General features: G+C 44.7%; 2 protein-coding genes across 8 annotated transcripts; both read left to right on the forward strand.

Annotated features, from left to right (window-relative positions):
• Positions 1-38,348: 38,348 nt before the first annotated feature.
• LOC117354605 (oocyte zinc finger protein XlCOF6-like) lies at positions 38,349-65,873 on the forward strand. Of its 6 annotated transcripts, XR_004538219.1 has the most exons (5): positions 38,349-38,568; positions 38,965-39,091; positions 57,408-57,527; positions 61,781-64,254; positions 64,339-65,873. XR_004538219.1 is itself a non-coding variant. In XM_033932392.1 (4 exons), the coding sequence occupies exons 1-4, from the start codon at positions 38,545-38,547 to the stop codon at positions 64,195-64,197; spliced, it is 2,688 nt and encodes an 895-aa protein (XP_033788283.1). In that variant the 5' UTR covers positions 38,349-38,544; the 3' UTR covers positions 64,198-65,873. The 6 variants fall into 6 exon arrangements, 5 of the variants coding, with proteins under 5 accessions (XP_033788283.1, XP_033788286.1, XP_033788288.1 ...); XM_033932392.1 differs by having other exon boundaries at positions 61,781-65,873; XM_033932395.1 differs by having other exon boundaries at positions 57,414-57,527; positions 61,781-65,873.
• An 11,669-nt stretch (positions 65,874-77,542) lies between these two features.
• On the forward strand, positions 77,543-112,720 carry LOC117354620 (gastrula zinc finger protein XlCGF26.1-like). 2 transcript variants are annotated; one of them, XM_033932422.1, is made up of 5 exons: positions 77,631-77,667; positions 78,067-78,156; positions 96,467-96,586; positions 98,470-98,649; positions 109,509-112,720. In XM_033932422.1, exons 4-5 carry the CDS (start codon positions 98,589-98,591, stop codon positions 110,963-110,965), a joined length of 1,518 nt encoding a protein of 505 aa, XP_033788313.1. In that variant the 5' UTR covers positions 77,631-77,667; positions 78,067-78,156; positions 96,467-96,586; positions 98,470-98,588; the 3' UTR covers positions 110,966-112,720. The 2 variants fall into 2 exon arrangements, with proteins under 2 accessions (XP_033788312.1, XP_033788313.1); XM_033932421.1 differs by lacking the exon at positions 98,470-98,649 and having other exon boundaries at positions 77,543-77,667; positions 78,067-78,193.
• The last annotated feature ends 19,603 nt before the right edge of the window (positions 112,721-132,323 follow it).

Genomic DNA, 132,323 nt, shown 5'->3' on the forward strand with positions numbered 1-132,323 from the left:
TCTATTCCCTTCAGTATCTTTAACATTTCGATCATGTCCCTTCTTAGTCTCCTCTTTTCAAGGGAGAAGAGACCCAGTTTCTCTAATCTCTTACTGTACGGCAACTCCTCCAGCCCCTTAACCATTTTATTATTATTATTATTATTATTATTATTAGGTTCTTATATCCCGCCATACCCAGAGAGTTCTAGGCGGTTTACATTCGTTACATTAGGATCCGGTCTGAACCCGGATTTACAAAAATTTTATCGGAATTGCAGGTAGCGCGGAAGGAGTCACAGGTTTATCGTAGTTGGGTTAGAGGATAAAATGGAGGGAGTGGGAAATCAGAAGAGGGGGGGGGAGAGGGAGGTGGGGGTGGGGGGGGTTGGAGTGTATGCGGGGAGTAAGGACTAAGGGTCTTGTTCGCGGAAGAGGTGTGTTTTGAGAAGTTTTCTGAAGTCTAGGTAGGTCGGGGCCTCTAGCATCATTTGGGCTAGCCAAGGGTTCAGCTTGGCCGCCTGGAAGGCGAAAGTTTTGTCGATGAATCTTTTGAGCTGGCATGATTTTATGGAGGGGAAGGTAAACAACTGGATTCTGCGGGATTTCTTGTTGGTGCGATACATATTGAAATGTGGGGAGAGGTATTTTGGTGAGAGACCAAATACTGTCTTGTAACAGATGCAGGCGAACTTGAAGAGGACTCGGGAATCGAAGGGTAGCCAGTGCAGTTGGTGGTAGAAGGGGGTGATGTGTTCCCATTTGTTCAGGCCGAAAATGAGGCGGACAGCTGTGTTTTGAATCAGTTTTAGTCTTCTGGTGATTTTCTTTGTGGAGCTTAGGTAAATGATATTGCAGTAATCCAGTATGCTGAGGATAGAGGATTGAACTAATAGTCGAAATGCAGTGTCATCGAAATATTTCTTTATGGTACGGAGTTTCCAGAGTGCTGAAAGGCCTTTCTTGACAATGAGGTCGGTGTGGTTTTCTAGGGATAGATGTTTGTCAAGCGTGACTCCTAGTATTTTTAATGTTTGTTCGAGTGGGAAAACCAATCCATTCACCTGGATTGTGGTGTCTTTGATTTTGTCTTTGGGGGTGGCTAGAAAGAATTTTGTTTTGTCTGGGTTGAGCTTTAGTTTGAAGGAGAGCATCCAGAGTTCTATCTGGCTGAGTATGCTAGTTATGTAGTTGAGAAGATCCTGGGATAGACTGGTTAGAGGGATGACAATTGTGATGTCATCTGCATAGATGAAGAATTTTAGCTTAAGTTTGTGAAGGAGGTTACTGAGGGAGGCGAGGTAGATATTGAACAGGGTGGGGGATAAGGGGGAGCCTTGTGGTACACCGCAGGAGTTCACCCAGCTGTAGGAGAAGTTGTCCTTTTTGTGTACCCTGTAGGATCTGTTTCGTAGGAACCCTTGGAACCAGCTGAGTACCCGGTCTGAGATTCCAATGTGGGCCAAGCATTCCAGGAGAATAGTGTGGTCAACTAGGTCAAACGCACTGCTTAGATCAAATTGTAAGATCAGGGCGCTGGTGCCCCGACTGAAGAGTATGTGCAGGTGGTCACTCTTCTCTGGACCCTTTCTAGTAGTACCGTGTCCTTCTTCATGTACGGCTATTTCTATGGCAGGGATTCTGATGCAGCTGATGAACAACAACTTGCTGGTCTCATCAACGAAGGCAGTTTATCATGCACAGCCAGGTGGATGTTTTGCAGGTGCTTCTCAAGATTTCCTGTAAGACTGATTGCACAGCTGTAGGTCTGTTTAAAATTCGGTGGACAAAGTTTGCAACATACACAGATATTTCTGCTGCCTGACCCTATTACTGTAGAAAATTTGGTGAAGACTGAACGCTCAAATGAGCTTGCATTGTGATTATCATTTTTCTCCACTGTCATCCCCTCAAGGGTCACTTTGGAGAGTCCAGTTCCCCAGGGCTCTGACAAGGTGCTTTTCCACACCACAGGTCTTTGTCAACTGCCTCCTATTTATCTCAGGGTGAGAATATCTTCTGTCCAAAGTCGTCTTTCATGGACTCTTTCTTGGACTCTCCATCCCCTGACTTTTCTGTGACACTCACATGACCATGGCTTTTGCGCATGGACTCTCCATGGTAAGTTGACTTTAAAAAATTTATCTTCCTTTCATCATTCTTCTATCTTCCACCATCATATCCAGGACAATTCTCTCTGTTCAATTAGGGGGTAGGTACTTCTCACTCGCTCTCCTCCCAAATGACTCCTTATTTATTTATTCACTTTTCTATACCATCCTGCCAGGAGAGATCAGAACAGTTTATATGAAATTATTCAGGTACTCAAGCATTTTTTCCTGTCTGTCCCGGCGGGCTCCCAAGCTATCTAATGTACCTGGGCAATGGCGAGATTTAGTGACTCCTGTTTACCAATTCCTCTTACTGCTACTGACCTTCCCCATTCCCTTCCCCCATCCCAAGCCACTGAACCTCCCACCACCACACCAGTCACTTTTCAGCTTTACCATTTCACCCTCCCTCTTTTCTCCCACCCTTCTCTCAGCCCTACAGCTACTACAATTTCTCCCTTTAACTCAGAGATCCTCACTCTAATTATATGCATCTCGACCACAGTGTGGCCCCCATGCCTGTCCCACACTCACTCATTTCCTCCTACTCCTTCTCTTTCTCTTGCTCTCTGCTGGGGACATAAATCCTAACCCCAGTCCTCCTACTCATGAGGATCACACCGCAATCTAACCAATCTTATCTCTGTTCCTCTCCTCCCCCGTTCCTCCCTGCCCTTCTCATGTGCCCTGTGGAATGCCCACTTCATCACCAACAAACTTGCCTTCATGCATGATCTTTTTATCTCTAGAAAGCTCCACCTGATAGCACTAACTGAAACCTGGATCTTCCATGAAGACTCTGCTTCAGCTGCCGCCCTGTGTCATGGAGGGTACCTTTTCTCACACACGCCTTGCCTAGATAGTCATGGAGGTGGTGTTGGACTCTTACTTTCACCATCTTGTAATTAACCCCTTCTTCTGCCTCAATCTCACTGTTATCCATCCTTTGAAGTTCACTCCATCCGTCTATTCGCTCCCCCCGTCTCTCAGAGTAGCAGTCATTTACCGATCCCCTGATAAGTCCTTCTCCTTCTTCCTTACTGACTTTGACTCATGGCTCTCCTGCTTTCTTGAATCCTCATCTCCCTCCCTTGTCCTCGGCGACTTCAACATGTCGATGACTCTTCTGACTCCTATACGTTTAGGTTTCTTGCTCTAATGTCCTCATACGATCTTCAGCTGTGATCCACCGCCCCTACTCACCAGAAAGGCCACTGCCTTCACATTGTCCTCTCCTCCAACTGCTCTATCACCGAATTCTGCACCTCAAATCTTACCATCTTCGACCATTGGCTCTTAACCTTCACAACTCATCACCTTCCCCTCCAAACACGACTAATCACTACCCATACATTTAGGAACTTTCAGGCTCTTGACCCTAACACGCTCTCTACCATGGTCTCATCCCTCCTTTCCACTACTATGTCAAACAAGTCTACCAATGAAGCTGTCCTCTCCTATAACTCCATTCTCTCATCTTCTATCGATACCCTAGCCCCTCCCATTTCACGTCCTGTAAGATGTGCCAAACGTCCTGTAAGATGTCCCAAAATCTGTTACCTGCACTCCTGTGCCCAAGCTGCTGAACATCTTTGGCTTAAATGCTGACATTCTTCCAATCTACTTTCTCGCTTGCCAAACAAGAATACTACAACCATTTAACTAACTCTCTTAGTGTCAACCCTCATCATCTACCCCCACCTCCTATCTCCTCCTCACTTTCCCCCAGATGATGGCAGAGTTCTTCCATGACAGGTTTCACAAGATCCACTTTGAATTCTTAACCATGTCACCTCTCCCACCACCCCTTAAGAACATAAGAATAGCCTTACTGGGTCAAACCAATGGCCCATCAAGCTCAGTAGCCCGTTCTCACAGTGGCCAATCCAGGTCACTAGTACCTGGCCAAAACCCAAGGAGTAGGCATCCCCATCCAACTACCGTCCTATCTCCCTTCCTATCCAAACTACTCAAACGTGCTGTTCACCGCCGTTGCTTGGACTTCCTTTCTTCTCATAATATTCTTGACCCACTTCAATTGGACTTTTGCCCTCTCTATTCTACAGAAACTGCTCTTGCTAAAGTCTCTCTAATGACCTGTTCTTGTACCTGTTTGAGGGGGACCGGACACACCAAAAGCATCTCCGGTAAAAGTGGAAGCCAAGGGGGACTCTCTGAAGAAGAAAACTGTGCCCTTATTGCCCTCCCATGCATGCCGCGGCACACGTGAATTGCATCTGTGAACCCGCCAACCATCCATCGTAATTGAGGCATGATTCCAAGATGGCCACCACGGTTGCCGATTTTGCCTTAAAACGGCCTGGGAAACTCACAGGAAACCCGGAAAAACAATGATTTTTAGATTTTTCCTTTAAGGGGGGCCTAGGGAATGCAAGGAAACCACCCAAAATCCCCTTTTTAGGACCCCATAAGTCGCCCAAACTTGTGAGCACACAGGCACACACAGAGACGTGCTGCAATAAAAATGAATGGCAGACAGCTAACAAAGCAAGCAGAGAGATCATACCTCAGGAGCTGATAAAAACTGGATTTCAGATCTTATGACCACCTCACCTTCCCAATCACCCCAGATTATGGAAGACATGGTTCCGATCCCAGTGTACCTCCACGGAACCACAGCAGCCTGTGCTCTACCCTGTTGTGGATGAACTAAGGGTAAGGTGGCTCCCAATCCCAGAGACCCGATCTGACCTGCAGGCTGTCTGAGGGGTTTATGGCAGACAGTGGCCCCTCAGAAGCAGACAAAGTAAATATTAAAGTCTCCAATCTTTGCCAAAGGATGTCCCTGAAGGGTGAATCCACAGCACAAGGGCAACCTGCCCAAATGACGAATTAAAAAAACTAGAAATGTAAAATGAGCAGAAGAGACAAACCAGCAGTCAGAGCTGCAGGAACAGACTGGAATTCTAAGGCACATGACAGGATGTATACACCTGGGGAGGGGCTAAAGGTTTGTTTTGGAGTGCCTGCAGCTCAGAGCTAGAGAGGATACACAAACCCACTGGTGAAGATTCCAGAGTCTATTTACAAGAAAAAAGATTCTTTTGTTCCTGACCAAATCCAATTGACTTTAGCTTCATTCCTCTTGATCTGTCCGCTGCCTTTGACACTGTTGATCACCACCTCCTTCTTGACACGCTGTTCTCACTGGAATTCCAGGGTTCTGTTCTCTCCTGGTTTTCTTCCTATCTCTACAAAATGTGAAGAAAATACAAATTTGTCCAAAAACAAAAATTCATACAGAACAGAGGACAAAATTAAATTGAATTACCAGACCTCAAATTATCCAAGTCACTACTAAATTAAATTTTTCGTGCCCTTACTGGGTTGGTAAACTCATCATTGGTCTTTGGTAAAGTGACTTCTGCTGTGCAGAATTATCAATAAATATAAATATAAAAGTGCTTTAAGTGCATAAAGTGCTTGAAAGAGGAGAGCACTTAATTACGTGCCCGACAGCTGCCCAACCATTTCACGTTTGTTTCGTCAGGGGCTGTGCTTCCTTATATTATTGCACCTAAACCTAGGAAAAATAAAAAAAACTTGATAAATATTGCAAAAATGTAGAAATCCTAACAAACTATGTGGTTTTAAATTCATACTTTTTAAATTACAGCAAACATGCAGATGGTTTACATAGATCCTAATCTACTTTAATAAATTAAATTGGAAAATTAATTTAACATATTATGTAAACTTCAGAAATTAATGTATAACCTTATTGTTCTCATATTATATTGACTACAAAGGTTGATATATAACCTTATTATTCACTAACAGCAATTAATAAAAATGTACTAAATTGGTAAAAACTGTATTAAAATGATATATGGACGTTTAAAAAACTAAATGTCATGAATTGATGTTCCAAGTCGATTAAACATTCAAATTAATATTATAAAGAGCATAAAAAATTTTTTAAACTGATGTGCTCAACATGTGGAGGCCGCAAAATTGGCAAAGCAAAATAATGGCAAAAAGATATTTAGTCACAACGTGCTTGTTCTCAAACTTTAACTGCCACTTGTTGTTTATAAAAATTGAAAGTTGATAAAATAGCATTTATACTAGCAACTAGCGTTCATAAATCACATCTAAAAAATGTGTAGGATGATCACTCCTGCCCCGAAAGCCCGCTAGACCACCAGGTAAGGCCGGGATGCCGGGGGGAAGGCGGGAGGGAGGCGGGGTGGGTCAGAGCCGGACCAGAAGACATTCGCAGTATTTTACCATTCGCGGTCTGGCTCTGCCCCTATCCCCCACGAATCCGGAGGGAGAAGTGTAATTTCAAGGGAGCTAGGTACACTTTTTTTGATTTTATGCAGTTGACGAGATTTATTTTGTAAAATGAGGTGAGGTCTGCAAGTACCCCTGTTAATAGCCAGGAATGAATGTTCAAAGATAGAAGTTTGGTTTAGGTCCACTTCAGGCTTCCGTCTTTTTCCTTATAAGTGAGGGAGTAAAATTAGTCTTCAATCTTTATGAAACTCCTCCTTCATTTTATTGTGGACTAACAAACAGTTAAAACATGTCTAATTTGCCTTATTATATTATTTCTTATGGGATTTGTATAAGTTGGATACTGTTGATTGCATATGATTGTTTTTGTCATAAAAGACTGAAATTCAATAAAGAATAAGTAACACACAAAAATTTTCATCTTTGTGTACCATTCCTTTCCTGATAATTCCTAATATTCTATTTGCCTTGATGAAAGAGAGAGCTTTTGTAAATCAGAATTTGTAATATATGGAAAATTAAACAAGTTTCAAGTTTTATTAAAAAATTTTATACAACGCTTATAAACATTTCTAAGGGATTTCCATAATAAAAATGGGGTAAAAACATATGAAAACTGACATCGACATAACTTACTTGAGGCTCAGGGAAGGAAGAGCAGAACTACAAAAGATTATAGTCAAGAGGAACAAAAAGTAGGGCATAAGGTTAAAAGCGGCCAGGTTGGAACCCGAGTTGCAAGTTGCAATAATGTGACTTGTATAGCGTGCAGATTAAGAGACAAGTAGGTCACAGAAACAGTGACACATGTCTCCTAAAGCAATAAATAAATAGAAAAGTTTTGTTCTACCTTTGTCTTCTCTGGTTTCTGCTTTCCTCATCTTATACATTGTAACATAGTAGATGACGACAGATAAAGGCCCGCATGGTCCATCCAGTCTGCCCAACCTGATTCAATTTTAATTTTTTCTTCTTAGCTATTTCTGGGCAAGAATCCAAAGTTTTACCCGGTATTGTGCTTGGGTTCCAACTGCCGAAATCTCTGTTAAGACTTACTCCAGCCCATCTACACCCTCCCAGCCATTGAAGCCCTGCCCAGCCCATCCTCCACCAAACAGCCATATACAGACACAGACCGTGCAAGTCTGCCCAGTACTGGCCTTAGTTCAATATTTAATATTATTTTCTGGATTCTAAATCCTCTGTGTTCATCCCACGCTTCTTTGAACTCAGTCACAATTTTACTCTCCACCACCTCTCTCGGGAGCGCATTCCAAGGCATCCATTACCCTCTCCATAAAGTAGAATTTCCTAACATTGCCCCTGAATCTACCACCCCTCAACCTCAAATTATGTCCTCTGGTTTTACCATTTTCCTTTCTCTGGAAAAGATTTTGTTCTACGTTAATACCCTTCAAGTATTTGAACGTCTGAATCATATCTCCCCTGTCTCTCTTTTCCTCTAGGGTATACATATTCAGGGCTTCCAGTCTCTCCTCATACGTCTTCTGGCGCAAGCCTCCTATCATTTTCATCGCCCTCCTCTGGACTGCCTCAAGTCTTCTTACGTCCTTTGCCAGATACGGTCTCCAAAACTGAACACAATACTCCAAGTGGGGCCTTATCAATGACTTGTACAGGGGCATCAACACCTTCTTCCTTCTACTGACTACGCCTCTCTTTATACAGCCCAGCATCCTTCTTGCTACTCTCTTCCTTCCATCCACTGTCTCTCTTCTCTCTGCATCTTCCATTTGCTCTGTTACTGTGCCTCTCCCTTTCTCCCCCTTCCAAATTGGTCTGGCACCTATCTTCTTCCCTCCGCTCCCCCCCCCCCATAGTCTGGCATCTCTGTCTTCTTCCCTGCCATCGTCTTCTCCCCACTCTCTCTTCCCCATTTCTCTTCAGCGTCTTCTCCCCACTCTCTCTTCCCCATTTCCCTGCAGCATCTTCTCCCCACTCTCTGTTCCTCATTTCCCTTCAGCATCTTCTCCCCCACTCTCTGTTCCCCATTTCCATTCAGCATCTTCTTCCCACTCTGTCTTCCCCATGTGCTTTCAGCGTCCTTGTCCCCCCTCTGTCTTCCTCATGTCCTTTCAGTGTCCTTCTCCCCCCTGTCTTCCCCATGTGCTTTCAGCATCCTTCTCTCCCCTCTGTCTTCCCCGTGTGCTTTCAGCATCCTTCTCTCCCCTCTGTCTTCCCCGTGTGCTTTCAGCATCCTTCTCTCCCTCTGTCTTCCCCATGTCCTTTCAGTATCCTTCTCCCCCCCTCTGTCTTCCCCATGTCCTTTCAGCGTCCTTCTCCCCCCTGTCTTCCCCATGTCCTTTCAGTGTCCTTCTCCCCCCTCTGTCTTCCCCATGTCCTTTCAGTGTCCTTCTCCTCTCCCCTGTCTTCCCCATGTGCTTTCAGCATCCTTCTCCCCCCTCTGTTTTACCCTGTTTTCCACTCCACCCCACCTTTCCTCCCTTTCTCCCTCCCTGCCCCTTACCTTCATGGCACTTTCTCTCCCCTCCGGACAACAGGACTGGTCTGACAAACCTCCCTGCCCTGTGGCTGGTGATGTCTAAACTGCCTTTTTACAGCAGCCAGAGCGTTGTAGTTGCATATGGCTGCCATAAAGGTCGTCTCTGATGCAACTTCCGGTTGCGTCAAAGATGACCTTTACGGCAGCCACACACAGCTTCAATGCTCTAGCTCAGGGGTGCCCACACTTTTTGGGCTTGCGAGCTACTTTTAAAATGACCAAGTCAAAATGATCTACCAACAATAAAAATTTTTTTAAAAACCCACAAAGCACACTGTATGCTGAGAAAATGTTAATTATCATTCATATTCCAGGATTTTTTCAAAGAGGTCAAGGCAGATGACTCTATGCATTGTCACCTCAGTAACAAGTTTCAAGTTTATTCATATATTTGATTAAACGCTTATCCTAGGTTACTAAGCGTTGTACAATGATAATAAAAACTTTTATAGACAAACAAATAAGTCAGACAGTTTTCTTACTTAACTATTAAGACCTTAGTGGTACAGTGGGAGGGGAGGGAGGGGAGAACTACAATATTTATCAAGGAAAGATACATAAAAGGAAAGTACATTAGGGTAGGGAAAAGTTAACAAATTTGCTGGACTAAATCAAATAGTCAATTATAGGCATCTTTAAAAAGAAAACATTTTAGATTGCTTTTGAACTTCTGTATATTTTGTTCGGATCTTATATATATAGGAAGAGACTTTCCCCCGACACTGTAATGTAGCCCTGATCACATTGATCCCGAAACCATCTAAACCACCCGACGAAATTGAATCCTATCGGCCAATCTCATTATTAAATGTAGACGTTAAAATACTGGCTCGAATCTTGGCTGACAGGCTAGCCCATATTTTGCCCTCCATTATTGTACCTGAACAAGTAGGCTTTGTTAAGAACCGACAATCTACGATTAATGTTCGCCGGATACTCTTAGCTTACTCTCGCGCACAGCAGGAGCAGTGCCCGGGCTTGCTAGTTGGACTTGATGCAGCTAAGGCCTTTGATAAAGTTCATTGGCATTACCTGTTCCAGGTCCTACACTACATAGGGATCCCTACTAGTTTCATGTCCTCCGTGCAAGCTTTATATGCTGGTCCGACAGCCTCGGTGTTGGTCAATGGAGTGAGATCTTCCCCGTTTGAAATAGGTAGGGGGACCAGACAGGGATGTCCACTGTCTCCTTTACTTTTTCTGTTATATTTGGACCCATTGCTATGCACCCTCCTAAGAGATGATGTCCTCATGGGTCTGTCAGAGGGTGAGTCGCAATTACGAGTGCTAGCCTTTGCGGACGACCTCTTGCTTGCACTGGGTGACCCCCATAGTTCTCTACCACGGGCGTTGGAAATATTAGACGAATTCCACATCTATTCGGGCCTGGAGCTAAATAGGCAGAAATCTTTAGCACTTCCTACACTATTAGAGGTACAACGGACTTGGCCGGGAGTCTTTCCATTGCAGTGGGCCCCCTCTTCCTTGACGTACTTAGGAGTGATTATTCCCAGGGATTTAAATAGCTTATACACTGCCAATGTTTTGCCCTTACTTCATCGAACCTCTAGTACCTTGCATGGCTGGCGACAACTTCCTCTCTCCCTGTCCGGCCATATAGCCCTATACAACATGATGATACTGCCCCAATGGATATATATTCTACAAATGCTACCAGTTATGTTATCTACACAACATATAGCACTCCATAGGTCTTACTTGTCTAAGTTTTTGTGGCAGGGTAAACGAGCGAGGATTGCTTTAGCCAAGCTTATGCTGCCGCTCGCTCAAGGGGGGTTAGGATTGCTATGTATAGCCAGATTCAATCTTGCATGTCAGTTACGTCACATTCATGATTGGTTTTGCAATACTACAGACTTCTCATTACCTGTGATTGAATATTTTCCTTTTCAGCCATTCCATTTTAGCTATCTTCTTCATGCTCCCAGGTTGCCGGACTTACCTCAATTGCTGCTTCACCCGCTTTTGCCAGCAATGCGTAAAGCCTGGAAATCGTTATGTAAGATACTACAGACTACTCCACACAATACACCATATCTACCCATAGCTGGCAATGGGGACTTCTTACCTGGCTTGGACTCCACAGTGTTTCGACGTTGGTCACGTGCAGGCCTTACTTATGTGTTCCAGACAGTGCAACCTACCGGTTCTCCACTCTCCTTTAGCGACCTGCAGGAGAAATTTCAGCTACAGTCCACGGATTGGTTAGCATGTCGACAACTCCAACATTATCTACATGCTTTATCCCCGGCGGGGCTATGTGAAGATGTTCAGAACAACTTCCAGGAGGCACTTTCCCTTACAGCCCAGGAGTCCATACCGCTTCGTTTCTATCATAAGTGGCTGCAGGAGCGTGCTGGTGACTTGGACTTTTCCTACCTGGCTCAGAAGTGGACTGCTGACCTCCAATTACCTATTTCAGCCGACGTGATCCGAAAGGGCCTGTGTGTCGGTAGAACCGCTACTATATCCGCAGTGGAGAGGGATCGGAATTACAAGTTCCTCTTACGAGCCTTTTATACACCGAAGAGGACACGTGTTATGGGGCTTAGCGCGGGACACAGTTGCGGGAAATGTGCTTGTCCTATGGCATCGTTTGGACACATGTTCTGGTCATGCCCCTTGATATCTTCCTTTTGGATACAAGTGGTGACTTGGGTGGCGAGACTTTGGAATTGTTCTTGGAGACTACACCCCAGCTTCCTTTTTACTATGCAGATTCGACTTCACCCGCCGAAACCAGGCTGTGCAGCCTTCCTCCGTAAAACGGTACTGCTGGGACGGAAATGTATCTTACTACAGTGGCTATCGCCACAACCCCCAACCATCTCACAATGGAGAACATTAATGCTACAACAAATGTTATTGGAACGTCGAGAGATTGTGGACATGTTGACCAAACCTGGACGTCTGTTTTATCACTGTTGGTACTCATTTAATTTGACCTTTACTACTTATGTTCAACACCAAATTTGGAATATTTGAGTTATTTATTTGCATCTTTCCTTTCCTTTGACATGTTACCGCTGCTGCCGGGGTGGGGGGGGGTGGGTGGGTAGGTGGGGGGTTTGGAGGGTGGGGATTGGATTTATGGTATGTTCTGAAAATGCTTTGCTATGAGCTTTGTTATTCTTGTGTTATTTAATAAAAATGATTCAACATATATATAGGAAGAGAATTCCAAATCATAGGCGCAGTTACTGAGAAGATTGTGGTACGGCGAGTACCTATTATCCTTAGAGATGGGACAAATATACCCCTCTCCCTTTTTACTAAATTACAATAGCAATTTTTAGCACAGAGAGCTGCACTGAATGCCCAGGGCTGCTCTCGACGCTCATAGGCTCCCTGCGCTAAAAACCGCTATTGTGGTTTAGTAAAAGGGGGGCCATAGTGCAAAATATAGACAGCAGATATAAATTCAGACACGTTTTGATCACTAAATTTAAAATAAAATCATTTTTCCTACCTTGTCTGGTGATTTCATGAGTCTCTGGTTGCACTTTCTTCTGACTGTGCATTTCATGAGTCTCTGGTTGCACTTTCTTCTTCTCACTGTGCATCCAATCTTTCTTCCCTTCTTTCAGCCTGTATGCTTCCTCTCCTCCAGATCTCATTCCCTCCCCCAACTTTTTCTTCCTCTCTCCCTGCCTCCCTTTCTTTTTTCTCTCTTCATGACCCCTTTCTTTTTTTCTGTTTCCCTTCTGTCTCCCTGCCTGCCCCCTTTCTTTCTTTCTCCCTGCCCTCCACCAAGCCACTGCTGCCACCATCGGGGAACAGGCCCCCCCCAAGCCGCCGCCATCGGGTAACAGGCCCAAAGCCGCCACTGCCCCAAGCTCTTCCTGCTTCCCTGCGTCGGGCCGACCAGCATTCCTCTCCCCGACATCAATTCTGCTGTTGGAGAGGAAGTTCCGGCCCAGCCAGGCCCGAACTTCCTGTCCGACGGCAGAATTGACATCGAGGAGAGGAAGGCTGATCGGCCCAGTAAAATTTTCCGGACCTGGCCGGCTGTGCATCCCCCCTAAGGCTGCACCCGGGGCGGATTGTTCCCCCCCCCATTCTCCCCCCTTGGTATGCCACTGGAAGAGGGTTACTCTCTGCATTCTTTTTTGGGAGTTTATGTAATGGGATTGCAAATAATGCATTTATGGTCTGATATAGTAGAATATATAATGAACAGAGTGCTCCGAATAACTGCTTTTGCTACAAATGCAGGAATTTATGTGTAAATTTGGGATGATAAGCTCCTCAGAAATTAGCCTCTCTATGGAGATATGACATCAGCTGTCACTCCAAATGTGGCACAAAGTCAGCCACTGTAAAAAGTATTACCCTTTTAGTTTCAGTTTTCATTAGCTGTGATCCATGTATGTGCAAGTTATTTTGCTTGGAGGTAAAATATGTTCTTTCAAGAATAATTCAACTATTATATATTTTCTGGCTTGGACACTATTTGGGTGAATGTAAAGAATTTCCAGCTATGATGAAGATGCAGCTGCTTCATTTTATCAAAAAGGAACCTGCAGTGATTGTTTTCAAGCACAAGTACTGGTCAGCTTATAGTGTTAGTAGGAAAATTATATTAAACTGAAATGAAGTTTAATTGGGCCCATTTTCAAAAGACAAAACATCCAAATCACCATGTTTGAAACTGATATTCTAGATGGTTTTCTCTGCTGTATGTCAGTTGGCATAAACCTTTTCCTCACAATCTATATCTGAATTGGCACAAAAGTCAGACAAAAACATTTCTGTCTGTCTCCCCACCTGTTTTTACAACTGCCTACCCGTTTGCACACAGGTGGAAACTGACAGTTACAGAACCAAAAGAAACCTAGTTTATCAAACAGACATGCAGTAGACCAAACCGGAACCTTTCACAGGAAATGTGGAGGATGATCAGAGAGCTGTTGTTCTTCATAGGTACTGGACAAACCATATAACGGTATATTGACCCAACAGGTGGTTAACTGTCAGGATTCTTGTGGTAGGAAACTTAGATAGAAGATGGCAGAAACAGTTGGAAATAGTTAGCTTAGTTTTTTTTCCAACTAAGCTTTACCAGGAATTATGAATATGTTTTAGTTTCCTCTCAAGCTTGCTACTGAAAACATTCTTAATCACTGCTAGACTTCATTCTGTGGAGAGAGTTTTACCTGCCTGATCAGAGATGTTTTGCCCAGGCAGGTCTTTTCTCTCAATCCCTGTCTTTGTATGTATGCTGTATGTTGGGGGTGAGCCAAAACTTTCATTGTATGTTCTATCTTTCTTCTCTGGTACTCTGAATAAAAGAAGGAAAAAGACATAGTGGTGCGAGTGTTATTTCAGCCCCCTATGGTCACGAGCTCTATAATTAAGCCTTCTGAACGGTTGATCCCAGTGACCTGAGGATGTCTTTCGAGCCTTCTGATTGAGTGTCTTGGGTCCTCTTTAGTGTTTCCTTATTGCCAGACAGGGAAGATACATGAATGTAAGGGTTAGAGCCTCCTGCTTGTGACCCCATAGGAGGCACCCTACAGTATAGATAAAAAGACTTTGGAGTAGAATATGGACCTGTTTCTATGTGGTTTTGATGAAGAGGAAACCATTACAAGCAGACATTCAGTTGGTTTCAAACTTTGTATCTCTGGGCACCAGAAAGCACAGTTACTTACCGTAACAGGTGTTATCCATGGTCAGCAGGCAGCTATTCTCACATATGGGTGACGTCATCACCGGAGTCTGGATGCGGAAGCTCACAAGCAGACTTGCTTGAAGAAACTAGAAGTTTCAAGTCGACTGCACCGCGCATACGCGAGTGCCTTCCCGCCCAGCGTAGGGCGCGTCTCCACAGTTCAGATAGCTAGCAGAGAAGCCAACCAGGGGAGGTGGGTGGTTTGTGAGAATAGCTGCCTGCTGTCCCTGGATAACACCTGTTACGGTAAGTAACTGTTCTTTATCCCAGGACAAACAAGCAGCCTATTCTCACATATGGGTGACCTCCAAGCTAACCAGAATGGGATGGGTGGTAGTCTTGGCAATTTAGGAGAATAAATGTTGTAATACTGTTTGGCCAAACTGTCCATCCCGTCTGGAGAAAGTATCCAGACAATAGTGAGAGGTGAAAGTATGAACCGAGGACCAAGTAGCAGCCTTGCAAATCTCATCAACAGGTGTAGATCTGAGGAAATCTATGGAAGCTGCCATTGCTCTGACCTTGTGGGCTGTGACTCTACTGTGTAGGGGTAATCCAGCCTGGGCATAGCAGAATGAGAAAGAACACTGGAAGAACATTAGATTGATTGAGGTGAAATTCCGATACCACTTTAGGAAGGAATTTTGGATGAGTGCGTAGAACCACCTTGTCATGATGGAAGACAGTGAAAGATGGATCAGCAACTAAAGCTTGCAGCTCACTGACTCATCGAGCAGAAGCGAGGTCGATGAGAAACACCACTTTCCAAGTGAGATACTTCAGATGAGCCTTGTCAATTGGTTCAAATGGAGGCTTCATTGGTTGAGCGAGGACAACATTGAGGTCCCAAACCACAGGAGGCGGTTTGAGAGGTGGTTTGACATTGAAAAGTCCTTTCATGAATCTGGAAACCACCGGATGAGCAGAGAGGGGTTTCCCTTCAATAGGTTGATGGAAAGCTGCAATTGCACTGAGATGGTCTCGGATCGATGTAGACTTGAGGCCAGAAGTGGATAAGTGCAAAAGGTAATCCAAAACAGAAGATAAGGAGAAATGTTGAGGCTCCTTATCATGAGAAAAACACCATGTAGAAAATCTAGTCCATTTTTGGTGATAGCATTGTCTAGTGGTAGGTTTCCTAGAAGCCTCTAAAACGTCTCTTACAGATTGAGAAAACTAAAGAGGAGTCATGTTGAGAGGTACCAAGATGTCAGGTGTAGAGACTGCAGGTTGGGATGAAGCAGAGATCTCTGACTCTGTATAAGCAGAGAAGGAAAAACTGGTAGAAGGTATGGCTCCCTGCTTCAGAGTTGAAGTAGAAGGGAGTACCAAGGTTGTCTCGGCCACCGAGGAGCAATCAGAATCGTGGTGGCATGATTGTTCTTCAACTTGACCAGTCTTGAGAATGAGAGGGAATGGAGGAAATGCATAGAGGAAGAGATTCGTCCATTCCAGAAGAAAAGCATCTGCCTTGAAGCGATGAGGAGAGTATATCCTGGAGCAGAACTGAGGCAGTTTGTAGTTGTGGGGAGCTGCAAAGAGGCATTTGAGGCATTCCCCACTGTGAAAAAATATGATGAAGAGACGAGGAATGGAGTGTCCATTTGTGAGGTTGCAGAAGACGACTCAAGTTGTCCGCCAAGCAATTCTTCGCCCCTTGGATGTAGACAGCTTTGAGGAAGGTGTTGTGGCAGATTGCCCAGTCCCAAACCTTCAGAGCTTCTTGATAAAGGGAGGCAGATCCCATCCCTCCCTGTTTGTTGACATAATACATGGCGACTTGGTTGTCTGTCCGAATGAGGACTACCTGGTCGTGAAGAAGATGTTGAAAAGCGTGGAGAGCCTTGAGGATTGCTCTGAGTTCCAACAGATTGATATGACACTGACAATCCATACTGGTCCAGTTGCCTTGTGTACGGAGACCATCAAGATTAGCGCCCCAAGCGTAGGTCAAAGAATCTGTTGTGAGGACCTTCTGATGGGGGGGGCGTTTGAAAAAGCAAGCTTCTGGAGAGATTGGAAGAGAGCATCCACCAACGGAGAGACTGCTTCAATGAAGGAGTGACTGATATGTGTCGAGAAAGTGGGTCGCAAACCTGCATCCATTGAGATGCCAGGGTCCATTGAGGAATTCTGAGGTGAAGTCACGTGTACTGTGGAGGCCATGTGACCCAGGAGTACCATCATGTGTCTCGCTGAGATGGAAGAACGGGAAGATACTACATGACAGAGTTGAAGAAGAGCTTCCAGACGTTGTTGAGGGAGGAATGTTCTGAGTTGGACAGTGTCCAGAACAGCTCCAATGAATTGTAGATTCTCTGAGGGCTGAAGTTGGGATTTGGGAAAGTTGATTTCGAATCCCAAACTTTGTAGGAACCAGGTAGTCCGTTGGGTCGCTACAATAACCCTCTGAGATATTGAATCCTTGATGAGCCAGTCGTCTAGGTAGGGAAATACCTGAAGACCGTGGTTCCTTAGAGCTGCTGCTACCACTACCAGGCACTTGGTGAACACTCTGGGAGATGAAGCCAGGCCGAAGGGCAGCACTCTGTATTGATAATGCAGATTCCCTACCTGAAATCTGAGATATTGACGGGAGGACGGATGAATTGGAATATGAGTGTAGGCCTCCTTGAGATCCAGAGAGCATAACCAGTCGTTCTGCTCGAGAAGGAGATAAAGGGATGCCAGGGACAACATTCAAAATTTTTCTTTGACCAAAAATTTTTTGAGAGCCCTGAGATCCAGAATGGGTCGCAGATCGCTCGTCTTTTTCAGAACAAGGAAGTAACGGGAGTAAAAACCACTGTTCTGTTGTTCCAAAGGAACTGGTTCGATGGCATGGAGACGAAGCAGAGCTTGAGCTTCCTGAAGAAGAAGGGCGGTCTGGGAAGGATGGAAGGATACTCTCTTGGAGGAAGCTCTGGTGGAACCTGAGTGAAATGAAGAGAGTATCCTTCTCCGATGATGGTCAGTACCCAGAGGTCGGATGTAATTGTCATCCATCGGTGGTAAAAATGATGAAGACGACCTCCTATAGGGGGAAGAGAAGGCAGAGACAGAACGATGGAGGTTATGCTCTGTTTGAGACAGTCAAAAAGGCTGTAAAGCCTTAGGTGCAACAGAAGGTTGATATTTATGTTGCTTCTGAGGATGCTGTTTCTTAGGAGGGCGATTGTAAGGAGCCGCTTTCAGAGCAAAACGCCTCTGGTAAATGGGAGGAGGACGTGTAGGCTTGGTAGGAGTCAGCTTTGGTTAAGGTCTGACAATAGAAGCAAAAGATTTTCCATGGTCAGACAACTTCTTGGTGGCTGCCTCGATCAATTCATCAAAGAGGTCATTGCCTACACAAGGAATATTGCCAAGCGGTCCTGAAGATTAGGATCCATGTCAATGGTACGAAGCCAGGCAAGATGACGCATTGCTACAGAGCAAGCAGCTGCCCGGGCAGACAACACGAAGGCATCATAAGTCGATGACGTTTGAGGGCTCGAGATTGAAGAGTAGCACAGCGCTCGCACGACTTTGGTTGATGATCCGGCCCAAGGCACTTGCTACACTTCTTGAAGCCCGTTGCTGTCCGGGACATAGGAGGAAAAACAGACGCCGCAAAGTCGAAGCCCCTGGGCTACGGCAGAGTGGCCTGCCCCGGCAGCCGAATGGAAGAAAATACATTTTTTTTTTTTTTTTTTAAAGAAGTAAAAGAAAGAAAAAGAAAAAAACAGCGATTCGTGAAGAAAAAACCATAAACTGCGATTCAGAGAAGGCACGAAGTAACAAAGTTAAACGCAGAGAGTCAAAGACGGTCTTCTCAGCTCTGCGGAAAACTGAGAACTGAGGAGACACGCCCTACGCTGGGCGGGAAGGCACTCACGCATGCGCGGTGCAGTTGATTCGAAACTTCTAGTTTTTTCAAGCAAGTCTGCTTGTGAGCTTCCGCATCCAGGCTCCGCTGATGATGTCACCCATATGTGAGAATAGCTGCCTAATTGTCCTGGGATAAAAGGTATTAATGCCCTTCTGTGTTGGACCAGAAGTTTACATTAAAGTACTGGAGAGAGCCACAGCTGTGCTCACTTACACTTAGGAGAAATTATGAAATGGGAATGGTTGGATACAGGGCATGGAGGACATTTCAACAAATCAGGTTGCCAGTATGGGACAAACTTCCACATAGAGCCCACATCTATTTGTTAAATTTGTGACTGAGCACAGATGGGGGATGTGATTGTCTTCTTTGTGCTCAGAATTGAGTCGGTTCAGGGGACGGCCACCAGGATGGTCTCGGGGCTAAAGGGTCTCTCGTACGAAGAGAGACTGAACAAATTGCAGCTCTATACTCTCGAGGAGCGTAGGGAGAGGGGAGACATGATTGAGACATTTAAGTACATCACGGGACGGGTCGAGGTGGAAGATGATATCTTTCTTCTCAAAGGACCCTCGAACACAAGAGGACATCCGCTCAAACTCAGGGGAGGGAAGTTTCGTGGAGACGTCAGGAAGTACTTCTTCACGGAACGAGTGATAGAGCATTGGAACAAGCTTCCAGTACAGGTGATCGAGACCCGCAGTATCCCAGACTTCAAGAATAAATGGGATACCCATGTGGGATCATTGCGGGAGTCATACCAATGAATAGGGTCGCTAGGATATAGACTTAATAGAGCAGGTCAGTAGAGTTAAGGGGGCTAGTAGACTTAAAAGGGGGTCAATGGTATGGGCAGACTTGATGGGCTGTAGCCCTTATCTGCCGTCATCTTTCTATGTTTCTATGTTTCAGTTTCCTGTAATAGAAGTAGGGATCACCATGAAAGAACAACACAGGTGGCTCTAGTTTTGTTAGTTGGTTGGTAAAGGGGAAATAGCATCACTTGTAGAATACACAGTTTGTAGCCGTTAATGTGGGTTTTGTGGGAGGGGTTTGCAGCATGTAATGTAATATGTGATTTATGGATTGAATAAATAAAACTCAAAGATATTTTCAGATAAAACTGGCCTTTACCCCTCATATAAAGATCTGAGTATCCAGGTTTGGAACAACTCCCCCCTTCATCTCAGCAGTTTTATCCCTGTCCCTCTTATTACTGCACTCACCTGAGCAGCTGCTTCTCCCAGGTTCTCTTTCCTCTGATCCTGGTTCTTCCCTGATGTACGGCTTTTCCCCCCGTTCAATGTGGGATATAATTGACAGGAGGAGAGCCTGTTTCTGGGAAAGAAAACTGCATTAGGTCTTCCAAAAGTATATATTGTTGGATTCCCTGAAATTCAAGACTTAACACAATTTCCAGCATAAAGAATTTCACCAACTTCAAAAAACAAACTATTCAAACCCTTCGTTAGTGGAACTGTTTTAGACCCTGCAAATCTCAGTAAAATCACATAAACCCTCTTTACTCATCTTGATAGTCTAGTTGTCACTTTAAATAGTACAAAACATTATGTGTGAGCATCCTTATCTCTTATACAACATGCAGGTCTCCATCTAACATCTGGAATAAGGTGAAACAAACACACTGAGAATGTTCAGGCAAATATGAATGCAAAGAAAGGGCAGGAAGGGAAAATTAATTAATTAATTTCCTATGTCCCAGAGAACTCTCTCCTTCAGGAAAAGTCAGCCGTTTCAGAGATTACCTTAAACCAAAACAGTAAGGATTTCTTTTAAGTTCTGAATCTAGATATTTCTTGATATTTTTAGTAACCTGTATCCTGTCCCCAATGTCATAGATGACATATTCATCAGGCACAAAGTAAATCTTATTACCTGCCTGCCTCTGTGACCCGTGTATACACCCGTCTGATGTCACTGGCCTATAATACTTACAATGTGACCCTGAGGTGGCGTCATGAAATGACAGTTTGTTGTAATGTGGTTGTTGCTATTTGGGTCATTCCACACCAAGTGCACAAACTTTCAGAATGATCCCCACTTTACCATCTCCAATTTCAATGAAACTTGGCACATAGATGTTGGCTTGAAAAACTAAGCCCTGCAAAGTTTCAACCTCGAAAACATGAAATTTATATAGTAAGAGGTGCCTAAATATTCTTAAAATTCTTTTGTGTGTCGTAGGAAACAAATGGGCAACTTCAAGGACCTTCTGTACACAGAGTATTGCTAACATCAGCTTGAAATTGAATCTACTTGTACAACTTTTTGTACTTAATAAGCATTTAGAGTTTTAAAAGTCTAGGCTAAGTGCTCTTCTAATGCCTCAATGCCCAAGTTAGCCAAAAACTCAATTTGCTAATTTTTGGCTTCATCTTTGGGGTATTCTAATATAGAGAGTTAAATAAATATCAAATGCTATAATTAAACTAAATGTGCTCAGTGAAAAGCAAACAAGCGAAGGAATAGGAGCAGCAGACTCCACCAGTTAAACATCATTGAGTAGCAGATTTGAAATTTGTGGTGTTGAAACAGTTTCATGCAGTGCAGGGGGGTAAAGCACAGTTACTTACCATAACAGTTGTTATCCAGGAACAGCAGGCAGATATTCTCAACATGTGGGTGACATCATCCATGGAGCTCCATAGCGGACAATCTCGCAAGCAGACTTGCTTGTAGAACTTTCAAGAATTCGCGAGTGCCTTCCCACCGAACGTAGGTCGTGCGCCTCCTGTGAGGTATCTCAGTTCAGATAGCTAGCTAAGAAGCCAACTAGGGGTGGTGGGTGGGTTGCGAGAATATCTGCCTGCTGTCCCTGGATAACAACTGTGACAGTAAGTAACTGCTTTATCCCAGGACAAGCAGGCAGCATATTCTCAACATGTGAGTGACCTCCAAGCTAACCAGAATGGGATGGTGGGAAAATTGGCAATTTAGGAGAATAAATGTTATAAAACTGCCTGGCCAAAATGGCCGTCCCATCTGGAAAAGTATCCAGACAATAATGAGAATTAGTAAAAGAAAGAACATTTATTGCTAGAAAAATGGAAAGTTTCGAGAACCAATTAAGGAAAAATAATTTGAGACTCCTAAATTTTCCAAAATGTCCCTTAATTTCACCAATGGAGATGGCAAGAAAGTATTTTAAGGAAATTTTGCTTATTCCTACTGAAAGTTTGCCACCTATTGTTAAGAGCTAATTACTTTCAAATTAAGAGACCTGTGGAAGTTTCCACTCCTAATGAGATTCAAGGGACAAACAATGAAAATATGAACTTAACAACTTTTCTGGAAAACTCCTTGGAGGTTATAACGGAAAGGAAAACCCTGATAATAACTCTCGCTTTGGAAAGTGATAGAGAATATGTACTGCGTTTGTATTTTCATCATATTAATTTAGGTTCTAATATTCAAATATTTCCTGATATGTCTTTAAGATCCCAGAGGCGTAGGAAAGAATTCTTGGCATTAAGGCCAAGAGTCCTTGCCTTGGGGGCAAATTTTTTGTTGAAATTTCCTGTAAAATGTTTTGTGTCTTATCAGAACAAGAATTACTTATTTTTTTAACCTAAACAACTGGTAGGATTTATAGAATCCAAAGAGCAAGTAGTGTCTATGGCTGAGAATGTATAACCTGCCATGAATGGCTGTAGCACCGCAGATAATTGCCGCTTTCTAGGTTGGATAAGATTGTTTCAATTGTTAAATTTATTTTCTAAAAATCTCTCTCCAAAGTTTGTGGACTAAATATATTGGAAACATAAGTGAATAACCAAAACACTGACTTCAATGGATTGGGTTTATAAATTTTCTTTTTAATAATTTTTGTTAATCTGAAATACAAGTAGTGTATTGCTTGTTTATATTGATAAAATTGAATAAATAAATAAGTAAAAAAAAAAAAAAGAATTTTGGATGAATACGGAGGACCACCTTGTCATGATGGAAAACTGTGAAAGGTGGGTCTGCCACTAGAGCTCACCGACTCGTCTAGTAGAGGTGAGTACAATGAGAAACACCACTTTCCAAGTGAGATATTTAAGATGAGCCAAATCTATTGGTTTGAATGGAGGCTTCATTAAGTGAGTAAGAAGAGGTAGCTTGAGAGGTGGATTGACCATGAAAAGTCCTTTCATAAATCTAGAAACCACAGGATGAGCAGAGAGGGGTTTCCCTTCAATAGGCTGATAAAAGCAGCAATGGCACTTAGGTGGACTCGAATAGATGTGGATTTGAGGTCAGAGTGAGATAAGAGCAGCAGGTAATTCAAAACTGAAGACAAGGGGATAGATTGTGGCTCCTTGTGATGAGTAGAACACCAAGTAGAAAAATCTAGTCCATTTCTGGATGTAACACTGCCTAATCGGCTTCCTGGTAGCCTCTAGAATGTACTGATGAGAGAACGTAGAGTGGCAGTTAAGTTGAGAGGTACCAAGCTGTTAGGTGTAAAGACTGCAGGTTGGGATGAAATAGAGAGCCTTGACTCTGTGTAAGCAGAGAGGGAAACACTGGTTGAAGCAGAGGCTCCCTGCTGCTGAGTTGAAGTAGAAGGGAGAACCAAGGTTGTCTGGGCCACCGAGGAGCTATCTGAATCATGGTGGCATGCTCCTTCTTGAGTTTGACAAGAGTCTTGAGAATCAGAGGGATTGGAGGGAACGCATTGAAAGGACACATATATCTTATAAGTTTTCTGTCTCTGTCTGTGCTGGAGGTGCTCAAACACAGACAGTGTTTGTGTTTGTTCTCTTGATGTTCTGGGAAAAGGCCATTTAATCTTGTTAATGAAGTTAGCTGTTTAAGACAATGGAGGTTCAACCCCTCACTGCCATGTACCGGTTGAGAGAGATAAGGGAAGCTTTAACACCTTTAGATTTAGACAATGAAGCACATATCCTGCTCATCCACCCACTCACCCTTTTTCTTGTCCAACCCCCTTTATCTGTGTTGATTACCACTGACCCTTGTAAAAAAAATATATATAAAAATGGATGTAAACTAATAAAATACAGGCAATCTCTTTAGGACACTGTCTGAGTATCTTTCCTTTCTAAGGGGAATGCCTCCAGATATCTGGACAGATGACAGGGTGTGTGCAGGGCGGTTTCGGGACCAAGAAATGGACCCCGTTCGCTTCACGCATAGAGAAACTGATTCACCCATTTCAGAAGGAAAGCATCTGCCTTGAGACGGTGAGGAGAATATATCCTGGAGCAGAACTGAGGCAGCTTGCTGTTGTGGGGAGACACAAAGAGGTCTACCTGAGGAGTTCCCCATTGAGCAAAAACGTGATGTAGAGGTGAGGAATAGAGTGTCCATTCATGAGGTTTTAGAAGATGATTCAATTTGTCCGCCAGACAGTTTTGCTGCCTTTGGAGGTAGACAGCTCTCAGGAAGAAGCTGTTAAGGATTGCCCAATTCCAAAGCTTCAGAGCTTCTTGACAAAGAGGGAGAGATACCATTCCTCCCTGCTTGTTGACATAGTACATGGCGACTTGGTTGTCTGTCCGAATGAGGACTACCTGGTCGTGAAGATGATGCTGAAAAGCTTTGAGAGCATTGAAGATCACTCTGAGTTCCAACAGATTGATGTGACACTGACGATCTGTGCTGGACCAAAGGCCTTGAGTATGGAGACCATTGAGATGAGCCCTCCAAGCGTAAGTTGAAGAATCTGTCATGAGAATCTTCTGATGCGGGGGCATGTGAAAAAGCAAACTTCTGGAAAGACTTGAAGAGAGCATCCACCAGTGGAGTGACTGTCTCAACGAAGGAGTCACTGTAATGTGTTGAGAGAGTGGGTCGCAAGCTTGCTGCCACTGAGATGCCAGGGTCCACTGAGGAATTCTGAGGTGAAGTCTGGCAAAAGGAGTCACGTGAACTGTAGAGGTCATGTGACCGAGAAGAACCATCATTTGTCTTGCAGAGATTGACGTGAGGGAAGACACTCACTGACAATGGTGAATGAGGGCATCTTGACGTGTTTGAGGCAGAAAAGTTCTGAGTTGAACAGTGTCCAATATGGCTCTGATAAACTGCAGAGTTTGGGAGGGACATAATTGGGACTTTGGAAAATTGATTTTGAACCCAAGACTTTGGAGAAACACTATAGTCCGTTGGGTCGCTACAATAACCTCCTGTTGAGACGATGCTTTGATGAGCCAGTTGTCCAGATATGGAAAGACTTGAAGACCCTGTGTCCGCAGGGCTGCAGCCACCACCACCAGGCATTTTGTGAAGACTCTGGGAGATGAGGCGAGTCCGAAAGGAAGGACTCGGTACTGAAGATGAAGATTCCCCACCTGAAATCTTAGGAATCTGTGAGAGGCTGGATGAATTGGAATATGAGTATAATAAGCTTCTTTGAGATCCAAGGAGCATAACCAATCCCCGTGATCCATCAGAGGGTACAGTGTTGGAAGAGAGAGCATCCGAGACTTTTTTTTGACAAGAAATTTGTTGAGGGCTCTGAGGTTCAGGATAGATCGCAAATCCCCCGTTTTCTTTGGGACTAGAAAATAACGGGAATAAAAGCCCGTGTCCTGTTGGGTAAAGGGGACCTCCTCAACAGCTCGAAGGCGAAGAAGAGCCTGAGTCTCCTGAAGAAGAAGGAGAAGTTGCAACATGTTGGAAGGGAGATCTGGTGGAACTTGAAGAAATTGAATTGAGTAACCATCCCGGATGATTGTGAGAACCCAGAGGTAATGTGCTCTCACTGTTGGTAAAAATGATGGAGCTGACCTCCTATGGGAAGGAGAGAAGTCTGATGGATGCAGGTGGACATTTTGCTCAGACTTACATTGTCAAAAAGACTGTGCCAATTTAGGTGCAGCAGGAGTCTGAGGGTTTTGTTGATGCTGCTGCTGTGGTTGTTTCCTAGACGGAGGCCTGGAGAAAGCTGGAGTAGATTTCTGTGGATATAGTAACATAACATAGTAACATAGTAGATGACGGCAGATAAAGACCCGAATGGTCCATCCAGTCTGCCCAACCTGATTCAATTTAAATTTTTTTTTTTTTTTTTTCTTCTTAGCTATTTCTGGGCGAGAATCCAAAGCTTTTCCCGGTACTGTGCTTGGGTTCCAACTGCCGAAATCTCTGTTAAGACTTACTCCAGCCCATCTACACCCTCCCAGCCATTGAAGCCCTCCCCTGCCCATCCTCCTCCAAACGGCCATGCACAGACACAGACCGTACAAGTCTGCCCAGTAACTGGCCTAGTTCAATCTTTAATATTATTTTCTGATTCTAAATCTTCTGTGTTCATCCCACGCTTCTTTGAACTCAGTCACAGTTTTACTCTCCACCACCTCTCTCGGGAGCGCATTCCAGGCATCCACCACCCTCTCCGTAAAGTAGAATTTCCTAACATTGCCCCTGAATCTACCACCCCTCAACCTCAAATTATGTCCTCTGGTTTTACCATTTTCCTTTCTCTGGAAAAGATTTTGTTCTACGTTAATACCCTTTAAGTATTTGAACGTCTGAATCATATCTCCCCTGTCTCTCCTTTCCTCTAGGGTATACATATTCAGGGCTTGCAGTCTCTCCTCATACGTCTTCTGGCGCAAGCCTCCTATCATTTTCGTCGCCCTCCTCTGGACCGCCTCAAGTCTTCTTACGTCTTTCGCCAGATACGGTCTCCAAAACTGAACACAATACTCCAAGTGGGGCCTCACCAATGACCTGTACAGGGGCATCAACACCTTCTTCCTTCTACTGACTACGCCTCTCTTTATACAGCCCAGAATCCTTCTGGCAGCAGCCACTGCCTTGTCACACTGTTTTTTCGCCTTTAGATCTTCGGACACTATCACCCCAAGGTCCCTCTCCCCGTCCGTGCATATCAGCTTCTCTCCTCCCAGCATATACGGTTCCTTCCTATTATTAATCCCCAAATGCATTACTCTGCATTTCTTTGCATTGAATTTTAGTTGCCAGGCATTAGACCATTCCTCTAACTTTTGCAGATCCTTTTTCATATTTTCCACTCCCTCTACGGTGTCTACTCTGTTACAAATCTTGGTATCATCTGCAAAAAGGCACACTTTTCCTTCTAACCCTTCAGCAATGTCACTTACATACATATTGAACAGGATTGGCCCCAGCACCGAACCCTGAGGGACTCCACTAGTCACCTTTCCTTCCTTCGAGCGACTTCCATTAACCACCACCCTCTGGCGTCTGTCCGACAGCCAGTTTCTGACCCAGTTCACCACTTCGGGTCCTAACTTCAGCCCTTCAAGTTTGTTCAACAGCCTCCTATGAGGAACTGTATCAAAGGCTTTGCTGAAATCCAAGTAAATTACATCTAGCATATGTCCTCGATCCAGCTCTCTGGTCACCCAATCAAAAAATTCAATCAGGTTCGTTTGGCACGATTTACCTTTTGTAAAGCCATGTTGCCTCGGATCCTGTAACCCATTAGATTCAAGAAAATATACTATCCTTTCTTTCAGCAACACTTCCATTATTTTTCCAACAACTGAAGTGAGGCTCACCGGCCTGTAGTTTCCTGCTTCATCCTTGTGACCACTTTTATGAATAGGGACCACATCCGCTCTCCTCCAATCTCCAGGAATCACTCCCGTCTCCAGAGATTTGTTGAACAAGTCTTTAATAGGACTCGCCAGAACCTCTCTGAGTTCCCTTAGTATCCTGGGATGGATCCTGTCTGGTCCCATCGCTTTGTCCACCTTCAGTTTTTCAAGTTGCTCATAAACACCCTCCTCCGTGAACGGCGCAGAATCTACTCCATTTTCTCGTGTAACTTTGCCGGACAATCTCGGTCCTTCTCCAGGATTTTCTTCTGTGAACACAGAACAGAAGTATTTGTTTAGCACATTTGCTTTCTCCTCATCACTCTCCACATATTTGTTCCCAGCATCTTTTAGCCTAGCAATTCCATTTTTTATCTTCCTCCTTTCACTAATATATCTGAAAAAATTTTTATCTCCCTTTTTTACATTTTTAGCCATTTGTTCTTCCGCCTGTGCCTTCGCCAAACGTATTTCTCTCTTGGCTTCTTTCAATTTCACCCTGTAGTCCTTTCTGCTCTCCTCTTCTTGGGTTTTTTTATATTTCATGAACGCCAACTCTTTCGCCTTTATTTTCTCAGCCACTAGGTTGGAGAACCATATCGGCTTCCTTTTTCTCTTGTTTTTATTGATTTTCTTCACATAAAGGTCCGTAGCCATTTTTATCGCTCCTTTCAGCTTAGACCACTGTCTTTCCACTTCTCTTATGTCCTCCCATCCTAACAGCTCTTTCTTCAGGTACTTTCCCATTGCATTAAAGTCCGTACGTTTGAAATCTAGGACTTTAAGTATCGTGCGGCCGCTCTCCACTTTAGCCGTTATATCAAACCAAACCGTTTGATGATCGCTACTACCCAGGTGAGCACCCACTCGAACATTAGAGATACTCTCTCCATTTGTGAGGACCAGATCCAATATCGCTTTTTCCCTTGTGGGTTCCGTCACCATTTGTCTGAGCAGAGCCTCTTGAAAGGCATCCACAATCTCCCTACTTCTTTCTGATTCCGCAGACGGAACATTCCAGTCCGCATCCGGCAGGTTGAAATCTCCCAACAGCAGAACCTCCTCTTTCCTTCCAAACTTTTGGATATCCACAATCAGATCCTTATCAATTTGCTGCGATTGAGTCGGAGGTCTGTAGACTACACCCACGTAGATAGAAGTTCCATCTTCTCTTTTTAGAGCAATCCATATCGCTTCTTCCTCTCCCCAGGTCCCTTGCATTTCGGTCGCTTGGATATTGATCTTTACATAGAGAGCTACTCCTCCACCTTTATGACCATCTCTGTCCTTCCTAAAAAGATTATATCCCGGTATGTTTGCATCCCATCCATGTGATTCACTGAACCATGTCTCTGTGATAGCAACAATATCTAGATTTGCCTCTAATATCAGGGCTTGCAGATCATGAACTTTGTTGCTTAGACTGCGAGCATTTGTGGTCATCGCTTTCCAGCTATTTTTCAGCGATAATCTCCTTTTTCGTATAGATTTTTGTGTCGTTTCACTTTCCGTTGCAATACTAAGAAATGAGTTGCTGATATTGCTTATGTTGCAGCCTTTACTACTATCACATCTTTTCTTTTGCAGGGGGTGGTCTCTATAATTGTCCTTCGTACATACACCACCCCCACCTTCTAGTTTAAATGCCTTGAAACATATTGTCTAAATTTCTCTGCAAGGTTTCTTTTTCCTGCTGTAGTAATATGTAGCCCATCAGTGCAATATAGCTTCTTGTCCTTCCATGTATTTCCCCATCCTCCTATATCTACGTGGAGATGGCCTATAAGGCTTGGAAGCTGGAGTTTTAGGACTGCTCATGCTCTGAGAGACGCTTAGTGGCAGCCTCAATTAAGTCGTCAAAGAGCTCATTACCTTGGTAAGGTAAATTGGCAAGACGATCCTGCAAATTAGGGTCCATGTCCACAATGCTTAGCCAAGCCAGACGTTGCATTGCCATAGCAAAAGCAGTGACCCACGATGACATTTCAAAGGCATCATAAGTGACTTGAAGCATGAAGAGACATATTTATGAGAGGGTCTGCTGAAGTTGTTGAGACTCAGTCAACCGGTGCTCAGCCAGATCAGGAAAGAAGTAGGGCATAGTCTTAATGCAGTACTTTAGGTAGGACTTGAAGATGAAATTATAATTCAAGATCCTGTTTGCCATCATGGAATTTTGATACAGACGGTGTCCAAATTTATTCATTGTTCCCTAATCCTCTCTGCCTGGAGGATGGCAGCATAAACCTTGGTGGGATTAGATTTTTTAAGAGAGGATTCCACCACCAAGGATTGGAGAGACAATTGCAGCTTCTCAAACCCCTTAAAAGGAATCGTACGGTAACAAGATTCCATTTTAGAGGGAATAGCCGGGATTGAATAAGGAGTCTCAAGATTCCCGAGGAAGTTCGTTTCAACACAGGATTCATAGGCAGTCTCATAATATCCTTTGGCAGATGGGGCAATTCCATTTCAGCCAAATATTCAGAAGTATACTTAGACTCAGGCTGAAGATCAATCTGAAGAGCCTTACTCATATCAAAAATTAATCTTGAAAAAGATGTGGATTTTGAAGTCAAAGATTCCTGAGGAGAAGTGGAATGAGACCTAGGCGCCGCTGAATAAAAAGGAGAAGCCTCCCTGGAGTATTGAGAAGGAAGGTCTGTATCCAACATAAGAGTCACAGAAGATTTAAAGTTTTTGGCTATGTTATAAAATGTTTATTTATATTCAGAAATGAATGTAAACAAAAAATATGATTTCTGGAACTTTTATTCCATGTTAAAAGGAAGTTCTTTGTCCAAATTTAAGGACAGCCTCTGTTAATGGATTGGTTGACAAGTAATGATGTCATGCAGGACAAAAGGTACATATTGGGGAGCAACAAATTATGAGATTGAGATCTTTGTCAGAAAGGCCAGCCTTTTGGCATCTGTAAAGACCTCCCGGTGATGCAAAAACTAACCTTATGAGGTCCATTATGACAATTAATAAACGAAATAACTATTTTAATAAAATTTGTGTCATGTGTTATTTTCCATGTACTTTTTACACACCTAGAGCGAAAGCTAGCATCTTAATTGGCAACTGCTGCTTAAAGCGTGCGCTTGTGTACCCATGCTCACTACGCCGGAATATTCCGGTAGGACAGTTCTTGAGACTACAGAGGATCTGTTCAAGTTGAGGAGTTTGAATCCCAGTCAATCAGACTAAAAGAACGTTTTCTTACTCGTGAATATTCCTCCTTTGTGGTGAAAAAAGTCTACAAACGGGCACGATGGGCAGAAAGGACTTATTTATTGTTGCCTCAACCGAAACAACCATCCAAACGGACCACCTGTATATAACCATATTCTCCTGGTATAAGAGACGTCTAACAATGTATTAAAAAGCTCTGGTATGTGTTACAACTACATGAGATTTTCCAGAAGCCTCCTCAATTTGCATTTACGAGAGGTACGAATCTCAAAGAGTTGTTTTCACCATCATATCTCCCAGCAAAAAGTGCCATCTCAGATTTACCTCATGGTCATTATCCATGCGGACACTGCAGCATATGGAGGTTTTCTTTTTCATGTCAATCGCTTCAACTAAATGCTCGATTTATTAATCTGAGACATCATTCAAATTGCATTACAGCCCAAGTAGTGTATGACATCTGATGCCCCTGCGGCTTAGTCTATGTGGGTGAAACCACCAGGTCTTTGAAATCTAGACTTTTAGAACACAAATCTCATTTGCAAAATCAGAATCAAGATGCACCTCTAGTGGACCATTGCCTTCAGGCACAACACACATTCACAGATTTGAGATTTGTAGTTCTGGAGATAGTAAGAACTTCACTTAGAGGTGAGGATGTAAGTGTTATTCTCCTGAAAAAGGAACGTCTGACACCTCAAGGTCTAAATCATGAATGGAATGTTTAATTCCCATACAGTATCCCTGTTCTTGTGGTTTTGGGTAGAGAATGACACGGTGAAAAAATTGGTCCCCGTCACCGCCCCGTCCCCGTCTCACCATCCTCTGCACCGCCCCGTCACCGTCATTCCCTTCACCGCCCCGTCACCGCCACTGCCACCCCATTCACCACCCCGTCACCGCCACTGCAACCCCATTCACCGCCCCGTCATCGTCACCGCTGCATACATAAAAGCCTCAAACGGGTACGATTTTATATACTTTTCTAATATCTCCCCTATGTATCTGCCATTGCCCCCCCCTGTGTCCATATACCATCCCCATGGCATGTCCCCTTTTTGTCTCTGTCCCTATGCCCCATGCACATAATTTCCCCTCTTTCTGTTACCTTCCTGTGTCCAGATTTCCCCTATCTTCCTCTTCCATACCAGTGTGTCTCTTCTTTTCAACCCCATCTAGCTTTTTTCCCTCTTTCTTCCCCCCCCCTGCTTCTAGCATCTGGCTCACCTGCCTGTCCTTCCCTTTCTTTCCTGCTGTGGGTTTTTCTTTCCGTTTTCATCACCTTGGCCCAGAATCCTTTTCCCTTTCACTCCCTCCTTACAGTCTGAGCCGGGAACACGGGTGATCGCACGGTCCTCGCAGCCCCCACCCGCCTGCCCAATCGATCCTAGTGTTTAGCCAGTTCTCTCCCTTCTCCTCACCTTATTTAGCAGGCTTTCTTTTTCAGCGACCTGCACGCTTTCCCAAAGAGCCGCACACGCGCGGCTGCTCAGTGTTCAATCTTCTGCTCTGCTGCAACTTCCTGTTTCCGGTTGCGTCAGAGCAGAAGATCGAAACTGAGCAGCAGCGGCTCTTTGATAGTGTGCGGGTCGCCGAAAAAGAAAATCTACAAACTAAGGTGAGGAGAAGGGAGAGAGCTGGCTAAACACTAGAATCGATTGGGCAGGCGGGTGTGAGCTGCGGGGACCGCGCGATCCTTCATGCCTCACTGCGGGGACAAGACCCATTCACCGCCCCGCGGGCGGTGAATGGCCTTGTCCCTGTCGCCGCAGCGACTGCTAGTTTTCTTCCCCGTTTTCGGCGGTGACCCGCGGCTAAAATGCGGTGGCCGCGGGTAAACCGCCACCGTGTCATTCTCTAGTTTTGGGGACATAAAATCTGCCTGTTGCTATGATGCGCTCTACTGAATAGGAACCCATGTAGGTGTGTATGATACGGTCCTGGGTTTCTAGCTTTCACCCATCGATAAATTTCCTTTACCGTATTCTTCTTATATCGTTTCTTATCTTTACCAACATTTATAGCGTTTGTGCCCAGCCACTGTAGTTTTAATTTTAATTTTCACTCACAAATTGTATTTTGTATTATTAGATATACTTTTGGTCACACTGCCTCCGACGAAGACATACCATGCAAAGAGTCCTGAGTTATTAGATAGTCAGTTTATTCTTACTGCCCTAACAGAGTGTCATCAATGAAAGGAGGTGTTTACCACTAAATATTAGGCTCTATCCCTTCCCTTTACAAAAAGGATTGCTATTTTCTTTATGATGGTGCTCATGTGCTTTGACCTTTAGACTTTGAACCACTGTTTAGCTGTTACCTAGCAACAAAAGGGTAGATATTAACATTATTGTTTAGCATGTGTGCCTTGATCCTCAAACCTCGGATCAATGTTTAGATGTTACTTAAAATAGCTATAAAAAAACTAAAACTCTAAAGACAATCTTGTTGCCAATACTGTCCAATCTAATATCCAAACCGCAATTGGCTAACACTCTTATTCCCTTTGGTGAGAATGTTTGGACTTAATTAAAGAAAAATTGTTAATATAATGGACATCGATATGGACCCACCTTATGATATGAAAGGGGACTGTAGGCCCGGGCAGTAACTCATATTTTATTTATTCAACTAGTCTTTAAGCCCGTTACATTAACGGGTGCTAGAATAGATGTGTCTGTCTGTCTGTTTCTTTATCTCTCTCTCCTTGGCCGCTGTCTGTAGCCTTCTGTCTCCCCCTCCACCCCGAGCAAAGCTGTCTGCCCCCAGCACCCACCTCCCCCCCAAATGTCTCTTCATGGTCCTCTTCTGTCTTTCCGCCCCCCCCCCCAGAGCAAAGCTGTCTGTCCCCAGCACACCTCCCCCCAAAGCAGCCCCCTTTCCCTATCTCTCCATGGCCCCTTCTGTCTCCCCCCATCACACCCCTCCCCCCAAAGCAGCCCCCCTTTCCCTCTCCCGCTGACTCTCTGGCCCTCTTTCTCTGTCTGTCTTTCTGTCCCTCTCCCTGCCCCTGTGTCTTTCTTTCTGTCTCCCTCCCTCCGCTGTCTCTGTCTGTCATTTTTCCCCATTTCCCTGTGCAGCAGCATTTCCATCCCACTTCCCTATGCAGCAGCAACAACATTTCCCTCCTATCCCCCCCTTTCCTGTGCAGAAGCAGTAGCAGCATTTTCCCCCTCCCCCCTTTTCCTTCTCTTCCCTGCTCCATTCGGCCCCTCCCCCTTCTTTTACTGCCGTTGTCCTGCTCAATCTGGCCTGCTCCTGACCCTCCCACTGCCGACAAACCTCGAGGCTCCAGCCGCGTAGGCAGCACTTTAAACATGCTGCTTCGCGGCCTTCTACTGCCGATTTCCTCTGCCGCGTCTGTCTCCGATGATGTCATCAGAGACGCAGCAGAGGAAATCGGCAAAGAAGGGCGTGACGCAGCGTGTTTATAGTGCTGCCTACGCCGCTGGAGCTGGGAGGTTTGTGGAGGGTCAACAGCTGGAGCGGGGCTGCTGTCCACCATTGCTGCCACTGGTGCTGCCTAGTCCGCTGGAGCTGGGAGGTATATAGAGAGCACAGTCGCGGCATGCGCCTCTAGCCCCTGTAAGCCACTGCAAGCGCCGTGAGATGTCAATTAGAATGTTGCCACCTCACGGCACAGTGAGAGGCAGCGGCGAGTGAGGGCGGGCGGTGACGCGCCGAGGACAGGGAGAGAGAACAGTTGCGCGCCTTCAGCCCCCGCACGCGCCGTGAGGTTAGAATGTTGCCACAGAAGCACACCTCACGGCACCAGGACTCACGAATTTTCGAGAGCGCATGCGCGCTCTAGCGTTTTATTATTATTGATTTTCTATACCTTTCTCCCAGCCCCAGGGGAGCTCAGAACGGTTTACATGCATTTATTCAGGTACTCAAGCAGTTTTCCCTCTCTGTCCTGGTGGGCTCACAATCTATCTAACGTACCTGGGGCAATGGGGGGATTGAGTGACTTGCCCAGGGTCACAAGGAGCAGCGTGGGTTTGAACCCACAACCTCAGGGTGCTGAGGTCGGAGGTTTAACCACTGCGCCACACTCTCCCTCTAAGACCAGTACCAGACAATGTCTAAATAAGAACTACCCCATACATCATTTAGTCCAATTCTATTAAATTAATTAGTCAAAACACTATATAAGTCTTGAACAAACATTCAAACCAATTGAAAAAAAGGAAAAGTGAAGACTTGGTAAACTCCCAAAATCAACAACCGCATGGCAGAGTTGGAGACTGCTATGAAGCTAGGAAAAGACCATTGTAAACCATTTTGATAAACTGCTGCTAAAATACATGAATGCTAAATTAAAGTTTTGAGAATCTTCCTCTAACTGACTTGCCCAGGGTCACAAGGAGCAGCACTGGGATTTGATTTTACAACCTCTGGGTGCAAAGGCAGCAGCTCAACCAATGAGCCACACCTTCTCCCCTAGAAAGCACTTCCACGATCAAGGTTGTTTTCAGCAGTTTTGTAAAATTTTGTACATTGTCCGTCATTCTTAACTGTCCCGGTTTTTCCACATTTTCACTACTGCTATTGAAATCGCCCTCGTCCTAGTCTCAGCATATTTCACGCACTGCATTCCATCTAGTGACAAGTGTGTCACCATCTCATATCTTAACAAGCGATGCAAGTGATACATTGTCATAGCTTGTGATAAATAGCAAGGTATTCCATTACGCACTGCCAGAAAAGTTAACACTAAAACTTTAAACAAAATTCTACAGAATATGACCAGCAGTTACACCCCTCTTCTGATGGAACGTGAGGTTTTTTTTGCTCCTAATGATGTGTTTGCGTTACTACATAGTTCTCAGAGGGCACTGCCCCCTTCTGTCCGATCCAGTATATTAATTAGTGCATTGCAAGCGGCCTGGCGTTGGCTTGTGCAAGCCCTGGGTGGGGATCTGACGGTTACGGATCTCTTGCCCTTGCGGGGTAACCCAGCCTTTCCTCTGGGATGGGAATCCAGAGAGTACCTGTCCTGGGGAGTGAAAGGAGTTTCATGTTTAGAACATATTTGGGGGGACGATGGGGAGCTGTTGACCTGTGCAGTATTGCTAGCTAAGGTGGGGGAGACCTGGGGAGCGCAGTTTGCGTGTCATCAAGTGGAGCACTATGTGGGATCCCTCGACAGAGCACAATTGCGCTTGCATGTGGGGGCCAGACTGCGGGAGTTGTTTGCTCGGGAGGAGGGGTGTCCCTCTTGGTGTCTAGCATTCATGCTAGTTTGCAAGAATTACAATCAGTCAAGGATTACCTGAACATCTGGGGTAAATGGGAGGGAGCACTGCAGATTAATTTGGGACATTGGAATGTAGCCCATACCTTGAGGGCAACGCCTGGGGTGACCCCCGTGTACTTGGTTGAGGGAAACGTATTATAGGGTGACTTTACGCGCCTGTTACACTCAGACACAGTTGTATTAGAGTGGAGGTCTCCCTACACCACTGTGTCATAAATGTGGGTCGGGGGGACACACTTTGGGACATGCCTTTTGGTCCTGCCCCATTATCCAGCGCTTCTGGAGGTGTATAATCTCTTACATGTGAGGGTTAATTGGGAGAGCCTTGCGCAGTACCCCAGCCCACTTTGTTTTGGATTTGCCAGAGGCTTTTGGCCATTTGCCTAGGGGGCATCGGGCTCTGTGTAGGAAGATGAGTTTATTGGCCAGGAAATGTATTCTTCAGTGCTGGACAGTCCCTGACCCTCCGGCGTTTTGGCATTGGCGGAACCAGTTGCATCAGTTGGCCATCTGGGAGGCGCAAGATGCCGGAGGGGCTAGGAAGCGAAAGATATTGTTCTTGAATATCTGGGAGCCATATCTACAAGCTTTGCATCCAAAGGGCCGCAGTGCGGTCTTAAGATGGGTGTCCTAATCTGGGCGCTCAATTAGTCGGGCTGGGAGAGTAATGAGGAGTACTGGTGGGGCGGGGTGGAGAGTACCATTGGGGGGTAGGGGAGGGGGGATTGGGGAGGGGAGATGGGGTATTGGAAAGTTCTGGCACTTAGTCATGGATAGGGTAAGTGGGCTTGGGTGGGGGGAGGGGGTGGTGCGGCATCTTCAGGGCTCAAAAGAGTCCAGGGCCTTGGAGTGCCTTTCTGCCCTCATTGATCTCGCACGCCCTGAGTAGAGTAGGATGGGGGGGGGGTGGAGTTTGGTTGATGTTATACTTCTTTGTCCATGCTCGTTGTGTTATTATAAATGATGCATCATTGTTTGTATTGTGCACCTTAGGGGAGCTCTGGCGTTGTATTAGCTGTTGTTTAAACTTAAACAAAATTCTACATTTAACAGAAAACCAGTGTGTTGCAAAAGAGGGGCCACTTGTCCCGACCCATCACTTCCAAAAATAATTTGTGCAGTGGCATTCTGGACTACCTGCAGTGCCTTACACTGAAAGGAACCCAGCCCCAGGTACAAGGCATTGCAATAGTCCAATTTCTGTATTATCATACATTGAACCACTATCCAAAAATCATATTTTGATAACATTGGCTTCAGTCTATTCAATAGCCGCATTTGTACAAATGAAGATTTCACTGGATTATTTTTGACTGCCATAGTATTGAATTAAAACATTGACTGTGGTGGTTGAAACTTGACTTGCCAGGTTATAAGCAGATATAATTCTGCATTCATACAATTGTAGATGATGGGAAGAATGAACAAATTGACATTAAGCTTCCAGGTCAATAAGTGTCAGTTTCTCCTAGTATTTTCTGATCTGAAGAAGAATTACCTTGGAAAGTTCATCATAAAATGCATTGAATTAGTCCAATAAAAAAGGTATTACCTTATTTCCTTTGGAAAGTGGACTAATACGGCCACCTCACCATTTCACTACTAGTATTTTAGAATAGGATCCACCGATGTAGAGTCTTTTTTTTGGAGCATGGGTTGGAACAAACATTTGTATGCTGGCTACATGTGGAGGCAGCACCCATTTTGCAAATATACATGTGTTTGTCTGGCAGACCTGTGCTTCCACAAGCTGTCACAGAGGCAGTACTGTATTGCTTTCTGAGGGCCAGAGACAAAAAGCTTTGAGAAATGAAGGGGGGTGACCTCCTCTAATCCCTCCAGTAGAATGTTGCACAAAATGAGCATCTTTATAGGAGGGGTGGCTTGAAAATTCTCAGCCCAACCAAGAAGAGAATCATATGGAACCAAGAAACGTACAAGTTATTCCAAACTTTTCGTTTCAGTGATATGAAATGAAACGTGTCAGGAAAAGTATGGAATACCTTGTATGTTTCATGATTCTCTTCTTGGTTGGGCTGAGAACTTTTCAGCAGCAGATGTGAATCCTGATGTTTAACTCAGGGGATATAATTGTGCATTTATGGTCTGAGAAAGTGACCAAAGCCTTTGAGTTCACCTGAGGGGAAACTGCTGCCCACTTCCTGCCACTATGATTGCTTCTGTATCTGCTTCCCGCCCATCTGCACAGCTCCATGTCCAGCCATGGCTCCTCCTCCCGTCCAAGCTATGAGCAGCAGGACCTGAGAGTGATGCCTTCTTTTCTCCCCTCCTCCAATCAGGGATAGAGGGCGGACCCTGCAGCCATCTTCCCGCCCATCTGCACAGCTCCATGTCCAGCCCTGGCTCCTCCTCCCGTCCTAGCTATGAGCAGCAGGACCTGAGAGTGACGCCTTCTTTTCTCCCATCCTCCAATCAGGGCTAGAGGGCGGACCCTGCAGCCATCTTCCCGCCCATCTGCACAGCAACATGTCCAGCCCTGGCTATGAGTAGCAGAAGGAGGAGCTGAGAGTGACGCCTTCTTTTCTCCCCTCCTCCAATCAGGGCTAGAGGGCGGACCCTGCAGCTATCTTCCCGCCCATCTGCACAGCAACATGTCCAGCCCTGGATATGAGTAGCAGAAGGAGCTGAGAGTGACGCCTTCTTTTCTCCTCTCCCCCAATTAGGGCTAGAGGGCGGACCCTGCAGCCATCGTCCGGCCATCTGCACAGTTCCATGTCCAGCCCTTGCTCCGCCTCCCGCCCTAGCTATGAGTAGCAGGAGCTGAGAGTGACGCCTTCTTTTCTCCTCTCCCCCAATCAGAGCTAGAGGGCGGACCCTTCTATGACTCTCCCCGCCCTAGGGACAGTTCTGACCAATCAGCACTAAAAGGGATTGAAGACCGTGCGTCACTCAGCCCTCAGTGAGAAGTTCCGCCTCTTCGTTGTGCCAAATAGGAAATGGCTGCTTTCTTTGTTTCTCTCGTTTGCAGATAAACCAGAAATCACCAGCTCCATATCTCCGTCTCTGCCCTTCTCTCCCTCCCTCCAGCGCTGCAAGAGGCCAGAAAAAGAGCCTCCAGGTCAGGCAAATGCCTGCAAGAGCTTCTGCGCAGGTAGGAGACTGGCCCTAACATCCTGCCCCTGCTGCACTTTTCTCATCTGGGATCCTAAGCAGTCCTGGGGCTGGACACTGGCACTTTGGGCCTCTTGTCTAGTTGCTCTGCTCCTTTTCTGGGACACAAATCTCTCTTCAAATAAATATGACCCTACTCTGAGCCTGTGTTATGTGACACTGAATTATATACTCACAAAAATATGTCCCTCTGCTCTGCTGAGCCCCAGTACTGGGTGATGTGAACTATAACCCCACTGTGGGACTGTGGCTTCTGCAATTCTAAATTATATGCATTCTGCAAACTTTTCCCTACCCCAATGGGCACCAGCATTGGGAGATCTGGAGGTCTAAGCGATGCTGAAGATTCTGAGTGTGTTTCTGCTTTGTATTTCAGATGCCGGTAAAGTTTGAGGACATCGCTGTCTCTTTCTCCCAGGAGGAGTGGGAGTATTTAAATGAAGAGCAGAAGGAGCTCTACAGGGAGGTGATGGAGGAGAATTATCAGACCCTGATCTCACTGGGTAAGGGATGAGACATCATTATAAAGCCAAAAACCAAATGTATATAGATGAAAAATCACACAACAAAAAAATTTATATTAATGTTAAAAAAATAATGTTATGTAGAAGCACCAGCACACTCAGTCGATCACATCAGTGAAAAAATAGACAGCAATTGACAGTCTCCCTTCATAAATTGGCACCTATCGATCACAGGTGCTTAGACTACCTAAATAATGGAAATACTTTCAAACCCAACTTTATCCATATTCACAGATAATGCTATGTTAATCATTCTTTTCTGTTTTGCTTTTCAGAATCTTATAGGCCGTGATTCCTAATTTAAACTTGATTCTTTCGGTTATGGGCAGCTAGTGTATTTATTTAATTCATTTTATATCCCGTTCTCCCCAAAGAGCTTGGAACGGGTTACAGGTTGACATACATAATATACAGTTCACAGGTTTTACAGTACAAGTTTTTTTGATACAGTTTTTATGCTAATTTGACACATACTAGGGATTGTGGTAGACTAGCATGGTTTGGCTGGCTTGCACAGGGAGGTTAGCACATATACAGCCAAGACACAATTGCATATAAAGAGAATTTTAAATTGTTATCGTTTGCCTCACACAAAATAGAATTAACTTGGCTTACCTCAGCCAAGCACATACAGGCACCAGTCTGTTTTCCCAAGGCCTGTCTCTGCCAATCTCTAGGGAAAACTTAAGAGTTACTCTTTCTCCCTTGGGGACCTCTAGAATGAACCCAGTGTGGGTAGACACCTCTCTCCTTGTGAGTCCTGATCCTGTGACTCAAAACTAGAGAATGACACGGGGAAAAATTCTGTCCCCGTCACTGCCTCGTGCCCAGACCACCATCCTTTTCACCGCCCCGTCCCTGTCTTCAGCATTTTCTCCTCCATCCCCCCACCCCCAGCACCCTTCACGCGGTCCAGCAGCTCCCTCCCGCCGGCCAGCCATGCATTTTCCTCCCTCCCTCCCTTTCCCTTACCTTCTCTTGTGGCGAAACTGGCAATTTGTATAAAGCTATGCGCTATAGCCGGAGCCTTGAAGTTGCGTCGTGTTGCCTGCTAGAAAAGTCTCCTCCGATGCAACCGGAAGCAGGAAGTTGTGTCAGAGGAGACTTTTCCAGCAGGCAATGTGACGCAATTTCAAGGCTCCGGCTGTAATACAGCTCATAGCCTTATAGAAATTGCCAGTTCAACAAGAAAAGGTAAGGAAAAAGGAGGGAGGGAGATGCATGGCTGGCCAGCCGGCGGGAGAGAGGGGGATTCCCGATCGAACGCTCGTTCACCGCGCGTGCTAACCATTCACTGCTCCACGGGGCGGTGAATGGCCTTGTCCCTGATCTCGCGGTGACCTTTTTCTTGGTCACCGTTTTGGCAGGTTACCCGCGGCTAGCAACCACTGTGTCATTCTCTACTCAAAACTGAGCTGCCTAGCCCATTGCCTTTTATTAACATCTCCTGCTGCCCAGGGGTATAATATTTGCATGGGGGAAGAAAAACCCCTTAATTTGTTACAGGAATCTAATATCAATATACAGTACATATATATAGTTTATAGGTTACAATTTCACATATTTACAGTGCAAAGTTTTATCCTAACTTGACACAGACTAGGGATCTAATACCAATATACATAATATGCAGTTTACAGGATAAATTTGACATAGTTACAGTGCAAAGCTTTTTCAAAATACGTTTTTATCCTAACATGACACATATCGAGGATCTAGTACCAAGATACCATATTTTTTGAACCATAAGACATACTTTTTCCACCCCCCAAAAAGGGGATAGAAAAGTGGGTGCGTTTTATGGAGCGAATACACCTTCCCTCCCCCCAGTACCTTTTTAAAGTTGCGGACATCTCCTGGACGGCTGTCTTTGGTAGCAGAGCGGCGTGACGCAGGCGCACGACCTTTGCGCTTCCTGCCTGATCCTGCACTGCTCAGTCATTGGCTGAGTCAGTTCTCATTGAGAATTGACATCAGCCAATCACTGAGCGGTGCGGGACCAGGCAGGAAGTGCAAAGGTCGCACTCCTGCGTCAGGCCGCTCTGCTACAAAGACAGCCGTCCAGCAGAAAGGCGCACTGGACCACTGCAACTTTAAAAAGGTACCTGGGCGGCCTTGGGCTGTGGGTGGGCTTCTTTGGCTACAGGCAGCTTTGGGCTCCTTCGGCTGCGGGCAGCTTCTGACTGGGCTGCTTCGGCTGCAGGCTACTTTGCTTCGGGTGTGGGCGGGCTCCTTCGGCTGCTGGTGGCTTCCAGCTGTGGGCTGCGGGCAGGTTGCTTCAGGCTGCTTATGTTCAAACAATTTTTATTGAAGGAAAAGACATATACAACAGGTACCCACAGAGTAAGACATGCCATTCACAAATAAGAGTTTGCAATACGCAGGGCCAGAACTCTGAAGGCTCCACTTCTTCAAGCTCTACATACAACATCATTCCTTCAAAATTTATATCTTATTATCAAATAACCTATGTCAAACCCACAAACAAATAAACCATAATAACAGGAGAAAATAATCAGGTACAGGTCATCAAATCCCACAGTCCCACCCAAACCACCCCCACCCCAAAACCCCCTGGTCCAAAACAGACACAAGAACTCCTTGCCAAAACAGAAGTAAATTCCCCCAGGAATAGAAGAAGGAAAAGAGATAAGAAAAGAAAAGAGAAGAAAGAGAAAGGAAAGATCACCTGGTGCCTCCTCAAAGATGGAACATGCCCGGGCCTCAGAAAGAATTACAAAGAATTCAAAATGTCACTTCGAGCCCTCGGAGATAATGAAAAAAGGTAAGAATTCCAGACTCGAAGGAAGAGACGCTTTCTGTGTAAACTGAAAGACGCATCCTTCCGCTCCAGCAGCAGCAGAGCATGCAAGCGATTCCTCCAAGCCCAAAAAGAGGGCAAAGTATCTCCAATCCAAACAGATAGAATTACCTTCTTCCCCAGCACCCCCACCCGTCTCATGAACTGCCGCTGCCCCGAATCAGGTAAACAAAAGGCCTCATATTTATCCAGCAGGAGACCGGCTGCCGAAAAGGGAAGCGTCAATCCCAAAACACGCTCCACATAAGATAGAACCTGCCTCCAAAAACGCTTGATTTTCACACAAGACCAAAAGGCATGAATAAACGAGTGAGGTTGCTGGTGACATTTGGGGCACAAAGGAGAATCCGTAAAACCTGAATAATACAACTGACTCTTCGTGAAATAGCCTCGATGTATAACCCTAAACTGACACTCCCGAAGATCAGCATTGACAGACACTCCTGGTAGTCTAGCAATCAAGGAAGAAAGATCCAAAGCGTCCTGAGCTATCCCTAGATCTCGACACCAATGATCCTGTAATACGGTACGATCAGTCGTTCCCAACCAACGCCTGAAATCTCTATAAAGGCCAGAAACCGTAAATCCATTTTCCAAATAAGGATCTAAAAGTGTTGTAAATTTGTCCTCAATAGGAAATGCTAGCGCAGCTCGGGGGAGAGAATGAATATAATGATGAAGTTGTCGAAACGCAAAGTAGTCACCCACAGCAAAAACCCCAGACCGGACCAAAGCATCCCAAGACATTAAGGAACCATCAACTTGAAGCACATGGGTAAGTAACGTAAAATCCCGGGACGCCATCTCACGAAAACTAGCATTCTCCATGCCGGGGCTAAATTGCAGATTTCCCTGAATAGGTAAGTATCTAGTAATCGTGGGAGTCCCTTTCCAGGAGTCCAGCACAAAAGACCAGACGATGCGTAGAGAATGCAACAACAAACTTCCCCGAAGTGACACCGGTAATTGAGAGCGAGGGGCCTGTACCAAGGACAAGATGTGCCAAGGGGCAAAAAATTCCTTCTCATAGGGTTTCGGAGTAAAATCCTGGCGGTCCGAAAGCCACTCACCCAAATAACGCATCAAACAAGCAGCATTGTATAACCGAAAATGCGGTAGCCCCAAGCCCCCACCCTTCCAGTCACCAAACAGGTAACGCAACGCCACCCGCGGACGCCGTCCCCCCCAACAGAATCGAGAAAGCATAGAATGCAATTTAGCAATATCCCGTTTCAAAAGCCATAACGGGAGTAACTGCAAAGTATAAAGCCATTTAGGAAAAAGAACCATATTAAACAAATGAATCCTGCCCGACAGGGACAAAGGGTATGGAGCCCACCGAGCAAAACACTCAGCCGAAAAACTTAACAGGGAGTCAATGTTAACACGATATAACCCAGAGGTACACGGTGTCAGTATTATCCCTAAGTACCGAAACGAAGAGGAAGCCCATTGAAGGGGAAAGGACCCAGGCCAAGAGTCCCGTATTGATGAAGACGTGGCCAACGCTAAAGATTTGTCAAGATTAAGCTTAAACCCTGAATAATCTCCATATTCCTGAAAAGTGGCCATCAAATTGGACAGAGAGATAACGGGGTTCGAGATATGAACCAGGAGGTCATCCGCAAAAGCCGAGATTTTAAATTCAGAGGAACCAATGCGAATACCGGAAATAGTTTTATTAATCTGAATATCCCGAATCAAAGGGTCCAACGACAGAGCAAAAAGCAATGGGGAAAGAGGACAGCCCTGACGTGTACCACGACATATGGGGAATGAAGAAGAACAATGTCCATTAGCCCAAACAAAGGCCGTAGGGGAATGATAAAGTACCCGAACCGCATCCTGAAAAAAACCCGTTATGCCATACCTAGTCAAAACCTCAAATAAAAAGTTCCAAGAGACCCGATCGAAGGCCTTCTCAGCATCAAAGCTGACCAAAAGGGAAGATATATTGGTTCTTTCCACAAATTCCAAAGAGGCCAATATGGATCTAATATTTTTCACACTAGTACGCCCCTGCACAAACCCCACCTGCGGGGAAGCAATCAAATCCGGGAGAACACAGGCCAGCCTGTTAGCCAAAACCTTGGCGAACAATTTAGCCTCCACATTCAGCAGCGAAATAGGGCGATAAGAGGAAGAAAGGGTAGCATCTTTCTGGGGCTTCAAGAGCACTATTATTTGAGCAGAAGTGAGAGAATCCGGGAGAGCACCCCGATGAATGGCGGCTGTGAAAGTATCCGCCAAGACTGATGCTATCGAAGGGTGTAGGAGTTTATAAAATTCCATCCTGAAACCATCCGGTCCAGGGGCCTTCAGTAAAGAACCCTTCTGTATGACACCGGACACCTCCTCAGCCGTAATAGGGGTATTGAGGTTAGCCACCGCCTGAGCGGATATACACGGAAGGGTAATACCGTCCAAATACATAGAGCCCTCCATTAAATCAGATGGTTGAGAATAGAGCTTCCTATAATAATCATAAAACACTGCATTAATCTCGGCATCCGTCCTGACCATATCCCCCCTTGCTGAGCGGAGCTGTAAGATATGAGTACGACCCGTAGATCGACGGACCACCCTAGCCAAGAGTGCCCCCCTTTGATTCCCATGTCTGAAAAATTGATACTTATAATAAGCAAGCGACTTGACTGCCCTAGCATGCAACAGCTCCTGAAGTTGACTCTGGGTGGCTAAAAGCCGAGAACGCAATGAAGAAGTGTGAGATTGACTGTAAAGCCGACGGAGGTCACCAACCCTACGTTCCAATTGCAAAATTTCCCTATCTCGAGCCCGACGTTGATGACTGGAATAAGCCAAGATCTCACCGCGGAGCACTGCCTTCGCTGCCTCCCAGAAGAGAGTAGAATCATTCCGATGTTCAATATTATGGAATTGATAGTCAGACCATTTCTGAAGTAAGAACTCCTGAAACTTCGGGTCCTTGTACAATCGAAGCGGAAATCGCCAACGGAAGGAGCCCGGGGAAGAGATATCCAAATGTAGGGTTAACAAAAGCATGGTATGATCTGAAACGTCAAAGGAGCCAATTGTAGCCGATTCAATTTGAGAAAACAAAGAGCTAGAAGTCAGCCAGTAATCAATCCGTGATAAAGAGGCATGGGCCCTAGATATGTGAGTATAGTCACGCTCACCTGGATGAAGCGTCCGCCAAACGTCAAGAACATCTAAAGAAGAACAAAGTAAAGAAATACCCCTCGTAGGCTGCATCCGGTCCTGAGGAGCCGGGAGCGACTTATCCAGCAAAGGATCATGAACACAATTGAAATCCCCTCCCACAAGTAATGGTATATCAGAATGTTGGCCAAGAAGACGAATAAGTGAGGAGAAAAATCGAGATTCATAATTGTTAGGCGCATAAACATTACAAAGAATCAGGGGTTGACGATGAAGAAGCACCTTAGCAATGATATACCTACCCCCCGGGTCTGCCCACTGCTCTTGGATGACAAAGGGTAACCCCTTCCGAATCAGAATCAGAACCCCCGCCTTCCGATCGATCGCCGGTGCTCCCAAATGCTGACCGACCCACCAAGTTTGAAGCTTAGCATGCTCTGCTGCTGACAGATGTGTCTCTTGCAAGAAGGCTAAATCAGCCTTCTGACGGTTCAAGGCTCGTAAAATTTTTTGTCGTTTAATAGGTGAAGTGACACCATTTATATTCCAGGAAATACATCTAAGAGGCTTCATGAGAAAATGTAGAAGGATAATGAGCCGGTACCAAACCAGAAATAAAACCGAGAGCAAGGCCGTCCCAGCCAGCGACCCGCTCCCAGCTCCTCAATCCAGACCCGAGTTTCCACCAATGGACAGAAGGCCAAATACCAGGTTTCAAGAACACGAAAGAAGAAGAAGAAGAAAGAAGGAGGAAAAAGAGAAAGAGAAAAGAAGAAGAGGTAAGAACAAGAGGAGAGCCCAGCACACCCTCCCCCCCACTATCCCTCCCCCCCACCACCATCCCCCCCCGTCCCTCATATGACCCACTAGTGGTCTAAGGGCCCTGTGCAGCAACTCCCAACCCCCTCCCTCCGCAGACTATATCTGCCAACCTCCAAAGCGGGAGAGAGAAGGAGTCACGCACAAATGTGAACAGGGCCCCGAGTCCCCCCAGTCCCAAACCTTCCATCCCCATACTCCTCCCGCCCAGATCACAATCCACATAAAGAATCCCCGGAATAGTTCACACCTGACCATCCCACTGTACCCATCCAGAACCAACCATGAGCATATGATGGATATAACATCTCAAGTAACAAGCAGAAGCATAACCCAACCCAAGTAGCGCCACCAGACATCCAGTAATAGAAATGCGTCTCTCAAGGTACGCAGAAAGAAGTCCCTGAGAGTCCCCTACAGACACCCACTGAGACACACATACTCCTTCAATGGCACTGTTTTCACCATCCACTCCCAAAAAGGTCAAATCCAATATAGACATTCGTACCATAACCCCAGCCCAACACCCATCGTCCATCCATACCCCCAACACACAGGACCAAACCGCATCCATACAAAACATAAGAAAGGATTGTTCATCCAGAGAGTCCTGCGATTCAAAAGAACGAAGAGCCAAAGTGTCGAATTTAACCACCGGACCCAGCTCCACAGGTGGATCCACGCCGGGTGAAGTCTGCATCAACCCAATCCGAAGCAGCACAAGTCCTGGCCAACGACTAATCGCCAAGCGTTCAGATTATGCAGCAATAGGGGGCCATCCGGAAATACCCCGGTTATTCAACAGCAGCAGAGGCCAGAGGGGCAAAAGCCCGGACCCCATAAACAGGACTTCAAGTGCATGCAGAACCATCAAGCTGGCCCTCAAACAAGGATCCACAGGATAGAACAAGCAACAAGCCAACAAGGAACAATTGTGAATCCATGTCTAAAAGGAGAAAGCCGCTCAGCATCCCGCCCTCTGGTCAGCCAGGAAAAATCTAAGGTCCTTGCTCAAGCAGCGCCAGGACACCACCTCAGTAGCAGAAATACCAGCTCAGAAAGGAAAGTTTCAGGGGACCGAGGAAGGTCCAGCCTCCCCAGGCAAAGAATCCAAATATGCCTGAGCATCGTCCGCTGATGTGTAACTTTTCCATCCTGTAGCAGTCCAGATCCGCAATTGTGCCGGATAGAGCAGCTGGAACCTTTGCTGACGATCAAAGAGAGCGGAGCAGACTCTAGAAAACCGCTTCCTTCGCTCCTGCAGTGCTGGAGAGTAATCCTGGAAAAGACGAATCTGTGTTCCTTCAAAGGTAAGATGGTTGCGCTTTTGACGGTACTGTTTCATCAATTCCACTTTATGCGCAGAGTTATGGACTTTGAAAATAGTGACCCGTGCTCTGGTGTGGTCTTCACTGCGCCTCCCCAGGCGGTGGGCCCGATCCAGCCGCAAGATGCCCATACCTTCAGGAAGAGGTAATGCTGTGCGAAGCCAGGATTCCAATGTAGTGTGCAGCCGGGAGTCAGACACTGTCTCAGGTAGACCTATTAGACGAAGATTATCCCGTCTCGAGCGGTTCTCGAGGTCTTCGATTTTATCTGCCTGTCGAGCAATTAGCGTTTTAAGTGAGGTCAGATCTGCCGACGAAGCAGAGTGGGCCTCCTCCACGTGCGCCACCCTGGTTTCCAGTTCTCCGGTCCGGCGCGTTGTTTCTGTGACCAGGGACTCCAAAGAGGAGAGTTGACCCGACAGCTGCTCAAACCTGGCATCCAGAGCCCGCACCACCGAAGCGGAAAGAGCAGCGATATGTGCCTCCGACAGCGGGAGCTCAGGACCCGCGTCTGGTGTCCCGGTCGCCATCTTAAGTTCAGCGCGGTGCAGTCGCGCCTCCCGATCCTTCGCTCCCCGGGTCACTTTGCCGCTCATTACAGGGCTTAAAGGCTGGGCAAAACGGTCCATGAACTGCTCCCACCAAGACACAGCGAAATCGCAAGAAAATTTGCACTCGTTGGGACACAAGAGGACCCGGGACCCCGGAGCTCGAGCAGAGCACGTCTTGCTCGGCTCAACACATCACGTGACCCCTCGCTTCAGGCTGCTTAACACCAGACCACCAGATGCACCCCCCTGTAGAGGAGGAAATTTTTTTCCTTGGTTTTTCCTCCTCTACAGGGGGGTTCATCTTATGGGCGGTTCGTCTTATGGACTGAAAAATATGGTACATTAATAATTATTTGTAATTTATCGGCCTTAGGTGATGGAGTTAGGTGAAGAGGTATGGTTTTATTGCTTTTCTAAAACTGAAGACTCCTTCAAGGGATCTGATCTGTGGGGGCAGTTGATTCCAGTGGCTTGGTATGAAGTGGGAGTAGGAATGTCGTTTGGCAGTTTACAGATGAAGGGAATGAACAGGGGATGTTTTGAGGCGTATTTCATCCTGGGAGCGGAGGGACCTGTTCGGCACTGAGGAGTAGTGGCTCGTGGCCAGTAGGGGGTGATGTCTATGGGTCGGTAATGGAATGGACGTCAGGACATGATAGTGCAGTATTTTGTGGAATTTTTCTAAAAGTGCTTGTTTTTCGTATGATTCTGGGTAACTCTAGTTAGATACAAGCATATGTGTTAGTTAAGGCCACACCCAATAGAAGCGTACGAAAAAATTGGTGAATAAAAATCTGAATATGGATGTAGCCAAGGCCAGAAAAACACACTACAGCATCTGCCCCATTTCTTTCTCTTCAACCCAATTCTATCCAGTATCCTTCCCCCTTATCTCTCTCTCCCCCCTTTCCCTGGACCCCAATTCCATCAGCATCTGCCCCATTTCTTTCCCTTCAACCCAATTCTATCCAGTATCCTTCCCCCTTATCTCTCTCTCTCCCCTTTCCCTGCACCCTAATTCCATCAGCATCTGCCCCCTTTTTCTCCCTCCACCTCCCTTCTAGATCAGAGGGAGCCCGTTGAAGAAACAGAGGACTCGGGTGTTTTTTGTTTTTTTCATTTAGCAATGCGGGCTCCCTCGGGAAAGATCAGAAGCGTTGCCCCCCCAGGAGATCGACAACACCACCCTCCCCCCAGCATCAACAGCAACAAACTGGAATGTGACATTGGAGGGAGTGGAAAGGCAGACGCAAGGAGTTGCTGCAAGGTCCCGTGACTTACTTCTTCCCTGAGCAGAGCCGGCAGACGCAATCATCGCGGGACCTTGGAGCATCTCCTTGCGTCTGCCAGTCCACTCCTTCCTACGTCACATTCCGGTTTGTTGCTGTTGATGCTGGGAGGAGGGTGGTGTTGTTGATCTCCCGGGGGGGGGGCCAGCGCTTCCAATCTTTCCCGGGGGGGCCCAGTGCTGCCAGTCTTTCCTGGGGGGCCCGTGTTGCCAAAGGAAAAAAAAAAACCCAACAAACACTTGAGTCCTCTTTCTTCAGCGGGCCCCCCCTGACAACTTTGGGCCCTAGGCACGTGCCTACTGGGCCTATCTGTTAATCCAGTCCTGGAGAGGAATATAGGAGAGATATAGAGAGGCTACAGAGTGAATGCACTTGTAAGTCAGTAGGAGGAGTTTGAATTGTATGCAAAAATGGATAAGGAGCCAATTAAGTGACTTGAGGAGAGGGGCGGTTTGCATGGCTATTCTGGCGGAAAATAAGACGTGCAGCAGAATTTTGAATGGATTGAAGGGGAAGAGATAGTTACACGGAAGACCTGTGAGAAGCACTTAGGTGATAAGGATGTGGATAAGGGTTTTGGTAGCATTCTCTGAGAGGAAGGGTTGGATTTTGGAGATGTGGTAGAGAAAAAACCTGACAGGTTTTGTCAGTCTGTTGGATTTGTGCAGAGAAAGACAGACAGAAAGTGCTAGCACCACTGAAACAGATAGTAAATCATCCTGGGGAAAACAGAGGCCTTTGGTGGAATATAATTTTATCATATAAATGTGGTGACCCCAAAAGTAACATTTTAAAGGTCAGTGATGAGGTCTTGGCTGAAATCGAGATGCTAGGCTGAATGGATCTTTGAATGAAGAGCTGGATGTAAATGATCATAAAATCTACTTTGCTAAACCCTACTAAAATAGACACTTCACCTCAGATTTCACGTTGCTTCTTTTTATTTGGTTATTTTAAAGCTCAATATCCAGTGTTTGTATTCGGTATTCAACCAAATATTTTTCATTATTTGTATTCTACCGAATAGTAAATATGTTATTCACTGCAACTCTAAATGTACAATCTGACAAAATAAATCCAAGCAACATTTCTAACATGAGCTTGCAAGCAAAGAATGAAATCAACACAAATCCCCAGAATTTTGGACTTACTCCAGAGCAGATCACCGTTAAAAAAAATATTATTTGAGGTGGTTGGTACATTCAAAGCACTCTTATAACCTATTCACCAACACCTACTGGAACAAATATCTCAAATGGAGTGACGAATTAAAAGTCAGCATATTTCAGTCTACACCTAGTTCTGGATAAATCTTTATACTCCTAAAGTGAAGGTGGCGGACTTCATGCATCATCTAGATTGGATTTTAGATAGTGCTGGGAAGGAGATGTTGTCATGGTACATGTGGGTACCAGTGACATAGGAAAATGTGGGAGCAGTGGAGTAGTGAGGGTGATTGGCGCCCAAGGTGATTGGCGCCAATCCCCAGCTCTCTTCTCCACCCTCCCACCCCATCTGCTCCTTCCCCTCCCCCTCCTTCCGTGCACACTCGTACCCCTTCCCTGCAGGGTGATTTGCGCCCCCTCCCCTGCTATCTTCAGCCTCCCACCCCATCTGCTCCTTCCCCTCCCTTCCTGCCTTTCGCATAAGCACCCCTTCCCCCACATCTAATTAACGTTTGGGGTGTGAGCACAAACCCAACCTGCTGCTCACACCAGCGTTGGCTCTTCCTCTGATGTCACACCGAACGTTAAAGAGATACAGGGGAAGGGGCATGCACAGTAGTGGCGGTGTGGGAGAGGCAGAGAGGAGAATGGGTGCTGGCAACCGGGGCGGGGTGTCCCCCCATTACCATGTCACTGTGTAGGAGGGATGTTCTGGAAACAAAATTTAGGTTCTTAATTAGAAAGCTCACATCCTGAACCTGGAGGGACAGGCAGAGCTCCGGAGTCTCAATGCGTGGTTGAAGCAATGGTTCAGGGAGGAGGGATTTAGATTTGTTAGGAACTGGGTGACCTTGTGGGAAAGGGGGAGTCTATTCTGCCAAAGATGGGCTCCACCTTAACCAGAGTGAAGCCAGGCTGCTGCCATCGACATTTAAAGAGGAGATAGAAAAGCTTTTAAATTAGATACTGGGGGAAGGCCTACTGTCACGTTTTGATGTCCCTGTCCAGGTCGTTGGTAAGGCCACACTTGGAAAATTGTGTTCAGTTTTTGCGGCCATATCTGGTGAAGGATATAAGAAGGCTTGAAGCGGTCCAGAGGAAGGTGACAAAATGCCAACAGAAGTATGAGAAGAGATTGGAAAACCTGAATATGTGTACTCTGGGGGAGAGGAGGGACAGGGGAGATATGATACAGACGTTTAAATACTTGAAAGGTATCAATATAAAACTAAATCTTTTCCAGAGAAGAGAAAATGGTAAAACTAGAAAGCATAAATTGAGGTTGCGGGGAGGTAGACTTAGGAGTAATATTAGAACATTCTTTTTCATAGTAACATAGTGTTGAAGCTAGGAATGTCCTCCCGAGGGAAGTAGTGGAAAGGAAAATCATGACAGAATTTAAAAAAGCGTGGGATAAACACAGAGAGTCTCTAATTAGAAAATGAATGGAGGGGGTCACGTAATGGCTTGTTTCTGTACACTGAGCTCCACTTCAATTCCCCATTTAAACCCTCAATATCATTTTAACCTGTAAATGACTTGCTATCTGCACTCTATTTAAAGTAGCAACTTTGCCGGTACATTTTCAGCTTGATGTGGTGTTTCCCATGTTTGTTTAAGAGGGGAATACTGATGAAAACTCCCCGGCTGAGTAAAGATACCACAGCAGAGATGCAAACTGAGGCACCTTCAGAATGCTCAACGCATGAGGTAGTACAAGTGTCCATTCAGCACTTGTCGCAACTTTTGGATGACAAGCTCTCCAAACTGCACACCTCAATAGAAGAGATTATGGATGCCCGTTCGGTGCATGCTGCTCAGATTCAGCACATTAAGGAGTGGGTGTCTGCTCAGAAGGACCGCATGGTGTCTTCAGAGGGGCAACTATCTGCCCTTTAGAGTCAAATTGCGTTTGCTACTCAATAGGGTCAAGGATCAAGAAAATCGGGCCTGCCAAAAACCTCAAGCTTATTGGAGTCCCTGAAGGTATTAAAGACTCTGAGCTCTCTCAGCTGGTTGAGCACTGGCTCCCGCAGGTAGGCCTACCTGACCAAACCGGCCCGGTGGTGGTCAAAAGAGTGCACTTTGTGGGGCAAAGGCGGAAAGATGGTGATTGCTCCAAACTGCGTCCAGTGCTGGCTCATTTCCACAATTATGCAGTTAAGGCTCGGCTGGTGGTATGCGTGTGACTGGAGATGGACTGGAGTGCATTGGGGAGGGTATGGTGTTAGATTCTCTGTGCAGGGAGAAAGGAATGGTGGAAGGAACCTTCTCGGGACTCTGATGCGTATCTTAAAGTGCAGTAAGAGTGCACTGCGTTGGCTCGGCTGGGAAGCCATTTTCTTCTGATCCCTTAATTGATTGTAAACCACCTAAATCCAGGTTGAAAGGGGGGAATGACAAAGGGGTGAGCTTTTGTTGCACTTCAGTTAGGCTTTGTGGATGTGTGGCGCACCCTCCATCCTGATGAGATTGATTTCACTTATTTCTCTTCAGTCCATAAAGTACATAGCTGTTTGGACTACCTGTTAACAACCCCATCTCTTTTAGCTGGGTACGAAAGGCAGCCATTGAGGATGGAGTGGTGTTTGTCCATCACTTGGTTTGGATGGAAATTCTTATCCCACAGAAATAGCAACATTCTCACAGCAGATGGCGTATGAATCCCACTCTCTACTTAGATGAAGATTTTCATATGTATCTTGGTCAGCAGTGGGATATTTTTATGGCAGAGAACGATCCTCACGTGGTCATGCAGGGGAAAATCATAGAATTTGCAGCTCTTAAACGGAAGGAACAAGATAGGGCCCATCAGTTACAAACTGTTCAGGGGGAGCTGGCAAAGCGGGGGAATGACGCAATCTATCGCCAATACACAGATACTAAAAGGCATATTAACATGCTATGAGCCCAGAGGGCCCTCGGAGATATCCAGTTCTACAAATATCAACTGCATAGATGGAGAAATAAAGTGGGAAAGCCGTTGGTGTCTGGTGAAGCAGAAAGAACATAAGCGTCTTATTACAAATATAAAAGCACCCAATGGGTCGGTGGTGTCCACACTGAAGGACGTTCAACAGAATTTTGTTAATTTTTACCAAGCATTATGCAATAAAGAACATTGTGATGTAGATATACAATCTTTCTTTCAAGGGCTCCAACTCCCCACCGTGAGTCAGGAACAGAGGGATCTGCTGAATGCTCCTATGCAAGGGCTAGAAATCCAAAGGGCAATTAAAGCTCTGAAACTTGCTATAGTGCCTGGCCCAGATGGTCTTTAAGAATTTGTGTACCAAAGTGGTGGGACCCTTTCAGGTTCTCTAACGCCCTCTGATCCCGTAGGATGCCTCCTCACAGGCTTACTCATGCCACTGTTGTGATTCTACTCAAACCCTGCAGAGCTCTGGATCAGCTGGGCTCCTATCATCCTATATCTTAGTTAAATCAGGACATCAAAATGTTTGCTGCTATCTTGGCTGCCAGGTTGGGTACTGTCTTCCTGCCTTTGGTTCACTCAGATCCAGCCAGTTTTACGCCCGGAAGATACCCTTTTGTTAATGTTCTTCGTGCCAAGACTTAAAGGTTCCAGATATCAATCATTGATCCTCTAAACTCTCCCCCTCCCAGATTTAAAACTCCCTTGCTGTACTGTAAATTCTTTATTAATCTTCTCTTTAAAATTCTTCTAATAATAATTTTGTCATCTTTCATTCTACATGAATAATTTATCATTCACCCATCAAAGTAACTGAATGACTTATTTTAAATAGCCCCACGGGACCCATTTCGCCTTATAGTGGCTTTCACAAGGGTTCAATACTGGCGCTGCATTTATTTTTGGCTGCCTTGCTCCCGATCGAGGCTGGGTGCTCAAAGGCAATAACCCAAAAAAAAAAGCCTCAATCGGGAGCAACACTGCCAAAAATAAATGCAGACTTGATGGACCGTTATTAACTATGTTACTATGTATTACCTTTTCCCATGTTTGAAAGCCAGCAGGTAAGATATTCCAATGGAGGTTTTCTTCTCCTTAGCAGATCTTCACTCAGCACCACAAATGAACGTCATCAGTGATATTGGGGATAGGATATGGGTTGCAAAACTATCAAGAAATATCTTCTATTTCTTAGCCGACTGTTGGGGAAGAAGAAGGGAGCTACGCGGCTGAATCCTCTGGCAGCTGCGAGCTCTGGTAACCTGATCCAGACGACACTCAACGTGGGATTCGCGCGTCATCAGAGAGGGACCCTACCGGCATCAGGAGAAACACCAGAGTCATCGGTGAACCTTAGCATGGATTGGGCCTCTCTTAGCTCGATCGAAATACAGGCTCCTCTTCAGCCTGGGAGTAGGAACTTTGTGGAAGGAGAGGTACTCTTTCAGATCTGGAGAGAGGGACAGCCAGAGAACCCTGTAGCCAGTTCACTGGCACCATCCATAGAAGATGGTAAGATCTTAATTTCTGCTCCTATTAGCCAACAATTTGGAGAGATAGTTAAACCTGTTACAGTCAGTCTGGACCATGGATCTCAAAGTCCCTCCTTGAGGGCCGCAATCCAGTCGGATTTTCAGGATTTCTCCAATGAATATGCATTGAAAGCAGTGCATGCACATAGATCTCATGCATATTCATTGGAGAAATCCTGAAAACCCGACTGGATTGCGGCCCTCAAGGAGGGACTTTGAGACTCCTGGTCTAGACACACTATGGGAAGCCATTGTGACAATGGATTCCAACCTTAAAAAGGCAGTATCAATGTTACATTTGGATAGTGATTCTATCAGCTCTCAGGTAAAGGAACATGAACTTAAAATAAGAGAGCAGGATGAAAAAATACAGCAACATGATGACCAGATCAATTCACTTAAATCACAGGAATTGGAAACTATTAAAAAGCGATCTTTTATTTATAGAAAATTGGAATTTATGGAAAATAAACAGAGGAGGAACAATCTCAGGTTTTTTAATTTTCCAAAGTCTCCTGTGATTTCTGGTCTGGAAATGGTCCGAAAATACTTAAAAGAAGTTCTTTTAGTACCAGAAGAAAGCCTATCGCCTATTGTTAGAGTGCAATATATTACTTTGGAAAAGAAACAGGAAAGCTCTACTCCTATGGACCCAGCAGAACCGGAAATAAGTGGACTGAACTTAACAAATTTTCTGGAAAGCTCTCTGGAAGTAATAACTGAGAGGACCACCCTTATTGTTTAATTTGCCTTAGAGTTTGACAAGGATTTGATTTTTCAAACTTATTTCCAACATATGAATGAAACTTTTTTGGGTTCAATAATTCGTATATTTCCAGATACTTCTCGTGAGACATAGAAGAGAAGAAAAGACTTTTTGGTTTATAGATCTAGAGTTATTGCTCTGGATGCTTCCTTTGTATTAAAATTTCCTGCTAAGTGCTGTATCTCATTAGAAGGAAAATCTTTCCTATTTTTTGAACCCAAACAGTTGTTACAATTTATTGTGGCCAAGGAAGGGGGGAGTAACCATAGGACCAATGGTGATTCCAACAGTTTAATGAACCGGCAGCTGGAAGTGGTCTCACTTACTTCTATTATGTCCTGATAAATGATTTGTGTGATTTCTATTTTTTGTTCTTTGCTTGGATCATTGTGGATGAAATAATGATGTAAAATTTTTATTTCAATAATTCTCTGGATGGAAATACCATCCATGTTTCCTGTATTTTAATTCTAATCTATATTCAAGTTGAAGTGCTTATTTAAAATGTAAAGTATGAATGAAAAGAAAAGACATTCTTACTGCTTTGGTTTAAGGTAATCTCTGAAACGGCTGATTTTTACTGCAGGAAAGAGTTTTCTGAGACATAGGAAGTTAATTTGCCCATCCTGCTCACTCTTTGTGTTCATATCAGTCTGAACATTATCTGGACGATTGTTTCATCTTATTCCAGATGTTCTGGATTAGATGGAGACCTGCTTGTTATATAAAGGATAAGGAAGCTCACACATCTAATATAATAAAACGCTAGGCCACGCATGCGCACTTCCTAAGTGTGCGCCGGTTTTCAGTGAGCTGTAGCGACTCATAGGAAGTGCGCATGCGCAGCTTACGATCTGTCCTGCTCCCTGTTGAAAGACATGCACACTCGCGCCGTGTGTTCGCGCATCACAAAAGCTTCCCTGCTCTCCACAATACGGCCCTACCGGCCGAAGCGTGAGCGAGCTGCGGAAGTGGTGGTGGTGGTGGGCACCCTCAGGTATCAGTTTGATGTTAGGATGGTGGGGTGGGGAGGCCTGCGGAGCCCAGCAACTTTCCGCTGCCCAGGACCCGAGTCATTTGCCGCCTCCCCCTTCCCTTCCCGCGGGCCCGACTGGCGATTTAAGCAGCGTGTGCAACAGTCTTCACACGCTGCTTCGGGCCCTTATACTGCCCTGATTTGCTCTGGACGTGCCAGAGTAAATCAGGGCAGTAGAAGGACCCGAAGCAGCGTGTGAAAACTGCGGCACACGCTGCTTGAATCGCCATGTGTAGTCGGGCCCAAGGGAAGGGAAGGGAAAGGGGGGGCTGGCAAAGGACTCGGGCCCGCGTTTGTAGTCGCCACTGTGGGAAGGGAAAGGGGGTAGAGGAAACGCTAATGCTGCTGCACAGGGAACTGGTGTGGGGGGAGGGAATGCTGCTTTGGACACACAGACAGAGGGAGGAAGGGAGACAGAAAGAAAAGAAGAAAGACACAGGGGCAGGGAGATATACAGAAAGACAAACAGACAAATGGGGCCAGGGACAGAGACAGACAGAAAGAAAGACAGTGGGAGTCGCGTCAGGAGGGGTGCGGGATGGTAGTGGACAGCCAAGGGAAAAGAAATAAAGACAGAAATACAGAAAGCGGCTAAGAAGAGAGAGAGAAAGAAATAAAGACAGACACACACACATATATTCTAGCACCCGTTAATGTAACGGGCTATAAGACTAGTATTGAAATAAGCCTGATCTCAATATACAACACTATCAAGATGATGAGTAAAGAGAGTTTATGTGATTTTACTGAGATTTGCAGGGTCTAAAACTGTTCCACTAACTGAGGGTTTGAGTATTTTGTTTTTTGAAGATGCTGAAATTTTTTATGCTGGAAATTGTGTTAAGTCTTGAATTTCAGGGAATCCAACACTATATACTTTTGGGAGACCTAAAGCAGTTTTCTTTCCCCAAGAACAGGCTCTCCTCCCGTCACTCCTGATATTATATCCCACATTGAACGGGGGGAGGAGCCGTACATCAGGGAAGAGCCAGGATCAGAGGAAAGAGAACCTGGGAGAAGCAGCTGCTCAGGTGAATGCAGTAATAAGAGGGACGGGGTAAAACTGCTGAGATGAAGGGGGGAGTTGTAACCTTAATTTCCAAACCTGGCTCATCTTTATCGGAACATGCAAGAGATACTCAGGTCTTTATAAGAGGCGTAAAGATCAGTTTTATCTGAAAATATCTTTGAGTTTTATTTATTCAATCCATAAATCACATATTACATTACATGCTGCAAACCCCTCCCACAAAACCTACATTAAAGGCTTCAAACTGTGTATTCTACAAGTGATGCTATTTCCCCTTTACCAACCAACTAACAAAACTAGGGTCACCTGTGTTGTTCTTTCGTGGTGACCCCTACTTCTTTTACAGGAAACTGAAAGAAAACAGTCGCATCCCCCAACCCCCCCCCTCCCCCGTGCTCAGTCACAAATTTAACAGATAGCTGTGGAAGTTTGTTCCATACTGGCATCCTGATTTGTTGAAATGTCCTCCATGCCCTGGAAGATCCCTTTTTTGTATCCAACCATTCCCATTTCATCATTTCTCCTAAGTGTAAGTGAGGGCAGCTGTGGCTCTCTCCAGTACTTTAATGTAAACCTCTGGGCCAACACAGAAGGTTATTAATACCTTTTCTGGTGCCCAGAGATACAAAGTTTGAAACCAACTGCTCATAATGGTATCCTCTTCATCAAAATCACATAGAAACAGGTCCATATTCTTTTATCTTTACTGTAGGGTGCCTCCTATGGGGGTCAGAAGCAGGAGGCTCTAACCCTTGCATTCATGTAGCTTACCAGTCTGGCAATAAGGAAACACTAAAGAGAACACAAGACACGCAATCAGAAGGCTCAAAAGACGTCCTCGGGTCACTACGACCAACCATTCAGAAAGCTCAGTTATAGAGCTTGTGGCCACAAGGGGCCAAAATAACACTCACACTACTATAACTTTTTCATTTTTTCATTCAGAGTACCAGAGAAGAAAGAAAGTACATACAATGAAAGTTTTGGCTGACCCCAACAAACAATCACACAGCATACATACAAAGGCCCAGATTCGCTAAAAATAGCGACTCAAACGCTGTTGGCCCATTTTCAAACAGTGATCGATTCACTATGAAGTTTGGATGCAAAACCATTGACTCAATTGTAAAGGGCCTAAGGCCCGCATTGCGTAGGAGCAGGCTGGAGGAGCAGAAGGATCTGACTGGGCACCCCTCCTGCTCCCAACTTAAAGGCATGGGGAGGCTGATGGGGGGGGAGGCTGATAGGGGGGGCCCGACGGCAGTAGGGAGTGGGCATCAGTAGTATAATGAGTATACCTCATGTCAAAATGATTGACAGCTGTCAAAGATAAGGATCAGCGTTCACTTCCGAGTTAAGCAGTGCCCATGCTCCGCCCAAACCCTGCCCACTTTCACCCAAACCCTGTACATGCCCCACCCACACCAACTTTTGTCTAAGCCCTGCCCAGGCCCCACCCATGTCCCTCCCCCCTCACATAGGAATGAATGGCGGTGACTCTACCAATGCCCTGCCTATGTCACTGGAAATGCACTTTCCGATGATGTCACCAGAAATAGGTGTGTCTGATCCCAGAAATGTGCTTTCTGATGACGTCAGTGGAAATGGGTGTGACTGACATACTGGAAGTGCACAGTGTGATGATGTAGGCGTAAACAGGGTAAATGAAGTGCTGGAAATGTTAGCGGAAACAGATTTAGTCAAACCCCCGGAAACGATGTGGCCAGAAAAAAAAAATGTGGCTTTTATTTTAACAGTCTTTTAGTTAAAAGACAGGTTTTAAGATCTAATTGTTAGAGCAGTGCACCCACAGCTCAGAAAAGAAAAGTCAACCACCTACAGATGCCTTTTTTTTCTTTCCTGTTTTTTTTTAAGAGACGCTTCAGAAGGAAACCTAGTTAATGTTTGTGGGAAGAGTAACACTCCAGTTGTCATGGTGACAACTGATATGCTGGTTAATCATAAAGGTTCTTGCAGCCCCTGATAAAGCTAAGAGGGGAGGGGGAGGTGTGTTTAAAACTGTCTGAACATGTCCCCGCCTACTGGTGTTGTCATAGTGACCTTAGCTCTTTAACAATGAAAAAGAAAGATCTTCCCTAACCCTAAAGCAGGGGTTAGGAAAGATCTTTCTTTTTCATTATTTGAGTTTCTTCCCATTTTCAGGTTTTTGGATTTCTTAGCTCTTTAACAAGCAGAAATAAAAGTTCTCATACTGAAAAAAAACCTCCAATGTCTGTTAAAAGGCAGAGTTTTAAGATTTTTTTTTTTAATTTAGAGCGAGGTTAACAGAGCTGACTGGAATAGGGTACAGATGAAGGAATCTTTATTGAAGCATATTTATTATGATACAAAAGCAGCAGGCAACTATGGAGGCATTAACCCTCTACTTCAAGCAGCTAAAAAGAATGCTATTACAGTCTGTAGAAAAGACGTGGTGAACTGGGTCACCAGTCAAAACACATACAATTTACACAGACCTGCTAGACTCCATTTTAAAAGAAATAAAACAATTGTGTCAGAAGTTGATAGCCAGAGGTAAAGTGACTTAGTGGACATGTCGGCCTTGGCTCGTTATAACAACAGTTGCAAATACAGTGGAACCTTGATTTACGAGCATAATTCGTTCCAGAAGCAAGTTTCCCAATAGAAAGTAAGGGAAACTTGCTTGATTCGTTCCACCTCACATCCCTCCCCCCACTCACCAACGCTGCTCCACCTAACTCCACCACATCCCCAAAAGACCTCCCCACCCCCGAGCCAACAGTGCGCTTCCACTTCTCCCCTCCGTGCGAACCGGCATGGCCCCCCTGCCCGCAAACGCCCCACCCTGCGAACCAGCATCGCCCCCCTTACGAACGAACGCCCCCTCCCTCACGAACTGGCATCCCTCACCTGCCCAAACTGAAAGCTTACCCCCCAATGTGGCACCGGCACGCAGCACCAACTCACAAGAGGTGCTGGTGCCCATAGATCGTGCCTCTTCTCCGACTGGGCCTTGAGCATCTGTGCATGCTCAATGCTTTCTGGCTCCCGCCTCTCTCCGAGATTCTCGGAGAGAACGAGAGCCAGAAGACTTTGAGCATGAGCATGTGTGCAAATGGTTAGGCAGTTGTAAAAACAGGTGGGGAGACAGACAGAAATGGTTTTGTCTTACTTTTGTGCCAATTCAGATAGAGAGTGTGAGGACAAGGTTTATGCCAATTGACAAAAGGGTGATTTGGATGTTTTAGGCCCAATTAAACAGTTTAATATCATTTCCCTACTAACTCTGTAGAATCGCTCAAAGAGTGCCCAAGCAATAATATATATAATAATTGAATTATTGAAAGATCATATTTTACCTCCAAGCAAAAAAGCCTACAAATACATGGATCACAGCTAATGAAAACTGAAACTAAACGGGACAGTGGCTTACTTAGTGCCACATTTGGAATGATAACTGATGTAATCTCCACAGAGAGGCTAATTCCTGAGGAGCTTACCCTCCCAAATTCATGACTTAAATTCCTGCTTTTGTATCAAAACATTTATTTGAACAACTCTATTCATCATATACTTCCATATCAGACCATAAATACATTACTTGCAATCTCATTACATAAACCCCAAAAAGTATTCAAAGAGTACCCCTCCAGACCACATTACAATACCTGAGATCTAGTGATGTTGTGAGGGAGAGAGAAGGAATGAGCCCCAGTCATTCTTGGCCATGTCAGCTCAACTCACAAAATGGCTGTGATGATCTCGTACGCTGTCTCATGAGATTGCTTCCAGAGGTTGGGCAGCCATTTGAAATCAGCCAGCATGGGTAGGAGTGACAGAAGATCACTCCTGCCTTGACTACACTCCTAGAACATCAGGGATTGTAAGATAGGCCCAAGGGGGGCATCTGCAGGTACAAGGGAGTGGCAGCTACTCCTATTCAGAGGGGAGAGAGAGGGATGGCCAACACTGAAACTGTGGCTACAGTCTTTAAACTGAAACCAAAATTGGGCAGAGAAAGGATTTGGGGTGATTTTGTCACCAAAACTGAAATTTGATCAGCTTCTACTCATGCGATTTCCAAGGAACAACTCACCATTTCCGAAACCTGCAATTTGTTAGAAGAACACGTCAACAAATGGTTTTCAGTTAAGAAAGAGACCAAATTGAATCCACACATAGAAAATCCCATTGTAAAATAACCAGTCCTCCTCTTAGAAACCACCAATGTCTTCTGGCACATGATTAATACCTTCTGTTTATATCCAACAGATCATCAGATCACACAAGAAAAGAAGCAAGGAGAAGATCCTGTAGAAATAGAACAAGTCCAAAGGCAATCAGGAAACGTCTGTGAGAATATTTCCCAGGGAATTGAGAGGATTAACACAAAGAATTGTAAGCAGGAATCAAAGGAGCATGAAGACCCTACAGGAGACTCAAGGGATGGAGACCTAACAGGGAGACCCTTCCAAATTAATAGTAGTGATAAAGTGACTTCTGAAGTCCACCATGGTAAGAGAAAAGGAAAAACACACCACAAAGAATTTACATGTATTAAATATAAGAGGAGCTTTCCCTTGTTTTCAGAACTCCAAAGGCACAAAATAAATCATAAAAATGAGAAACCAGATACATTCACTGAGAGTAATAAAAGTTACACTCAACTTTCAACTCTAAAAATTCACCAACAGACCCACACAGAAGTCAAACCATTTACATGTACTGAGTGTAATAAGAGCTTCACTTGGCTTTCAAAGCTAAAAATTCACCAGAAGATCCATACAGGAGAAAAACCATTTAAATGTACTGAGTGTAATAAGAGCTTCACTTGGCCTTCAAAGCTAAAAAAGCACCAGTGGATCCATACAGGAGAAAAACCATTTGCATGTACCGAGTGTACTAAAAGCTTTACTTGGCTTTCAGAGCTAAAAATTCATCTGTGGATCCATACAGGGGAAAAACCATTTGCATGTACCGAGTGTAATAAAAGTTTCACTCAGCTTTCATATCTAAAACGTCATCAAACGATTCACATGGGAAACAAACCATTTACCTGTACTGAGTGTAATAAAAGCTTCACTTGGCTATCAGAGCTAAAAATTCACCAGAGGATCCATACTGGAGACAAACCATATACATGTACCGAGTGTAATAAAAGCTTCACTCAGCTTTCAAATCTAAAACGTCATCAAATGATTCACACAGGAAACAAACCATTTACATGTACTGAATGTAATAAAAGCTTCACTCAGCTTTCAGAGCTAAAAATTCACCAGAAGATCCATACAGGAGTAAAACCATTTACATGTACCGAGTGTAATAAAAGCTTCACTTGGGTTTCAGAGCTAAAAATTCACCAGAGGATCCATAGTGGAGACAAACCATATACATGTACTGAATGTAATAAAAGCTTCACTCAGTTTTCAGAGCTAAAAATTCACCAAAAGACCCATACAGGAGTAAAACCATTTACATGTACCGAGTGTAATAAAAGCTTCAATTGGCTTTCAGAGCTAAAAATTCACCAGAGGATCCATACAGGAGAAAAACCATTTACATGTACCAAGTGTAATAAAAACTTCACTCAGCTTTCACATCTAAAACGCCATCAAATGATTCACACGGGAAACAAACCATTTACATGTACTGAGTGTAATAAAAGCTTCACTCAGCTTTCATTTCTAAAAAGTCATCAAATGATTCACACAAGGGACAAACCATTTACATGTATTGAGTGTAATAAAAGCTTCACTCAGCTTTCATATCTAAAAAGTCATCAAATGATTCACATGAGAAACAAACCATTTACATGTACTGAGTGTAATAAAAGCTTCACTCAGCTTTCATTTCTAAAACGTCATCAAATGATTCACACAAGGGACAAACCATTTACATGTACTGAGTGTAATAAAAGCTTCACTCAGCTTTCATATCTAAAAAGACACCAAATGATCCACACGGGGTACAAACCATTTACATGTACTGAGTGTAATAAAAGCTGCATTCGGCTTTCAGAGCTAAAAATTCACCAGAGGATCCATACAGGAGAAAAACCATTTACATGTATTGAGTGTAATAAAAGCTTCACTCTGCATTCACGTCTAAAACGTCATCAAATGATTCACACGGGAAACAAACCATTTACATGTACTGAGTGTACTAAAAGCTTCACTCGGCTTTCATATCTAAAAAGTCATCAAATGATTCACAAGGGAGACAAACCATTTACATGTACTGAGTGTAATAAAAGCTTCACTCTGCTTTCATATCTGAAGAGACATCAAATGATTCACACGGGAGAAAAACCATTTACATGTACTGAGTGTAATAAAAGCTTCACTCAGCATTCACATCTAAAAAGTCATCAAATGATCTACACGGGATACAAACCATATACATGTACTGAGTGTAATAAAAGTTTCACTCTGCTTTCAATTCTAAAACGTCATCAAATGATTCATACGGGAAACAAACCATTTACATGTACTTGGTGTAATAAAAGCTTCACTCTGCTTTCAGTTCTAAAACGTCATCAAATGATTCACACGGGAAACAAACCATTTACATGTACTTGGTGTAATAAAAGCTTCACTCTGCTTTCATATCTAAAAAGACATCAAATGATCCACACGGGGAACAAACCATTTATATATACCGCGTGTAATAAAAGCTTCACTCAGCATTGACATCTAAAAAGTCATCAAATGATTCACACGGGGAACAAACCATTTTCATGTACTGAATGTAAGAAAACCTTTACTTATCTTTTAGAGCTAAAAAGACACCAAATTATCTACCTAGACTACAAACCATTTACATGTACTGAGTGTAAGAAAAACTTCACTTGTCTTTTAGAGCTAAAAAATCACCAGATGTACGGGAGATAAACTCACTGAGAGCTACATTCTATATATGGCACCCAGAAAATTGGCGCTGAAAAACAAGCTATTGTGTAAGCTTAAAGTTAGGCAGGGATCTGTGAAGTTCAAACTCCCAGACACTCCAACTGACAGATGCCTTACGGGGTATGAATATCATCACAAATTCACAGAAAACCCATATCAGGCTTATTAATTAATAAATGCTGGCCAAATCCAAATAATCAGACTGTAAATAAAAGCATTTAACTTAGCCCTATGGAAGCTCAGCTGTTTCACTGTTTCCAGCTTCCTCAGGAGTTCACAAGCTTTTACAGTCAGGATTCAGCATGCTGTTCCTCACAACGTTGGCACCCTGGGGTGATCGGCAGTCTGTTGTGAGACACAGGCGTTTGAAATGCTGAATCCAGACTAAAAGCTTGTGAACCCCTGAGGACGCTGGAAACAGTATATCTGGTTTTGCTACACTTGTCTCAGTGCACTTATGACATGATAGCTGTACCAAAACCAGATCGAAATGGAAGACACTATTTGTGATTTATAAATAACAGTTGAACAAAATATTACATAAGAACATAAGAATTGCTGCTGCTGGGTCAGAGCAGTGGTCCATCATGCCCTGCAGTCTGCTCACATTAATAAAGTGATTTAAATATAAAATAAGTATTTGAGGCTTGTGCAGATGAGGACAGTGTCCACGGGGAAGGGGCGAGGATGGAGACAAACTTTATCCCTGTATCCCTCTACTGAAGAGAAACTAAGGAACCATGAAGAACATCTAAAAGTTATTAAAGAATTAGATGTCTTGGAACATATGTAAAATCAAATGAGAGAGAACAATTTGAGACTAGAATTTTCCAAAATCTCCTTTTCCAGTGCAATAGGTGAGACGTTCTAGACAGTAGGGTTATTTTCCTTTAACCGCATGGCTGCTGAAGGACTCCACTCCCGATTTTTCACTCTGCCTCGCTGGGCTGTTTAGCTCCCTCTACAGTTCTTTCCTCCTGCTCGCATGACTGCTGTTGTGTTTGTTATGGCTCCTCATTTTATTGTTTTAGTTCGATGTCATTTCATCCTTTTTTGGGTAATTTTGGTGCTTGGAGTGATTTTGAAACTCTGCCTGCTTGAGAATTCACAGCCTTCGGTCTGTAGCTGACTGGCTGATCCCTCTGGGTACCTTTTAGCCAGTCTGCAAGGTTTTCTCTGGAGTGGGTCGAGTGCAGGCTGTTAGGCGCCCTTAGGAGGCTCAGTGGTGTTTCGCAGGCTGCCGCCGGTTCCGGTGCGCATCTATTGGTCTACAAGGTTGGAGGTGTAGTCAGACATTGGAGTCTGACTGGCAGCTCGAAGATCAGTTTTGTAGCAGCATTCCCAGCATTGTGGCAGTGAATATTCTCAGGGCATCAAAACAAAGGAGAAAGTCCAACTTTGTCTGCAGAAAAAACCAAGCAGGAGAAACAAACAAAACTGCAGACTGTGTACAAGATGCAGGCAAAAATTTATTGTACCAAAATTAAAATGCAAATAAGTAAAATAAAACCTTTTTACCAGTCAAGGGACCCGACACGGTTCGTGTTTCGGACAAACCTTCGTCAGGGGTCCATGGTGAAAAAGGTTGGGACATACCATAAAAAATGAAGATAAGTAACAAAGTGCCTGTATATTGTGTTTGCCGAGGATTGCTGCAAAAAGTAAAGCTGCAGCCTCTTTTTACTGCTTCCTTGAGACGCTTTACTTTTTGCAGCAATCCTCGGCAAACACAATATACAGGCACTTTGTTACTTATCTTCATTTTTTATGGCATGTCCCAACCTTTTTCACCATGGACCCCTGACGAAGGTTTGTCCGAAACACGGACCGTGTCGGGTCCCTTGATTGGTAAAAAAGTTTTATTTTACTTATTTGCATTTTAATTTTGGTACAATAAATTTTTGCCTGCATCTTGTACACAGTCTCCAGTGAATATTCTCATCCAGCTACTGTGTGAGAGCTGAAAGCAGGCTTCCAGCACTGATCCTGTCAGGTCACAGTGAGTACATAGGCTGACAGCCTGTGAGAGACATTGGGGAAGATTTGAAAAGTGGGGTTTTGAGTGTTTCTGAATGTTTCCCATCCTGAAAAATCCTAAAATTGCCATTTAATGAGTGTGGGAAGTGTGAAAAAAAGCCACAATTTTGGTGCAAATTTTGTGATAGTGGCCATCTTGGATTTTTAACTATTTTATATTTTATTTTCTAAAGCTCCCTACTTCTTCAAAACTGCAAATTTTGCTTAGAAACTTGCTGGGATGGAGTCTTTGGGCTCTCCTCTTATTGATTCTTGCCAGGATTGCTCAACTTAGGCACTTTTAGAGCATTTTTGCGCCATGTGCTGTGTGACGCAGCTGGGTGGGAGGCTGCAGCGTTCAGCTTAGCCACTCCCCTGCTGAAGCAGGTAACCGAATGCTTAGCTAGCCCAGCGGAGCGGCCTTAGTGGTTTTTGGGGCTTGGCATGGCTGGTAATTTTGTCTGCGCACACTCAGAAAAGCTCAATTTAGCCACCTTAAGGTGACACATGCCCAAGGAACCGGACACCTTTTCAGAATTGTTGGAAATTTTTGTGCTCTGGATTTTGGACCAATGTGTTCTTCCCCTACATAATCCCAATCCACAACATATGGCGTCTATCAGTGTGCGTTTCTCCTTTGGACACATCCTAGATTCACTCTGCCACTTTGTTTGCACTGCCTGACCCTAATCTGGGGGTATCCAGATGCAAATGATTTGCTTGCTGACCTCGTCTACAGGTGCAGCGCTTCCTGGGGCAGGATCAGCAACTGTGTCCTGGATTTGTGGATCCCTCTGGGGTTTTGGGAGCCTGGAAATGCTCTCGCAAGCCTGTGTCTCTTTGAATTTGCGGCTTTGCCAGACCTTCTTTCTGAAACTTTACAGGAGGTCTTTTTCACTCAGCTGGCTCTGTCCACTTCTTCCTCCTGGCTTTGTGGTGTGTGTTTGCAGTTTGCTACCTTCCTTGATAGCTTGTTATGTGCGTTCTGGTCTCTGAGCAGTTTTGACTCTCCGGAGGGTGCTCTGCATATTGCTAGAGCTATGCCACTCTGGGATTTTTTGGCATGGGAGTGTCAGCAACTTTTAGATCAGCCAAGGGTGGATTTTTTGGTGGCGCAGGTGACAAAATGCACCTTTCTCACTAACGTTGGTGGTTTAGTGTTAGAAGATATGCAGGACTACCGTGCTCTTTGACGCAGCTACTTTAGGCATTAAAGCTACATTGGCGACATCTTGTGTTTCACACGCCTGTCACGCTCAAAAGTGCACTCTGGAAAGTGCAGCAGTGGTTCCGTCTTCTAAACTTTTTTTGGCGAGTACAATTTGTATGCCGGATGCGTTGTATGCCTCTATGCGAGTTTGACTGAGGTGTCAGAGTATTCCATCTCTGCCCGCAGTGGGCTGCTGTTTCCACTTCCAATTCCCCTTTGGCTTGACTGCCTTTTCAGGAGCCGTGATTTTTGGCATATGTCTGGATGACTTAATGGATTCTGAACTGGACTGTCACCCTATGACTTGGCCTGAGAGCAGACCCGGCCTTCCTAGAGTTCTGGTCATTCTGATCTCGTAGCAACCAGCGCTTCCGACCGTGTGCAAGTACCACGTCACAGGTGTTTTCTCAGGGCTACAATGACGGAATAATGGCTACCGGCGTTCCTAGCCTCCCAACTCCAGTTTTACGTCTCCTGCTGAATAGGCACAATGGCGCCAGGTCGAAGGATTCCCCTCTGCAATTTGGAAGCTATCTTGAAACATTTCTGCCTGCTTGGATGCACATTACGTCCAACCAGTGAGTCTTGGACATTATTTGACCAAGTTACAAACTGGGATTTGCTCAATCTCTGACAGCTTGGTTCGTAGACTCTGCTTCAGATCGCCCGGACAAAGCGCTTAGGGTTCCAGCCATCATTCAGCGCTTGCTGGATATTCAAGCTATGGAGCCAGTACTGCCTGACCTCTCGGGCTCGGGCAGATTCTCCATATACTTTATCATGCCAAAGAATGGCTCTGAAGAGTGGAGGCCTATTCTTCAGCATGTGAATGCGGCTCTAAAGATTCCGCAATTCTAAATGGAGACGATGCGTTCGGTCATTGAAGAGGTGGCTCCAGGAGAGTTTCTTGACTCTCTGGATCTTACAGAGAAATGCTTGCACATTCCCATTTATTCCAGCCCACCACTAATTTTTACAGTTTCATATTCTGGGACACCATTGCCAGTTCTTGGCACCCTGGACCTTAACCAAGGAGATGATAGTGCAGCGTGATATCTGCAAATCCCACTTTGTCATATGATACCACACTCCGTACACAAAATGGTCTCTCTTTTCCCTTTCCCCCTTTTTCTTTCTCTTCTTTTCTTGCAAGGTTTAATAAGTATTTTGTTATAGTAATTGCATCCGTAGTGGACTGTGTGCTTTTATTCCCAATTATTATATGTAGCTTTGGACGTAAATCATTTAAGCTTGCTTGAAATTACTTAAAGTAAAAAGAAGTTTTGAGCCCTGTCCCCAACCATCTTATCCAGGTGCTGTGCTAAAAGCATGACAAAAGCATGACTGGGTGTGCCAGTAAAAGGACTGAGCCATTCTACAGTATTACATGGCCAGACAGATGCAGCTCAGGTGAATAAACAAAAGCATGGATGTATACTACTCCTGTCAGATGACATCATCGACAAGACTGCCCTGATCTGTGATACACTGCTCTATGATTGGATGTGATGCTAGAGACTGCCTCTGAGTTTTGATGCATCCTGGGACCCCCCCCCCCCCCCATACACACATCTATAAAGCAAAGATACGATTGGCTATGAGTCTCTTTTTCCTGCAACATCCCTATCTCTACAACTTCACCATGTGCTTAGTTCGGGCTTACAGGGTGGCCTTCTAAGGACTTTTCAACCAGCATTTGTGAGTAAATTTGATTCTTTAACCTTAGAGAAATTTTGTCTAGTTTAATTCTGTTATTTCTGCTTAAAGACCCTATCTGTAACAGCTTCTGCCTGCTTGATTGTAATTTTATACTTGCTCTAAAAAGAAAATAAACTTTCAGTTTGCTTATAAATGTTCTGAGTCTTAGTTCTTGAATAAATATTCCCATATATTATATATTTAATTATGGTTACAGAGCTAAGTTTTAATCAAGCGAGCTAACTTTCCCCAAATTAATAGTTCTTTATAAGTTTTATTCCTCTCCTTGAGAATAATATAGCTTATTGGTGGAGTTCCATCCATTTAATAATAATTTTTATAACAGTAGTGGTGGTGATTACCTGCAGCAGATGGGTCTCCAGGTTCACCCTTATTTGGATGGATGGCTGATCAGAGCTCCCTCATTGGCTGAGGGACGCCACACGTTAGAGCTGGGTGCTCCAGGTGCTGGAAGACCTGGGCTGGATTATCAACGTTGGAAAAAAAGCTAAACAAAATAAGAACCATCTGACGCCCATGCACTTACTTGGATACCTGGGAGTTCTTTTCAACATGGCTGCGAGCCATGTCTCTCTACCAGTAGTCCCACAGCAGAAACTGTGCTCAGATTTCTTCCCTTATAGAGCGGTCGGCTCCTTCGGCATGGGATTATCTTCAGGTTCTGGGATCAATAGTTGCTGCACTGGATGTGATTCCTTGGGCGAGGGTGCCCAAATGGTCGATTGCGATCGACCAGTAGATCGCAAAGGCAACGCGAGTCGATCGCGTTGCCTTTGCAATCTATTTCTTCCTGCCTCCCCGAGCCAGGCCAAGCACGTACAAGCTCTGGACCCACAAGACTTCACCTCCGACGTCAATTCTGACGTTGGAGAGGAAGTTCTGGGCCAGCCAATCGCTGCCTGGCTGGCCTGGAACTTCCTCTCCGACGTTAAAATTGACGTCAAAGATGAAGGCTTGTGGGCCCAGTGCTTGTACGCGCCAGGCCTGGCTCAGGGAAGTAGGGAGAAATCGGCGTGGTGGCTTGGGGGGAGGGGATTAGGGAAAGAATCGGGGAAGTGGAGAAATTGGTGTGATGGCTTGGGGGGGCAGGGGGGAGAGAAAGGCAGAAATAAACAGGGGGGCAGGGGGAGAGAAAGAAAGTGAGGCAGGGGGAGAGAAAGAAGGAGAGACAGAAAGAAAAGGGGAAGGGTCAGAATGAAAGATTGGATTTACAGAAGAAGGAAGTGCAACCAGAGACTCATGAAATCACCAGACAAAAAGATAGGAAAAATATTTTATTTTCAATTTAGTGATCAAAATGTGTCCATTTTGATAATTTATATCTGCTGTCTATATTTTGCACTATGGCCCCCTTTTACTAAACCGTGATAGTGGTTTTTAGTGCAGGGAGCCTATGAGCGTCGGGAGCTGTGAGGGGCATTCAGCGCAGCTCCCTGTGCTAAAAACCGCTATCACGGTTTAGGAAAAGGGGAGGGGGTATATTTGTCTATTTTTGTATAGTTGTTACTGCTATATAGGTGCCACCTGCAGTCATAGGGGCTATTGGGGTGGTAGACAGTAGTGCTGCCCAATTCACGATTCGAATCAGTTCACCGATTCACTTTGGGTGAATCGATTCGAAACGATTCCCTTTTAAAAAAAATTGGTCTCCCCGATTCAGTGGCCACGGATTGGCTGCTGTTGCTTCGAGGTGGGGGTTACACGTGGCACGGATTGTATCTTAAGTATGTGAGTGGGTGTTGCTCTCGCCTTCTCCCTTCCCCTTCGGGGAGAGAGCTGGTAGGTGATTGGTGGACAGTCGTGCGGGCGGATTAGTTCCCCCACTTCCTCTGGTAGCTCACGACTGGTAAGAGAAACGGTGAGCGAGTGAAAGTTAGGATCCCTTCTACTAAAACGCACTAGCGGTTTGTATTGCTGGGAGCTGCGCTGAATGCTGCGCGTTGCTCCCGACTCTCATAGAGTTCCTATGAGCGTCGGGAGCTGCGCACAGCGTTCAGCGTGGCTCCTGGTGATACAAACCACTAGCGAGGTTTAGTAGAAGGGGGCCCAGCCTAGAAACAGTTCCTCGTCCCTCCGCTCATTGTCTGTCACTGTCTTTATGGTGAAGAAGCCCACGAAGGAGCAGGATTAGGTCGGGGGTTGGCGAGTACAGGAGCTGGGCTGCAGCCTGTCCAACCGCCACTGCTTTGAGTGTGAGCAGCACAGGGTGAAGTAAATTGACATCACCGTCAGAAGCTTCGAGTGCACCTCCTACTCCGACTTCTTGTGAATATTATCTAATAGGAGTCACAGGGTATTAATAATCATCTCGGCTGGTAATAGGACTTATGATGTTCAGTGGCGTACCTAGGGGGGGGCGGGGGGGGCGGGCCGCCCCGGGTACCAGCCCTAAGGGGGTGTTCCCGGCCTTGCCGTTCAGTCCCCCGCCACCCCCGAAGGACCGCTCGCCCCACTGACCTTCCTGCACCATCTGTGAAGCAGCCCGCAGCAGGATCGCGAAGTCAGCGTCAGCATCCCTGCGCTGCTTCCTGCGCCGCGATCCCGCCCCACCCTGAAGGCCTGATGCCCCGACCCACCCCGAAGGACCGCTCGCCCCCCTGGCCTCCCTGCACCACCTATGAACAGCCGCAGCAGGATCGCGAAGTCAGCGTCAGCATCCCTGCGCTGCTTCCTGCGCCGCGATCCCGCCCCTCCTCCGACGTCAGAGGAGGGGCGGGACCGTGGCGCAGGAAGTAGCGCAGGGATCGCTGACGCTGACTTCGCGATCCTGCTGCGGCTGTTCATAGGTGGTGCGGGGAGGCCAGGGGGGCGAGCGGTCCTTCGGGGTGGGTCAGGGCATCAGGCCTTCAGGGTGGGGCGGGCGGGCAGGCAAGCAGGCTTTCAAGGGGGAGGGGGGTGACAGGCAGGCAGGCAGGCCTTCAAGGGGGGACAGGCCTTCGGGGGGGGGTGCAGGCCTTCAAGGGGGGCAGGCAGGCCTTCAGGGGGGTGCAGGCCTTCGGGGGGGGGTGTAGGCCTTTGGGGGGGGTGCAGACCTTCAAGGGGGTGCAGGCCTTCAAGGGGGGGACAGGCCTACAAGGGGGGGACAGGCCTACAAGGGGGGGGACAGGCCTTCAAGGGGGGGTGCAGGCCTTCAAGGGGGGTGCAGGCCTTCAAGGGGGGGATAGGCAGGCAGGCCTTCAAGGGGGGGACAGGCCTACAAGGGGGGGGCAGGCCTACAAGGGGAGGGACAGGCCTACAAGGGGGGGGGACAGGCCTTCAAGGGGGGGTGCAGGCCTTCAAGGGGGGTGCAGGCCTTCAAGGGGGAGACAGGCCTTCAAGGGGGGGAAAGGCAGGCAGGCAGGCCTTAAAGGAGGGACAGGCCTACAAGGGGGGGACAGGCCTACAAGGGGGTGGGACAGGCCTTCAAGGGGGGGACAGGCCTTCGGGGGGGTGCAGACCTTCAAGGGAGTGCAGGCCTTCGGGGGGGTGCAGTCCTTCAAGGGGGTGCAGGCCTTCAACGGGGGGAAAGGCAGGCAGGCAGGCCTTCAAGGGGGGGACAGGCCTACAAGGGGGGGAGAAGCTACAAGGGGGTGGTACAAGCCTTCAAGTGGGGGACAGGCCTTCGGGGGGGGTGCAGACCTTTAAGAGAGTGCAGGCCTTCGAGGGGGGTGGTGCAGGCCTTCGAGGGGGGTGGTGCAGGCCTTCAAGGGGGGACAGGCCTTCAAGGGGGGAAAGGCAGGCAGGCCTTCAAGGGGGGACAGGCCTACAAGGGGGGGGGAGAAGCTACAAGGGGGTGGGACAGGCCTTCAAGTGGGGGACAGGCCTTCGGGGGGTGCAGGCCTTCGGGGGGTGCAGACCTTCAAGGGGGGGACAGGCAGGCAGGCCTTCAAGGGGGGGACAGGCCTACAAGGGGAAGGGACAGGCCTTCAAGGGGGGTGCAGGCCTTCAAGGTGGGACAGGCAGACCTTTAAGGGGGGACAGGCCTTTGGGGGGGGACCATGATTTAGAAGTACACAGAGGGAAGGGGGTGTTCAAAGAGACATGCATATGCCAAACTTTGGGGGGGGAAGAAATAATGGGTCTGAAAATAGAGGAGAGGGAGAGAGATGATGGACCATGGGATTTAGGGAGGGAAGGAACAGAAAGGGAGAGAAATTGGACACAAGGGATGGTGTGGAGGGGGGATAGAGATACTGGATAGGAGGGTAATTAGGAAAAGAAACGGAGAGATGGTGGACTCTGGGATGGTGGGGAAGGAGGGAGAGATGCCGGATGAAAGGGTATTTAAGAAAAGGTGGATCTGTGGAGGGAGATGAAAAAAAGGAAAGATACCAGACTTCCTGGGAAGGGAAGGGAAATGGAAAGGGAGGACAGAGTTGGCAGATGGATGGTTAGCATGCAGAAAGAAGGAGACCCTGGCAAGCAAGTTATCAGAAGAAAACCAGAGCCTTGGACCAACAAAATTTGAAATATAACCAGACAACAAAAGGTAGAAAAATTAATTTTATTTTCTGTTTTGTGATTATAACATGTCAGATTTGAAATGTGTATCCTGCCAGAGCTGGTGTTGGACTGCAAACGTGAGCTAGGATTTAACAGAAAGAGGAAAAGTCCTTTTTGTTTCTTTATTTTATTTACACCACAGCGCCAGTGTGGTTAGGAGAAGCCAAAGGGGGTGAAAAAGCTATAAAACCCACCAGGAGTTTTGAAAAAAATCACCCAACTGGGCAGGAAAATCGAATTGAAAAACCAATTCAATAGGGCTGAATCGAATCAAAATTTTTTTTTCCTGTATCTGGCAGCATTAGTTTGCGCTACTGTCTTAGACTTTAGGACCTGGGATTGGGGAGAGATGGCATCCTCAGTACTTTATAATGCAAGTGAAACGAGGATTTGGTCAGACTTTTGAAGGGTCTGCAGAAAAAAAATATTGTATAGGCCGGGGACATGAGACAGCAGGAAATGGGAACTTTTCTTCCTTCTATTTTTGTGAATGGAAAGGCTGAGGATGTCAGAGAGGTCAGTTAAAATATGTGCTTTATAAGAAAATATAATAATGTGTTTTATAAAGTTTATAGCATAGCTGGCCTACCCAGTGAGGTGTTCCTAGTGGTGATGGTGGCAGCGTGTCAATGTGTTGAGAGGAAGAGGTGGTCTGGGAAATTCTGCTGAGCAAACTACGGGCCCATTTCCACCCCCCAGTTAGTCCACTCCACTCAACTGATTCACACACTGAGTGGGTCTTTGGGTGTTGTTTTGGGATCTCTTCCAGTGGTTTATCTCCTTCTGGTCCAAGGAAGGAAACTTTGTTATCCTTAGCATTGACCTACAGAATATGTTTGTAACAGCGCTGCTTGTGTGGCATTAGGCTATGTAGTGATCAAAAGAAAAAAACAGACCTTTGCACATTTTTGCACTATATGGTGGGTGTATGAGGAGATTCACATTTCCTGCACAGCTAAGTCCATGTGAAGTTACCTTGTGCTGTATTTGACATCTAGCAAGGTCTCTGTTTGAAAGGAAAGATCTAAACTTAAAAATGAAGTGGCCAGAAGTTATGGTAAAAGCAGATAGTGTAGCTGGTTTTAAGAAAGATTTGGACAAATTCCTGGAGGAAAAGTCCATAATCTGTTATTAAGACATGGGGGAAGTGTCTGCTTGCCCTGGATCGGTAGCATGGAATGTTGCTACTCTTTGGGTTTTGACCAGGTATTAGTGTCCTGGATTGGCTACCATGAGAATGGGCTACTGGGCATGATGGACCATTGGTCTGACCCAGTTAGGCTATTCTTATGTTATGTTCTCATCTGTAGGGGCCTTTGTTTTCACTTCTTATTTTAATGTATTTTTTTTCTGGGAACTTATCAGTGTTTTTTATAATGGGAACAAAAATGGAAGAGAATTAATGTGTGTGGAATGGGGGGTAACTAATTTCTTCAGCTAAATAATTCAATCCACTTCAAACAGACATAGGAGAACTTGTGCACCATTCACACACCCTCCAACCAAAAACGTCAAAAGAAAAAAACTGTTCGACAACCTCCTAGCCATTCGAGCTGCAACACTCGACCCCCAACTCTACAACCAATTGATATCAACCACAGACTGCAAAACCTTCAAAAAGAAATAAAAACCCTTCTATTCAAAAAACACATAAAACCGAACTAACACAATCAGAACTGTCCCAAGCATCACCTGCAACTACTCCATATGTACTTCTAATGTCATGACAATTTAGACATAATTTATGTTATGTTATGTTTGGAATAATGGTTACATATATGAGGTTCAATAAAAGAAAATTTTCACTGCCTGTTTCTATTCTGACCATTTATTCCATTTCATGGTTATTGCAAAAAAAAAAAAATTTTTTTACATGGGGGGGGGGGGGGTGTCAAAAAATGATGGGCCCCGGGTGCCACATACCCTAGGTACGCCACTGATGATGTTCCTATGTGTTTTCCCTCTTTCACTATCATAGTAATGCAACTGTTTGTTCTGTGTCCTTTCTGTGAATTCTAACAGTATTGCTAACACCGTAAATGTCCGCAGAATAAACATTATTGGCCCTGTACTTAGTTATTTCTGCCCATACTTCTTACATGGAGTGATTGCTTCCCTACATCAGCTTTAAAAAATGAGCAAAAAGAACAAACTTTTTTGTTTATTTTATTTACACCACAGCGCCTGTGTGGGTAGGAGAAGGCAAATAGGGTGAAGGAGCTATAAGATAAACCCACTAGGATGTTTGAAAAAAACACCCAATTGGGAAGGAAAATCAAATCGAATCGGAAAATTGATTCAATAGGCTGAATCAAATTTTTTTTTTCCTGAATTGGGCAGCACTAGTAGACAGGTAGTAATAGTAGGTTTTGGGGGTGTTTTAGAGGACTCACCACACACTAAAAGGGGGTTCTAGTGAAAAATGTCCTTCTATGGGTGCATCTGGGGAGCCTAAGGCGCTGATTTGCCCAAATGCTTATGACTTAGGTAATGTAAGCATATCAGAGCCTTAAGTCCCTCCCTTGCGCATCTCAGAATGCATCGAGGAGGGGGATGCCTGCCATTTTGAAGAGGCGGGTCTGCTGGCTGGAGGGAGTAGGTATCCTTCAGGCCGGCCTTTAGAAACAAGGTAAGGAGGGCAAGGGGTTCGGTGGCGGTCTGGGAGGGAGCTGCAGGAGAGTGTTGGGGGCTTGGTTGGTGGGAGGGGGTGGGCATTTCACCCGCTGCTGGGGGGAGTTGGTTGGCAGTGGGAGGGAATGGGCATCCCTCCCAATGCTGGGGGAATGTCCGTGGGGCTGCAGCAAAATTTTCTGGCAGCTCTGAGCCACCAATCAGGGTAATGTTAAGAGTCGTCAGTCATGCCTATCTCATGATGGCATCAAGTGATTAATAGAGTAAGGTTAACCCCTAAATTGCATGATTGATGTGGGGTAGCTGTTACTGTCTGAGTGCCAGGCAAGAAATAGGAGACCTCACCGAAATGAGAGATTTATGTTCTAAGTGCCAGTGTGAGAAGGAACTGTGGTTGGAGAGAGAGAGCAAAGTAAGGCTCCAAGGCTTTCTTCCTTTCTACCCTTGAGTGGATGAGGAGAGATTCTGCTCAATGCAGCTTTAGGAGGGGTCACAACCCAGGCTGAGAAGATGCAACCGAAGGAAAAAAAAGAAAGCTGACAGGCTCGTAGACTCTCTCCACAGTGATTTACAAGTGTTTACCGTATGAATGGGAAATAAAAAAATATCTGGGCTGGAAATGTTTCCAATTGCTTCGCTTCCGGGGTTGGTTCTGATGATCTGTGAAGAAGTGAAACTATCTGGAATTACAGGATTGTAGAAGGAGCTGAGAGTGACGCCTCCTTTTCTCTTCCACCAATCAGAGCTAGAGGGCGGACCCTACAGCCATCTTCCCGCCCATCTGGACAGCAACATATCCAGCCCTGGCTATGAGTAGCAGAAGGAGCTGAGAGTGCCGCCTTATTTTCTCCTCTCCCCCAATCAGGGCTAGAGGGCGGACCCTCCTCCTCCTCCAACTCCTCCTCTCCCCGCCCCAGGGACCATTCTGACCAATCAGCACTGAAAGGGATTGAAGATCGTGCGTCGCTCAGCCCTCAGTGAGAAGATCCGCCTCTCCGTTGTGACGTCATCGGTCTGTGTCAAACGGGAAATCTCTTGTTTCCTGCTTTCCTTGTTTTCCTCCTCTGCAGATAAACCCGAGATCTCCAGCTCCAAATCACCGTTTCTGCCTTTCTCTTCCTCCCTTCAGCGCTGCAAGAGACCAGAAAAAGAGCCTCCAGGTCAGGCAAATGCCTGCAAGAGCTTCTGCGCAGGTAGGAGACTGGCCCTAACATCCTGCCCCTGCTGCACTTTTCTCATCTGGGATCCTAAGCAGTCCTGGGGCTGGACACTGGCACTTTGGGCCTCTTGTCTAGTTGCTCTGCTCCTTTTCTGGGACACAAATCTCTCTTCAAATAAATATGACCCTACTCTGAGCCTGTGTTAATATGTGACATTGAATTATATACTCACAAAAATATGTCCCTCTGTTCTGCTGAGCCCCAGTACTGGGTGATGTGAACTATAACCCCATTGTGGGACTGTGGCTTCTGCAGTTCTAAATTATATGCATTCTGCAAACTTTTCCCTAACCCAATGGGCACCAGCATTGGGAGATCTGGTGGTCTATGCAATGCTGAAGATTCTGAGTGTGTTTCTGCTTTGTATTTCAGATGCCGGTAAAGTTTGAGGACATCGCTGTCTCTTTCTCCCAGGAGGAGTGGGAGTATTTAGATGAAGAGCAGAAGGAGCTCTACAGGGAGGTGATGAAGGAGAATTATCAGACCCTGATCTCACTGGGTAAGGGATGATATTCCTTTTTTTGTTTTTTATCAGTATTGAGATATCATTATAAAGCCAAAAACCAAATGTAGATAGATATAATTTTTTTTGCTGTGTGATTTTTTTCGTTAATGCTAAAAAAATAAGCACCAGCACACTCAGTCGATCACATCAGTAAAAAAATGGACAGCAATTGACAGTCTCCCTTCATAAATTGGCACCTACCGATCACAGGTGCTTAAACTATATAAATAATGGAAATACTTTCAATCCCAACTTTATCCATATTCACAGATAATGTTATGTTAATCATTTTTTTTCTGTTTTGCCTTTCAGAATCTTAAAGGCAGTGATTCCTAATTTAAATATGATTCTTACAGTTATATCTCCAAAGAGCTCAGAACGGGTTACAGGTTGCCATACATAATATACAGTTCACAGGTTTTACAGTACAAGTTTTTATGCTGATTCGACACATACTAGGGATTGTAGTAGACTAGCCTGGTTTGGCTGGCTTGCCCAGGAAGGTTAGCACATATACAGCCAAGACACAATTCCATATAAAGATAATTTGTATTTGTTAGCTTTTGCTTCACACAAAATAGAATGAATTTGGCTTACCGCAGCCACCAGTCTGTTTTCCCAAGACCTGTCTCCACCAATCTCTAGGGAAAACTTGATTCCTCTTTCTCCCTTGGGGTCCTCTAGAATGAACCCAGTGTGGGTAGACATATCTCTCTCCTTGTGAGTCTCGCCCCTGTGATTCAACACTGAGCTCCATAGCCCATTGCATTCTGGGACCTATAGTTCCACATTTGATTAACATCTCCTGCTGCCCAGGGGTATAATATTTGCATGGGGAGGGAATTGTTACAGGAATCTAATACCAATATACATGCTATTCAGTTTATAGGTTACAATTTGCCATAGTTACAGAGCAAGGATTTTCAATACAAGTTTTATCCTAACTTGACACATACTAGGGATCTAATACCAATATACATAATTTGTAGTTTACAGGATAAATTTGACAGTTACAATGCAAGATTTATCCTAACGTGACACATATCGAGGATCTAGTACCTAGATACATTAATATTTCTTTGTAATCTATCGTCCTTAGGCGATGGAGTTAGGTGAAGAGGTATGGTTTATTGCTTTTCTAAAGCTGAAGACTCCTTCAAGGGATCTGATCTGTGGAGGCAGTTGATTCCAGTGGTTTGGTATGAAGTGGGAATAGGAATGTCGTTTGGCAGTTTGCAGTTGAAGGGAATTATCAGGGGGTGTTTTGAGGCGTATTTCATCCTGGGAGTGGAGGGACCTGTTTGGTATGTATGAAGGAAGCTTAATTGTTGTGTAGCCGAGGTTTTGAATGCTAACATCAGTCCTTTGAAGACACAGCATTTGGCTACAGGCAGCCAGTGAACCAATGATAGAGCCTGGGAGACAAGATCCTGGGCACGGAGGTTTTTTAGAAGTCTGATTGACGCATTTTGTACATGCTGGAGATATCGTATATTTGCCGTGAGATCATTGAATAGGGCATTGCAGTAGTCCATGCAGGAGAGGACTAAGGCTTCGAGTAGTTGGGTCAAGTCTGACTCAGAAAAGTAATTCCTTTTTTTTCAAAGCTGACATAGGTAGTAAAATGAGGAAGATAGCTCCTTAGAGATATGGTTGGAAAGCGACAGGTTGGAGTCAAGGAGTATTCCTTGGCTGCGTGCTTGGTCCTTTGCAGTTATGGTAGTTGAGTCCCAGTGTAGTGAGATGGGCATGGTTGCAGTGCTCGATGCGGATCCAAAGGAGTTCTGTTTTGGAGGCCACTTCCTTTGTGGCCCGAGCATGTCATGCTACATTTCGTCAGGTTCCTGAGGAGATTGTCCTTTGGGACCTCGGCTTCCTGGTTTCTGGAGTGAATTATTTGGCAGCCACACTCTGTGATAGTTTGACAGTATTTGCTAAGCTGGTTGCTTATTCAGGAGAATGTTATGGATTCACCAGTGGTTAGGGTTTGGATGACCTGATGGCAAGTGTGCAGGACTGTAAGCCTCAGGCGCTTCATGGCTCTGGACCTCGTCCGTTCAAGAGGATGGAACGGCCGATTTTTTGGCCCTCCTGGCGAACCTTAGTACGCCAGACCCCCTTTGGCGGGGTAGTGTTTTGGAGTGTCCTATTGGCCTCGCTTTGGAGATGCAGCTCGCCTGCAGCCTTCCACCTCTCGATCGTCTGTCCCTTCTAAGAGAACCTTATGACGCCAAGGCTCTGACGAGGCCCCCCCTGAATGGGGGGGGAGTGGGCAGCTTTCGGCCTTCCTTTCAGAATGGCTAAAGCTGCCTTAGGACCAGTGGGTCCTAGAGGTTTTAACGGATGGTCTTCGACTGCAGTTCTTCCGGTGCCGCTGGACTTCTTCCGGTCCTCTCCCAAGGGGAATCTGGACAGGGCTGGCAAGCTGCATGCTACGGTGCGCCGGTTACTGGATTTGGCGGACATGGAGTCCGTTCCATGGGATACCTTGGACTTCGGTAGATACTTGATTTTCTTCATCGTGCCACAGCAGGACTCTGATTGCAGACAGATTCTGGACCTGCCCACTCTGTCACCCCATTTCCCTTCAGCGTCTTCTGCCCACTCTTGTCACCCCATTTCACTTCAGCGTCTTCTTCCCATTTCCCTTCAGTGTCTTCTGCCCCATTTCCCTTCAGCGTCTTCTCCCCATTCTGTCTTCTCCATTTTCTTTCAGCATCTGTTCCTTTCCTCCACTACCCTTCCATCTCGCCACCTCACCACCCTTCAGCACCCCTCTTGCGGCCCCCCTCCCTCCTTCCTACCTACCCGAATTTATCTATCTCCCTCCTTCCTTATCTTCACGGCGCCTTTTAAGATTGAGTAACTTCTTCAAAGCCGTCAGAGCCTGCGAGCAGTTGCGTGCGTCTTTGGGCAGAAGCTTCTCCTCTGATGCAACTGGAAGTTTCGTCAGAGGAGAAGCTTCTGCCCATAGACGCTCGCGACTGAACGAAAGTTCCGACGGCTTTGAAGAAGTTACTCAATCTGAAAATGCGCTGGGAGGCAGGAGGGTGGCAGGGGTGGGTCAGAGTTGGTCCTAAAAGTTATTTGTGATTTTTCCATATTTGCGGGTCGGCTCTGCCCCTAACCCCTGCAAATATGGAGGGAGAAGTGTACATATAACACTGTTCTAATCTAATCTAATCTTCAGTTTATATACCGGATCATTTCCTGAAGGAACTCAATTCGGTTTACAGCTCATTAAAAAATAAAGTGACATATGGAGAGAGTACTATTAGCTAAGAATAGATAGATATTTAAAAAGTTAAAAAATGAAATATACTTAATTGCTGTTCATCGGCTGGTAATCTTGGATAACTATTACGTAAACAGCCAAGTTTTGAAATCTTTCCGGAATTGATGTAGCTGACTTAACAATCTTAAAGAATCTGGGAGTTTATTCCAAATTTCAACCAGTTTAAATGCTATAGATTTACTGAGTTTCCCAGTACATTTAAGTCCTCTAGAGCACTGTTCTTCAACTGCCGGTCCGTGGACATGTGCCGGTTTGCAGAAAATTCCTGCCAGTCCGTGCAGGGCCGGCGAGATCAACAGCTGCAATTTCCTGCTGGTCCACGCAGGGCTGGCAAGATCATGGAGAGCTTCCAACAGTGGCATTCTCCCCTCCCAGCAGCTGTCGGTAGTTACCAGTGCAGCGATTCAGGAAGGCAGCCTTGGGGCTTTTGCTGAGTCACGGCCACCTCTGATGATGCAACTTCCTTTTTCCTCAGAGGCGGCGCGACCCATCAAAGGACACAAGGCAGACTTCCTGAATCGCTGCGCTGGTAAGTACCAACAGCTTCTGGGAGGGGAGAAAGCCACTGCTGGAGGCTGGGCAAGGTAAAAAAAGGGACAGCTGCTACTGGACCTGGCAGGAAGGAGAAGGAGAGATGGTGCTGGGAGGGGAGGGGAGGAGGGAAAAGAGTCTGGGAAGCTTCTGGACAAGGGGAAAAAAGGGACAGCTGCTACTGGACCTGGAGGGAAGGAGAAGGAGAGATGCTGCTGGGAGGGGAGGAGGGAAAGGGAAGGAAAGAGAGTTACTGCTGGACAGGGGGAGGAGGAAAGGGAGAAGGAAAAAGGAAGGAAACAGCTGGCAGGGAGATTCGAGGAGGGGAAGGGGAGAGACTGGAATGAGAAAGTAGAGAGATGGGAAGGGAGGTCAGCAGAGAAATAGAGAGGGACAAAGATGCTAGATCTGGTGTAGGAGAGATAAAAATGAAGAGAGCAGTGAAGCTGGAATGAATCATGTAAAAAGGAGAGAGAGGGCACAGGCTGGATGGAAAGGGGAGAGGGGCATAGAAAGAAGACAGATACCATATGGAAGGAGGAGAGGGCAAACAGTGGATGGAAGGGGCAGATGCTGGATTAAAGAGACAGAGAGGGCAGATGCTGGAAGGAAGAGAATGAAAAGAAGATGAAAGCAGAAACCAGAGACAACAAAAGGTAGAAAAAATAATTATATTTCTATTTTGTTATTAGAATATATCAGATTTGAAATATATATCCTTCTAGAGCTGGTGTTAGACAAAACTGGGGACTGCAAAGTCCAGGCAGTGGCTTAGGGCTCTCTCTGACCAAGGGGCAGTTGCCCTAGTTGTACTCCCCTAACCCTATTCCTGCTATGTGTGACTGCGGTATTCTGTTAGCATGTTATTTCTATGTAGCATTCTGTAATAATTTGGCTTATTCAGTTTTCTTGATAGTAGAGGGGCTATATGTGAAGGGGAGGGGAGACAGGGGTTTTGTTGATCCTTGCTCTGTATTATTTGAATTTATAAAATGACAGTTGTACAGAATATTGTTTCTTTTTATACTTTAATAAAATACATTCAATATAAAATCATAACTGATGCTTGTGCGGATGGGATCAGATGGTTTGCGAGGACCAAGCTCGCGGAGACGGGGCGGAAATGGGGTTTTAAAATTTCAGTCCTAGTAGTTTGCCGATCCACAAAATAATATTTTTTTTCCGCCGGTCCATAGGTGTAAAAAGGTTGAAGAACACTGCTCTAGAGGATGGAAATGATCATTTATAAATTGTTGTAATCCTTGAATAACTACTTCTGCTCAGTTTTCACCTGTGAAGCACCAGGATCCGGTCCTCAGCTACAGACAAAGGGGTACTCAGAGGACCCCTTCCGGGACCTTGAATTTACCGCGAGCGATGTCTACCACGAACTATCAAAGCTAAAAGTAAACAAAGCTATGGGCCTAGATAATCTACACCCCAGAGTACTTCGGGAATTGAAGGATATCCTGGCAGAACTGTTAGCCGAGCTTTTCAATCTTTCCCTAAGCACGTTATTCCGCTCCACAAAAAGGGATGCAGGTCAGAGGCTGAAAATTACAGACCGGTGAGTTTCACATCAATAGTGTGTAAACTCATTGAAACATTGTTAAAAAAAAACCAGATTGGATGCAATTCTGGATGACGAAAAATTAAGGGATCCACACCAACATGGCTTTACAAAGGGAAGATCTTGTCAATCCAATCTGATAAGCTTCTTTGACTGGGTAACAAAGAAACTGGATGGGGGAGAATCCCTGGACATAGTGTATTTGGACTTCAGTAAGGCCTTTGACAGTGTCCCACACTGAAGGTTATTGAACAAAATGAACGCAATGGGCCTAGGAATAACATTGACTGCATGGGTAGAAGACTGGCTTAGTGGCAGGCTTCAAAGGGTAATAGTAAACGGTATTCCCTCAAAAACATTGGAAGTGACCAGTGGAGTACCACAGGGTTCGGTCTTGGGCCCAATACTATTTAATATCTTTATAACAGATCTGCCTCAGGGACTTTGTGGCAAAATTACATTATTTGCAGATGACGCTAAACTATGTAACGTTGTGGGCAATGCAACAGAACCAGGCAGCGCAACCACATCTGACTATGACATAAGACCTGCTTTTACTGGAACAATGGTCCAGTATTTGGCAATATTTCTGGTGCCTGTGGCTCAGGGTGACTAAAGTAGGGAAAATCCTGTTATAAATCCTGTGTTTTAGGGTAGCACTGCTAGAACCTGCATTTTTGTTTAAAATACTGTGTTTTAGGTGGTATAGAGCCTATATTTCTGACTCACTAGTTTTTAGCCATTGTGTCTGATTAGGTGGAGAAGGGAGGGGCTCTGTTTTACTTCTAAGGTTAATTGCATTATCTTTGGGACATTGCTGAAACAAGGCTGCCCTGTGAACTTCTAAAAGCTAAGTTACTCAGCATTTCATATTCTGCTCTTTTGACTGGTTTTCAGCATTATATCTGCTTAATTTCTCTTCTCCTCCCTGTTTCTTACTAAAAAAAATATAAAAAAGCACAAAAAAATAAATCCTTCTCTTTCCTCTGTTAAATCTTATTTCCTCTTCCTGCATTTTTGTTTAAAATACTGTGTTTTAGGTGGTATAGAGCCTATATTTCTGGTGCCTGTGGCTCAGGGTGACTAAAGTAGGGAAAATCCTGTTATAAATCCTGTGTTTTCGGGTAGCACTGATAGAACCTGCATTTTTGTTTAAAATACTGTGTTTTAGGTGGTATAGAGCCTATATTTCTGGTCACTTCACAACCAATCAAGTCACTTCACAACCAATCAAGATGACCTTTATTCTATGCAATCACTGTGGTGCTTTAATTCCAAGACATACTATTTGGAGGCTTAAGGCTTGCCCCATCTGTCTTCAACTTGCCAGTATTAAGGAGGAGCTCTGCAAACTTAAACAGGAATTGAATACAATTAAAGCAGCTTCCATCACTCCACAAAATCATACCAACTTACCACCTCTACCTCAAATAATAAAACAGCCCAGGAATAAATGGGTCACAGTAGGCTCAGGAAGACTGCGACATGTAACACAGAAACATCCACCTTCACTTATATTACCTCTACAGAATTCCTTCGCTCCACTAATGCACTGCGATACTCAGGAAAACAGAAGGGAGGTGGGACTGGAACCAATGAAGGAAACTCAAGAGAACAAGCGCACCCTAAGTACAAATAAAAAAGCCAAAAACAGAAAACTATTACTGTTGGGGGATTCTATCATCAGAGGCATTAACCTTGGAACACAGGGCGAGGAGACCAAAATAGTGAAATGTCTTCCAGGATCCTCAGCTACCAGGAGTTCCAGGCAAATACTGACTATAATTAAGGAAGAAACTAAGGATTTTAACACTGATGTTGTTATCCATCTGGGAACAAATGACCTGGCCAACAACTCCACACTTGCAGCACAGAAAGCTTTTCGGGAGCTTGGTGAGGGCGTGAAACCTTTTGTAAAGACTTTAGCTTTTTCTGAAATACTGCCTGCATATGGAAAAGGAGAGCAAAGAGTGAAAAACACAGAGGACTTTAATAGATGGCTCAGAGCCTGGTGTCATCAAGAAGGCTTCAGGTACATAGGAGGATGGGGAAATACATGGAAGGACAAGAAGCTATATTGCACTGATGGGCTACATATTACTACAGCAGGAAAAAGAAACCTTGCAGAGAAATTTAGACAATATTTTTCTAGGCATTTAAACTAGAAGGTGGGGGTGGTGTATGTACGAAGGACAATTATAGAGACCACCCCCGGCAAAAGAAAAGATGTGATAGTAGTAAAGGCTGCAACATAAGCAATATCAGCAACTCATTTCTTAGTATTGCAACGGAAAGTGAAACGACACAAAAATCCATATGAAAAAGCAGATTATCGCTGAAAAAGAGCTGGAAAGCGATGACCACAAATGCTCGCAGTCTAAGCAACAAAGTTCATGATCTGCAAGCCCTGATATTAGAGGCAGATCTAGATATTGTTGCTATCACAGAGACATGGTTCAGTGAATCACATGGATGGGATGCAAACATACTGGGATATAATCTTTTTAGGAAGGAGAGAGATGGTCATAAAGGTAGAGGAATAGCTCTCTATGTAAAGATCAATATCCAAGCGACCGAAATGCAAGGGACCTGGGGAGAGGAAGAAGCGATATGGATTGCTCTGAAAAGAGAAGATGGAACTTCTATCTACGTGGGTGTAGTCTACAGACCTCCGACCCAATCGAAGCAAATTGATAAGGATCTGATTGTGGATATCCAAAAGTTTGGAAGGAAAGAGGAGGTTCTGCTGTTGGGAGATTTCAACCTGCCGGATGCGGACTGGAATGTTCTGTCTGCGGAATCGGAAAGAAGTATGGAGATTGTGGATGCCTTTCAAGAGGCTCTGCTCAGACAAATGGTGACGGAACCCACAAGGGAAAAAGCGATATTGGATCTGGTCCTCACAAATGGAGAGAGTATCTCTAATGTTCGAGTGGGTGCTCACCTGGGTAGTAGCGATCATCAAACAGTTTTGTTTGATATAACGGCTAAAGTGGAGAGCGGCCGCACGATACTTAAAGTCCTAGATTTCAAACGTACGGACTTTAATGCAATGGGAAAGAACCTGAAGAAAAAGCTGTTAGGATGGGAGGACATAAGAGAAGTGGAAAGACAGTGGTCTAAGCTGAAAGGAGCGATAAAAATGGCTACGGACCTTTATGTGAAGAAAATCAATAAAAACAAGAGAAAAAGGAAGCCGATATGGTTCTCCAACCTAGTGGCTGAGAAAATAAAGGCAAAAGAGTTGGCGTTCATGAAATATAAAAAAACCCAAGAAGAGGAGAGCAGAAAGGACTACAGGGTGAAACTGAAAGAAGCCAAGAGAGAGATACGTTTGGCGAAGGCACAGGCGGAAGAACAAATAGCTAAAAATGTAAAAAAGGGAGATAAAAATTTTTTCAGATATATTAGTGAAAGGAGGAAGATTAAAAATGGAATTGCTAGGCTAAAAGATGCTGGGAACAAATATGTGGAGAGTGATGAGGAGAAAGCAAATGTGCTAAACAAATACTTCTGTTCTGTGTTCACAGAAGAAAATCCTGGAGAAGGACCGAGATTGTCTGGCAAAGTTACACGAGAAAATGGAGTAGATTCTGCGCCGTTCACGGAGGAGGGTGTTTATGAGCAACTTGAAAAACTGAAGGTGGACAAAGCGATGGGACCAGACGGGATCCATCCCAGGATACTAAGGGAGCTCAGAGAGGTTCTGGCGAGTCCTATTAAAGACTTGTTCAACAAATCTCTGGAGACGGGAGTGATTCCTGGGGATTGGAGGAGAGCGGATGTGGTCCCTATTCATAAAAGTTGTCACAGGGATGAAGCAGGAAACTACAGGCCGGTGAGCCTCACTTCAGTTGTTGGAAAAATAATGGAAGTGTTGCTGAAAGAAAGGATAGTGTATTTCCTTGAATCTAATGGGTTACAGGATCCGAGGCAACATGGCTTTACAAAAGGTAAATCGTGCCAAACGAACCTGATTGAATTTTTTGATTGGGTGACCAGAGAGCTGGATCGAGGACATATGCTAGATGTAATTTACTTGGATTTCAGCAAAGCCTTTGATACAGTTCCTCATAGGAGGCTGTTGAACAAACTTGAAGGGCTGAAGTTAGGACCCAAAGTGGTGAACTGGGTCAGAAACTGGCTGTCGGACAGACGCCAGAGGGTGGTGGTTAATGGAAGTCGCTCGAAGGAAGGAAAGGTGACTAGTGGAGTCCCTCAGGGTTCGGTGCTGGGGCCAATCCTGTTCAATATGTATGTAAGTGACATTGTTGAAGGGTTAGAAGGAAAAGTGTGCCTTTTTGCAGATGATACCAAGATTTGTAACAGAGTAGACACCGAAGAGGGAGTGGAAAATATGTAAAAGGATCTGCAAAAGTTAGAGAAATGGTCTAATGCCTGGCAACTAAAATTCAATGCAAAGAAATGCAGAGTAATGCATTTGGGGATTAATAATAGGAAGGAACCGTATATGCTGGGAGGAGAGAAGCTGATATGCACGGACGGGGAGAGGGACCTTGGGGTGATAGTGTCCGAAGATCTAAAGGCGAAAAAACAGTGTGACAAGGCAGTGGCTGCTGCCAGAAGGATTCTGGGCTGTATAAAGAGAGGCGTAGTCAGTAGAAGGAAGAAGGTGTTGATGCCCCTGTACAGGTCATTGGTGAGGCCCCACTTGGAGTATTGTGTTCAGTTTTGGAGACCGTATCTGGCGAAAGACGTAAGAAGACTTGAGGCGGTCCAGAGGAGGGTGACGAAAATGATAGGAGGCTTGCGCCAGAAGACGTATGAGGAGAGACTGGAAGCCCTGAATATGTATACCCTAGAGGAAAGGAGAGACAGGGGAGATATGATTCAGACGTTCAAATACTTAAAGGGTATTAACGTAGAACAAAATCTTTTCCAGAGAAAGGAAAATGGTAAAACCAGAGGACATAATTTGAGGTTGAGGGGTGGTAGATTCAGGGGCAATGTTAGGAAATTCTACTTTACGGAGAGGGTGGTGGATGCCTGGAATGCGCTCCCGAGAGAGGTGGTGGAGAGTAAAACTGTGACTGAGTTCAAAGAAGCGTGGGATGAACACAGAGGATTTAGAATCCAGAAAATAATATTAAATATTGAACTAAGGCCAGTACTGGGCAGACTTGCACGGTCTGTGTCTGTATATGGCTGTTTGGTGGAGGATGGGCTGGTCAGGGCTTCAATGGCTGGGAGGGTGTAGATGGGCTGGAGTAAGTCTTAACAGAGATTTCGGCAGTTGGAACCCAAGCACAGTACCGGGTAAAGCTTTGGATTCTCGCCCAGAAATAGCTAAGAAGAAAAAAAAAAAAATTTAAATTGAATCAGGTTGGGCAGACTGGATGGACCATTCGGGTCTTTATCTGCCGTCATCTACTATGTTACTATGTAACTGAATTTTAATGCCCAAAAATGTAAAGTAATGCACCTTGGAAGAGGAAATCCTTGCAGAACATACAGCCTGAATGGTAAAAACCTAACAAGCAGAACGGGACTTAGGAGTAATCATCCGGGAAGATATGAAAGCTGCTAATCAGGTAGAGAAAGCTTCAACAAAGGCTAGACAAATGCTGGGTTGCATCAGAAGGAGCTTTATTAGCCAAAAACCTGAAGTTATACTGCCGTTATACAGATCCATGGTGAGACCTCACCTGGAGTACTGTGTTCAGTTTTGGAGGCCACATTATCAGAAGGATGTGAAGAGAATGGAGTCAATTCAGTGGATGGCCACCAGAATGGTCTCAGGACTTAAAGATCTCCCATATGAGGAACGTCTGAGCAGACTGCACTTATATTCTCTCGAGGAGCGCAGAGAAAGGGGGGACATGATAGAAACATTCAAATACATCACAGGTCGCATTGAAGTGGAGGAAGAAATCTTTTTTTCTTACCGGTCCCATGGCGACAAGAGGGCATCCGCTAAAGCTCAAAGGGGGAAGATTTCATGGGAACACCAGGAAATACTTCTTCACCAAAAGAGTAATTGATTGATGGAATGGTCTTCCACGACAGGTAGTCGAGGCCAGTAACACGCTCGACTTCAAGGGACGATGGGACAGACTGGTGGGGTCGCTTAAGAGGAATGCTTAATAGATGGATTCTCAAGGGAGGGAGGGTTCTTGAGTGGGCAGACTTGTTGGGCAGTCGGCCCTTTTCTGCCGTCATGCTCTAGGTTTCTATGATCTAATAGCATTCCAACATAGAGGGATTGAAGGATCAAATATTCCATAGAGGAATTTAAAGACAACACATACACATTTAAACTGTATCCTATGACAAACTGGAAGCCAATGAAGCTTTCTCAATAATGGGGATACATGGTCGTACTTTCTCTTTCCAAAGATAAGTCTAGCCGCTGAATTCTGTATCAACTGTAGTCGATCTAGACTACCCTGTTTAATATCCAAATAAACAGAGTTACAATAATCCAACTGAGCAAGCACAGTAGACTGTACCAATAATTAGCAGTGTTCCTGATAGAATAATGACCTAACTTTCCTCAGCATACACAAACTGAAGAAACATTTCTTTGTCAAAGAGTTTATCTGTTCATTAAAAGTAAGGGAAGAATCCAGAATAATACCCAAGACTCTAGAGGTGAAATCAAGTTGTAATAAGATACCTGACTTCAATACGACATTTAGCAGGGAGAATTTCTAGTCTAGGCCCTATCCAAAGGAATTTGGTTTTTGAAGCATTCAATGTTGCCACTGAATGCTGCTATACTGGGATATTCTCCACAGGATCATCACCTGGCAGCATTCATATTTATTGTTTTATGCTTGGCACTTGCAAGGTGTTGATGTTCTTTCAAATTACCCATGCAACAGGATCTACTTTGCAGGCTTGACTATATTCAGCTGATGTGTAAACTGACTGTAACCAAATGGCAAGGTCTGAAATATCTATGAAACCTGGAGATCTGGCATGAAGGGGTGAACTGTGGATCTTATCCCATACTTTCCTCTGCTCCAGTTGTTCACTTTACCATAATTAGGTCAGGGGATGGGATGGGTTTGGAAGGGCACAAACTTTGTTGAGTTTGTTTATCTGCTGAAGTTTTTTGCTATGTAATAATAAAAATAAAAAAAGACGTGGATCCATACCAACCCTAATACTCAGTTGAGCACTGAGGACTTTGTAGCAGAACTTGCAACAACGATAGTCTGACTTAGCGGCCACCACTTCATTTCCAAGCATCAAAGCTGCTACCTCCAGAACCCTAAAAGAAAACTTAGGGATGATCATATCATTATCTTTTTCAAGCCAGCCCTCCAGTTCAGCAGGCAAGTGTGCATCAGGGATCAGTTCTGGAACACCCAGAAAACATAAGTTTTCCAGGTCGTCAAGCTTTTCAGCTTGCCGATGCACCGTTTCTTGTAAGGCAGCTATATCCATCTCATGGGAATTAATGCTATCCTCTGCCATGGAAACCCGCTGTTCCAAGTCCGTCGTGCAGGCCGCTGTGTCAGTGAGCAATTGTTCCAGGCGAGTCATTTTGGTAGCCAGAACATCCATTTGCGGCCCCAACACCTGAGCCACCGCTGTTTTTATATCATTCAGCACTGTGTCTGTAAACTCGGACACAGCCGTGCCCGAAGCGGCCGCCATTTTAGTCGCGCCCGAATTTGATTTCGGCTTGCCCGTTCGTACAGCTTTTGACCGCGCCGTCTCCTGCGACCAGGTCAAATATTTGTCCATAGATGCCCGATGCTGGGCGCTTCCAGGAGACCCGGCCAGGATGAAGATTTCGCAAGTTTAAGCTAAGTGTAGAGGATTAGGGCCCGGAGCTGATGTGGAACACGTCCTCAGCAGTTCATAGCGTCACGTGACCATATCATTATCTTAATGGACTTTGCAGAGAACTGTTCTTTTATAGTCCAGGATGCAATCCAAGGCTTTCCATGGGAAATAGTATTACAATTCTGGCTCAGGACTTCAGAATTTGAGTCTCTGCATAATTAGTGATTGCTTGCAGCATGACATAGTTTCAGTTCATATCTTTTGGAACGCTTTAATTGCCTTATGAACCAACTTACTTTCAGAATCAGAAATGTATATTACTTTAGCGATGGATCTGCAGTACAATACAAAAATTAGAACAATTTTGTTAATCTTTGCTGCCATTACAAAGACTTTGGAATTTCTGGAATTGTTCTGGTACTAGCCATGGAAAATCACCATGTGACGGTATTGGGGGGAACTGTAAAACGACTTGCCGCACATGCCAGCTTGCACTGGCCTCCGGAAAATCAGATCTGGACTCCAGATTTTCGTCTTTGTGAAGAAAATATTACTGGGGTCAAATTTTTATTCACTTCAACGGAAGTCATTGAGAAATTAAGACCTATTCAGGAATCCAGATTCGAAGATGGCCATACAGTAACTGGAACTCGGGATGGGCACCAGTTTAAGCCAATTGATGAAACCAAAATTTGTGTCAGCAGAGTTTCGGGAGATGAATCATTTTTCATTGCTGATGTCACTAAAGCTGATAATCCTCCTTCATTTATTTAACTTGTCAAGCTGCAGCCTGGCCAATATGTTGCTTGCATATATGACAAATTTTGGTAGATTGGAAATCTCTCTGAAATCTCCTCAGTTAACTTTTTGCATCCACAAGGCCCTGCTCGATCCTTTCATTGGCCCATTAGAAAAAGATATTGTGTGGGTTTTAGAGGAACATATTTTTATGGTTCATGACGTTCTATTGACAACTTCAACTGGAACTTTAGGCTTTGTCTTGCAGCGAGCCTTTCCTCTGTATTTCGGAGATGGGGGTTTCCCTTTGGATGGTTCCTTCTTTCTTGCTGACTGTGGTTTTGGTTTTCCATGTCAATCAGGATGTGTGTTTGCCTGCCTTTCAACTGACAGGTTCCAAGTCACAGGACCACCGGTTGAAGAAACTGGATGGGCGCGGAGTTTTTCTGTGTTATTTGGAGGTCACCAACCAGTTTCGTCTCTCTGATCATTTGTTTGTGCTGACTCATTCAGTTAAATTTAGCACTAAGCGGACATATTCAATGGCCCTGACCAGTTAACTGTGTCTAAATATGACTGGTTAACTGGTTAAACCACTTTGAATATCAACCCATATGAATCGAGAAACTTTCTTGGAGAGTTCTCTAGAAGTTATCACAGCTAGAACTACTGCTTGAATACCTGAATAAATGCAAGTAAACCATTCTGAGTTCCCATGGGAGAACAGTATAGAAATTTAATGAATACTCTTCTGATAACCTTTGCTTTGGAACATGATGATAATTATATTTTGTGTCTGTATTTCCACCATTTCATGGCCAGTTTCTTGGCTCAACTACTCATATCTTTCCTGACCTTGCTCAAGTGATAGAGAAGCACAGGAAAAAATTATTTGGATTTGAGGCCAAGGGCCTTGGTGCTAGGTGTTATTTGTTCTAACATTTTCTGCTAAAAATATATTTACTTTAATCTGAAGTAACTTATATTTTGTAGTGGTGAGGGAAGGGTCTGGTGTAATTCTAGGCCAGAATCTTTTTAGGAAGAACAGAGAGGGTCGAAAAGGCGGAGGAGTAGCTCTCTCTGTAAAGACCAATATCTTAGTGAGTGAAATGCAGGCGGCCTGGGGGAAGGAAGAAGAGACCTTTCCCCAACTGGGAGATAATCAAACATGTGACATTAAGTGCAAAAGACTGGATAGCCCCCATCTTGATGATGGACTGCTGCAAGCATCTTAATATTGATGATTTCTTTGTTAAGTTGCTGTGGGAGTTGAAATATGTACACTAAGATTCCCTAAGATTGCTAGTTATATGTTATGGTAATGTTTAATTTTTATAATTATTTCTTATAGCTTAATTACTTTTTTAGCCTTCTAAATGGCTAAAGGGCCTATAAATCATGGAAACATGATGGAAGATAAAGGCCAAATAGCCCATCTAGTCTGCCCATCCCAATAACCATTATCTCTTTCTCTCTCTCAGAGATCCCACGTGCCTATCCCAGGCCCTCTTGAATTCAGACACAGTCTCTGCTTCCACCATTTCTTTTGGGAGACTGTTCACGCATCTACCACCCTTTCCATAAAAAAGTATTTCCTCAGATTACTCCGGAGCCTGTCACCTCTTAACTTCATCCTATGCCCTCTCATTGCAGACTTTCCGTTCATAGCAACATGATGGCCCATCTAGTCTGCCCATCCGCAGTAACCATTATCTCTTTCTCTCTCTGAGAGATCCCACTTGCTAGGGATGGGATGGGAGGGAGCTGGGGAGGGTGATTGGGAATTAAAACACTAAACAAAAGTTTTCCTGAATTGCTATCTGTGCCCTAATTTGATCTTATCTTATGCTCTGAAATGCAACCTAAAATACTGTTTTAGGTGCCATTGATTCCTGTTTGAATCCTAGCGACTTGATGAATTGCAGATCTAAAAAGAAATTGGTTTTGTGCTATTCCAGTAAGGTCTTCCACCATCATCCCCATGGTTGTTTTCAAAATGTCCAGCCATCTGATTGCCCTCTTCGCAAGGTTTTGTTCAATCTTCACAAACATGATGTCCTTCTCCAGTACTTTATCTCTTCTGACAATGTGACCAAAATAAGACGGTCATAACTTTGTCATTTCAACTCCGAGTGACATAGCAGAGAGCCTTCATTGAAGAGCGACCAAGTGCTATACTGCGGCCTATTTCTTCCTGCTAGTTCCTTCTTTGTTTAAGACAAAGCCCAGGAGATTAGAAGTTGTAAAGGATTCCAATCTAGACTAAAATAATCTTATTTAAAAATTCTAAGAGAGACTCAAAAGGCTACACCAGGGGTGTCCAAAAGGTCACTCACGATCGACCGTTAGATTGCGAAGACAATGCGTTGCCTTTGCGTTCTACGTGTTTCCCGACTTAGAACGCCGAACCGACCAACTTCCCCCACCCGATGTCAATTCTGAAGTTGGAGAGGAAGTTCCAGGCCAGCCAATCGCTGCCGGGCTGGCCCGGAACTTCCTCTCTGATTTCAGAAATGACGTTGGGGAAGAGGAAATCTGGTCGGCCTGACGCTTCTGTGTGGGGAAGCAGGGAGAGCTTGGGGCGGCGGTGGTTTGGAGGCCTGTTTCCTGATTGCGGCGGTGGTGGTTTGGAGGCCTGTTCCCCGATGGTGGCGGCAGTGGCTTGGGAGCAGGCGGGGAGACAGAAAGAAGGGGAACAGGCAGGGAGACATAAAGAAAGAAGGGACAAAGAAAGAAAGAAAGGGAGACAGGAAGACAGAAAGAAAGGGGGCATGGAGAGAGAAAGACAGAAAGAAAGAGGGGCAGGGAGACAGAAAGAAAGAAAGGGGGGACAGGAAGACAGAAAGAAAGGGGGCATGGAGAGAGAAAGAAAGGGGGAGCAGGGAAACAGAAAGAAAGAAAGGGGAGGGGGGCAGGGAGAGAGGAAGAAAAAATTTGGGGAGGGAATGAGGTCTGGAGCATACAGGAGGCTGAAAGAAGGGAAGAAATATTGGATGCACAGTCAGAAGAAGAAAGTGCAACCAGAGACTCATGAAATCACCAGACAACAAAGATAGGAAAAATTATTTTATTTTCAACTACTCATATCTTTAGTGATCAAAATGTGTCAGTTTTGAGAATTTATATCTGCTGTCTATATTTTGCACTATGGCCCCCTTTTACTAAACCGCAATAGCGGTTTTTAGCGCAGGGAGCTTATGAGCATCGAGAGCAGCGCAGGGCATTCAGCGCAGCTCCCTGCACTAAAAACTGCTATCACTGTTTAGTAAAAAGGGAGGGGGTATATTTGTCTATTTTTGTATAGTTGTTCCTGATGTGACATTGCATAAAGTCATCTGCCTTGACTCCGGAATATTAATGATAATTAACATTTTCTCTGCGTACAGTGTGCTTTGTGTTTTTTTAAATTTTATTGTTGGTAGATCATTTTGACTTGGTCATTTTAAAAGTACCTCGCAAGCCCAAAAAGTGTGGCCACCCCTGAAAAAGCAGAGTACTGAACTAAAAAGGTAAAAGAGAAGGACAATGAAATAACCCATGTTATTAGTTGATGGAGACTCCAATAGATGCACAATACCAGGCAGAACTCTGGGTTTCTGGCCCAGAAATATCTAGAACAATTTAAGTTAAAGCATTAAATTATAGAGCGTGTACAGTATGTTTGGGCAGACTGGATAGACTGTCATTTCCTTTGTTACTATGTATTACCTTTTCCCGCGTTTGAAAGCCAGCAGGTAAGCAGACTGGGCAGACTGGATGGACCATTCGGGTCTTTATCTGCCGTCATCTACTATGTTACTATGTTACTATGTAAGATATTCCCATGGAGGTTTTATTCCTTTTAGCAGACCTTCACTCAGCACCACAAATGAACGCCATCCGTGATATTGGGGATAGGATATGGATTGCAAAACTATCAAGAAATACCCAGATTTAGAATTGAAAAGAAATCCTTATGCTTTGCTTTAAGGTAATCTATGAAACGGCTGATTTTTACTGCAGGAAATAATTTTCTGGGATATAGGAAGTTAATTTTCCCTTCCTGCTCGATCTTTGTGTTCATATCGGTCTGAACATTATCTGGGCGTTTGTTTCATTTTATTCCAGATGTTCTGGATTAGATGGAGACCTGCTAGCTATATAAAGGATAAGGAAGCTCACACATATTGAAATAAGCCTGATCTCAATATACAAGATGATGAGTAAAGAGGGTTTATGTGATTTTACTGAGATTTGCAGGGTCTAAAAGTTTTGAGTATTTTTGTTTTTAGAAGTCGGTGAAATTCTTTATGCTGGAGATTGTGTTAAGTCTTGAATTTCAGGGAATCCAACAATATATACTTTTGGGAGACCTAATGCAGTTTTCTTTCCCCAGGAACAGGCTCTCCTTCCATCACTCCTGATATTATATCCCACATTGAACGGGGGGAAGAGCCGTACATCAGGGAAGAGCCAGGATCAGAGGAAAGAGAACCTGGGAGAAGCAGCTGCTCAGGTGAGTGCAGTAATAAGAGGGACAGGGGCAAAACTGCTGAGATGAAGGGGGGAGTTGTAACCTTAATTTCCAAACCTGGCTCATCTTTATCGGAGCGTGCGAGAGATACTCGGGTCCTTATATGAGGGGCAAAGATCTGTTTTATGCGAAGATATATTTTATTTTTTCAATCCATAAATTACACATAACATTACATGCTCCAAAACCCACATTAAAGGCTGCAAACTATTCTACAAGTGATGCTTGGTCTCCTCTATGTTTTCCAGCATGGCCCATGATAGGTCGTGTTCTGCGTCGCATTGCAGAACACAGGGGCCCGGTGATCCTGGTGGTACCAGATTAGCCAAGGAGACCCTGGTATGCCATTCTAGTTCGGCTCCAACACGGTCAAGGGCTTTGGCTTCCCTGCCACCCTCGTCTTCTCACTAAGGGCCCGATTGCTCTGCAGGATCCGGACCGCTTTGGTCTTACAGCATGGCTATTGAGCGTGCAGCCTTGACAGCTAGGGACTATTCGACCACGGTCATTGCTATGTTACTACTTTGCAAGCAGAAGTCCACTGTTGCGGCCTATGCAAAAGCCTGGTGGTGTTACCAGGCTTGGTGTTCAAGTTCACAGGTGGATCCCTCGGGTTCCTCGGTGGCACAGGTTCTGGATTTCCTGCAGGCTGGTCTCAAAAAGGGGCTTGCTGTATCTTCCCTTGGGGTGCAGATCGCAGGTCTATCTTGCTTGGGTCTTGTTTCGCTCAGGGGCTCGCTAGCAACTCTAACGGATGTTGTCCGTTTCTTGAGGGGTGCAGTTTGGCTGAGGCCTCCTTTGCGGCTTCCATGTCTGATGTGGAATCTGAATCTGGTTTTCCAAACGCTGGCTCATCTGCTCTATGAACCTCTTGAGCTCTATGAACCTCTTGAGCAGGCCTCATTGCAAGATCTCACCATCAAGACTATCTTCCTGGTAGCGGTCACATCTGCCCGTAGGGTCTTGGAGCGTCAGGACTCTTCCAGTGTTCGTGCCATCAGGGTCCAAGTCCAAGGACAGAATCTTGCATTCCCTGGACATCCATCATCTTCTTCTGTGTTATTTGGAGGTTACCAACGATTTTCAACTCTTGGACCATCTTTTCTTTCTTTCCGGTCCTGCCCGTCAGTGTAGGCCCGCCTCTAAGGCTACCATTTCCAGATAGATTCGTGCTGCCATTTCTGCTGCCTATGTGGCAGTGAGGAAAAATCCCCCCCCTTGGGGTGAGGACTAACTCTACTAGAGAAATGTCTTCTTCTTGGGCTGAATCCACAGCAATTTCGCCTGAAGAGATTTGCAGGGCGGCTACCTGATTCTCCCTGCACACATTTACCAAGTTTTACCAGATTGATGTGGCGGCAGTATGCTGCTTTTGGGGTTTCAGTTCTGGCGGCGGGCTCATCTGTCCCCGCCTCATGTTTTGGGACTGCTCTGTTACATCCCAGCAGTCCACAATAAAGAGGGATTGTACAAGAACGAAAGATTAGTTTCTTACCTCTGCTAATCTTCTTTCTTGTAAATCCTCTTTATTCTGGACACTCACCCTATTCTTGTCCGATTTGCAGATCACGTGACCAAATTACTGGTAAGCTTGATTTCAGTTTCGGACCAGCCTTGCTACAAATACAATCTGTTTCATTATGAGGTGAGGTTAGAGGGGTCCCCGGGTGGTTGCACCCTTCTGACTGTACAGGCAGGCTGTGTCTCCTTATAAAGTTTTATAGTTCAGATTTTAATGTTCATATTCTGTTTTGCATTTTCAATGGTTGATGTTTTGAATTTGTTAACATGAGCAAACTTGATTGTTTGGCGAGGAGTTCACCTTTCCCCCTCTTTCTCTCTTTTGTTTCTTGTTTCTCCTGTAGAACTTCCTGGCTGCTTGGTGACTGATTGGGGTTTCAGGGAGCATGCTCCAGGAGATGTACACAGTGGGAGGGGCTCAATTATGGTTAATTGAAGATCCTACAATCCTTGATTGTCCAAGATGCACAACTCCCAGCAGTCCAGAATAAGGAGAGGATTTACAAGAAAGAAGATTAGCAGAGGTAAGAAACTAATCTTTCAATGTACTTTGCCGCCTAGAATTTAGTAACATATTTTGCCTTATGACACCAACATTCTCGGTACTGGCTCGGCCTGAGCATGATGCCTCAAGATCTTCCGGTACTGCATAGAAGCATTCTTGACACCGGTCTCCTTGACGATCCATCACTGCATCTCCTCATCATTCAAGTTCATCAAAACATCATCGATCATCTCCTTCTCCTTGTCATTCTCATTCCAGTAAGTGTTCTTCTAAAAGAAAGCATCATTCTTCTCCACATGTTTCTGAACATCACAGATCTTCAACACCAGTTCCATCTAAGAAACATTGTTGTTGGCATCACAAGAGGCAGAGTCTTCATCAACAACTTCCTCTTCATCATCTGACTGGCACTGGTCCAAGCGTAAGCATCGATGCAGCTTGTCTTCACAACCGTTGATTGACTCTGATCTTCAGTCTGATTCAGATGCCAATTTTTCTTCTTTTACAACTGAGGCTTATGACATGTCTGAAGAGAAATCTCCATATCGTTCTCCTCCTAGAGCGAAATCTCCTACAGAGAGACTTTCTTTTACCAAATTTATTAGACAACTGGGTAAAGATATTTCTGTCAAGCTTGAGGCTGATTCTGCTTATAGTGCTGAGTTCCTGGAGACTAGATTACGATCAACCTTCTAAAGATCTCTTAAAACGCCCATTGCATGGTATCCTTAAAGAGACTTTTCATAAGAACTGGGAGACCCCCTCTCACTATACCTGCGGCTTCCAGAAAGCTGGACTCTCTTTATAAGATTCTCTCTATTCCTGGTTTTGACAAGCAACAACTTTAGCACCAATCCTTAGTGGTGGAATCAACTTTAAAGAAGTCTAATCCATCCAAAGTCTATGCCTCAGTGCACCCAGGTTGTGAGGGATGCACTCTAGACAAATTTGGCCCTCGCCTTTACCAAAATTCCATGTTGGCGAACAGGGTCATCAATTACAATTTCTATTTCTCCTGCTACATGAAGCATCTTCTCAAGAAATTAACTGTTTTTGAAAAATATCTCCCTTCTAAACATCTCAAAGAGTTTCAATCTATTGTTCATGCTTAGGGGATGAACTTTTTAGGGACTCCATTGAAAATGCCACCCAAAAGCTCACTGACCAAGAAAATCATTGGGATGCTTTAGTCAAATCTAAAACAAAACCAGCTGCTGCAAAGTCTTTTAAACCTTCCTCTTCTTATCAGAGGCGTTTTTCAACCAAACCTTCTGTTCCTATTAGACCGTAGCAGAAGAAATTAAAGCAGCAGCGTACTCAAAAATCTCAGCAAACAGCTCTTCCAAAGTCCACTCAGTCTTTTTGATGGATTTCTAGAGAGCATAGTCACGGTTCCTTTGTCTTAGTCTCTCCCACAACCAATTGGGGGTCATCTCCAAATTTATTTTCCCCGGTGGGAGTTAATCACCACAGACCTCTGGGTTCTCAAGATCATTCGAGAGGGATACTCTTCTTTTTCTCACTGTCCCTCCAGATCATCCTCCAAGAGTCTTTTTCAAACCCTTTCCAGACCTCTGTTCTTCTTTGGGAAGTCGATTCTCTTCTCCTCAATGCCATTGAATATGTACCCTCAGTTCAGAAGAATCAGGGGTTTTACTCCCACTATTTTCTTGTCCTGAAGAAGACGGGAGGTCTTTGACTGATTTTGGATCTCAGGGACTTCAACAAATTTTTGATCAAGGAAAAGTTTTGGATGATGTCCCTAGCAACTTTGTATCCTCTTTTGGATCGCAACGATTGACTATGCTCTCTAGACCTCAAAGAGGCCTATACTCACATTCCTATCCACCCAGCTTACAGGAAGTTTCTCAGGTTTCAGGTGGTCCATCACCATTATCAATACAAAGTTCTTCCTTTTGGCTTAGCTTCATCACCCAGGGTTTTCACGAAGTGCTTGGTAGTGGTTGCGGCAGCCTTATGCTTTCAAGGTCTCCAAGTTTTTTCCTATTTGGACAATTGGCTCATCAAGGATTCTTCTTCTCAGGACATCCTTTTAGCAACCCATCAGATGATTTCCTTTATTCAACACTTGGGATTCGAGATCAACTTTCCAAAATCACAACTCCGACCTCCTCAAACGCTTCAATTCATAGGGGCGCAATTCAACTCAGGACATTACTTCCTCAAAAACGTAAAGAGGCTTTGATTCAGCTGTGTCAACAAATTTCTCATCTTCCGTCCATCTTAGCAAGACATATGATGGTTCTCCTGGGGTACATGATCTCAACAGTCCATGTAACTCCGTTCGAGACTTCATCTCCGCACGCTCCAATGGGCTCTGCCTCTCAATGGTCTCAAGCCCTTGATTCTCTCTCACAGAGCATTATAGTCACCTCCTCTCTTCGACAATCGCTACAGTGCTGGATAAATTCTTCCAATCTTTCCAGAGGTTTATTATTTCACCCACCTCTGCATCAGAAAGTTCTCACCACGGACTCGTCCACTTATGCTTGGGGAGCTCATTTGGGTGGTCTTTGTACTCAAGGTCACTGGTCTTCTTGGAACCAGTGCCATCATATTAATCTGTTGGAACAGAGCTATTTTCAATGCTCTCAAGACTTTTCAGCATTTAGTCTCCGGTAATGTCTTAGTCCGCACGGACAATCAAGTGGCTATGTATTACCTAAACAAACAGGGAGGAACAGGTTCTCTCTTCCTCTGTCAGGAGGCTCAGAAGATATGGCAATGGGCGATTGCTTGAAACATCTTCCTCAAAGCAATCTATATTTAAGGGAAGAACAATTCATTGGCAGACAAACTCAGCAGAGTTCTTCAACCTCACGAATAGACGATTAACTCTCCAGTTCTTCATCAGATTTTTTCTCAATGAGGAGCTCCTCACATTGACCTGTTTGCATCTCTTCTGAATCACAAGTTACCCTTGCTCCAGACAGTACTACTCACCTCATTGCCTAGAGGTGGACGCTTTTCTGCTGGATTGGACACACCAATTTCTTTATGTGTTTCCTCCCATACCTCTGGTCCTCAAGACACTTGTCAAACTCAAACAGTAATTAGCCACCATGATTCTTATAGCTCCTTGATGGCCCAGACAACCCTGGTTCTCCCTTCTACTTAACTGAGTATCAAGGAACCAATAGCACTTCCAATTTTTCCTTCTATTCTCACGCAGAGTCAAGGATCTGTTCTCCATCCCATCCTTCAATCTTTACACCTGACAGCTTGGTACCTCTCGGGCTGACTTCAGCTGACCTTCACCTTTCCTAGCCTGTCAGACTTATCTTAGAAAACCATCCACACAGCAATGTTACCAGAAAAATGGACACGTTTTTCTTCTTGGTGTATACTGCATCAGCAGGAACCAAAATCAACCTCTGTTTCCTCAGTATTGGAATATTTACTTCATTTGTCTAACTCTGGTCTCTCTTCTCACCCTCTAATTTTCAAATTCATGAAGGGTCTTTTCAATGTCAAACTACCTCTCAGGCCACCTCCAGTGGTTTTGGATCTCAATGTAGTTCTCGCTAGATTAATGAAGCCTCCTTCTGAACCAATGTCTATGTCTCACTTCAAATACCTTACTGGAAAGTGATTTTTCTAATTTCTCTGACTTCTGCCTGAAGAGTAAGTGAACTTCAAGTGTTGGTGGTAGATCCTCCCTTCACAGTGTTCCATCATGACAAGGATGTGCTTTGTACTCATCCGAAGTTCCTTCCAAAGGTCATTACTGAATTTCATCTCAATCAATCAATTGTTCTTCCAGTATTCTTCCCTAAGCCTCATTCTTATCCTGGTGAAACAGCTCTTTGTATTTTCGACTGCAAACGAGCACTTGCTTTTTATTTGCAGAAGACTAAACCACATAGAACATCTTCTCAACTTTTTGTCTCCCTTGATCCTAACAAGTTGGGATATCCTGTTTCAAAAGGAACAAGCTCCAATTTGTTGGCTGTTTGCATCTCATTCTGTTATGCTCAGGCTGGGCTGAATCTGGACAGTTGGGTCACAGCCCATAAGGTTCGAGCTATGATAGCTTCAGTAGCTTTTCTCCGCTCTACTCCTATTGATGAGATATGTAAAGCTGCTACTTGGTCCTCAGTTCACACATTCACTTCTCACTACAGTCTGGAATCTTATTCCAGATGGGATGGGATGGTCACCGGCCAAGTAGTATTGCAAAATTTATTTTCCTAATGGCCAACTCTCCCTCCATCCCATTCTAGTAAGCTAGGGAGTCCCACATGTGAGAATATGCTGCCTGCTTGTCCTGGGATAAAGCACATTTACTTATCATAACAGGTGTTATCCAGGGACAGCAGGCAGATATTCTCACAACCCTCCTACCTTCCCTGGTTGGCTTCTTAGCTAGCTTACTGAACTGAGAAGCTAAGCACCTACGTTAGGCAGGAAGGCACTAGGGCATGTGCAGTGTGGTCAGTCGCGAACATGCTAAAGTTCTTAAAGTGGCGGTACACTTTAAACTTGTCCATCCCGGGGCTCCATGGATGACATCACCCACCTGTGAGAATATCTGCTTGCTGTCCCTGGATAGAAACATAGAAAGATGACGGCAGAAAAGGGCTACAGCCCATCAAGTCTGCCCACTCTTCTGACCCACCCCATCAAGTCTGAGTGCTAATGATCCAGTTCCCTAGCTCGACCCCCGTAAGGATCCCACGTGGATGTCCCATTTGTTTTTAAAGTCGAGTACACTGGTGGCCTTGACCACTTGCACCGGAGGTTTGTTCCACTGATCCACCACCCTTTCTGTAAAGAAATACTTCCTTGTGTCACCATTAAATTTCCCTCCTCTGAGTTTGAACAGGTGCCCCCTTGTGACCGAGGGACCCTTAGGGAAGAATATATCGCTTTCCGCCTCGACACGACTTGTGATGTACTTAAACGTCTCAATCATGTTAACTGTGCTGTTGTTTACAGCTGTATGCAAATGGTTAGGCAGTTGTAAAAACAGGTAGGAAGACAGACAGAAATGTTTTGGTCTGACTTTTGTGCCACTTCAGATATAGAACGTGCGAACAAGGTTTATGCCAACTGACAAACGGGCAGAGAAAACCGTTTAGAATATTAGCGTCAAAAAGGGTGATTTGGATGTTTTGTCTTTTGAAAATGGGCCCGATTAAATTTCATTTCAGTTTCATATCATTTCCCTACTAACTCTAAAATTGACCAAAGAGTGCCCAAGCAATACGCTATAATAAAACCCTTAGCGCACATGTACACTTCAAAAACGGTGAGTCTGTGACCCGTGGCGCCGTGCCTCCGCATACACAGTACAAAGAGCCTCTGGCTGTTTGCAGGTGGCAGTTTCCCCAGCGACGGTTGTGTTTAGAGTGCGGCGGGAGCCTGCAGCGTTTGAAGGTTTTAGCGCGGCTATTTCCAAAGCTTGCAAAAGAAGCCTGCGACGGGCCCTGCCAAAACTAAGAACCTGCGCCGGTTTAAGTTTACCTGCGGCGATTTCCACAACTAAAAACAATAACCTGAGGCTGCAGCTGCCGAAGCGGGAAAGGAAGCACATTTGCTTTGCTTTGCGGCAAATAAGTGTGCGGCTGAAGCCTGCAGCGGTTCAGATTTTCGTGCGCCTGTTTCCAAAGCTGAAAAAAGGAGGATGCGAGGAGGAATTGACGTCACTCTACCGAATGGCAGGGTAAATTGTGAGCTCTGTAGGGGCTTGCTGTCATGAGTGAATAAATAGCTTCCCGCGAGCGGAATTACTCCCGATTGACGGTGTTTTGTTGATGAGAGTGTATGGCGAGTTGCCGGCGGCTGGAAAAGTTCAGTTTTAGCAAGACAGTGAGTGGTAAAAAGACGGTGAAAAGACCGGCATCGCCTGTTGTGGAAACCAAGATGGCGCAGTCTCTGGGACAATCTCCACAATTGCAGGTTTCTGCCCTATCCGATGAGAGTGCTCCTGCACTGAAAGCGACATTGGAAGTTTGGTTCCACGATCTAAAGGCCGAAATGAAAGGGGATGTTAAAACGGCGATGGCTGAACTTTGGGCTGAAAGTCGGGGAGCTAGGAGGTAGCTTGGAGGCCTCAAAGCAACATGTTTCCAGATTGGAGGAGACTGTGGAGGAAACTAAGACTGCGATGGGGAGGTTTTGGGTGTCATTAGGGGAGCCAAGCCCGGGAAATCACCTGGATTGGACGGTTATACGAGCCAATTCTATAAGAAGTTTGGGGAATAGGTGGTACGCATAGTGAATGGGGTTCAGCAGGTGGGTACAATGGGAGAGGCGAGTATTGCGATTCTTTTAAATCCTGGGAGATACCCGTTAAATTGCGGATATTATAGACCTATTTCCCTGTTGAATGTTGATGTGAAAATTATTGCTAAGGTCTTAGCTTTACGTTTGGGAAAGTTACTCCCTGGGTGATCCTTATGGATCAATCTGAGTTTATTCAACGGAGGTAAGTGGGTGATAATATTCAGCGTACTTTGCATTTGATGTGGAAAGTGAAGTATGGACAGGACCCCGCGGTTTTGATGGCGGTCGATGCTGAGAAAGCCTTCGACCGGGTATCTTGGGAATTTTTGTGGGTGGTGATGGGGAAAATTGGAATGGGAGGCTGTTTAGTGAGTGGGTCCGAGCATTATATTATGCCCCTAGAGCGTGTCTGAGGATCAATCAAGCGTACACTGATATTTTTTCAGTTGCGCAAGGCACTAGGCAGGGATGTCCATTATCCCCTTTGCTCTTTGCACTATCCATAGAACCATTAGAGCTTATGATATGGCATCATCCGCATTTGAAGGGGATTTCGGTAGCAGGGATGGAACATCGAATAGCTTTCTTTGCTGATGATATCCTCCTGTATTTAGTAGATCCGGAAAGTACAGTACCTCAATTGTTGCATATTTTTGAGGAGTATGGGAATGCATCTGGCTTTAAGATCAATTTAGATAAAACTGAAATGATGAATCTTACTCTGAGGGAGTCCAGGGTTCTTGCACTTAAACACAAGTTCCCCTTTAAGTGGGCGTCTGAGGGCATTAAATATTTGGTATCTATTTGCCTTGTGATTTGACTTGTTTATATGAGGTTAATTATGGGTCGGTTCTCCGGAAGATCCGGTTGGATTTTCAACGCTGGCATGAGCTTTGGTTCTCCTAGGGGGGGGGGGGGTCGTTTAGCGGTGATTCAAATGAATGTTTTACCAAGGTTGCTATTTTTGTTTCAGATCTTGCCTGTTCCCATTCCGGTCCGGACGTTTAAAATGTTACAGGCAGAATTTCGGGATTTTATCTGGCAGTATAAAACGCCTAGAATTTCTCAGATGGTGATGTGGGCAGATAGAGCTCGGGGGGGGGAGAAGGGTTCCTAATCTCCAATGGTACCTATCAAGCTGCGCAGTTAAAGATGTTCTTGGAGTGGGAACTGGATTCTCACAAGTGGGGGGGTGCTATTGGAACAGACGTTTGTATCACAGGGTAGATTGGCTACTAGACTTTGGTCTTCTCAGACTGTACAGCAGTGGGCATTGGAGGCTTATAACCCTTTTATTTTACACCTGATTAAGCTGTGGGATCACATGAAAAAGACTTGTAATAATGGGCTGGGGTTTTCCACATTAGCTTCTTCGAGGAAGGAACCACAATTTTTAGTGGGTAAGACTAATCCTGTTTTTGAGAAGTGGGAGCGTCTGGGGTTGAAGCAATTTCGTGATTTTTTGTGGACGGGGACTGTGATCTCTTTTGAGGCATTGCAACGCATCCCTGGGGTGAGGGCAGGGGACTATTTGGCTTATTTTCAAGTGAAACATTATTTGAGTGCTCGGGGCTGGAATGGGACCTCTCCTCTTGAGGCCGAACAATTGGAACAGTTAAGGGGGACCTTGCAGAAGGTGCCTAGGACTATTTCTGTTATTTACCAATATCTTCGGGGGGCAAGTGGTTCTGAATATGGGTTTCCGCAGTCATTGGGAGCGGGATTTGCAATGTGCATTTACACCTAAAGAGTGGGATGCCATTTGTGCTGAGGTGGGTGGGGCAACCACTTGCGCTCTGATACAGGAGAACGCTTATAAGGTATTGAGCCGGTGGTACTACACTCTGGAGCGGCTTCGTAAGATGTACCCTCAAGCTTCGGACAGTTGCTGACACTGTCATCAGGCAGTGGGTACCTTTCTTCATATCTGGTGGGACTGTCCTGTGTTAGCCCCTTGTTGGGTGGCAGTGGTGGGGTCCTTATCGCAGATGCTGGGGATCCAGATTCCAGTTACCCCTCAACACTGTTTATTAGGGTATCCAATCAATGTGAGACCAGATGGCAAATTCGATTATTGCGAATGGGGCTGGCTGCCATTAAATGTCTCATTGCAACTTACTGGAAGCAGTCCCTGGTTCCGGACTTGAATGAATGGAGAGTGAAATTATCTTTGCTGAGGAAAATGGAAATATATGTGGCTAAACATAGGGGTTATTATTTGCAATCGATACATACCTGGACTGTTATTACTCAGAAATTGGCTATTGAGGAAGGGAGGAGGGACCTTGATTCTATTGTATTCCATCTGTGTTTGGGGGTTGGGGGGATATTACTCTTTAGTACTTATTGTGGTGTTGTACTTATATAGAGATCACCTGTTGTTAGTGGTCGATTGCAGCTATTCCAGCTGAGCTCTCTTTGTGTTGTTTTGCATTGTTTATTTGTTTAAAACTTCAATAAAAATGTAAATGTTAAAAAAAAGGAGGATGCAGATGACCCTGCCAAAGCTTAAAACCAGCGGCGGTTGAGGATTTTCTGCGGTGGTTTCCACAGCTGAAAAAAAGAACCTGCGACTGCCCCTGCCAAAGCAGGGAAGGAAATAAATTTACTTTGCTTTGGGGGAAAGAAGTGTGCTAGGGGAGCTGTAAACAATCTTTCATTGGTTTAGGGAAAGAGGGTGTGCTGGGAAAGGGGGGCATGGATCAATCTTAAATTTTTTAGAGGGGAGGGCTGTGATTTGTTGGGGGCAGTGAGCAATCTTGCTTTGTGGGGAAGGGTTTGATTACTTGGGGACATAAAGCAATTTTTCTTTACTTTGGGGGACGGGGTTTGATTGTTTGGTGCCATATATTAATCTTTAATTCAGGAGGAAGGTCACGGAGCAATCTTGCTTTTCTTTGGGGGAGGGGTAGAGCAGGGAAGGGGTGCTACTGGACAGGGAGAAGATAAAAGGAATGTAGAAGGCCTATTGCTGGACGGGGAGCAGGGAAGGGGTGCTGCTGGACAGAGGGGAGAGATAAAAAGAAAGAAAGACAGACATACAGCGGGCAGGGAGAGAAACAGAAATAAAGAAAGACACAGAAAAAAAGGGGCCAGGGAGAGAGAAAGAAAGACAGACATAAAGAAAGAAATGCCTAAGTCTACATATCTATTCTAGCACCCATTAATGTAATAGGCTAAAAAACTAGTAATATATATAATAATTGAATTGTCGAAAGATTATATTTTACATGCAAGCAAAATAGCCTCCACATACATGTATCACAGCTAATGAAAACTAAACGGGACAGTGGCTGACTTTGTGCCACATTTGGAGTGATAGCTGATACCATATCTCCACAGAGAGGCTAATTCCTGAGAGCTTACCCTCCTAAATTTCTGACTTAAATTCCTGCTTTTGTATCAAAACATTTATTTGAACAACTCTAATCTTCATATATAATATGATATCAGACCATAAATGCATTCCTTGCAATCCCATTACGTAAACACAAAAATAATGCAAAGAGTAGCCTTCCCCCTCTCAAGACCACATTACAATACCTGGGATCTCGTGATGTGAGAGAGAGAGCAAGATTGAGGCCCAGTCATTCTTGGCCATGTCAGCTCAACTCACAAAATGGCTGTCATGATCTCGTACGCTGTCTCATGAGATTGCTTCCAGAGGTCGGGCAGCCATTTGAAATCATAGCCAGCAAAGGTAGAAGCAACTTGGGATCACTCCTGCCTTGACTACAACCCTAGGCCACCAGGAATTGTAAGATGGGCCCAAGGGGGAGCATCTACAGGTACAAAGGAGTAGCAGCTGCTCCTATTCGGTTCATAGACAAAAGCGCACGCCGACAACCCAACGCAGACAACTGAGCGTAAGGTGGAAGCGCACCGAAGAAAAACAGTATTTTAAGGGGCTCGATTGGGGGGTGTTAGCCACTTTACTTAATAGAGATCGCACTGGCATTGTGGTGGGTTTGGGGGGTTGTAACCACCCTCATTTACTGGAAACTTAACTTTTTCCCTCTTTTTTAGGGAAAAAGTGAAGTTTTCAGTATAATGTGGGGGGTTACAACCCCCCAAACCCCCCACAAAGCCGGCGCGATCTCTGTTAAGTAAAGTGGGGGGGTTCCCCCCCACGCCCCCCTCGGAGCCCTTTAAAATACTGTTTTTCTTTGGCGCGCTTCCGCCTTGCGCTCAGTTGTCTGCGCTGGGTTGTCGGCATGCCTTTGTCAGCGCTCGCTTTTGACCTGTCACCCTCCTTTTCAGAGGGGGGAGAAAGGGATGGAGCAGGACAAAGCATAAATTGAAAACGCAAGGTCAGTTTCAGCCATTTTCTTTTGGATGAAACCAAAATTAGGCAGAAAAAGGATTTTGAGCGGTTTCAGCACCTAAACTGAAATTTGATCAGCTTCTACTCATGCCATTTCCAAGGAACAACTCACCATTTCAGAATCCTGCAGTGCGTTAGAACACTTCAACAAATAGTTTTCAATTAAGAAAGAGACCAAATTGAATCCACACATAGAAAATCCCATTGTAAGATAACCAGTCCTCCTTATTTATACACAGGTAATCTCATAGAAATCACCACTGTCTTCTGGCACATGATTAATACCTTCTATTTATATCCAACAGATCATCAGATCACACAAGAAGGGAAGAGAGAAAAGAAGCAAGGAGAAGATCCTGTAGAAATAGAACAAGTACAAAGACAATCAGGAAACGTCTGTGAGAATATTTCCCAGGAAACTGAGAGGATTAACAGAAAGAATTGTAAGCAGGAATCAAAGGAGCATGAAGACCCTACAGGAGACTCAAGGGATGGACACCTAACAGGGAGACCCTTCCAAATTAATAGTAGTGATAAAGTGACTTCTGAAGTCCACCATGGTAAGAGAAAAGGAAAAACACACCACAAAGAATTTACATGTATTAAATATAAGAGGAGCTTTCCCTTGTTTTCAGAACTCCAAAGGCACAAAAGCAATCATAAGAATGAGAAACTAGATACATTCACTGAGTGTAATAAAAGTTACACTCAACTTTCAACTCTAAAAATTCACCAACACACCCACACAGCAGTCAAACCATTTACATGTACTGAGTGTAATAAAAGCTTCACTTGGCTTTCACAACTGAAAATTCACCAGAGGAGCCACACGGGAGATAAACCATTTACATGTACTGAGTGTAATAAAAGCTTCACTTGGCTTTCACAACTGAAAATTCACCATAGGAGCCACATGGGAGACAAACCATTTACATGTACTGAGTGTAATAAAAGCTTCACTTGGCTTGGACAACTTAAAATTCACCAGAGGAGCCACACAGGAGACAAACCATTTACATGTACCAAGTGTAATAAAAGCTTCAATCAACTTTCAAATCTAAAACGTCATGAAATGATTCATACAGGAAACAAACCATTTACATGTACTGAGTGTAATAAAAGCTTCTCTCAGCTTTCAGAGCTAAAAACCCACCACAGGATTCATACAGGAGAAAAACCATTTACATGTACCGAGTGTAATAAAAGCTTCTCTCAGCTTTCAAATCTAAAACAGCATGAAAGGATTCATACAGGAAACAGACCATTTACATGTACCGAGTGTGATAAAAGCTTCAGTCGGTTTTCAGAGCTAAAAAATCACCACAGGATCCATACAGGAGAAAAACCATTTACATGTAATGAGTGTAATAAAAGCTTCAATCGGCTTTCAGAGCTAAAAAATCACCACAGGATCCATACAGGAGAAAAACCATTTACTTGTACTGAGTGTAATAAAAGCTTCAATTGGCTTTCAGAGCTAAAAAATCACCACAGGATCCATACAGGAGAAAAACCATTTACATGTACCGAGTGTAATAAAAGCTTCACTCAGCTTTCAGGTCTAAAATGTCATCAAATGATTCACACGGGAAACAAACCATTTTCATGTACCGAGTGTAATAAAAGCTTCACTCAGCCTTCACATCTAAAAAGACACCAAATGATCCACCCAGGGTACAAACCACATACATGTACTGAGTGTAATAAAAGCTTCACTAAGCCTTCACATCTGAAAAGACACCAAATGATTCACCCAGGATAAAAATTGTATACATTTACTGACTGTAATAAAAGCTTTACTCAGCTTTCAGAGCTAAAAAAGCACCAGAGCATCCATACGGGAGACAAGCCATTTACATGTACTGAGTGTAAGAAAAGTGTCTTTCAACTTTCACAGCTAAAAAGGCACCAGAGGAGCTATACAGGAGAAAAACCATTTACATGTACTGAGTGTAATAAAAACTTTAATTGGCTTTCAGGTCTAAAAATTCACCAGAGGATCCACACAGGGGACAAATCATATAGACTCGCTGAGAGCTAAATTCTATATATAGTACCCAGAATATTGGTGCTGAAAAACGAGCTATTCTATAAGCTTAAAGTTAAGCATGGTTTATAAAATAGCATTTACACCTGGGAACTGTGCCAATGAAAAGATGGTGCAAGTGCATATGACTAAATTTAAATGATAGTTAAATCTTTCAGGAGAGGAGTTGAAAACCCCCCAGCAATAGTTGATATTGAAGCCTTAAGGGCTCCTCCCTTAAACTTTATTTCTCTGATTTGCAATCTGAAATTTGTACTATTATGTCCAAAGCTGAAAAGTAGAGAATGACACGGGGACAGGTACTTGCAGTTAACCACGGGGTGGGGGACGGGCACAGACTGTGTCCCCGTGTCATTTTCTAGGCCTTAAACATTCTGTTCCATGTAGATGGAACAGCATCTATAAAATGTTAATATCAATAAGTAAAAACTTAACATGTCTTGGACAAATGGTAACTGAATTCAGTGATTTAAAAAAACTGTAAAAGTTGTGGGATCTATGCTTGTCCTGGAAGGTGGAGCCGTAGTTGGGTATAGAGCTTGGGTTGGTACAGACTTTATGATGGAATAGTGGGTTTGATGTAAGGAGGGATGGTTTCTACCAGAGATGTGTTGGGGGTTTTTTCCTTCTTATTGGGATTTGTTGGAGCTGGAGGATGGTTTATTATTAAGTTTTGTTTTGGAACTAGGGGTGGCAGGGGTCTGGTTGGGTGTGATGTTTTTGATGTCCGGTGTGTTTTCTCTTGCTTTGACATTGTATATATTTGGGGCAGGATAGAATCATGTCCTGTCTCTATCAAAGGGGTTCCAGAGATTATCAGAAACCAGACCCCTGGACTTTTATGGCTAAGTTGGGCCTGAAGGTATATGGTTTTACCATTAGGGAGTGCAGTTAGCAGGGGGGGGTGATGTTGGGGACTATACTTGGTTTTTAAGTTTGATTGTCTTTTTGATTATTGTGGAAGTCTGGTACTTTTCATTGCCGATGCATTAACACTGAAACATTGATGACTTTGTTTATAGCTGTACATGGGACATGGAGGTGTATGCAACCTTTATTGTTCATTGGTTTGGAATTTCTTATACAAAGCTTATTGTTTGCCGTCGTTTTGTTGTTTTCCCAGAAGGCTGATGACTAGAGTTTGTGCATGGTGTGATTTGACATGTCTGATGATGTGTTGCTACAATTTCTTTGAGTTGCTTACTTTAATGTATATTAACTTTATTGTCGTTAAAAAAAACCCTGCAGAAACAGCTTTTGGATTGAAATGAACTACTCTTAAATGACATCATTTGTGTCTTAGCTGACTTTGATGTGGCAACAAGAGTTTGGTGTGCTGATCAGAATCATGTTACCTGCAATGTCCTTCCATCACGTGTCCAGTTGCTCAGGCATCTTACTGTTACTGCAACAGACTCATAGAGACATAGAAACATGATAGCAGATAAAGGCCAAATGGCCCATCTGCAGTAAACATTATCTCTTTCTCTCTTAGAGATCCCTCGTGCCTATCCCACACCTTCTTCAATTCAAACACAGTCTCTGTCTCCACTACTTCTTCTGGGAGACTGTTTCATACATCTACCACCCTTTTTGTAAAAAAGTATTTCCTTAAATTACTCCGGAGCCTATCACCTCTTAACTTCATCCTATGCCCTCTCATTACAGAATTTCCTTTCAAATGAAAGAGACTCTGCCTAAACGGAGGGGCCGTAGCACCGCTGGTGCCTCGCGGCCCACTGCCACCCCCGCGGTCGGCGATATCGGGGAACTCCTCAGACGGATGCAGGGAGCATTTTTGGCGTCGGAGGGAGGCCCGCAGAGGAGTAGCGGCGTCAGCGAGGCCATGGTGATTCCTCCGGGATTGGAGACATCTCTGAGCTCTGACGTTAGGGCGCCGCCCCCGTAGCCTCAGTTAAGCAGCTCTCCAAGGGGTAAGGGAACCCCGGATGTCGGGGGCCTTGCCTTCCCCTGAGGCAAGTAGTCTAACACAGAGCCTGCTGACAGGAGCTCTCATGGATATGAGCTCCTTTGAAGAAGCTGAGGAAAAATCATCTAAGGAGGGGCGAGTTAGCCTTCAGGGACAGCAACAAGTTAATCAACTGGACGGTGAGCACTATGACACTTCTTTACCTTTAATTTCTTTGGAAAAACCCTCAGAAGTAACTCTGGACTCACTATGGGATCTTATGGCCGGACTAGTGAAGACCATAAGTCCCAAACTTCAGTCAATTGAGGGAAAACTGTCTCAACATTCTACTGAACTTAAAGAACTGAAAAATGAAATGACTGCCTCTAATTCCTCTGTTCAAAAGCTTGAACAGGAAATTAAATCATCTAAACAACTACAGGAAACTTTAATGAAAGATAATATAAATCTTAGGAGAAAGATGGAGAATTTGGAAAACAACTCCAGATACAATAACTTAAGATTAATTAACTTTCCTAGGCTACCATTGACACCACCTAGAAAAATGTTTAAAATATATTTTCTTGAAGCTTTGGGGGCCTCAGAAGATTCACTACCTCCTTTATCACGAGTTTATTATTTACCCAATAAGATTAAATTGCTAAAAAAGTTGTCGGACCAAGGATTATTGGATGTATCGGAGTTATTGGAAAAATCTGATAAAGAGGCTATAGAACCAAGTACTTTGATTGTAACAGTAGCTCTCTCTCTTGATAAAGTTTGGTTGTTAAAACTATTCTTTAAAAATAGACAGAAAGAATTTATGGGTTGTAAAGTGCAGATATTTCCTGATTTATCACGAGAGACCCTAAAGCGTCGCCGTGAATTTCTTATGTTGAAGCCAGGTGTTACATCTTTAGGTGCTACTTTCTATTTACGACATCCTTGTAAGTGTATAGTGCATCACCGATCAGTTAAGTATGTTTTCTTTGAGCCTAATCAGTTGACTTCTTTCTTAGCGCTCTCCCGATTGGAGGAAGAAAAATCATAAGCTCTAAGATTATTGATTAATCCCAGCAATCAGCCCTCTAGCTAACTTTATATGAAAGAGTGTACATTTTGTTCAATTCTTTTCTTTTGTTTTCGTTAAGAAATCTTGGATCCCAAATTTGAGGACTTGAGCATTTTAGTTATAAATGATCTTAATGTTGTTGGAATATTTCTTGCTTTATGTAGAATTACTAATTTTGCTTTCTGTACAAGTTTATTCTTGATTATATGATTTAAAAATCAATAAATATATTTAACAATCAAATGAAAGAGACTCGACTCATGCACATTTACATTACGTAGGTATTTAAACGTCTCTATCATATCTCCCCTCTCCCGCCTTTCCTCCAAAGTATACAGATTGAGATCTTTAAGTCTGTCCCCATACTCCTTATATGACGAAGACCGCGCACCATTTTAGTGGCCTTCCTCTGGACAGACTCCATCCTTTTTATATCTTTTTGAAGGTGCGGCCTCCAGAATTGTAAACAATATTCTAAATCAGGTCTCACCAAAGTCTTACACAGGGGCATCAATACCTCTTTTTTCCTACTAGCCATACCTCTCCCTATGCACCCTAGCATCCTTCTAGCTTTCGCCGGCACCTTTTCAACCCATTTGGCCACCTTAAGATCATCACATACAATCACACCCAAGTCCCGCTCTTCTGTCGTGCACATAAGTTCTTCACTCCCTAAACTATACTGTTCCCTCGGGTTTTTGCAGCCCAAATGCATGATCTTGCATTTCTTAGCATTAAAGTTTAGCTGCCAAATTTCAGACTATTCTTTAAGCTTCGCCAGATCTTTCTTCATGTTTTTTCAGTGTCAGGTCAAAAGCGCGCCGGGACAAAGGCGCGCCCAGACAATTGAGCGCTTTTGTCTATGAACCTGTTGTATGGCAACCCCTGTCATAATGAGTAGAAGCTTATTGTTATTAGAGGATATTTGGCTTTTTGCCCTCGTTGACATGCCAAACAATACGGTGTCATAGGATAATGCCACCGGATTATCTAACAAACTATTTATTTGACCCCATATTGATTTCCAAAAAGCAAGAATGAATGGACAATAGAATAACAAATGATCTAATGTCCCAGCTTCGAGATGACAGTGCCAGCATCTATTTGACTTAGAGCTATTTAACTTCTGTAAATGAACTGGGGTCCAAAATGCTCTATGTAACAGAAAAAAAACAAGTTTGTCTAATACATGGCCATTGAGATGCAGTAAGTTGATGCTTGATCTCAATGCTCCAAATGTCCCGAAGACCAGTTTTTGGTTTCTTATTTAAAATATTAGAAAATTTTTTGTTAAACAATCTGCAGTACAATCATAAACCCCAAATTGCATAATAACAAGTGCAAAATCCCCCCATATATATCAATACGTACACAGGAAGCGCTATACTAATACAAAAGGTCCCTCTGCCGTCCCTCCTGTAACAACCATAGTTACTTTGCACCCCCCCAGAACCACAATTCCAACCTCCAAGAACCCCCCCCCCCTGCAGCCCACATCAACAGATACCCCTTGATAAGAACACTCAGTTTATTTATTAGACATCTGTGTGGAACACTACCAAAGGCTTTGCTAAAATCTAAACTCCCTCTATCCAATTCTCCAGTCAAAGAAATTAATCAGATTTGTCTGACAAGACCTACCTCTAGTGAATCCATGTTGACTCTGGTCCTTTTATCCACAGGATTACAGAAAGTTCACCATCCTCTATTTTAGAAGTGTTTCCATTAATTTGCTTACCTCAGAAGCCAGACTTACTGGCCTGTAATTCCCTACTTCTTCCTTACTTCTACTTTTGTGAAGAGGGACCACTTCCACCCTTCTCCAGTCCTCCGGTTCCACTTCTGACTCAAGAAAAGCATTGAAAAGATCAGTCAGTGGAGCTACCAGAACTTCTTTAAGCTCCTTCAGCACCCTCAGATGTGCAGCATCCGCCCCATTGCTTTATCTACCTTTAATTTAGCTAGCTCCTCATGAACACAACCCTCTGAAAATCGATCAGGGTCTTCCACTCTACCATCACTATTTGCATTTGTCTTTTTGGGTCCCACTCCTGGATCTTCAGCCGTGAACACAGAACTGAAATATTTGTTAAGCAATTCAGCCTTTTCTTTGTCAGCTTCTGCATATTCCTCCCCTTCACTTTTGAGTCTCAAAATGCTACTTTTGTACTTCTTCCTATAACTGATATATCTAAAAAATGTTTTGTCTCCCCGTTTTACTATCAGCTATTTTTTGCTTCCATTAGTATCTTTACTTTCCTGACTACACGACCAGCCTCTTAACTTTTCCAGATATTTTTTCCTGTCTTCCTCTTTCTGCGATCTTTTGTAGTTTATGAAAGCTAACTTCTTAAGAATATAAGAAGTTGCCTCCACTGGGTCAGACCAGAGGTCCATCGTGCCCAGCAGTCCGCTCCCGTGGCAGCCCATCAGGCCTATGACCTGTGAAGTGAAGTGGTTCCTGATTATTTCTATAACCTACCTCTACATAACCTACCTCTACCTCTACTTCATAACCTTACCTTCTCAGCTACTACTTTTGAGAACTAAAGCAGCCTTCTTTTCTTCTTACCTTTACTTACTTGACTCATAAGAAGGTTCGTCACTCTTACAATCGCTCCTTTCAGTTTTGCCCACCGCATTTTCACTCCTTCCAGACGTTCCCACCCAGATAACAATTCCTTGACATAATCCCCCATCCAAACAAAGGTAGTTTTTTTAAAAGTCTATAACCTTTACTTTTGAATTAGCCCTCTCTATACCTGTCTTAATATTAAACCGTACCATGCAGTGATCACTGGATGCCAGATGATCACCTACTGTGACATCAGAAACACTTTCCCCGTTTGTAAGCACTAAGTCCAGTATGACCCCATCCCGCATAAGTTCCATTACCAACTGCTGGAACAGTTCTCCTTGTAGAGAATCCAGGATCACCATTTTATAGGGATACCCCAATTAACATCCGGCATGTTAAAATCACCTATTAGTAAGACTTCCCCTTTTTTAGATATATTCAGAATATCAACTATTAAACTACTGTCCACTTCTTCTGTCTGTGACGGAGGCCTGTATATCACACCAATGTAAATATATTCACCATTCCCTCTTTCCAAATTGATCCACAGTGCTTCTTCCTTGCCCTGCAAATCCTGCAATTGTGTGGCTTTAATATGATCTTTAACATAATGCTACTCCCCCTCCTTTTTTCCCTACCCTGTCTTTCCTGAACAGATTATAGCCCGGTATAATTACATCCCAGTCATGGTTCTCTGTGAACTATGTCTCTGTGATCGCCACTATATCCAACTCATCTTCTATCACTGCTTCTAGATCCAGAGTCTTGTTTCCCATACTTCGAGCATTAGTATACAGTGGTACCTCGGTTTACGAGTGCAAGATGAGCAAAACATTCGCAAAATCGGCGCCTCGGAAACCGAGCGTGCCTCGATTTGCGAGTGCCCCCCCCCGTGAACCGGCACCCTCCCCCCCGCCATCGGGCACCCCCCCGCCGTGACCTGAGGTCCCCCAACCCACCCGAACCCTCTTCTTACTTTGGTGTAGCCTCCGCACCGGCACCAGCATATCCTGTGCATTGGTGCCGGTGCCCTAAGATCTGCCTCCTGTGTTGGGCCTTGAGCATGTGCGCATGCTCAAGGCCTGAGAATTCACGTTCGACGTGAACTCTCAGGCCTTGAGCATGCGCACATGCTCAAGGCCCAGCACAGGAGGCAGTTCTTCAGACACTGGCACCAACGCACAGGACATGCTGGTGCCGGTGCGGAGGCTACACCAAAGTAAGAGGGTTCGGGTGGGTTAGGGGGACCTCAGGTCGTGGCGGGGGGGTGCCCGATGGCGGTGGGGGGGTGCCTGATCGTGGGAGGGAGGGTGCCGGTTCGCGGGGGGGGGGGGGAGCAGCGCTGCTGGCCTCAGGGGGGGTGGGAACATATCAAAGCAAGTTTCCATTATTTCCTATGGGGAAACTCACTTTGATAAACGAGCATTTTGGATTATGAGCATGCTCCTGGAACGGATTATGCTCGTAATCCAAGGTACCACTGTATATTGATTTCCAGACATTGCCCCTTTCCCCCATCCATTTAGAGGTATTTAGTGGTTTTCTTATCTGAGGGCTTATACTCACCCGGTGGCTTTGATCACCCTACCCCTTACTTCTAGTTTAAAGCCCTCTTTAGTAGATTAGCTAGCCTGCCGTTGAAAACACTTCCCTTCTCTCATAGATTTATACCATCCCTGCTCAGCAGCCTTTTGAAGATCATCCCATGGTCCAGGAAGCCAAAACTCTCGATGACACCATCCACTTAGCCACGCATTCATCTCTAGGATGCGTGCTTCTCTGACCTGGCCCTTACCTTCGACTGGGAGGATGAACGAGAATACCACCTGCGCACCTGACTGCTTCACCTTCTCTCCTAGAGCAACAAAGTCACTTTTGATACGTTCACTGGGGCAGTATCATTAGTACCAATGTGTTTGAGCATCATCAGATATTCATCAGGCTTGATGAGTCTTTGCAGTCTCTTTGTAACATCTTGTATTTTAACACCAGGTAGACAGCATACCTCCTGGGACATCTTGTCTGGTCTGAAGATGGATGCTTCTGTACCCCTCAGAAGGTAATTGCCAACTACCACTACCTTACGCCTCCTAGTGGTTACGGATCTAGTAATTTATGGGATTTCAAGTTTTGGTCCTTCCTCTCATTGGATGCTCTCATCTCCTTCACTTCCAGAGTAGCAGTTCAAGGGCAGGTGGAGTCGCAGTACCAACGTTGCAGAGTTCCATAACCTGAGTCCAGCTGTCTTCTCTCAGCACAGCCTCTTCTTCCCCACTGCTGGAAATCTTTGACGCCTCATAAACCATTTCATCAATGTACCTCTCATTCTCACAGATGCTTCTCAGTATTTCCACCTCCTCTCTCAGTTCCTTTACTTCCTACATGACAGATTCAAGCTGAAGACAGCTTGCACATGGAGCTACTCCCTCTGCTTGAGTAACATTTTCTGTCTGCACAGAGACAGAAGCTGCAACCTGAGCATCAGCTTTGGCGACACAATGTTTCCCTTCCATTATAGGGTTGCAGAAGTACTTACAGCTGGAAGAAAAAAGAAAGAACAGAAAAATCCTATTAAAGCAATGCCCTGTTCCTGGTTGGCTGAAGAGCCAAAAAAGCTCCGCCTTGGGGTGGGTGGGTGGGAATTAAGCTCAAGTGTCACCTGTGGAGTCTGATTTCTAAAAAAAATCATCAGAGTTCAGACATCCATTGTTGTTGGAATTAAGGGCATTTCCAGCATTTAATCGACACTTATTTTTCTGTTCATCCACTACACAGTGTTGGTTCTTTTCTACACCCATGCTGAAAGACAATCCATTTATTTTCCCAGTTGATGCAAAACCACAGGCAAGCGAATCTTTGGGAAAGTTGTACCAAAACCAGATCGAAATGGAAGACTCTATTTGTGATTTACAAACAGTTGAACATAATATTGTCCCTTTTTATACGTTAATAAATTGATTTAAATATAAAATAAATGTTTGAAGCTTGTTCAGATGACAGTGTCCACGGGGAAGGGGACAAACTGAAGAGAAACTAAGGAACCATGAAGAACATCTAAAAGTTATGAAAGAATTAGACCTGTCTTTGGTGGAAGAAAGAGCTTTTGTAAATCATAATTTGGAAAATAAGTAAAATCAAATGAGAGAGAACAATTTGAGACTCCAGAATTTTCAAAAATCCCCTTTTCCAGTGCAATAGGTGAGACATTCTAGACAGTAGGGCAGGGCCGGATTTTCCTATAAGCTAACTAGGCTTCAGCCTAAGGCCTCAAGATTAAGAGGGGCCTACATTCAAATTGTTAGCAAAATTAAAATTACACTATTCTAAAAACAGTGAACACTAAAACACTGAACCGAAAATAAGGAGAAATTCTACGCATATGACTAATAAACAAACATAAAAATGTATTGGTTAAGATCAACGCGTTCGGCTCATTGGGTCTGTTCGTTTGTATATACTAGATTGTACCAAAGTAAAGTTCATACTTTCACTGATTGCTATGGCAAATATTGACATGCCTTATGCTACTAAGCTCTGGTTTGTTCTTGCATAAATAAAGTGTAGATTGGAACAGACAAACGAACAGACCTATTGATATCCCGACGTTCGGTTATATTCGTGTTACTTCGATAATATGAAACACGTGTTAATGTTATTAGAAAAGATGAGACAAACACATAAACCTTCAAAAAATTCCACATTGTCGCATCCAGACTTGTATCAAATAATATTCAAAGAAAATATTCAAGTGGCCTTCCCCAATGTGAAATCAATCTTACGGCTGTTTCTCAGTTTAATAGTCACTAATTGTACTGGAGAAAGGTCATTTTCAAGACTTAAAAATATCAAAAATCAATTAAGAAGCACAATGGCCCAGACGAGGTTGTCTTCATGGAGTATTTTGTGCATCGAAAATGAGACCTTCAGAAAAATAGATTTTGATGAACTTATAGAAGAATTCTGTGTGAAAAAGTTTAGAAAGAAATTCTTCTAATCTACTATTTCGTTTTAAATGTATACTTGGATTGAATCAGTTCTTAAATAAAATAAACTATTAACATAAAATTTAATATGAAATACAATTTGATATTTTCTTTTTTGTGATCTGGATTTTGTTTGAATAAAGTTCCATTTTTGGTTTAGTTTAAGACTTAAAATTCATAATAATTCATACTTAAACTTTAAATGCAAATTTATTATGAAATAAATTTATCTAAATTGAATTTGGTTTAATCTTCAATGTATTGAATATATTTAATTTAATTTGATAGAAAATATGATAATTTTTATTGCGTATTTTATTTTCGTAGTCAAAGATTTTCATTATTTGAATTTTGTTTCTTTGTAAATGTTGTATGTTATGTTTGATTAGTTATTGTTACAAGTACTATATATGGTGCTGAGAATAAATGTCCAAATAAGTGTTCTCGACTTTTTTTTATTTATTATCCGTGTCACATTTTTTATAAAGGTTAATACCAATAACAACATGTTTCATTTAACATATTGATATATAAGAACATAAGAACATAAGCAGTGCCTCCGCCGGGTCAGACCATAGGTCCATCCTGCCCAGCAGTCCGCTCCCGCGGTGGCCCAAACAGGTCACGACCTGTCTGAATCACCAGAAGGGGCCCCCTTGCCACCTTGGTTTCCCATTGAAGTCCTATCTTCCCATCGAAGTCCTAACCCTCCGGTCTTGCACATGCACGACCTGGTTGGGTTTCTATACTTATTACCTGGTTAGCTTTCTATACCTGTGTTACATCCCAGCACCTCTCTCAGTATCCCACGATCCCTTTATCCCTCAGGAATCCGTCCAATCCCTGTTTGAATCCCTGTACCGTACTCTGCCTGATCACTTCATCCGGTAGCGCATTCCAGGTGTCCACGACCCTTTGGGTGAAAAAAAACTTCCTTGCATTTGTTTTGAACCTATCTCCCTTCAGTTTCTCCGAATGCCCCCTCGTACCCGTTGTCCCCTTCAGCCTGAAGAATCTGTCACTATCCACCCTCTGTATGCCCCTCATGATCTTGAAGGTCTCTATCATATCTCCCCTGAGCCTCCACAGTAATGATGTATTTTATTATCTCTCATGTAATTTACAAACTTAAAAATGGGAGGTGAAAGGGCCTCATAAGTGGAATAGCCTAGGGCCTCTTTTCATTTAAATCCGGCCCTGCAGTAGGGTTATTTCCCTTTAACCACATGGCTGCATTAGGAATTCATTCTGCCTCTATAGTACTTCACTGGGATGTTTAGCTCCCTCTACAGTTCTTTCCTCCTGCACGCATGACTGCTGATGTGTTTGTTCTGCTCTCCTCATTTTATTGTTTTATTTTGATGTAATTTTGTCCCTTTTTGGGTAATTTGGTGCTTGGAGTGATTTTTAAGCTCTGCCTGCTTGAGAATTCGGTCTGTAGCTGACTGGCTGATCCCTCTGGGTACCTGTTAGCCAGCTTGTATAGTTTTCTCTGGAGTTTAGGGCCGTCCCTGTTAATCAGGGGTTGAGCACAGGCTGTTAGGCACCCTTAGGAGGCTCAGTGGTGTTTTGCCGGCTGCCAGCTGCGTTGTCGCACCTCCGCCCGCTCCGGTGCGCATCCATTGGTCTGAAAGGGTGGAGCTGTAGTCAGACATTGGAGTCTGATGGTTCATAGACAACTCGGCGAAAGACAAAGGCGCGCGCCGACAACTGAGCGCAAGACGGAGGCGCGCGCCAAAGAAAATTACAGTTTTTAGGGGAGCCCCCCCCCCCAGTTTACTTAATAGAGATCGCGCCAGCGTTTTGGGGGGTTTAACCCTCCACATTTTACTGTAAACTTAACTTTTTCCCTAAAAACAGGGAAAAAGTGAAGTTTTCAGTAAAATGTGGGGGGTTACAACCCCCCACTCCGCCCCCACAACGCGGCGCGATCTCTATTAAGTAAAGTGGGGGGGGTTCCCCCCACGCCGCCCCCCCCCGGTCGGAGCCGTAAAAACAGTCATTTTCTGCGGCGCGCGCCTCCGCGCTGCGCTCAATTGTCTGTGCGCGCCTTTGTCCCGGCGCGCTTTTGACCTGACACCGAGTCTGACTGGCAGCCCGAAGATCAGTTTTGTATCAGCATTTCCAGCGTTGTGGCAGTGAATATTCTCATCAAGCATGTTTCAGCTGCAAGGATTAAGTGGAGAAAATGGTCTTCTTCCTTATTGTGAGGAGGAAGCACATGTGCTGGAGAGGAGAGGTTAGGTCACAACACAGTCTCATATGAAGAAAACACTTTTTACTCTCTTTAGTTTGCCTCTCACTTTACCTTTCCTCAGTCAAGCAGTACAGGCATCAGTCCTTTTCCCACAGCTCTGCCCTCAGCTGATGTCTAGGAAGAAATTGGGGGTTCTCCCCTCTCGCTCAGGGACTTCTCTGAACTGATCCCAGGCTCCTGCATATATTCTCCTCACTGCCTGAGGACTGCTGAGCCCAGTGCATCCTGGGAGCTGTGGTTTCCACACTACTGGTCCAGCGCCCTCTGCTGCCCAGTGATAGAATAATGTCATTACTGAGGGAGAATCCCTGATGCTTTCACATATCCTCCCCCCTCGGCTCAAACATAACGGGTTGAGCACCTGCTTCTATTCGGGCATTCTCCTGAAATGGTTGAGGGGTACTCAGTCTAAGGACACCCAGCTTCTGCTCCCCCAGTAGAAATCTCTGAGACTGCCCTAGGACTCTCATCACACATAACCCCCTTCACTCTCCATCTTTATTTATTTATTTATTTATTTATTCAATTTTCTAAAGTGTTCTCCCAGGGGAGCTCAGAACAGTTTACATGCATTTATTAAGGTACTCAAGCAGTTTTTCTCTCTCTCTCCCGGTGTGCTCATAATCTAACGTACCTGGGGCAATGGGGGGATTAAATGACTTGCCCAGGGTCACAAGGAGCAGCGTGGGTTTGAACCCACATCCTCAGGGTGCTGAGACTAGCTTTAACCACTGCGTCATTGAGCCCCATCATGCCAATGGCCATGCAATTTGGCAGCTTGATTGACCATTCTGCTTCATGGTCACATCTTCAGACTTCCAGCAGTCCTGGACTGTCCACCTCCTATTTACTGGGTCCCAGAACACTTCATCTTGGGAAAGGTTGGCTACTTCTAAGAACAACTTACCTCCAATCATCAGCATCCACCTTCTCGCCATCTGTTTGGAACCAGTCTTCCATATCAAAGTCTTTAGGACCTGGCTGAGGTTTCCCCTCCTAGGTCTCCACCAGACATCATCAGCACATCCTTAGGAACATTTAATAATTGTGGGACCCTCTGGTAGCCCACTCCAGGCCTCCTTGGGACTGGGCAGACAAAAGCAATTTTAAAGATCTCTTTTGATCCACTCTGTTTTCTTAAGCGGTGTCGCTCCTTTGGCACCCAATATTTTCTACGGATTCTATTTTTGGCGGTCACCCTCATCCCTTGAGGGTCCAATTCACTTTTACCCAAAGCCTGTATTCCTCTTGAGGAGACTCCTCTCTCCACCCAGGGAGCATCTTTAGACTGGGATTCCTTCCCATCTGTTGCTAATATACTGGCACCCTGGTGCCTAAGTGCAGGGTTCTAGCGAACAGCAAACCCCAGGGTGTATCCACTTCCTGTGAACTTCACTGTAACATTCTTCACCCGTATGTCATAACCAGGCATGCATGCCTGTCTTATCTCCTTCCAAAATTCTGTAAAGATTGTCAGGCCCCTCTCTTCAGCGTCACCCCCAAGTACCCTCTCCCCTGGTAACTTCTCTCAGGCTCATAAGGGCATCAGGAAACCACTTGCCTGAACTTTGGGTTGATACTTCCTTCAATTGATGAATCCATCTCTTTCTTAGCTGCTTCTGTATTTCATTTTTCCACTTGTTTCTGGCACTCCAGCTCTGCAGCAGTCTCAGTAGCAAGCTGAACCTGGGTCCCCTCTAACTTCTGGGACAACATATCATTCTCTTTTCTTAGCCAAGGACACTCTTGCTGGGTCCTCCCAACCATCTTCGCCCCTCCTCCTCCCGAGGTACATCTCTTGTAACTTTCTTTGGAGCTGGCCATTCAGCTCTTCCAGTGCCTTTGTCTGGGCTTCCATTGCCTCACAGTTCTGTGCTGCTTCCTTTAACTGCTCCTGAAGCCTGGTATACTGCCAGCCTGGCACTGTTGCTGCTCTACTTTGGTGTTTGCAGCCTCTGCTTTGGCCTGATGGTCATCCCCTCTGGACTGTTACACGGCAGACTTGTTCTTTTAACTTTTGAAACAACACCTCATTCCTTGCTCTGAGGTTGCCAATTTCCTCATACAGTTTTTACACTATTTTATTCTTAGCTTCTTCCAAGTCAATCAGTTGAGTCTGAACAACTTTGTGGGCTTCTCAAGCCTCTTCTGTTCTTTCCTTTTGCCTAGACAACTGGTCCTGGACTTCCACCAGTTGTCTCTGGAGGGTTTTCTTTTCCTCCCTGTAGGGATATTTCCGTATTCACACCTGTGAGTTAGGCCTCTCTGATGTCATCACAGCCTGAACCATTCTCAAGAAATCTTTCTGCTGAACAAGAGATTTTTCCAAGCATGAATTACAAGAAGAAAGAAGTACACAGCTTTGCTGTTTCTGCCTGATGCATTATGGGTATGTACCAGAATGTTACTAAGCAAGGACATTCATCTGTGCCTTCATAATGGGACAGTGTGAATCTTGAAGAAATTATCCTGTTCTTATCTGTCTAACGGCCCTGGGTCTTTCAGCCTATATGATACTTTCAACAGAAAGGCACCCAAGATTTGTTTCTGGATTTTTCCGAGGAGGTCATCTGATGAGATACAAGAAAGAGGGCTAATTAATTAGTTAGTTAGTCTGTGATAAGGTCCGGGGAAGCTCAGATCTGCTCACAGATGTTCTATAAGTAAACTTTTTCTTTCAATAATTAGACCTGTAAGATACCTCGTGTGACTCTCTGCCTAAGAGAGAGAAATTCAGACTTTTAAAACGGCTCTGAACTCAGTACGGAACGGGACTTGTTTGTGGATGATTTATAGCCTCATCAAGGATTGTCAACACGTGTACCCTTAACAACAAGATTCCTGACGTCTTCCAAAGCTACCAAGAAGTTTTCCCTTCCACCTAATTTCGCCTGAGCGGCTGATCCTAAGGTGAGATTACGGAATTTACACTCTTAACAGCTGGGTTAGATAAGGATCACTTGTGATAAAGGATAAGGGTTGAAAAGCTCCATTGGTGATAATATAATCATTTGCTAATCAGGGATTATTATTATAAGGAATTATTTAGTGTGTGTAACAAGTAGAATTACTTAATTGTCTAACAATTAGATTGTGATAATTATGTACTGAGTTTCATTTGTGTAATCAGATATTTTGTGAACAATACTTAGATTTTGCAGCTGGCTTGTGAATTATATTTTTCTATTTTCATAATAAAGATATTTCTTATTAGCCTGGGTTTTGTGTCGTATAAATAGACCATGATATTTGGACCTGGATAAGAGGTTATGGTTTTCCCTAGACAACTTAACAGAGACGTAACGTGTTTATAAAACTGCTGAGTGAACCATAAATCCTACTACAGATTTTGGGGGCGTCGTCCGGGATATTTAGGTTTCTATTTTATGACCGTAGCCATGTCTGTTGACACTGAGACTCAAATTTCGTGGCATGCTCTTGAAAAAGACGATTTTCAGAAATTAGCTGTGCAAGTGTTAAAACAGCCAGATTCTGAAGTGTATTTTTCTGACCTGGTTCGTTTATTACATGCAGATATAGAGGACTCTAATCAGGCGTATTGTGCCGTATTGCAGCGTCTCCTACATGCTTGTACTAAACCTACAGGAGAAAACTATTCAGAGCTCATCTGTGCGTTGTTTGCTTTTAAAACTTCTGTCTCTGCTAGTTTCTCTCAACAACGCCAGCTTCAGAGTGATTTATATGAGCAATTAGAGGATTGTAAAAATTCTTTGCAGGCAGAAAGGACTTTGAATGATTCTCTTGAACTGTTAGCTTCTAATTGTGAAGATCGACATTCCGATTTTGATCAGGTGATGTCTGAGTTACGACATCAATGTTCTGAGTTGAATGCTGAACTTGAAAGTCATAAAAAAAAGACCAGTGGATATTTCTTGTATGAAGTGTTCATCTTTAGTGAATCAACTTAATAAAGTCCGGGCTCAGAAGTCTGAGTTACAGCTCTCTTTATCTACTTGTCAGAAAGATCATGATAAGAGTGAAGAAAATCACGCTGAGGTTTTGTCTAGGTTGCAGACAGAATTAGCGGATGTAACTACTGCTTATGTTTGTCTGGGTGAAAAGTTAGACTCTACCGAATGTCTGTCTAATGAAAAGGCTGCCCGTGCTGATAGGCAATTGTGTGCCTTACAAGCTGACTTTATTGAATCTCAGAACAGACTTTCCGAGAGTAAGTCACATGTTTCACAGCTCACTGACTATATCAAGCAGATGCCGATAATCTGGCTCTGCGCCAAAATGTGCAAGCTATATCCTCCCAAAGAACTGCGTTAGCTACTGATGTGAAAGTTTTGCAAGACAAGGTTGCTACTTTTTGTAGTGAGAGGGATATTCAGGTTACCTCTCCCCCTGTCTCGCCTCCACATTCCCCTACGCCAGCTCCTAGAACTGTCTTTCATTCTTTTCACAGCCCTAGGGGGGGTGGATACAGGAATTTGCAGGAGTGTTCTGATTCTACTGCAGAGGACTTGTTACCTAGTAACAAACCCTGCCCTGAGAAATCGGTGTCACTAGCTGACCGCCCAGTGCAACAACCACGCCCTGTAAGGTCTATCTCAAATTCCTGTGATGTCACTGAATCTGCTGATGCTAAACCATATCCGGTAAGGTCAGTTTACAGTGAGCCTAAACAACCACCAGATGGCGCCAAAGCACCAAACATTTCACAACATGCTCCACAGAGGTCCCATCACAATACTGAAACAGGGAAAGAAACTCAAAAGCCTGCCCTGAGGTGGAGGTGGTTATACCATACCATACCACCCTATCATGTCCAGTTAATGAAGATGTTTAAACAAATGATAGAACCTTTTTGAGAGGGAACTAAGCTAACTATTGAAGCACATCTGGCCTCAATACATGAGTTCTATGAGACTTATGCAGTAACAGAGGACAGTGATAAACTCCGTTTACTCCGTTGGTCCTTTGCTTCCGAGTGTTCTGAGACGTTGCGATCCATCATCACTGGTACTTCGGATGTGTTAGAGGTGGAACAACAACTCAAAAGATGTTATGGTACATAAGCTAATTCCATCGAATCTCGCAAAGCTGCATTCCATTTGCGTTGTGGGCTCCAGGAAAATCCCCGTGAATTTGCTTTCTGTCTGAAACGACATTTCTTTCCAGACAGGACTCTTTCTGAGGACGAACTGGAGTATGGAGAATTCCGATCTCTCTTTGCAAAAGCCTTGCCTGAATATATGAGTGTGGTTGTGGCTGGTATGAAAAAGGCCTCTTACTCATCAATCCTGGCCGTAGCCGAGGATTTCTATGATCATAAAGTCAGGATTCCTGCAGGCCAATCTGAGAAACCGGTGCCCAAAGCACGATCTAAGGAACAGAAGCTGAGTGTATGCGCTGTTCAGACTTCACTTGCTTTGGAACCTAGTAGCCCTGTAGTTTCCACTCCAGGACCTGTATCATCCTGTCCAGCGGACCTGCCTTCCTCTTCTGCTGCACCACCCAAAAGGGATGGACCCAAGACACAGAAGAAGAGACGGCCTAATAAGCAACAGAAGCAGAGTGACCTCAGCGTGCTAATGGAACAATTTACTCAAGTGCTAGATCGTATTTCTGCCCTGGAACAGACTTCCAAACAACTGGCAGTACCTGTCCCAGCGAGAAGGGAACAGACCCCGAGGAGAAAGGATAACAATGTCGGTTACAAGCCTTCCGGCACTCGAGTGGTCAAGTCTGTAGCAACTGACACCCAGGCTCCCTCAGTAGACGACCTGGATGAGACACCCGAATTGTTGGAGGACGATAACGCATGACTAGTCCGAGAACCACTTTCTCCACCCACTATTGTATCTTCTGTCCAAACAACATCTCCTGATGCTACACAAGACATTGATCCGGTACAATCCAGTGAATTATCTGAGGACACAGAGTGGCTTCCTTCGTGGGATTCCATTAAGTCACACAAGTATTTCTTGGGTAGGCTAACGCCTATGGGTCAACGGTACACTTTACCTTTGTTTCTCCAACAGGTTTTATCTTGTCCCGGTTTACTTGATACGGCTTCCAAAGTGACTTTGATCACTCAGGGACTATTCCAACGTTTGCAGACTACTCTGGGTACCCAGAATCCACTGTCAATTATTCCCTGTGATTTGTCTTTGGTTGCATATGGACATCAGAACATTGATACAGTTGGTCAAACTTGGCTTACCTTGCAGTTAGGCAAAATGACTGTCAAACACCCAGTGATTATTACCACTAGTCCAGGAGAGGAGTTTTTGATTGGAAACGATCTTTTGAAGAGATTGCGGCCTATTTTGGATTACGTCCAAGAAGTGGTCTGGGCCCAGGTGACTCGTCCCCTTCCTTTTGGGAAGGTACCGACTACACACCTGCCCCAGGTTGCCAGTACTGTGGAGCGAAACGATACTTCAATTCAAATCAATTTTCTGCGTTCAGCGGATCCACACATCTTGGAGCTACGGTATGCCAATGTTCCAGAGGGGGGTCCCACAGACCGCGAGATTTTCAGCGTTCCCAAGGAACAAATATCTGACATTGTTCTCCAGGCTGACCATTCGGAGATTGTTCTGAAGTCTACGTTCCCCGTGCCGGATCCACCTCAATAGACTGTCCAAGACCCCATCTCATCTGTTTCCAGCTCTCTGACGTCTCATCCTCATCTACTGGCTGTACTTCACCAGGATGATACTGACTTGTCTGTTGATGTTCACCTGCACGGTTCTGTCCCAGTTCAAGCTCAACTGATACTCCAGAGTGACATCTCCATGATCAGTGAATCTTTTTACTGTCAACTTCAGCGAACCACACCCGTTCCGTTTGTTAGGCGCCACTCTACTCACCTACCTTTACCAGGTCAGGGGGTCAAGCCTCTTGTTGGGGTTTGTAGCCTTCCGCTGACCCTGGGTTCTAAGACTTTCACTCATCACTTTTCTGTGGTGAAAGGTCTACACACTTCCTTGTGTTTGGGATCAGAATGTCTTGTTCATCTAGGAGTCTACGTTGATTTGGTGAATGGTGTGCTTTGGAGTAGATTGCAAGGCACCCCGGTAGAAGATGTGGACCTGATGGATGGTCTGAAGGCTGGACCTCTTCCTCAAGTTTGTGAAGTGGTCTGTGCTGAAGACGTCAAGTTTCCTGGCCTTGTGCAGGATTTTGCTCTGCCTCTTCGTTTGGCCCATGGTCAACGCATGCTTGATGATATTGGCTTTTTCAACCCAAATTCCTCTTTTCTCAAGCATGGTCTTTCTCTAGGTTCTTTACCCTGTCTTGAAGTACCTACCTCTTCTTTCCACATGTTGATAGTCAATGCTCAACCTACGGAAGTCTTTCTCTCTGCTGGAGAACCTTTGGGTTTTCTGGTGGGGGAATCTTTTCCTGATGTTGAGGTAACCTTGCCTATCATTGGCAGCTTGTCTTCCATTGTCGACCCCTGCCAGGGGGGGACATACCGGACCGTATTTTTACCTCACCTAAAGGACTCATTTCACTGGACTTCCTCTGGCCATATGATGCATCGACTTCCCATGTAACAGTGGAGAATGATTGTTTGCTTTTATCCAGGAAGTTAGCTCTGTCTGACCAATCCAAAGCGGTGAATGTCATTGAATCTTCATCTTTGCAAGAACAGATTGAAGACCAAGTGGAAATCTCTTCCAACCAACCTTTTTCTGAGTTTGATGCCATGGTAAAGGCACAAATAGACCTAGCTGATGCGTGCTCTTCTGAGGAAGAAAAGGCTCAGTTAGCACAGTTGTTGTACAAGTATTGAGACCTGTTTGCAGTGGATTCTTATGACACTGGCCTGACTGATCTACATGTGACCAAGATTCCTACGGATCCCCACAGTAAGCCCGTCTTTGTGCGTCAGTATAAGATTCCTTTGGCCTCGTTTGAGTCCGTGCAAGAGATACTTGATACCCTGGAAGCTAGGGGTATCATTAGGCCTTGTAACAGTACATACAACTCACCCTTGTGGCCAATCCTGAAGAAGAATAACAGTTGGAGAATTGCCTTGGACTACCGACAGCTAAACAAGCGGGTACCTTTGTCTAGGTGGCCTATGGCCCATCTTGACCAGAACTTGACTACCATCAAAGGAGCTAAGTATTTTACCAGCTTGGATTTAGCGTCTGGATTTTGGACAGTTCCTGTACATCCACCGGATCAATACAAATTAGCATTTACCTTTGGGAAGAAACAGTATACGTGGAATAGAACACCTTTTGGTTTTCTGAACTCTCCAGCTGAGTTCAACATATTTCTCCTTAAAGCCCTTCCAGATGCGGAAGCTCGAGGAACTCTAGTCTATGTGGATGACATCCTGATCAAGAGTCCCACCTTTCAGAAACACCTGGAAGAGGTAGAACATGTGTTCCAACAATTGCAAAATGCAGGAGCTAAATTGACCCTTGCCAAAGGTCAATGGTGCCGAACATCTCTGAATTACTTAGGGTATGACATTTCCTCTGAAGGTCTTCGACCACAGAAGAAAAGGATACAGGCCCTACAACAGTTGAGGAGACCTACCAATTTGACGGAACTTCGTTCATTTTTAGGGATATGCAACTATTCTCGACAGTTCATAGATCAGTATGCAGAGATCTCTAGACCCTTGGTCGCCTTACTGAAGAAGGATGTACCTTGGACGTGGGGTCCTGAACAGGACGATGCTATGCAAGAGATGAAAGAGCAGCTTAGTCGCTTTCCTTGCTTGGCCTACCCCGAAAGTGGTCGTGAATTCTTCATCGACCTAGGATTCTCCAAACACTCTATGAGTGCGGTCCTGTACCAGAAATACGACTCTGACAAGCGTGTGGTGGCCTATGCAAGCAAAGGCTTCACCGATGTAGAGAAGAAGTATTCTGACTGTGAGAAAGCTCTACTGTCAACTGTTTGGGCTCTTCAACATTTTCGGAGTTATATCCAAGGAGAAAAACTCATTGTAGAGACTTGTCATCAACCCATTAGTTTTTGGGCAGTGACAAGATCAAGACTGGTCGTGTTTCCAATAGCCGAATAGTCTCATGGACTTTGGCTCTCCAAGGATGGCCTTTACAGGTAAAGTATGCCCTGAAACATCATAACACAGTAGCCCAAGGGATAGCAGAATTGCATGATTGTACAGAACAAGATTCTCTTACAGGTATATCAGAACCTGATGTTCCACCAGAAGAGGAGGAACCCCATCATCATCATCTTTATGATGAACAGCTCTGTGCCAATATACCTCAAGTTTACGTGGATGGCTGTGCCTTTCACCAGGCCTCGACCC

Source organism: Geotrypetes seraphini, chromosome 2 (assembly GCF_902459505.1).
Source record: "Geotrypetes seraphini chromosome 2, aGeoSer1.1, whole genome shotgun sequence".
Lineage (NCBI taxonomy): Eukaryota > Metazoa > Chordata > Amphibia > Gymnophiona > Dermophiidae > Geotrypetes > Geotrypetes seraphini.

Excerpts from the sequence above, each read along its gene's own strand:
- LOC117354605 (XM_033932392.1), top strand. The coding sequence starts at position 38,545 with ATGCCTGCAAGAGCTTCTGCGCAG. Across the intron at positions 38,569-38,964 it reads CTGCAAGAGCTTCTGCGCAG|ATGCCGGTAAAGTTTGAGGA; the intron begins GTAGGAGACTGG and ends TTTGTATTTCAG. Across the intron at positions 57,528-61,780 it reads TGGGAGAAGCAGCTGCTCAG|ATCATCAGATCACACAAGAA; the intron begins GTGAATGCAGTA and ends TATATCCAACAG.
- LOC117354620 (XM_033932421.1), top strand. The coding sequence starts at position 77,644 with ATGCCTGCAAGAGCTTCTGCGCAG. Across the intron at positions 77,668-78,066 it reads CTGCAAGAGCTTCTGCGCAG|ATGCCGGTAAAGTTTGAGGA; the intron begins GTAGGAGACTGG and ends TTTGTATTTCAG. Across the intron at positions 78,194-96,466 it reads TCAGACCCTGATCTCACTGG|GAACAGGCTCTCCTTCCATC; the intron begins GTAAGGGATGAT and ends TTCTTTCCCCAG.